The sequence below is a fragment of the Melopsittacus undulatus genome, chromosome 10, assembly GCF_012275295.1.
Source record: "Melopsittacus undulatus isolate bMelUnd1 chromosome 10, bMelUnd1.mat.Z, whole genome shotgun sequence".
Classification (NCBI taxonomy): Eukaryota; Metazoa; Chordata; class Aves; order Psittaciformes; family Psittaculidae; genus Melopsittacus; species Melopsittacus undulatus.
In genome coordinates this window covers 3,919,295-4,060,787 of record NC_047536.1, presented here as the reverse complement: position 1 = coordinate 4,060,787, position 141,493 = coordinate 3,919,295, and the positions used below count along the sequence as shown (strand labels likewise).

General features: G+C 45.2%; 3 protein-coding genes across 9 annotated transcripts in view; all 3 read left to right on the top strand.

The window, feature by feature from the left end:
- HSPA9 (heat shock protein family A (Hsp70) member 9) overlaps positions 1 to 8,674 on the top strand; it is a 21,508-nt gene extending 12,834 nt beyond the window's left edge. The window contains exons 13-17 of the mRNA XM_034066699.1: positions 486 to 603; positions 2,914 to 3,008; positions 5,217 to 5,309; positions 6,960 to 7,100; positions 7,908 to 8,674. Coding sequence (XP_033922590.1) covers positions 486 to 603; positions 2,914 to 3,008; positions 5,217 to 5,309; positions 6,960 to 7,100; positions 7,908 to 7,967 — 507 coding nt within the window. The 3' untranslated portion in view covers positions 7,968 to 8,674. The remainder of the gene's footprint in view (positions 1 to 485; positions 604 to 2,913; positions 3,009 to 5,216; positions 5,310 to 6,959; positions 7,101 to 7,907) is intronic.
- A 4,952-nt stretch (positions 8,675 to 13,626) lies between these two features.
- Positions 13,627 to 41,377, top strand: ETF1 (eukaryotic translation termination factor 1). Of its 2 annotated transcripts, XM_034066738.1 has the most exons (11): positions 13,627 to 13,717; positions 13,809 to 13,953; positions 28,621 to 28,796; positions 29,596 to 29,735; positions 32,827 to 32,965; positions 33,905 to 34,095; positions 34,643 to 34,772; positions 35,574 to 35,729; positions 36,519 to 36,583; positions 37,683 to 37,830; positions 39,258 to 41,377. In XM_034066738.1, the coding sequence occupies exons 2-11, from the start codon at positions 13,868 to 13,870 to the stop codon at positions 39,338 to 39,340; spliced, it is 1,314 nt and encodes a 437-aa protein (XP_033922629.1). In that variant the 5' UTR covers positions 13,627 to 13,717; positions 13,809 to 13,867; the 3' UTR covers positions 39,341 to 41,377. The 2 variants fall into 2 exon arrangements, with proteins under 2 accessions (XP_033922629.1, XP_030900618.1); XM_031044758.2 differs by lacking the exons at positions 13,627 to 13,717; positions 13,809 to 13,953 and adding an exon at positions 19,347 to 19,367.
- Positions 41,378 to 53,507: 12,130 nt separating this feature from the next.
- Positions 53,508 to 132,902, top strand: FBXW11 (F-box and WD repeat domain containing 11). 6 transcript variants are annotated; one of them, XM_034066795.1, is made up of 14 exons: positions 53,520 to 53,620; positions 71,346 to 71,447; positions 95,127 to 95,189; positions 96,268 to 96,493; positions 106,497 to 106,683; positions 107,354 to 107,444; positions 119,768 to 119,905; positions 120,485 to 120,603; positions 121,636 to 121,885; positions 123,007 to 123,125; positions 123,749 to 123,859; positions 124,858 to 124,936; positions 126,441 to 126,629; positions 130,392 to 132,902. In XM_034066795.1, the coding sequence occupies exons 1-13, from the start codon at positions 53,576 to 53,578 to the stop codon at positions 126,600 to 126,602; spliced, it is 1,692 nt and encodes a 563-aa protein (XP_033922686.1). In that variant the 5' UTR covers positions 53,520 to 53,575; the 3' UTR covers positions 126,603 to 126,629; positions 130,392 to 132,902. The 6 variants fall into 6 exon arrangements, with proteins under 6 accessions (XP_033922687.1, XP_033922686.1, XP_033922688.1 ...); XM_034066797.1 differs by lacking the exon at positions 71,346 to 71,447 and adding an exon at positions 62,007 to 62,086 and having other exon boundaries at positions 53,521 to 53,620; XM_005144160.4 differs by lacking the exon at positions 53,520 to 53,620 and adding an exon at positions 71,008 to 71,089.
- Positions 132,903 to 141,493: the final 8,591 nt, after the last annotated feature.

The following is a 141,493-nucleotide window of genomic DNA, read 5'->3' as shown; positions in this document are numbered from 1 at the left end:
GCCTGTCACTCCACTCATTGCCTCAGAGGTAGTTGGTGAAGTCTGATAATGTCCAGAACTGAGGAAGTAGAGCATCCTGCTATGTCCATGGAAGAGGGGCTTGTTCAGCAATAAGGCAGAACCTCTTTCACATTAAAACCAAACCTGGGGCTACCTCTTGTAGTTTCTCTGTACTAGTCTTATGTTGAAATCTGTATTCTGTTAAGTCAGTCAAGATACTGCAGTCTCCACATGATGCCAACAGGTATGTAGAGGATTTGGCTCTGAGGGTTAGTTAATAGTTGATTTGGGCAACCAGGTCTAGTGGGAGGTGTCCTTGCCCATGGCAGAGGATTGGAGCTGGATGAGCTTTAAGGTCCCTTCCAACCCAAACTAGTCTGGGATTCAGCTGACAGATCACCAAGATAACATGCCCAGACTTGGAGACTCGTACCTTGAGCTCATGTTCGTGTGTGAGCTAATGACAAAGTACTTCTTGTTCTCAGGTTGGGATTCCTCCAGCACCACGTGGAGTGCCCCAGATTGAGGTCACTTTTGACATTGATGCTAACGGTATCGTTCATGTGTCAGCCAAGGATAAAGGCACCGGCCGTGAGCAGCAGAGTAAGTGTTCTGGGATGCTGCCTAGGGAGGAAGAGGAGGAGGAAGAGGAAGGGTGTGGAGCAGTGATGGTGCCATAGCATGCTGGGCACTGAGGGGAACACTGGGTGACTCCAAAGTTAATGGAGTGCTCCCTTGATGGGCATCCCACAGGCTAGGGGTGGGGACTGTGCAGCATATTACTTGATTGAGGGTAAGGGTGGCACAGGCAGTCTGTTGCCAGCACAGCACAGATGTGGTTGAAGTCATCTTAGCCTTAGTGCTCCCTCTGGAAAGGGGAGCAAAGGGTTAACTGCAAAACAAAGTAGGGAAAGGAAGAAGGGACAACTGACCTGTAACTTGTTTCAAGGAAGTAAAGCTTCTGTAATCCCATAGCACTCTGTTACCCTGCTGACAGAGAATGCCACTGATGGATGCTCTCTTCTTGTGCATTAGGCAGAATATGCATCTGCTTTTACTAAGGAAGTCCTCACTGGTAGGGTTTTACCACAGTCCAAGTCGTTTTGTACTCTGTGACAGTCCTTTCTTGGCCTTGCTGTCTGCTGTGATGTCTGTAGCAATCTTGCAGCAGAGTGCAGCTGTTCCCTGGGGTTCCCTGTATGAATCAGCTGTGCCTCAGTCCCCAGAGGTGTTTCTAGAGCAGGGCTCCTGCTGCCTTACAGGGTGTCCTGTATCACTGGGAGCTCAGTGCAATGACATCCTGCCCTACGTTATCCTGAAGAGACAGAAATCAAGGTTTGGAATCCAGCACCTTGTACAAATTATTCTTGAGCTGTGCTCCTGGGCATGCTGCTCCTTTGGGAATGTGTTCTGCTAACACATCAGAGACTGCTATCTGTGGCTGCCTACATCAGTGGCAGCTTTTAAGAGAGAAATCAAATTAGGAAGATCTCTGTTGAATTCAAGGCATGACACATACAGATGAGCAGATCAGCCCTGTGCCAAGGCCCTGTTTTGTTTCTGATTACTCCATCACAGAGAACTTGAAATCCAGGTATTCTGAAGCAGCAGGTGTTTTGCCTAACCACGTTGTTCATTTTCAGCCATTTAGGCTGGCAGCATCTCTAAATGGCAGGGGGCTTGGGGACTTGAAGCTGTTACTGTACTTTGCTCTGTAGTGCAGTGAAACGGTAGGCCCAGTGTTCTGGGGTAATAGGCAGCACTGATGTTTTCTGGAGCTCTGTTGTGGGCTCAGGATGTTCATTGGAACCATTTCTAGATTCCACTGATACAAAGTAGATCAGCCTCAAACTGGGAAGCCTCTATATGGCCTGTCAGTTGTTTCTTGGAGGCAACCACTTGAGCAATCAAAAGCATGCTCCATTCAAGAAAACTATTGTTAATTGTATTTGCAGCTTGAAGGTATGTGCTGCTCTTCAAGCATCCTGCTTGATTTCTGGCAGAAATCTGTTACCAAACCCACACTGCTTGTTACTTTGATTTCCTTGTACATTTTTGATGGGTGGCAGCCTTCTAGCTCTGAATAAAACATCTCCTGATATTAGGCAACCAGGATTTTTAGCTGCCTCCCTGTATGCAGACGTTGTCCTAATTATAAAGCTGAGCTGCTCATCCCACGTCTGTGCCCAAAGAAGACATGTGTGTATGTCTTTATTCAGGGTTATGTACCATTGACAAATACTATGTAGAAAACTTATAATGAAGATCTTGATACATCCTTTTTTGGACTTTGTGGTATCCTGGGTGTTGGTCCTCTCCTTTGCAATGAAATTATGCTTTCCTGCAGAAATTAGCTTAAATCTAGACTACATTTTTTTGCCACTAATGGAGGAGGAAAAAAAGGGGTTGAATCTGAAGAGCCTGCCCATAGACTCACACTATGCTCACTTAAGGGCAGCGTGAGGAGCTGGGTGGAAGCATTGTCTTATCCTGCTACTAGCCTGGGCTGCTTTCTAACAGTGAAGGGAGCCTCTGTCCCCTGGTAAAACAATTCCTGTTTGGATTTTGCTGTTGGTTGGGGTTTTGTGTGTTTAACCTGCTAGAGTGTCCCCTTGGTTGGTGGCAGGGGGGTGCACATGCACTTTCCAGGGGGACTGAAGACTTGTCAAAGTGACTTGCAGCCCAGTGGGCTTGAAGTGTCTGGCAGAGCTGGGGAGTTCATAGAGCTAAGATGTCAGGCTTTTATCTCGCCAGCAGCATCACTGCCTCTTCAGAGGCTGTCTTTGTACCTCCCAGGAGGTCTTCACAGGTGCAGAGTCCTTGAGCGAAACCACTGCCATTGAGAGGGTTTGGGAAATAACTTCCTTTCCTCGAAGATGAGAGGACATTATTAATGCTTCTTCTCTAATGCAGTTGTTATCCAGTCTTCTGGTGGCCTTAGCAAAGATGAAATTGAGAACATGGTGAAGAATGCAGAGAAATATGCAGAGGAAGACAGGCGAAGGAAGGTAAGGTGATCGTTCTGGTACCCTTCAGCTAGTGGGTACCTGCTGGTTATTGCCATTCTGTGCTATTAACTGTGCCAGCCTTTGAAGGAGCTGCAGGCTCTGGGCTGGATAGTCTTGAGCTGTTTGTACTGTTAGGTGAATATCTGCTTCCTTATATTCAGTTTACGCTCCAGAGATGCAATATGTTGTGTGCAGGAGCACTTGGAGCTTGGGTTTGGTTGGGAAACTTGCCCTGTTTGACTAGCACTTTAACTCCTCCCTGAAGAATTCCTGGGATGTGGAGGCAGCAGTAAGCAGACTCACCTGCCTATTAGTCATAGCAAAGAGCTTTGCAGCTCTAGTTATGCTTTTTGTCATCACTGTCCACCTGCCTGTTATCTTGGCTGTTGATTTGAAGCTAGCCTGCTGCAGCTGGGTTCTCACAGTGGTGTTCCCTTTAAATGGAGGCAGTATGGGGACATTTAACCTACTTTCTCTGAGTTGACTTTAAAGCTTAATTTATACAACCTGCCAAGCAAAGCTGCACCTCAGCCTCTTTGTAAGTGGGAAGTTGCTTTACTTAGTGCTCAAAGTCTCACTGTGGCATCTCGACTGCTGTAGTCATCTGAGCACAGCAGTTGCTCTCAGTGCAGGTGGAGCCATCAAGAGGGGTTTGAAAGCCTCACTGACTTGGTCAAGAAAAGACTGACACTTGCCATGATTGAGTGACTGAACCTGTGATATATGAAGGATATACAAGGTTGGAACTAATTGGTTTAATGAGGGTAGTGCTAATGAATTAAGATACTAAATACAGAGGTAAGCAGACACAACGCAGGCCTGCTCTAGGATATGGCACTGGTGTATGTGTAATGTTTGCTAAAACTGGCACACAGGATTGATCCCCTTTGTGTTCTCCTGGTTGGTAGAAACATGCCTGAGGTGTTCAGGCAGTGCTGTAAATCCCACCCGCAGTGCTGAAGGGATCAGAAGAGGACTGAAGGGGAGAGTGCATGGAATAAGTTCACTTGAAGCAGCATCTTCTTGCTTCAGAACCCCTACAGCCACAAAGCACTGGCTTAGCAGCAGTTGTAGGTTAGATGGAGAACCTTTAAAGACCTTGACCTGAAAGTGCCACTGTTCAAATAACTGTATCATTGCTGTGAAGTGGAGGTGCTGGCCTTGTGTTTGAGGAGGCTGCACTGAGAACTTCTCTGCTGCCTTTGATTTTTGTATGTTAAATTGCTGAGGAAGTTTTTCCCTGTTGTTGCCCTGAAGTGGAGCTCATCCTTGCCCAGTGATGTATGAAGGGAGGAGATCAGGTTACTTTCTTAACTAACATTTCTCTTTACTCAATGTACATAACTAATTGTCAGAATTCCCTCGTTACACCTCTCTGATCACATTTTTACTGCCATGGAATGGGTAAACTGAGTTATCACTGATGGATTTGGCATCCTGCTGTGAGCTTTGACATCCCACAAAGAGGGAGAGTAGAATGCAGAAACAAAACTACTTTTCATCAGATTTCCACTGGAAGTTGTTCCTCTCCTGAGAACATCATCACACCCTTGTCCAGGCAGGCTGTTCTTTCAGATGGGTGTCCCAGAGGACCTGTTGCTGGTGAAATAGTTCCTGTTGTCGCAGGGCCTGAATTATGCCTCAGCAAGACTGCTGCTCCCTTGTACTTACAGCCTGCCTTATCCCCTGTGGGTTGTCTCTGCAACAGTAACATCAGGAACTGGTATTTGTTATCTAGCACAGTGGGGTTTTTCCACTGTTGAGATGCTACAAGCACTTTTAATACAGCGATATGAATAAAACAATCCAGTTTTAGTTGTCTCTAGTGCCCTCCTTGCTGAAGAAGCTTATTTACCATCAGCTTTGTGCTTTCCTGAGGAGCAGAGCAGAGAGAGCTGTGCTGCCTCTGCAGTTGCTGGCTTTCTCAGTGTGCCAGCAGCCATGCTGCATTAGTTGCTTCTACTTCCAGAGGAGTGAGTTTGAGTGCGAAAGCATGGGGACTGGCTTGCACAGACTGCCTGGGCTTTCTGGTGCCCAAATCCACCCAGATCCGCTTTGCTTACATTTCTCCTTGCCATTAAGAAGGATCCTGGGTGGGAACTAGAATGGAGGTTGGCAGTTTGGGGAAAGGAACATCAGTTGTTATGTGTACACAGCTTGTGTCGCCAGTGTTGTGTGCAGCAGACCCTTATGAGTTCTCTTACCCAGGAACGTGTGGAAGCTGTGAACATGGCTGAAGGCATCATCCACGACACAGAGTCTAAGATGGAGGAGTTCAAGGATCAGCTGCCAGCAGATGAGGTAGGTAGCTTCTGCTCCTGTAAAGGAGGTAAGGTTCCTCAGTAAGGCTTAGCTCAAACTTTCACTTAACTCACAACTGGCTCTGACTGGCAGGACCAATTCTGTGTGTATTTCCATGCCGTGGAAGGACAGCACAAAGCAAAGTCATTGCTTTTTGCCCTTGATGGGTGGGGTGAATGTGGCTGATGGGAGGGTGTAAAGACATGCTTGGTGTAGGTAATAGCAGATACCCTATTTCAAAGTGTGAGCTCAGTGTTGCTGAAGGTCTGAGAGCCTGGGAAGCTGTTACTGAAAGATTTCTGCGTGGATTATGTCCTTGGCTTGGCCTTGGGGTGGTTTGATATGAGCTGTGCTATAGCCTGTGCGAGAGGAGAGTTTCTCTCAAAAGCTGGAGTTGATGAACAGTGCTTACCCAGGTGTTAGCAGAGGGGCAAAGGGGCTCTGCGGTCCCAGTGGTACATACACAGCACCCAAGAACTCAGAGGTGATGAAAATCCACTTAAACTCCAATTTTAATTTGATTGGAGTGAAGTGGATATTTAGTATCAAGAGGGTGCTTTTCACACCACTAAGTGACAGTTTAATGTCTGCATTAAGAATTTCAAAAGCCAGGTTTAAAACAGTGCACGATCTGCAACTTAACTGCTATCAGGGGCAGCGTGAAAGGGCTCTGAGGGGCTCTGTGGGGCATTTGAGAGAGCAGGATTATAGTTTATTGGTAAGTACTCTCTGACCATTTTAAATGCTGTTTTTCAGCCCAGCTTCTCTCCCTAGGGTGGATATTGGCTGACTGGGGTTATAATCACTGGTGTTTTCTCTCACAGGAGCACAGAGTTTAAGTCTCTGTTCCCTGCAGGGTCTGCAGGGATATTCTAGGGGTGAATACAAAGGCAAAGCTGGTAGTAATGCTTGGAAGATGTCCTGTGCTGCCTGGGTGGAGTTGTTGCCTGACACAGAAGGCATTGATCACATTTGCTGCCTTCCTGTGGGTCTGTGTAAGAGCTCTGCCCACTGTTTGACTGGGAACTGCTGAGCAAGTGCAGCTGCAGAGCTGTCCCCCAGTAACCTGCCTCCTCCAGCCTGCCCCTCACAGCGTGCCAGCCTGGCAGAGCACTGCCAGACCACGGGGAGGCTTTGGCAGATGGCTGCAGGGGCTGGGAGGAGAGCGTATTGCTTTGGTTTGTCTCTCTGCTCCTTCTCCCATGTGCAACAAAGGGATTAAACAGGGTGGCAAACAGCCTTATGCATTGGCTTTCTGACAGTGCCTCAAGTATAGCTGAAAACCAGCTTGCTTTTCCCTTTAGCCTGGCTCCTGGGCTGACTGAGTCGCTGCTGAGGTGTGCCAGGGAGAGCAGCTCCTCCTTGGCGGGCTGTTCTCTCTCTGCGGGGCTCTCTGTCCTTGGCACCTCTGCTGAGACTGCAAACAAGGGGACCGATTAATGCCAACTGTGGCACATTTAGTGATGTGGACAGGTGCCCATTGGGAACTGAGCACAGTCCTAGTCCCTGCAGACATTATGGCTCAGTTTGAGACTGAATTTCATGGCTTGTAGCAAACAAAAACTGTAGTCTTGCTGAGGCCAATAGGTGTGTGAAACAACAGGGAACAAAATGCAAGATTTCATCATGGGTTTTGTGTCTTATTTGCAGTGCAACAAATTAAAGGAAGAAATTGCTAAAATGAGGGAACTTCTGGCTCGTAAAGATAGTGAAACAGGAGAAAACATCAGGCAGGCAGCAACCAGCCTGCAGCAGGCTTCCCTGAAACTCTTTGAAATGGCATACAAGAAGGTAGGTTCATGGTCACTTGGTCTTACAGCCCTCAGATGGGGATGGGTGGTTTGGGGCACCAGTTGAAGGCAGTTAAAGCTGCACTTGGAGGTAGCACTGGGTCTCACTGCAGCTCCCTCTGGGTGACGCTTGCTGCAGTGGCAGCTGTGGGAGGTCAGATAGGATTGAAGGCCTTGAAGTCTTGGCCATCCTGCTGTAGGTCGCCTGCCTCCCAGGCAGTGTGTGATGTTACTGTGCACTGTTACATGGAAAAGTGCTGGAAGCTCCCAGTAAGAGCATCAACAGCACAGACAGGGCTTTCCCCTAAGTGAGTGGAGTGCCTAAGGAAGTAAAGTAACATCTGGGCTTACTTTAAGGATGGCTGTAGAACAGGTTTCCTGTTCCATCTGCCCAGATTACTGTAGTAAGGAAGCAAGGTTTCATTCCCAGTTTCCATCCCCATGATTGAACCCTGGTGCCCAGGGGAGCCTCCCAGGGTGGCAGCAACACACACTGCTTGGGAGACCTTGGTGGTGCTAAGCTGTCTTTGCTGTCTGAAAGCTGTTTTTCTGATGTCAAACTGAAGATGTTCAGTGCTGCAATGTAAGCTTGTTACATCCACTGGGATAGCATTAGTAGTGGGGAGATGATGTCCTTCGTTGTAAGTCATGGAGATAAAGGTTGTTTCCATTCTCCAGTAGACAGTCACCCTGTTCACTGAAGAAAGAGTTTCTTCAGTCTAGAGCTGACCTAAGCAGCTACCTAGGGGGAAAAGAGAAGTGTATGAGAAACATTTTGTTGTTAACTAACAAACCAACTCTTTCACAGATGGCCTCTGAACGAGAGGGTTCTGGAAGTCCAGGGGATCAGAAGGAAGAGAAGCAATAAGAAGTCTCTGTCTTGCCTTGACTAGGGTATGAAGAGGAGGTTGATTTTTCTTGACGCTTGGGAGAGAAGGGACCTTCCTGAGCAGCAATGGGCAGAATTCAGACTTACTGTGTTTTTGCAGTATTCTATATATAAAATTCTTTAATGTATAAACTTAGTGATGTGTCTGCTAGGTAAATTGTCACTTGATGAAAATTAATTCATGCCAGACAAAGTTAGGTCTCAACTGAGGCGCCTGGGGACTCGCTGATCATATATTTCTGATACTTGCCACAATGGTGTACTAAATCTGATCTCCAAGTCTGGAAACCATGTCACTAAATCGAAAGGTGGAGATGGAAGTCCTGCTGGACCGGGGAGGAGAGGAACACCAGCATGGACGCTGCTTGTGGATGTGAGTACTTGTGAGCAGGTGCTGAGGCCTGTGAGCAGCAGTGCCGAGGCTGGTTCCATTGCTAGAGAACATTCAGAGCTGCAGCTAGGCTAGAGCCCTTCTTCAGAGGGAGAGGGGTTACTTCAAACTTAGCTGTAGCATCCTTTCTTATGAAAGAGGCTATGTGGAAGTTAATACCTTGCTTGTCTGAGCCTTCTGCTCCATCCTGTGTCTGTTCTCTGCATATGGTAAAACAATTTCCTTGATAATAAAACTGTTATTGGATCCATTCTGGATTTTTTTTAAATAAAGGCAGAAAAGTGTCCAACATGGAGTTCTTGGTATCCTGGCCTTCAGTGGGGAACATGAGCATGGTGCTTGCCTGAATGCCCCTGGGGGGAGCAGGCAGCCAGCTGCAGTGGCAGCAGCTTATTGCTTTGTTCATGTGCTGAAAGGTATCTGGTGACAGGTTAGTGCCTGTCTCTTCTCTGGGTGTCACCACTGTGCTGCTACAGCTGCATGGAAGCCCTATGCTGATGGGGTGTAGCTGTGGGACTTCATCATCAGGCACTTTGTGCTCAGACTCAATCTCATGGTGCAGGTTTGGAGCAGCCGTTGCCCATTGCTGCTTGCAGTAACCAGATCTTCCCAACCTTTGCAATCTTGCCATACTACTACTTCTGTTTCTCCTTTCCCCCTCCTTCTGTTACTCTGTGCCTGTAATTGACTGCAAAGTTTACAGCTGCTTTGTCCTCACAGCTTAGATATTCAGGAGGGAGGAAGGATTCTTCTTTCTGGCACTGTAGCCAGTTTTCCTTAATAAGAGAAACTACTGGGGGAAGGCTCCATATCCTAGTTCTGCCAACCCTTTCAAGTTATAGATGGGCCCAAGGCTTCAGACACTGAACTCTCCCTAACAGTCCTAGTCCTGAAGACTGGAAGCAGCTTTCCCTTTGGTCAGCTGAGGCCACTGAAGTGGACAGAAGGGCATAAGCAGCAACTGATCTGCCAAGTGATGGAGCTTGGAGCAGTGGGGCTTGGGCATGAAGGTGAGGAAGGAGCATGGTGCAGCCACAGGAGCGGGTCAGAGGCAGTGCTGTGGGTGCCCAGCCTGCACCACACCTGATGTGCATGGAGCACTGGCAGGCTTGGCCAGCAAATTGGAGTGTGTTGAGCTGTGTTACTTCAGGGGAACTGGGCAGCTCCAACCCCAAATGCCTTCAGGAGGGGAGCAGTGTTGGGATCCCAGTTCTGCTGTGGCTGTTCCCAGGGAGAACAGCGGGGCCAGTGCAGGCTGTGGAGCTTTGGTTGTGCCAATGGAGCTCTTCCACAAGCAGCCAAGTGATGCAGCTGGGTGTAGCTCTGGGCCCTATTCTGTTTGGGATTTTCCCTTTGTTGCAGGCTGAGGTGCACTTAGATGGTGTGAGGAACATGTTCACATTCACAGCACCTGAACAAACCCTGTCTGTGCTGTCTTGCTGTGCAGCAGTGTGTGTCTCAGGTGTGGAGCTTCATTCTGTCACAGCATAACCCAGCTCCTCCTTCCTGCCTGTGGGTTTGGTACTGGCAGGAGCACTTGGCTGTGCACCTCCTGCGGACACTCCTGTGCAAAACATGATTGCAGGTAACTTCTGTCCTGAATTTCCCTCTACTGGGCTCTTGTCAAAAGTGATCCCCTGCATAAAACTACAGTCGGAAAAAGAGCAGGAATCCTCCAGCAAAGTGCCTGGGGTATTCCAGGTGCTGAGAGGAAAGGACCTGAGGTGAAAGAGTTTAATACCCATCCTTTGTGGAAGCCTTTCCCGCTGCCTCCCTGGCACTGAAGCTGGGTGTTCCTGCTGCTCACAGTTGCCTGCTTCTTGGTTTATAGTGCTGTCAGGGCAGAGGTGATGGATCAGCATCATAGCCTGCAGGGTCCTGAGGCATTGGTCAGGTATAATTCTGCAATGGGTTGTTTTCCCTGTCCTAGTTTCAATTCATCTGTCATAGATGTTCTTTATTCTTTAATGCACTGTTCTTAGCTCCTCCTTTGTAAGCTGAATTATTGAATTGGGGAGGGAGAAGTGAACTCAGGTGATGTGTGTCCTGCTGGGAACAGGTTTGCTGTGCAAAGCTGCCAGAAAGGCAGGAGGTGCAGCAATGAGGCTGTTATCTCTGTTGACAGGTTGGATGGGGCTTGGAGCAGCTGCTCTAGTGGAAGGTGTCCCGTGGCAGGGGTTGGAACTGGATGAGCTTTGAGGTCCCTTCCAACCCAAACCAGTCTGAGATTCTATGGGCCCTGTCCCTAGGAGTTAACTGCTGCTGTCCCACCGCTGGGAAGCCTGCCCTGAAAGGTGTTTGGGGGTTGGTGCATGCTGTCATTTTCCATGCAGGCCAGTGCTCCTCCACAGGGCTGGGGTAAATGACTGCCCTGTGTCCCACAGCAGTGCACATGCTCTCTGGGGGGGAAAAGGTGGCTGAGGGCTGCTTGTGCTGCTCCCACCTGCACACATCCATTCATGGTGACCTCTGCGGTGGGAGGAGGTCAGGGCAGGGCCCAGCATCCTCTGGAAGCCACAATAACATCCAGTGATGCGGGTGGATGGGAGGACTGGGATGGCAGACCCCAGTGCCACAGCTCCCGCTTGCCTTCAGTAGGGAACAGAAAGCTGAGGTCTCAACCAGGAGCAGCGCATCTCCACTTGCTTACAGAGGCTTCTTTTCCTTTCCTGGCTGCATTTGCTCCCATTGTGCCACGTCTGAGGAGCATGCTGGGGAGTACAGGGACCTGCTGTGGTGCCTGTGCAGCAGGAGATGCTCAGCTTCCCTTGGGATTGCAGTGCTGCATAAGAGGAAAGTGAGATGGAGTCTCCCCTTCACCAGCCAGCACATTGCAAGGGCACAGCTCCTGTCTCAGCAGTGTATTGGGAAAGTTCTCTCTAATTCAGTGGCTCTGCCCCATAACTGCTCTGCTCCTTCCTCATTCCCATGGAGCTGTGCCGCTGTCAGAGACCAGTGCTGCTCACATCCATGTCAGCCAGCACCAGGAGAGCTGTGGGGGGAACCCACAGCATCTGTCACATTGGGAATGCTGGAGCAGAAAGTGCCAGAGCAAAGTGGGTGCCTTGAGCTGGGGGGCAAGAACTGGGATGGATGCTCAGTGACTGTTCTTTGGAGTACAGGCACTGGATTGAATGGAAAGGGCAGGATCATAGGGAAGCACAGGGCAGGTTGTTGTCTACCTGCCCATCTGCATACACGGTCCCTGTCTTATCAGGCACAGAAACTTGCATCTCAGCAGATCATCTCTAAAGCCAGGCATAATCCACTGTCTTGCTGTTCTGAGGAGGATTACAAAGGGCTATGTAGCACCAGACGCACATGGAAGAACACCTGAAAGGGTTGCAATTGATCCTTGCTCAACCCTAAAGAGAAACAGGATTTTAAATCCAAGCTGGTAGTTCAGAAATCCACAGCATCTCCCCAGCATGATATATTGATATTAAAACCCAGTTTCAGGCTGACTCCCAGAGCTCAGGTGCCCCATGCCCAGCTCCCCATGGTGCTGCTTTACTGGGATGGGGAGCAGAGAGGCAGCACAGGAGGAAGAGGAGGCTGCAGCAGGCTGGGGCTATGGCAGCACTTGCTGTCCTGGAAGCTTCATCCCCCCCAGAGCACAGCACAGAGGCCAGGCTGCCCCTGGCAGGGCAGGGGTGGTGGCAGAGGCCAGAGCTGGCACATCTGAGGGAGCAGATGTGGGCTGGAGATGCCATGAACCCCCCAGCATCCAGGTGTTGGTGCCTGGTCAGCATCACCAGGAAACCATCACCTTGGGGGGCAGCGGGGAAGGAGCTTCCCTGATGCCACTTCATAGCAAAATCCCCAGCACAGAGGTTGGGGGAGACCGGATGGAGCAGCCCTGAGGAGAGGAACTTGGTCCTGGCTGATGAGAAGCTCTCCATGACCCAGCTTCAGTGTGTGCTTCAGTGAGCGTGAGCAGCAGCTCAGGGAGGGGATCCTGCCCCTCTGCTGTGCTCTGGGGAGACCCCCCCTGCAGCCCTGATCCAGCTCTGGGGCAGCAGCACAAGAGGGACCTGGAGCTGTTGGAGCGAGGCCAGAGGAGGCCATGGAGATGCTGCGAGGGCTGGAGCAGCTCTGCTCTGGAGCCAGGCTGAGAGAGCTGGGCTGGGGCAGCCTGGACAAGAGAAGGCTCCTGAAGGGGAGACCTGAGAGCAGCTCCAGTGCCTAAAGGGGCTGCAGGAAACCTGGAGAGGGGCTTGGGACAAGGGCCTGTAGGGACAGGACAAGGGGAATGGCTTGAACCTGCCAGAACAGGGGAGACTGAGATGAGCTCTTAGGCAGAAGCTCTTCCCTGTGAGGGTGCTGAGGCGCTGGCACGGGGTGCCCAGAGAAGCTGTGGCTGCCCCATCCCTGGCAGTGTTCAAGGCCAGGTTGGACACAGGGGCTTGGAGCAGCTGCTCCAGTAGAAGGTGTCCCTGCCTGTGTCAGGGGTTGGAGCTGGATGAGCTTTAAGGTCCCTTCCACCCCAAACCGTGCTATGTTCCTACACCACCAGCCGCCCGGTGCTTATCGCCCTGGTGCAGCGCAGGGCTGTGGGAGCACAAATCCCCCACCAGCCGCCACCCGTCGGCTCTCGGGGCCCGGTCCCTTCTCGGGCATCACCATTTGTTTCACCGGTGCCTCCGGAGCAGCGCCCGGAGCTCAGAGCCGCGATCTCTGTGCGCCCCGTGGGGGCTCCTGCGGTGAGGCCGGCGCAGAGGAGGCATTACCGGGCACAGGAGGAGCGGGACAGCCCCGCGGCTCCTCAGCCTTCACCGCCCATCTCCGCTCCCTCCCACCGCTGGGGCCCGGTCGGTGCCGGGCCGGCTGCAGCCCCACAGCAGCACCGCTCGGGTGGCCCCGGGGACACCGTCCGGTCCGGACGTGGTTTGGTTCCAGGCCGGGGGTCCCGCAGCAGAGACCGGCCCCATACCCGGCAGCGGTGCCCATCGCAGCCCCTCCCGCCCGTCGCGTCCCCTTTAAGCGCGGCCACGGTCGTCCCGGCAGCTCTCGCGAGACCTCCCGCTCCGCCCCGCCGAGCGCCGAGGCCAGGGCGGACTGTGGACTACACGCCCCATAGTACCCCGCGCGGAGCAAGAGCCAATAGCGACTCGGCTAGGGGGCGGGGCCGTGCTTGCGAGCAGCCTATGGCGTGCCTCCCCGCTCCCGCGCTGGGCGGGGCGTGCGTGCGTGCCCCGCCCCGGTCCCCCGGAAGTGATGTCACAGGCCCCATGTGAGCCGATTGCAACACATGCAGCGCGGAGAGGGGGAGCGCGAGCAGCCGGTGTCCGACGTCAGCGCCGCCAGCCGCGCGCCGCCGGGGGGTCCTGCGCCTGAGGTGAGCGGACGGGAGCGGGGGGGGGGGCGGGCGGCGCCGGGCACGGCCGGCTCTAACCGGTGTGTGTGTGTGTGCCGCCCGCCCGCCGCAGGCCGCCGCAGCCGCCGCAGCAGGAGGAGGAGGAGGAGGAGGAGGAGGAGGAGGGAGAAGATGGCGGACGATCCCAGCGCTGCCGACCGCAACGTGGAGATCTGGAAGATCAAGAAGCTCATCAAGAGCCTAGAAGCGGCCCGCGGGTGAGCGCCGGGGCCTGCGCCGCCTCAGGGGGAGGCCGCTGCGGGGGGGGCACCGCGGAGCGGGACGGTTGGGAGCGGGGCCGCCCGACCCGGGGACGTTGTGGGGAGGGTCCTGAGCGGAGCGGGAGCAGCAGAGGGGGCTCTGCCGCCCGGCACCGGGTCCGTCCCCGCGGGGTGTGAGGCAGAGGGTGAGGAGCAGCCCCGGCCCGGCCGCCCCTGCCCGGGCCCCGGTGTCCTTTTGTCTGGCCGCGTGGTAGAGCGGCCGGGTCCCTGCGGCCCTGGAGGGCCTTGGGGTGGAGAGGAGAGGGGGTTTAGAGCGCGGTGAGGAGGGCGGGGGGGGGGGGGCTGTGCCCCCGGGGACAGCGGGGAGGGCTGAGGCGCAGAAAGGAAGCGTAACCGACTTTCCCGCACGGGAAGCGGGCAGCGCCTACCGCTGTGCTCCCTCTGGCCCCGGCCTGGTTTGGGCTCATCAGTTGTCTCCCTTCCACCCTCTGCGGCTGCTTGTGCCGGGTGTTCTGGGTGCCTGTCCCGGCCGGCTGCCCAGCCCCACGGAGTGTCCGGCTTCTCCGTGGCCCCTGGCTGCCCCGTGCCAGCTGGCACCGGGGACCGGCAGATTCCAGCTGGAGTAGATGGCTCCTCTGCCCTGTGCAGGCGTGGGCTCCTCTCAGGGGACCCGCTGGCTCCATAGGAGGGGGTGTGGGGTTGCAGTTACTGTGTTCCTTCTTTTACCAGCACATGCTTGATCTTTCCCACACCCCTTCACCTTCCAGTGGCAGTGCTTAGCTCTGTTTCTCTGAAGGCAGCTTCTCCTGAAGTTCGGATAGTGCTAAACTTAAGGGCTCTAAGTCATCTTCTGTCATCCTTGCACTTTGATTTCTCCTTTTTTTCCCCACCAGAAGTAAAACTGCTGGATGCTCTGACAGCCTGTCCCATGCCAAAGTTGACATGGTGCCTTCATCTGGTAACTCAGCAGTGGCCTGTTGTATGGGTTGGGAAGCCCCTTGGGCCTGAGTATTTGTAAGAACTGTAGGTTCTAGAGCTGTGAAATAGCAAAGAAAGTGGGTGTCTCAGTATACAGTGCAATAAAATAAAAATGAAGGGTGAGTGCATGGCTATGTTTCCGTAGGCTCATTTGAACTGGTGTTAATTGGGCTGGGGCATTGTTCTGGGGGTACCCAAAAGGCTGGTTGCATTTGGACAGGTCACATAAGCTGAGCTGCTGTTTTATTCTTCCCTTAGTACTTGTGCTTGTTCTGGTGTGTAGAGTGGGCATGGGAGTTGTTTAGCTGAAAAGTAACCAAGGCAGTGGGGGAGAACCCAAGCTACAGGTGCCCCTAAATGCTATTGAATGTGGTGTATGAGGTAGCTGTACAAGGGATGGGCATGTGGGAGAAGGGAATAGGGAGCCTGGGTTGTCCTTTCTGCAGCAGAGTGGACTTTGACTGCCCAAGTTGACCATTCAGTTGTGCCTTTGCAGTGTTGACAGCATATGTTGTACCTGTGGGGAGGTCCTGGCAAGCATGGGAGCATGTGAATGATTTTTGCCATGAAGTTAAAGGCATTGCGGAGCTATGGGTGTCCATTGCAGCTTGTGAAAACACCTAGTGGCTCCTGTAACAGCACTGGGGGAGGCCAGGGTGTGTTTTGGAAGTATACAGTTAGTATTTGGCTTTCCTTGATGCAAAATGTGGTGACATAAGTGTGTCCAGGATCACTGGCAACTCTTGTGTTGTTTGGAATAGGTGAATTTTGCAGAGAACAAGACTACAACTGGTACTGGAGTGATCCAGGGTGAGGTGAGGCAAGGGGCTGCCTTGGAGCGGGTGGCTGTTATAGGGGTAACACCTTCTTGGGGCCACAGCCTCTGTGTCTTTCTTCTTCCCTGTCAGTGATCCCTGGCACATCTGTTCTTCACATAAAGGTGCTGCAAGCACAAGAAGGTGCATGTAGGAGGTTTAGCTGAGCCCTCTGAATACAACGTATGTCCTAGATGTTGTGATACTGCTGTTCTTTAATGTTTGAGCTATCTGCTAAACCACCACCTGATGAAGGCTGCTGATGCTAGCAATCTTTGTAGAAGCAAGGTTATGTGTAAATGGGTGTTGTGCTAAAATTATCCTGGTCTGTTTGGGCCCAGTTAGGGAAAGAGATGCTGCAACTTTTGCCACCAGAGGCGTTAGACTCCCCAGCACAAGAGGTGTGAGGTAGTGAAACAGGCTTTTCCGGCCTTTGGGAGAGTCGCTTCCTCTTCCTGTGGAGTAGGAAGACCTGTTCTGGGGTGGGTTAGGGGGCAAAGCCTTTAAATAGTGTGATGTGGAGGGCCAGGGACTCCTTGGCGTCTCCACCTTCCCTTACTCATGTACTCCTAATGGTGACCCAGTAGCAGTGTCCCAGTTTTGTGTGCTGGTTGTTCCTGCAGTGGATCAAAGGGACGGGAAATGGAGGAAGCTGGAGCTAGATGTTCAGTGTGTGTGTGGTGGTTGGGGCACCTCTGCTGTTAGCCAGCTATTTGGGTAAAATCTCAATGAAATCTTGCAGAATGTTGCCAGAATGTTAAGTGAGCATGAGAGCAAGGAAATGCTTTTACTGTGCCTGGGACGTAGTATTTGGTCAGAAAACCAAGGTGGAAGATCAGGGCTTCAGCATAACCAGAAGCCTATGAGCTTGAGGCCAGCAAGGTAATGTTAAGGTAACAGTCTTGCAGAATGTCTTGTGTTATTTCTCCAGGCTGGCTTTCTCACTGATCTCTGCATAGCAAGAATAAGGCAAATCAAAACAAAAGTAGTGTTTAAAAACCCCTAACCCACCTCAAAACCCTATCTCTGCTTGGCAGGGAGTAGAAGGAGCTTTTGTCTGTATCATGCTTCCAAAATCAGAAGTGTCTGTTATTCTCTTTCTAGCTCTTCCAAAGCTGAGTTGCAAGCTGCGATACTTTACACAGTTAATGAGTTGGTCTTTCTGATGTGGTGTGAAGGGACAAGGAGTAGCTGGTATCAGCAGAGTGTGTGTGACTGAGAGCAACTGGGGGGCCTGAGTTCTGTGCTGTAGGCAATTAACCTTTCTAGCCAGAAGAAGATGAGGTTTAAAGGCTGGTGGTGAGTCCTTGTGGGAAGTCTAGCCTTGTCGCTCATCTCTGATGGCTGGGAGTGCTCAGGCTTTCATCGAGCATCTCTACTTCTCTCCCACAAAGGGATTCTGCTTTCAGTCCACAGTTAGGTTTCGTAACAAACAGATTTGGTGAAAGTCTGTGCCCTCCAGAAGGTGCAGCAGTGGCTTTGCACGTGGCTGTTGCAGCAGCTCAAGTGGAAGTGGTGTTAGCCCTATGTTTTTCCCTTATCCTCTGTCTCCATGATTTCTGCTGTTGCTTCATGCAGTTTTCCAGTGTCAGTGTTAAACTGACAATCAGTCTTTGTTCCTTCTGGTCTTTGCAGTTCTGAATAGTTTGCGGGGCTATGGTCAGTTTTTTTCTGCTAATCTAAGCTGTAAATGCTTGGCAAACTCAAGCATCAGCAGCAACTGGCAGTTTCCTTGCAAGCTTAGGCCTGAGATGGGGCCAGATTTGAATCACATTTGGAAAACTTCTCAAACTCTTATGGCCAGGGGCTTTCTTGCTGCAAACAGCTCTGCTTGGGAATGGTTTGCTACCACCTCCTATGGCCACTTGGACTTCCTGACCCTGAGGGACAGCACAGCAGGTGCTGCTGCAGGGTGTGGAGCTGCATTATAATGGTAAAACCTTCAGGAAGCTGCTCCCTTGAGACACCTCTCCTGCTCTGAGCTTGCTCTGTTGAGAGCAGTAGCCTTTATTAGTTGTTTTACTGAAACAGGGAGAGAGGAGGCAGAGAGAATGGTGTCTTTGAAGGCTCTGTCTGCAACAACCACTAAGATTGACAAATGTAATGTGTTAAAGAACTTTTTTTCCAAACTATATTGGAAGGTGGGGAAACAGGTCATAGGCAGGCTTCAGCTAACTCTGAACCAGTAACTTACTGTGGTTGTAACTGGAAGAATGGCTCAAAGCAGGAGAATGGAGAGATGGCTAGAGAAGGGGACATCTTGGTGTTTCCTGAGCCATGGGAAGGCAAAGTGATGCCATTTCTTGCTAGGATTTGGATTCTGCCAAGTTGAGACTTCTGTCTGCATATGGGAGAAACCAGAAGAGAGACAAGTAAGTTACCAGGGAGTAGAGAGGCCTGAAAGTGTGTGGGGATTCCTGCAAAGTGAAATGCAGACTAATTCTGCTTGGGGGTGGAAAAGCTGACCTGTTGCTTAGACATAAGTTTTCTCAGCTTGTGTTGCAGAACACCTCACTTGCAGCTGGGTTCTCCTGCAGTCTGTCTGGAGCCTTGCTGGGCCTGGTGGAAGAGCCCAACTTTGGAATTAGTCTCAGGTTGCTGCTGTTTCCCAGCCTTGTGTGGCAGGGACCAGAGGAGGCTGCTTGGGTGATGGTGGGTGGGAGGTTGCACATCTCTGTACCTACTTCTGATCTGTCGTGGGATACTGCTGCTTTTGTGGCCAGGCCAGTTGGCAGGGCTGGGTGAGACCTGTTTGGGCAACCTGGTGCTTCTAGAGAACAAGGTAGTCTGTTCTACTGTTACAGTGGTGGGTCTTCCCAAAAGTGACCTGAAAGCCCACCTGCTTGTGAGTTAGTGCTGCAGCAGCACTAGCTGCTGGGATGTATTTAGGGTATACCTGGGGTCAGTTGCGAGTATGAGTTTGCATTGTTCCTGATTCCTTTTGAACAAAGTGCTTGGGAAGTGGTGGTGCTGGGATTATGTGGTGGTGTGTTTCTCACTTGAATTAGGCAGTGCAATACTTTGTTACTCCTACAGCAGAGCTATATCTGCGCTCTTTGTTGTAGATGGCTTGTTCTGCTGATAGCAGGTGCTGTACAACTTCATTGCACTCAAGTTGGAACTCTGCTGGAATACCTGTTGAACAGTTGAGTGTGCTACAATAGTTGCTGCTTAATGCTACTATAAATTCTACTGCACCATATATGCATATAAGATACAGTACACCATATATAGTGGTGTACTGTATCTTAGGAGTGTAACAACATCACCATGTCTAGGCAAGTACCATTAAAGCTAAGTCTTTAAATGATGTCATACATCGGGAGGAGGATTTTGTGTGCTGTGACTGGTTTCTGGCTACACTGTCAGAGGTGTGTCAGTTCAGAGGCTCGTTCCCTTGTTCCCAGGCTGCAGCAAATCTCTTTCCCCACCTTTGTTATTGGGATCTGTTTGTCATTGTGGCTGTGCCTTGGGTCTGGGCTCTGGGAAACAGTTTAACCGTTGATACAGGATCTGTTTCTGCAGAGCTGAAGCTTTCACCTTAGGACGTGGCATATGGAGACCTTGAACCGGGCCTGGGTGAGCTGGTCGATCCCTGAAGGGCAGTGCTGTGGCAAGGTACTACTTGGCTTTCCAACTTGTGCTGTGTTCATTAGGTTACAGTGCTAATATATCATGCTAGTGCCTGTTGTGGGGTAGCCTTGAGGATCTCTCCACAGCAAACTCATGTCTCCAGTGGAGGTACCTTTCCTAGAAGTCGTCTGCTTCAGGTGGAATCCAGGCTTGATGAGCCTTGGGAAAGTCCAGCCTTTCAGTTTGTGGAGAATGTAAGCCAGATGTGGGGCAGTGACTGCAAGAGGAGTGTCTGTGGGGTGGCACATGGATTTTATCTTTACTGATGGTGGGTTTTCTGCTTTGGCTTTATGAGCTGTCATTGAAGTATGGAGTGTTTAAGGAAGGGGTTATGATTTAAGTTCTTACCTAAGCTGAATTGCTTCCTTGAAGTTGTGCCTTCTCAGCCTGCTTCTGTCAAGTGTAGATCACGTTTCTGTTACAGAAGTAAAGGCCGCAGTATTAATACTGCCTTTTGCTTCTGGTAGTGGGAGGTGATGGAGACATTTGCAGAGAGGTCACAATAGGAATAACCCAGTGCAGAAGTGATAGCTGAGGCCTCTGGGGCAGGTAACCATGGTAGGATATACTGCAGCTCTTGAAACACTGTTTGCCTACTCTGAGTCCCTTCAGCCTGCCAGTGTCTGTAGTGTTGGGGTTAGAAGCTGGGTATGGGTTTCATGTGATCAGAGCTGATGAGGCTCCTCAGAACTAAGGCAGTGTCTTCCAAGAGCTTGAGTGCCAGTGGTGTTGAGAGGGGTGGTTGGAGAAAGCTGTTCTCCCTGTGCCAGATAAGAATGCAGCTGGAACTGGGGAGAATGTCCAGAGAGTTGTTGACAACCTGCTGATTGCCTGTGCTAATCATTGTAAAACACTTCTTGGGCTTTCTCACTGCTTGCTCTACCTGTTGCTATAATTCAGAAGGAACAATTAGGAAGTGCTGTTGTAGAGTACACACCAGCAAGTGGCAGAAAATGACCTAATCTGGGAGAATGGTTACGTGTGAGACAAGAACTCTAGGAAGTGTTTTATAGCCCTTGGTAGTTCAGCAGCCTGGTACCCTCGTTTACAACTGTGTGAATCATTAGTGAACAGTGTGATTCATGCACAGCTCATCATTCACATAGAGCTAATGAATGAGCCCCTGACTGCTTAAGAGAAATGACGTGGCAAGAGATGGGAATGGGCACTTCAAAAGAGGACAGACATTTTTGGCTCTGTGGCAACTGCGTTTCTCCCTGCCTTTTATCAGCCCATTCCCATGTAGCTCTGAGGCATTAACATCTTAACAAGCAAATCTGGATCTGTTGCTGCAGTCCCTCTGTGTACATCTTGTACCCAACTGACCCATTAGCATAATGCAACAAGTCTTTTAAACTCGGAGCATTGATAATTGAGGAGAGAGAGCAGGGGAACTGTGGCAGAATCAAGCCTCCCAGTGAGTCACAAATGTCTGAAGTGCAGAAATGTCTGTTCCATTTACCAGTAATTGGGCATCCGGGCTTTCTGTATGAGGTCAGATGCAGCCAATAAGGCCTATTCAAAACATGCCTATGCAGTTAGGTTTTGTGATGTGTTCTTGGCCTTTGATCCAAGGATTTCAGAGAGGCATTGATTCACCCTCCCTGTGGGGTGTGCAGTAGCCACTTATGCTGATTCAGTGCTCTTTGGTAATATGGGATGAAGTCAGGATCTGCTCCTAGAGCTCCAGGACTGAGTTGAGATCTGGGGGGTGGTGGTTTCCTGAGCAGCAGCCCCAGTGTTGGAGCTGGCTCCAGCTGGGGACAGGAGGAGGCTCGGAGCATGGAGCTGCTTACATTGACCTGTGTGCAGGTAGTGCATAGTAGGCTGTTGGGCTCACTGTTACCTGTGCAGCCTTCAGACACGTGATACCTGACCAAATTCTCTGCTATGTGGAGGAATTAGAGGTCTGTGACCTGATTCTTCCAACTCCTTTGTGTCCCTGGGGAGTGATGCTTGCTGAGCTCAGGAGGCAGGTCCTGGCAGCAGGCCAGTGACTGCTCATGGGGGGAAGCACTACCTTGCCTGACCCTTGGGGTGACACTAGCCAGTCTTGCTCTGCTCCTTTGCTGAAGCAGCCATTTGCTGCCTCCCTGTGGGAAGCCTTCCCTTGGTGCTGAAGCAGTGGGTGCACTGAGGAAAGCAGGCTCACTTCTGTTTTCCAGGGTGGCTTCTGACTTGGTGCTCCTCTCCCTAGCCCGCATTTGGTAAGATTGCTTAGCATCTCAGGTCTTTTTCCTCTTTGAGACAGTCAGTGAGTTAGGGTAAGGGCACAATACCGTTTCAGGGCAGTCTTAATGTCTGTGTTCAAGCTGTTTCTGGTTACACAAAGTGCTGCTTCTGTCTGACCTGCCAACATTACAGGACGATGATATGCAGGATTCCTGCCTAGGGCTCTGGGACAGCACTCCAATGGGAGAGCTTGACACTGTGTTAGCCATGGTGGCAATAGCTGCATGGCCTCATGCTGTGCAGCTAAGTGATTTTCCTTTGTCCAGGGTAGAGGTGGCATCCAGAAATTGATGGATTAGCTATCTGGGGTGTTTCTTTGACTTGGAGGGGGGCTGGCTCTCTCCAGTCAAATGGTTATGCTGAAAAGTACTCTTGAGGAAAGAATTACTTGGTCTTGTGGCTCTTTGATCCTCCCCTCATATCCGCTCTGCCCCCATCTTGTGCTTTTTCTCTGCTTCTGAGGCAGCACTGGATCCAGAGAGGTCATCTCTGCCCTACTGCTGCTTGTGAACTGATCTCTTCTGTATCTTCATACCCTTCTGTGGATGACCTGGAAACCTTTGAGGAACAACTTGTATTGATGTTGCCTTTCAGTAGATGACCCAGTGTTCTGGTGTATGCTGCTGTGAAATACAGAATGCCTCTGATGTGGAGGTTGTGATGTTCCTCCTGAAATGATGCTGCAAAAAGTACTGCCAATGGCATGGCTTTCAGCTCAGCTTCACATGAAACTTCTAAGGAGCTAATGGTAGGTCCCATTGTCAGCGATCCACTGTTGTGTGCTTTCTCTGGGTATCCATGCAGCAGTCTTCTAGCCCATCCCCTGAACAGGGAGTGGGTTTTCATCTGTTTAGGTTGGAGACATTGCACAGAACTGTTGATTCTCAAGCAGCAATTAGATGGAGGTATGTTGGTTGTATTTGTTACAAAGTGTTCAGAAGATGTTCTCACAGGCAATGCAGTCTTTGGGTAAGCTTCCAGATGACCTTGTCTCTGAAGACTGCAGACATCCTAGACTCCTAAGATTGTCTCTGCTCCGTTCTAGCAGGCTGACAGGATTTCCAGGACAAGTTAACGTAGCTTTTGCATCTTCTGTTGTCTCTCTAGATCTGGCGTCTCAAGTGGACTTGAGCCACTTCCTATTTGACAAAGGCTTTGTCTTATTAAAAGGCACAGTGTCTTTAAAGGACACAGCTGTGACCTGTGTGTGAACTTCACAGCCACCATTTGTAAGTTGTAAGAGCATATGCACAGAACTTCCTCACAGCAGGGTCAACACTGTTGCATACAGGACTTGTGTGTGAACAGGGAGTGTCTAATGGCCTGTGTTTTGTAAGAGAACCCAAACCAGCAATCTTGTACTTGCCTATACCAAACAATACTTTTTATGCACTTCATTCAACGTCTGTGCTCAGACACAGGATCAAAACCCTGTCAAATGTTCTTTACTTACATCACTGCTTGTGTGAACTGTGCTCTTGACTTAGTCCTTCACACTGTGTGTGTATTTGTTCAGAAGTAGCTCTCTTGGATCTGTGGGATTTGTCTGGTGAAGTTCTGTCTTGGATTACATAGATAATACTGGCATCTGTCTTTCATCTGGCTATGGGTGTGGCAGTGATGAAACTGGTCTTGGTGGTCCAGGCAGCTTGGGCTCCCTGGTACATGTGATGCCTGCTCAGTAATCCACAGTCCTCTTGGATGGAGACCAACAGCTGTTACCTTGGGAAGGTAACATTGCTTGAAGCAGTATGTGGCAACAGCTGTTTCATAGAAAGCTTCCTAGCTGTGGTATGTGGTTAAGATCCGATTATCTGAAAGCTGTTTGCTCCATGCCTTTGCCAGTCTCTGGCAGTCACATGTAGGCCTTGTCCTGGGGAAAGCAAGATGCTGATGGAGCTAGTACCCTGTAAAAAACCACAAAGCTCCTTCTGAGTCATGGAGAATGACTGACCTTCCTTGCCTGTGTGTCACTGCATTACACAGTGTGCTATTAGTGTGAAATGCTTCATTGTGGAACAACTACAGCTCAGCTGCTGTTTGTCAGGTCTCCTCTGATACCACAGGATAGGCCAGTAACTGCTATTTATATAGCATGTCTGTGAAATTAATGCTCTCCCTTGCCAGCACATATCCCAAATTCCAGGAGACAGGTTGAGTGACTGTTTCTCCTTAGCCTTCTGGTTGGGATTGCTCCGATGCCAATTTGAGGGTAGCTACAGTCAGTGCTTGCTGGTTTTTGTGTGGTGTGCATGTATCCGTTTCACTGATGTAACACTGTGTGAGACAGTCTTTTAGGAAGTCACCAGGCCAGTTTCTGGTTTCATCTGAAAGCTGAAGGTCTAAGGGTCTGCTCAGCTGTTCCTCCTGATGGGCGGGAGAGGAGAAACCAAATCCCTGTAGATGAAGATGGCCACCCAGAACAGGCGGCTCAACTGCCAGCTGTAATGAAAACCATCATGGGGTGTATGTGGCAGCTGATTTCCAACGTGATACACTGCTCGCTTTGTGCACTTGCCTTCTGTTGTGGTGGCTTCCTCATGCTGAACCAGCAAGTACACAGTGGGCACTGCTCCTGGTGCCAGAGGTGGCTGGGGACTTGGAACAGCAATCCAGCTGGTGTGTCCTCAGTGAAATCCCTGCTCTTGTGCTTGGAAGAAACCCAACAGTTCTTTTAGTCTGCAATGCCACAGCTGTCATAAGGCACTTGAGACGCTGTCTGATGATACCTCTTAGGCAGTACAGCAAGGTCCTGCAGGGAGAATGGAGCTGCTGGGTGCTGTATGTAGGAACACTGGCAAAACTCCCCTCCGGGATTTTGGGGCTAGGTTAGTGATGATTCAGCACCTCACACACTGCCACTCGCTGTGATAACTTGGTAACACTTGATAACTTGGTACTATTTGCTCTTAAGCCTCTCTGTGGTTGGGATAGCTGTTTCTTTTTGTACAGTTGTCTGAAATTCAAGCTGTAGTAACACTGAAGTTTTAATACTAGAGCAGGCTGCGTCCTATCCACAAACCTCAGTTTCCTAAAGTGTGCTTGCTTTTGCTTCCTCCTTTCCCCCAAACGGGTCCCCGCAGGTTGTAGGAGCAAAGTTGGAGCCCACCTGCAGTAGTTTAGGAGCAAAGCTGGAGTCTTGATTATTGTCCTCTATCCTAGAGATAGCTAATGTTGGTACCTTCCAGGCCACACTAAATCTGAGCTAATTACCTCTTACTGTCAGGGCTGCTACAGTGTGTGTAGCAACCATCATACCCAGCCAGTGGGGTGGTTTTACCTTCCCAGAGGTTGCACTTACTTGCCCCATTGTTCCTTTATAATGTGTGGACAGATGCATTTAATGCCTTAAATTGTTTTCTCCTCTGCAGTCTCTTGTTCAGTGGCACATGTTGTGCTGTCCTGTGGTTGGGGATGCTGGTTTTTTACAAAAGCAAACGTCTCTTTCTTACAAGGAGCATTTCGCGTCTTGATGCGCATACTTGGATTACAGTAGCAGCTATTTGGCTGGTGTGCAGGCACTCCTTAGCCCAGAATAGGGACAGCAACTGTCTCTAGCTGCTTCAAACTTCCTGGCTTGGTTCAGTCTGAAGGCATTAACTTCCAGCTGATCTCATATAATTTGTCTTGGGTGTACTAAAACTGGAGGGGGGAACCTCTTAGCAATGCTGCAGTTTGAAATTGGGATCCTACTGAGCAGAACATAATCTGGAGTGCTTCAGGTCTGTCCTTCCTGCAGGAGAGCTGGGGGTGATAGAAGGAAGAATGCATGTTCGATCCAGAGCTGCCAGTGTGAGCACTGTCCTTAATCTAGATTGATTATTTAATTGTTCACTGTAACAATTCCTTAATGAAGTTCTGTCTGGCAGCGTGCTCACCAGGGGATTTGTGGTTGGCAGTGGTCTGCCAGGCAGCAAATGTCCCATGTGCAGTGCCTGTTGGTTTTACAGGTCTGCTGCTTGGCAAGACCCCTTTTGGCAGGCTGTAGTCAGCATGATTTCCCCTACTTGCTTCTCAGATTAAATGTACTCTAGAGCCATGTCTTTGAGCAGCAGCTTTCTTAGAAACTCTTGCCTACATTTTGTGTCATTATGGTGAATTTAGCAAATGGAACCACAACTGGTTTTTTAGACCCTGCCATCCTGCAGGAAGGTCACATGCAGGTACCAGCTTGCTTTGAGAGGGGAAATCTCTTCTGTACCAGGTTAGCAGAGTCTCAGTGGTGCATGAGGGAGTTCTACAGCCATCCTGGTCACTGATGTGCAGGTGTGCTTCAGCTGGTGACTTACTGCTCTCGGCCACCCTGGCACATGAACTGATTTAGTGATCAGATCCTGACAGTGTCCTTGTTTAAGGAAGAGGGAGATGAGTGGGGGGGATGCTGACTGTTACCTTCAGCTAGCTGGCTGCCTAATGAACTGCTTGGTTGGGTGGATTAGCTGTACCCAGCAGGCAGCAGCAGCAGCATACTGGCAGGGGCTGCTTCCCCTGGAGGTGCTGGGGACATGGGTGAGGAGCTGGTGACTCCCTGGGCTCCAGGCTCCAGCAGCTGGGGATGCTGTGAGGTGCTCAGGCTACATGCCTGCTGTTCTGCTGGATTCTGTAGATATCAGCGCCTGAAATAGCTTTGGCTGAGCAAATAGTGGCAAAAGCATGTCAAATCCAAGAAGGGCACTTGGTGTTGGTAATGGAAGGTGCTTTTGGATAGAAATCCAGGCTGGAATTTGTGGAAGGGTTGCACTAAGCACAGTACTGTGCTGTCTTAAACTAGTTTGAGATTTACATGAGGGAGAATGCATCATCTGAGAGACCCATTTCTTTGCTTGCAGTAAGGAGTCACGAGAGCTTGTGAAGTGCAGTGTTACCTCGGGTAGGGTGCTTTGGGCAGGGTGTTCCTGAGGAACAGTGATTTGCCTGACACACGTGACTCCGCCTTAGAGATAAGAAGCTGTGTGTAATATAAATAATCCCCAGTTGCATGGCCCTGTGAAGGTATGGGGTTGGTAAAGTCCAGCTGTTCCCAGCACACAGAGCTGTGCTCTGGCCGGCAGCTCTGCTCATGCCAGTGTTTCTGGGGCAGTGGAACATATCATGAGGCCAGAGGCTGGGATCTGAGGGGTGGCTTGCATTTAAAAACTTAAGGTAGGTAGCCTACTGAAGAACTGGCCTTGGGAAGGAGAGCACACTCCTTGCTGTTCCCCTAGCTTGCTATCTGCTGTTTGCCCTCTGTCCTCGATACAGGGAAAACTGCATTTATTCTCTTTCCTAGCAGGAAAGCCACACAGTGCCCAGGGGGCATAACAGTCCCATCTGCCGCATCCGGATGCCCTCTGTGCAGCAAGTTAGGTGTGATGTGCAGAGCTTTCCAGCCTCTGGGAAGTCAGAGAATCTCCTGTTTCGGAGAAAGAAATGAACTCAAGAGTGCTGCTTTCAGAAGAGTCGGGAAGAGCTGCTTTCATTCGGATCAGGCTCTTACTCAAAGGAGCCTGCTGGGAATGATAGGCCATTAGATCTCCCCTAAGGCTTGTACCATTCACTGGGGTAGCAAGCTGCTTTAATTGAGTGGTATATGGAGTATTCTTGGCTGGTGTGACCTGGAAGTCTGAGAGCTGTCAGCATGGCTCAAAGCTCTTTCTGGGAATAATGCCTGCAAGTGTCTCTTCATGACTTTCTTGATGAGTGTGTATGGGGCTCTTGGATATTAAAACCAATTAGTTGTCTTTAAGGTCAGGGACTTATTTGACCTACCAGCATCTGTTTCAACTTGGCCTGAATTGAAGATCTTTGGAAGAGAGCTGTAAAACTTTCGTAAAGAGGCTAATGAAGTGATGCTTTTTAAAGCACTTCCCTGCTGTCTCTGTAGCCCAAACACTTCAGGCAGGATGCTAGAGCATGACAGTCTGAAGCAGCAGCAGGCAGGTTCTCTCTTAGTCTTCTACTGTAAGAAATGTAAAATAGCAAAACCTAGCAAACTCCCCCCCTCCTTTTTCAATGGCTGGAAAGCACTTTGGTTCTCTGACACAGAATCCTGAGTAGAGGTTTTTCCACATTGCTTAGCTGGTTTGCCCTTGAGAGGGCTAGAGGACACAATGAGATACTTGATTTTTGTGCCATTACTCTAAGGTGAAGTATTAGGTCTGGGTTAAATTTGAGACAATGCAGAAGCAGCAACTTCAGACAGCTGGGATACTTCAATGGCAAATGACAGGTACCTGCTGGAAGGCAGATAGGAAATGTCCTGATTTTCATGTTGGCCTTGGATGGATTTGAACCATGAGGCTGCTTTGGGGATTAAGTTCTCTGCAGGATCCACCCAAAAGCCATAGGAAAAGCGAGTATCAAACTTACTTTTTCATTTAATTTAAGCCTGTGCTGTGATTTGTGCAGTCTTATCTCTTGACTCTGTGCCTGGGGCTGGTGCTTAAAGCACACTTTATTTAAAGCAGCTGCCAGAGCTGGTCAGGTTCTCTGTGAAGCAAAATGCTGGGGGGAAGGTAGAAAAGACTGACTGCTACAAAAGGATCCTTCTAGTTTGGTTTTCTGAGGAGAGCAGAGTGTTAAATCAGCACTGGGGCTGGCTGGTGCTTCAGCTGTCTGAGAACAAATGGAATGGACTTCAAAACATTCTTTTAAGTATGTGGCTGCATTGTTTTAAATCATCTCTGCTGAGAACAGCTTCCATGCCTTTAGCTTGCAGCCCTTAGCCTCAACATCCGTGCTTTTTCTTTCCACAGAGTAGTATCCCAGGTTAAATGAGCAGCTTTTGAAGACCTTGCTTGGTAGTGACGAACCTGAACACTTGCTTATGGAGTCAAATCCTTCTGAAGAGCCCAGTTTTGTTTTCTCTCCCATTACAGTCCAGCAGAAGGGGAATGACACGAATAACAGTGGAGTGAAGCATCCTTGTGGGAGGGAGGCATGACAACTACATGCATGGAATATGGTGTGAATACAGTTGTTGCTTTGGCTGGTGGCTGCTCACAACCCCTCTCTTTTCCTTTCTCAGCAATGGTACCAGCATGATATCGTTGATCATTCCCCCCAAAGACCAGATTTCGCGAGTGGCTAAAATGTTAGCGGATGAGTTCGGCACCGCCTCCAACATCAAGTCTCGAGTGAATCGCCTTTCAGTACTGGGAGCCATTACATCTGTACAGCAAAGACTGAAACTCTATAACAAAGGTAACTTCTAGCTTGTATGGATGCTGGCAATCTTCCCTTACTTGGAAGCAGACTAAAATTCCTGCATTGTACAGTTTTCTGCTAATCAGATCTGTTGGCCTCTGCTGCTCTCTTTGCACTGATATTCCAGGTACGTTGCCTGTGGATGGCTACTTCAGGGTGGCCCTTGGTACTGGAATAGTGAGATGGTCCTTGTCTCTAATAAGCAGGCTCATGATTCTGTCCTTAGCAGTAAAACCTGGCCAGACTTAAGAGCTATTCCACAGTAGTTCATTTGCATTAAACTAGTGGTTTTCCATCAAGCAGAAACTTACGTATGTCTTTTGCATGCCACATGCAGCTACAATCAAAAACAGACCCAGGCAATCTATAATGATTGCTGAGAAAGTGTTCATTGTCACTGTTTTTACACTTGCAAGTGGCCTTCACTGAGATGGTCAGTCTGTAAATCACTGTATAAGCACTAGGAAAGCTTCACAGGGCTATTCAGGCTTCTTCAGGCTTCTATGAGCTTGCAAGCTCATGGATTTAACAGCCAGGTACATGTTCTTGCAGCTCTGTTGCAATTCTTTCCTTCAGTGTTACCTTTAGCTTCCTACAGTTCTTCAGCATAGGTGCACTGAATTAGTTTGTTTTCCATTGTAGAGATCTGGGAGGGAAAGAGGTGGAGGAAATGGAAAGTAGAAAATTTGGGAACTTCCATTCCAGCTGTGTCTTAAGTTTTAGGGCCTAGTAGTTTTTGATGGGTGCAGTTTGCAGCATTTCTTAGTGATCGAAAATTGCATTATGTCCTTTGTAGTACCTCCAAATGGTCTGGTTGTTTACTGTGGAACAATTGTGACAGAAGAAGGAAAAGAGAAGAAAGTCAACATTGACTTTGAACCTTTCAAACCAATCAATACATCGTTGTATTTGTGTGACAACAAATTCCACACGGAGGTAAGAAGTCCCCTGTTACCTGCTGGGTTTGAAGTAGTCAGGCTGCTTTGCTAGACTCGCTGGATGTGCAGAATCCACAGTCTATAGAGCAGCAGCCTTTAGTTAAGGCATCCTGCTGGTGAAGCCACCAGCTCCTGCTACAGCTGACTTTATGGTCCAGTTAGTAACTGCTGAGTTTGTGTAACCCACAGACATGAGCTTTTCTCTATAACTAGAGGCAGGATTTTTTTCTTAACCTAAGAGGCCATAGATTTTATTCCAAGCCAGGCCTTAAAGTAATACCAAGATAATATTAGTGTTGCCAGTCCTGATACAGCATGTGTTAACTGAGACCTTTGATGGAGAACTGGCATGTGCCTCATCTGCATGGAGTAAAGTGGGATTATTTTTATTCAACATCTGCTTATCTTAGTTAAATGAAGGTTTGAGGCCTATTTAGTGTAATGCGGATTACACTGGTCTTGACTGTGAAGACAGTTCATTGCATCTGTTCTGACTCTGTTGGCAGTTGCAGAGTCTCTGTCTGTAGTAGGTGACTGACTGCCTTTCATGTGCATGGGTTAATAAATGATAAATGTGTGGATGGAGACTTAACTGCCTGTCATCAGACCTGTATGACATGGGCTTGACAGGCCCTTCACTGATGTAGTTCTGCTTGTTTGCTTGGGTTTTTGGAGATCTGATCCGTGACTGGGTTTCAAAGAGTAGGAGGTCAGGAAGGAAAGATGTGCTTTTTGCACAGGTGAGGTACATCCCTACTATTCTGTCTCCCCACCAAGGATGAAATCCCAACACGTCTGTGACCTACCAGAAATAACAGAACTGTGCACAGGTAAAGCTCTTGAGTCCTGCCAAGCCCACATGTCCATAGGCAAGAGGTAAATAAGAGAATTCAGGAGCGAGTCAGAGGTGCAAAGCCAAGAGATGTTTGTCCCTGCAATTGCTGACAGTGGGTGGATGCTGGTGTGTTGCCGTCTTCCCTATCAGAAAAGGGATTAATATGGTCTTGTCTGCAGCTACTGCCTCCAGGGGCTGTTGGTGGGAGCAGCTGTGAACACACTGTTCCTGGTGTGTAGCATTGCTCAGCAAGAGAGTGGCAAGAACTTGAGAGGAATTTGTGGTAATTGCTGCTGTGATTACTAACAGCACCTTTCTCCATGGGCTGTTTGCTCTCCTGTGTTTTCTGAGTATGTGATTATTTTCATTTGTATTGTCTGTGCTGCAGAATCAAATCTAGGTGCAAAAGCTTTACTATGTGCTGTCTTCAGCAGCAAGATGATGTTAGCACTGAAGTCTTGATTTGCCTGTTTCATTTGGTTGTAGAACTGTGTTTTTAACCTAGTGGTTTCCCCAACATGCAGCTACAGCAGGTGAGGACATCTTTCTTGGTACATCAGCAGCTTTCCAGTGAAAGTGAGGACATGTCAAGGAGCAGAAAGAAGAGGTGATCTTCACCTTTAGGCTGAAGCAGGAAAGAGAAAACTCAGCTCAGACTGAAGGAACAGAATAAAAGCCTGTGCTTGATAGTTCAAACTGTGGAATTGCTGACATAGAGCTAATGAAGGGAAAATGGAGGGATCACTGAGCATTGTATGCTTTATTAAAATAAGAGGGAATCGAGAACATCAGAGCCATAAGCATCTGCTGCCTGGCAAGAGGATCTGATAAGATTTCCTCTAGTTGTTTTATTGCCTGTGTGAAACCAAAGTAACTTCCCAAGAGGGATATGAACCCTGATGTGTGTCTAAAGGGTAGGATTTGCAATGACTTATTTTGATACCTTGGCTGGAGCATTCATTCCAGTCACACGATTTGCTTGGCTGTGTCCCAGTTAAATAGATTGCAGTGTAATATGCCACTTCCTCCTCTCATTCATCCCACTGCTGAGGAATTAATACAGAATATTTATTTTGGCCAGTAGATTCCATTAACTTTAGTGTCTGTTTTTTTTAAGCTTGAAAGCTGTAGATGTGGTTGTGTGGATTTTGGGTAAAGATGACTGATAGTTTTGATCCTTTCCATTCAGCCCAATAATGAAGCTGGCAGGCATGCAGGTAGTTAAAAGGTCCTCTGCAGTAAACCAACACCATCACACTTTCAGTATTAAACTGGTGACTTCAAACAATCTGGAATTTGACAAGTTCTCCATCCTGTTGATGTGGTTTTACCAGCAAGAAAGAGGATTCTTGCTCTTATGTTTATTGGCATATGTAAATAACCGACAGATGCCCTCAAAAAAGGAGTGTAGAATGTGGGTATCATACGTATATATAAGTATATATATGTGGATATATATCCATACCACCAGAACCAAGGCTGGGGAGGACAAGAGTAACTCAAAAGCCTTGATATTAAGCAATATATTAAAGGTTAGTCAACTCAATGACCCTACAGAATGAATTTAGCTGCTTTCTTTAAAGGGAAGATAACTTTCAGTTTGCAGCAAATGTTTTGGCTGCCTTCTCTATAGCCAGTTATGCAATTATTGCTGCTGTTACTTAATTCTGCTTTGTAAGGCTGAGTTTGTCATAGCCCCTATAGATTTCATCATTCTACTTTTGAGACTTGAAGCCAGCAGGTGCAACAAACCAGTATTTGTTGTAGTTGTCAAGTTGAAAGTCTATATCAGTGCTTTGCTGGATGAAAGTAGCTGAAATAGCCTGATCTAGTAAACTAAGGAAATTCTGCTTTCCTGGCTGGAAATCTAGGAAAATTCCTCTTCCATTTTTGCCAACCAGAGAAGTGATGCAGCCTCATAGAGGTGTGATAGTTTCACTTTCTAGAGCTGATCTTTAGGGTCTTGCTATTCCAGCTGCCTTCAATGTCAGGCGATAAACTGGTAAATGCAGTGAAAATAGTTATCAAGCCTGAGCACTAGTTTCCTTTCTGCTTTTGGCAACATTGTGTGAGGTAGTAATCTGGGACAGTCCCACCTCCCAAATGTACTCTTCCACTAGCTTATTTATGTATAATAGCAAAGACCACCTACAGAACTGAAATCCATCGAGGTGTACTGTTTCTGGTAGCCTTTATGAACCGGGGTCATTAATAAACTGGTGCTTACTGCTGACAACATCCTTTCCTTTTCCAGGCTCTTACAGCGCTGCTTTCTGATGACAGCAAGTTTGGCTTTATTGTAATAGATGGTAGTGGTGCACTCTTCGGAACTCTTCAAGGAAACACAAGAGAAGTCCTGCACAAATTCACTGTGGATCTTCCAAAGAAGCATGGTAATGCACTAGTCTGTCTAGACTGCTTGCAGCAGAGCATCATGGGGTGGGATGGGAGGGTAGGAGCAGGAAACTTGGCCTGCAGGTATTTAGCTCTACTCAATTCTTTGCTTCCATCAGATCTGACAGCGAAGCCTCTAGTCTGAGCCTTCTGTCAAAATGAATGAATTACTGTTATATGTGATTCATTAGTTGATCTTCTTCAAATCATACTTTTTATTTCTTGGAGCATTTGACCAGTTACTTGGTTTTGAGATAGACTTACCTAAATATTAGTAGCACAAGTAGAAATATCACTTGGTAGTGTCTTTAAAGTTTGCATCTGATGGTGGTGTATGCAAAGCAACGTGAAAAGCAAGAAGCTGTTCCTTGCAAGAAGCACAGAAGCCTAATGGAGCAAGCAAAATTGTAGTTCTGCTCTCTGGTGCTGCATTGTAGTAAGCCACTGATGAGTTCAGTCTATTAGCTATTCCTGGCTTACTGTCCTTTGTAGATTGGGATGGGACAAAATGAAATTGAAACATCTCTCTCAGTAAGTTCCTGCAGCAGAGTGCTGGAATGCATTGCATTGGCAAGAAAGGCACATGAGGGAGTGTAACGAAGGAAATGGCTTTTAGTGAAGGTACAGGACATAGAAAACATACACAGATGTTCAATTTCTAAAGAAAGTTTCAAGTCTGTATAAAAAGAAAAACAAAAACACCCACAACACAATTCCCTCTTCTGGATATGGGGAGAAAACTCCCTTGCTGTGAGTGAACCCTCTATTCACTTAATGGTTCAGTGAGTGCCCTGGCTCTGCTTGTGGCAAACTGATTCTCAAGGCTGCATCTGCCCTTGGCTTGAGCTATTCAGACCGCAGTTGGAACCATGTACTAATAACCTTCCTGACCTGAAATGACTTCCAAATCACACCTTCACATCTGTTCTCTTGTAAAGGTAGAGGAGGTCAGTCTGCCTTGCGTTTTGCTCGCTTGAGAATGGAGAAACGACACAACTACGTAAGGAAGGTAGCAGAGACAGCCGTGCAACTCTTCATCTCTGGCGACAAGGTGAACGTGGCTGGTCTCGTTTTAGCTGGATCAGCTGACTTCAAAACTGAATTAAGTCAATCTGACATGTTTGATCAGGTAAGTGGGCTTTTCTGAGCCAAGCCCAAATGTTTAAGCTGTCAGTAGTAACGGTGATATTAGCAGTAGCTACTTGGTATAAGATGCATCTAACAAGCAATACAACTTTGGTGTCTTAAGTCATTTGATCAGAACTAAACATCCGATGTATCCTAATGAGATAGAATACTTAATATCCTAGGATGATTTCCTAATGCCTCCCACAAGGAGGTAGTATCTCCTTTTCTTAACAGCAGTGCTGACAAGCAATCTGTCCTGCCTGGTTTGGAGCTGCCATTCACATTCTTTCTGCTTCCAAATCTAAAGTAGAAGCTTTATTGGAATTAAACTGTACTAAACCTAATCTCCGTGTCCCTGTTGCCTGAAAACTGTGCTTCAGTATCAAACATGCAGAGGTCCCTCTGACTGAGAAGCTCTGCTTGCAAGTGAAGCAAAACAGATTAATGCTGTGATTCTTGCCAGGTGCTTATTCTTGCGGCATTATGAAGTGGTCTTATGGCAGTGCTGTTTGATAGACTCTTTTTCATGTCTGCTTTTTCTTGTTTAGCGGTTGCAATCCAAAGTGCTCAAACTAGTTGACATTTCATATGGAGGAGAAAACGGATTCAATCAAGCAATTGAGTTGTCAACTGAGGTCCTCTCCAATGTGAAATTCATTCAAGAGAAGAAACTAATAGGTATGTGAGCACGTGTTCAGCCTTCTGAGCCAAATGTGCTTGACTGACTAGGCTGAGCTTGCTTTAGGCCTCCTGGCAGTGCCTTTGTGTGCTGCCTGAGCCCTGTGATGCTTTCTGAGGTGGGCAGAGCATGACTTATAGTGGTCTGTGTTGCCTGAACACCTTCTTAAATGCTGCAGGACTTAATGAGGCTTTAAGGGAGTGTGTAGGGAGGTTTCTTTTGTTTTTCCCCACTGGACTTCTCAGATGTTCCCTGATTATCCTTTCATCAGGGATTGCTTTAGTTTTCAGGCCTTCTGGTGACATTTGGATAGGAGGGGGTAAAAATAGCTCCTCAGATCACTTGCATCTTCCGCAAGATGAAAGTTAAAGATTTTTTTTGTTTTAAAATGGGAATAGAAAAGATCCTTTGTTTGGCACTCCAAAAATACACGTTGCTAGATGGAAAGCATGGGAGGGCAATAGTAACAGCAGATACCTTACACTGGGAATGGTGAAGTTAAATGGTTCCTGCTGGTGGGTTTGTCCAGTTGTTTAACAGGAAAGGAAAGCCTTTCAGTGGAGTGAGGTTCCTGACAGGGCAGTATTTCAGGGAGTATTTGTTGGATTTGGAACATTCATCAACTTTCTGCTGATGAATGTTTTAAACTACATGCTCTGACATGTTACCATATCCTTTGCTTCCTTCAACAGCATTACAATCTCCTTTTCCAGATGCTTCTTGCATTCAAATCAGGCTTGTTTAGAGCTCCATGTGGCATGATCACTGTTTGTGACAATCTCTTTGTATCCTGACTGCAGGACGATACTTTGATGAAATCAGTCAGGACACGGGGAAGTACTGTTTTGGCGTTGAAGATACACTAAAAGCTTTGGAAATGGGAGCAGTAGAGATACTGATAGTCTATGAAAATCTGGATATCATGAGATACGTTCTGCACTGCCAAGGCACGGAGGGTAGGTAGTGCTTCTGTGGGACTGAAATGTCCATGAAGGTTTAACACCTATGCCAACTCTCTTGGATAGATTATGCTGCAGGAACTCCTTAAGTAGATCTTTAAGGACTTGATCAAAGGGGTATCAGGTAGGCAAGTCACTAACTTGCAACTTCCTGGCTACTCTGGGGAAAAGTCTGAATGAAACTAGCAAGCTTCCAGTGTGGAGAAAGAATTACAGTGCTGTGGTGGTAATTTGTCACAGAGTAGCACAAAACCTGGCTTCCGTGTGTGAACGTATAAATGTGGTACCAGTGCATTATAAGAGAGGATGCTGACTTAACTCGTGGCCAGAAACATGATTCTTACTGACTACAGACAAACCATAAGGCCTACAGCAGGACCTCTGCCTTTTTTGGTGTTGACATGACAGTTACTCTACTGGTGTGCTCATTTGGTTTCTTATAGAACTTCACCTAGAAAGGCAGTGTCACAGTATTCTAGAATGGTTTGGGTTGGAAGGGACCTTAAAGCTCATCCAGTTCCAGCCCCTTGCCATGGGCCTAGACACCTTCCACTAGAGCAGGTTGCTCCAAGCCCCATCCAGCCTGGCCTTGAGCACTGCCAGGGAGGAGGCAGCCACAGCTCCTCTGGGCAACCAGTGCCTCACCACAGTCTGAGTAAAATATTTCTTCCTAATATTTGTTACTCCTAACATTTGTTGTAATTTCTGGCTGCTCTCAGGCTCTTGCTGTCTTTAACTTGCATCTGGTAGTTAATCCAACCTAATTTTTTTCCCCTTCCTTTTCAGAGGAGAAGATTCTGTATTTGACACCAGAGCAAGAGAAGGATAAATCCCACTTCACAGATAAAGAGGTATTTCAGCTTTGGGGCCTGTAGATTTATTCTCAGTGTACTGGTGCAGCATTCTGAGCTTAATTTGTCATAATCGGGTGACTATGTGCCACCTTTCTGGCACTCAGATGTGTCTTCCAAGATGACAACCTGTGGCTATTCTTGTTCCCCTTCTATGTAACCCCTGGATTCCACACTTGCTTTAGTCCTGTCTTCCCTGCCACCAGTTCCAAGACAGTGTAAATGAAGTGACAGGCAATAAGGGGTCTTTGGCCACCATCAAGCTACCTGCTAGAAGAGTTTGGTAGACACTGCAACCCACAGGCTAAGGTCCCAAACCATAACTCCCTGTTTATTGTGCACTTATGTGATTACAACCAATCAGATTTTGCTTGTGCAGGTCAAAAACCCCTGACAGGGTGAGGGGGGTCTGTATTACTTTACCGAGTAAGCTGGGCAAAGAAGTCTGTCCCTTGCAGAAAGGGGTGGTCATCTCTGTCTCATGCATGGACTGCCAGGGTAGCCCTTTCCCTCCTGGTGGGGTAATTGCTAATTCCTTCTGTGCATGGCAGGTTTCCATTTATTCTGCAATGATATTGTGTTTCTGTGCCAATAATCACCTGACCTCCTGCTTACAAAGCTCTGTACTTGCCTCTGTATTTGCATAGATCAGTGTTTCCTAGAGTGTGAGCAGTGTCTGGTTAGATGAGTGGCGATGGACTGTTTGCGGCGTATAAAGCACATCTAAAGAAACACTAAAAACTAAGAGTGTAGCATGAGCTGACACTTGAGCAGGAAAATAAACAAGGTGTTTCCTCTCCTGCTTCTAAGTTCTGTAGTATGGGGGCCCAAAACAAGAACTGTCAGGATTGAAATTCTTAACACCAGGAGCCTTCTGCTTGTGTCAGTGCTTGGCTGATACAGATGTGTCCTAAATGCCTATCAGCTGGACCCTGGCAAGTGTGTTGGCTGCTCCAGCCTGTGAAACATGAAGCTGGTGTCTCTCTTTAAAAATGAAGATAGTAGTGATCTTTAAGCCAAAGACAACTCTTAATACCCATCACACAGCGATGTAACCTTTCTGTTACTGTTTTTCCCACCCCCTCAAATGTCTCTGTAGACTGGCCAGGAACATGAACTGATAGAAAGTATGCCCCTTCTGGAGTGGTTTGCAAACAACTACAAGAAATTTGGAGCAACGTTGGAAATTGTTACAGATAAATCACAGGAAGGATCCCAATTTGTGAAAGGATTTGGAGGAATTGGAGGTAAACTGCAAGAGAAAAATGGTTGTCATCTTTTTTAATGGTTGATTTGGTAATCTGGTGCCAATACAAGTGGGATTAATCTTATTCCTATTAGTCATGATACCAGTTCAAGAAACTGTCATGGTCATCAGGGATCTGCAGGTGAATTCATCCCATATTCAGCACGATGATGCTGCATGTTGTGCAGCTGCCACTTTCTAACTGCATTCCGCAGATCCCTTTGTCCTTCAGAGTGCTCAGAGGGTGGACTGTCCTTTCCAGCTGCTGAATTTCAGAAGGGCTGTGAACTGCCTCACTCTGTGCACAGTTAATTGTTCTGGGGCAGACCATGCCCTGCTGTGTAGAAGTGGTGTATGACAAACCCCAGCCTAGTTTCTGAAGCAGTTGGATATCTGTTACTCAGCTCTCAGAACTTCCCTGTACTTTGCTCCCTGGTCTTTCTTTCTTTTCAATATAAAAGCATTTTTAGCCCAACTTTACGGAGAAATGAGGCTTCTGAAATCCTTCAGTTTTCCTCCTGAGCTCACTGACCAGTTTCAGCTAAGTCTGGCAGTGGTGCAGATAGCTGCTATACTTCAGTCTGACAAAAAGCATTAGTGGGGTAGAACCAAACCACCTGTTGTGCACCTTGTTCTCCCCAGCCTAGGGATCCCAGGGCAAAGCTGCTGCTTTTTGGCTGATAACCTAGCTGTTGCCACTTGCTGTGTTTAGGTTGATGGATGTAGAACAGAGTGTATTGCAAAGAGGAATTTCTAAGGGCCAGAGAACGCTCATCAGAAGGATTCAATCTGAATGATTTGGCTATGTAAGGAGTAGCAGGTTTCTGAGTTTCCAGGGTTTGTAATTCCAGGAGTCTTTCCTGTCCTCTCAGATCCAGTTTGTCTGCATGGTGGGCTACTTTTGCTACCTTGCTCCCTATAGACTTGAAATACAACTTGAATACCCTTCAGCTAAGTAAATGCTTCCAGGGATAAAGGGTCCCAGAAACCCAGGCTGGTGTTTGGGGAGGGGAGGGTCAAGGGAGGCAGCCACTAAATACTGCTTTTACTGTTGTAAAAGTTGCTTCCATGCCAGCTGCTTTCTGAATTTAACTGTATGAGAAGTTAGAGTGGGACAAGTGATCTGTCACTGCTGCTTCATGGAGATACAGTCCTCCTAGAACAGGTTCAGCTTTTCCAGCAGAAAGCTGGCCTATGCTGGGCAGGTAGGTATTCCCTCTTTTTGGCACTAAACTACATGGATGTGGCATTTCCACGCTAGCTGGGTGTCTGCTGTCAGTCCTCAGCCTGAGCCGAACTTACAGCTAAGTCAGCTGCTGAGAATTTAAATGAGAACTTCTTGATGTGCCACTGGGGCTCAGGGAATTGTTTCAATGCCTTTCTAGCTCTGTGGATGTTGGAGAAGCTAAAGCCTGTTGTTTTTCCCAGGTATCTTGCGGTACCGAGTGGACTTCCAGGGAATGGAATACCAAGGAGGAGACGATGAATTTTTTGACCTTGATGACTACTAGGTAGTCGACCTGGGTCCGGCAAAACGTGCCTCGCCCCTCCAGCATCCAACCCAAGGAGCAAACTCATGGTGGAAAACACAACAGATCCCTGCCTTAGAATTGGAACATTTCCAGAACTTGATCCACAAACATTGGATTTAAAAAAGCAAAACCCTACACTTTGATTTGTCATAGTGTCAGTACAGCAGCAAACTACTAAGTTCCTATATGCCACTTTGGACTAATTTAAAAAGAATCCCAATTTTTACTTTTACTCAATGGTGAAATTGGTTGCTCTTGTATTTTATGAAAATGATTTTTTTTAACCTTCATGATACATTAACTGCTGTAAAACCTCTTCCTTCGAAAATTAATAGAAGTAAGATCCTACTGGTTTGTTTCTTTTTACTTTGATTGGAGAGATCAATTGCTGCATTTTGCAGCCCCGTGACCCATTTACATGGCACTCTCAGCTTAGACTACAGAAGAAGAAATGTAATGAAATTGGAGCCGTTCATTCTCTTCTAAAGAATGAGAAGGCACTTACCTTGAGTGCTAGCTTATGTGTGGCTTGCAAATTCAGATGGGATGGGGAGGCTTAACAGCCAAACGTGCTTTAATCTATTTGCAGAAGCACTGCTCTCACAAACTAGGAAATGCACTTCATCGATTGCAATGAAAATGCTGCTGAAGTCTTGGGCTTAATTTGGATTGGAGCAGTGCAGCCTTCAGGATATATTATTATTATTATTTTTCAGTCTGGACAGAAATAAACACCTGATTTCAGTGCAGTAAGGTACACTTTGCTTTGTTTTGTTCCTCAGTAAGTTTTTCATTTTGCTTTAGGACTGCGTAAGGTTTCCTTGAGTATGTGAATTGGAACCCACAGTTCTTCCATGGAAGCGGGTATTTGACAGGAGTAACTAGCAAATGGAGTCCTTGGCAGAAACCCTAGTGCTGGTGTGTTTGGAGCATTCCATATGTGTATGCTGAATGTTAGCACAACCCGTGGGACACCCATCTCCCAGCACTAAGGCAGTCTATGGGATGGGCTCGCAAGTCTCCTGTAAATCTGATGCTGAACATTTAATGTGCCCTCTATGGGTTAAAACTTCTGGTTGCATCAAGGCTCAAGAAAGCTTTTTGTCACCCCTGCTATATAGAATGCACTTCAACCTGCTTGAACTGGCAAAGGGTTTTTCAGGTGGTGGTGCAGGCAGAGGGTGAAGTGAACGTTGGCACAAGGTAATGCACAGGTCTTGCTGCTTTTGGGGGTTACTGGGTTCTCTGACATTGCGGTGCCTGGTAGTTCTGCTCTTCACTGGCTCTGTCACTCCTGGTGCATCAGTCAAAAGCAGCTTCTCTTCCAAGCTGCATACCTGCCTACTTTTCCCATAATCCTGTTTCACTTGAATGAAGGGGGAGCTTGTCTTAAAACTTCTGCCACGCTGTTCTCTGAGGTCCAAAATGACAGTCCTTGTGAGCAATACAACTCGTACCCCTGCTTTAGAACCTGGCAGATCAGATGGCTTTGCTGGTGTTCTCACATCAGAGCTGGAATCTCTCACAGAAGGTGGGCCCAGGTCTGCTGCAGATCTGCACAAACCCGGGTTTGAGCACATCTGTGGTCTCCACGGCGGTATGTTCATGACGTTGCCATTGTAAATGGGTCTAATGTGACATGACAAGACCAGAAAAATTGGGTGTAAATTTACATTTTTTGAATATACTGCTTGTTGTTTCACATGATACATTAGGGTATGCAGCTCCTTTTTGTAGTTTTTATTTTTACTATTTAAGTTTGGAAATGATGCCAAATTTTTGTATTTCTTTAATCAATGTGTTCTCTTCGGTGATATATATTGCATTATATATTGATGTGTATATCAATATATACTGATATGTATTACACTTACACATACAAACACGTTAAACGGGGGTGAAAAATCCTAGCCTTCGCATACTATATAGCCTCTGCAGAGAGATCCCAAGCAGTGATATCTTGGTGTTGTGATGTACAGAAATGGAGAAGAGTATTAAACCATATTTAAGAATATAGTAATGACTCCTGGTTTATTTCTCTTTAGCCCAGGCAGCACCTGCTCTACTTGCAGCCCAGGGCCAGCTTCAGATCAGTACTTGAGTTTTGAGGTAGGTCTCTCGCAGTTGGGCTTGAGCAGTGTGTTTCTTCATCAGACTCCTCTTTTAAGCTGTAGCAGAAATCTAACTGCAGAATGGGAGGGGAAAAGCCACCAGCCCAAGCTCAAAGGTGTTACCTCAGGTGGTCTTCTGGAGATGAAAAATGCCTGGCAGAGGCAGAAACCTGCCCTTGGTATTCCAGGCACACAACACATGGGTGGGTGTTTTAAAGAGGCCTTTTCCACCCTGCCTGTTGGTGCAGGACAAACCCAGATCAGCAGCATACTCACCAGCCCCAGTTCCTCCTGTGCCTGAGCTAGACATGTGGATGACTTTCTCCTGCAGCTGGGAAGGTGATGTATAAGAGACATCATGAACATAAGGGATTTGAACAGATGCTTTAAGTCTTCTGTGACCTGGTCTTGCTTGGCAGTGATTCTCTGGCTGCAGCTGAGCATCCACCAGTTGTGGCGGATGGAAAAGTTCTGGAGATGGGACATTTCTGCCGGAGCAGAATGAAAATGCACAAACCCACTCTGCTGCACGTAGCTTGTGCTGTCTGCAACTGAGGTACATAAACCCCATCACCATTCAGCTCATGGTGCAGATAACAGCACTGAGCTGAGATTGGCACAAAATAGTTGAAACAAGGAAAACTAATGCTGTCAGTCAGCACATGTCAGAAGCCATTGCTTGCTGAACACTGCCCATGCAGCCTCAGCACGTGGTGTAACCAGGTATGTGGATGGCTATTGTTCTCAAACCAATGCAGGGATAGTTAACCTTTCATTTTAATGTTAACCTTTCACTGGCAGCAACAGCAAACCTGGCTTCTGCTCTTCAGTTGGGTGCTCCAGGGAGCAGGAGCAGCAGCACAGCCTGGCTGCTGGGGTGAAGATGCCCCAACCTAGGCTGGTGCCACAGATGCTTCACACCCAGGCATGCTTGGCAGCTGCTATTGCCCCACACACTAACGTATTCTTGACAGGTTCTAATGTCTCTTCCCCTTCATGTTTCAGTGAGGAAACACAGGAGCTGTGTGTGGGTCTCCTCCAGTGGGCTGACAGCAGAGGTTACTCCTGCCAGGGACATCTCTGTTACAGACAGGGCAAGGGGAGAGAAAGGTGGTGAAACCATTTCCTTCTTTACAGCCACCAAAAGAAGGGGGCTGGCTCCCATTTGCCCTTCAGAAAGCAGCTTCTGTTTCCCACTTCCTTTTGTCCTGGTTGCAGGGTTGCAGGGTTCAGTGATAGCACTTGGACTGTCATGGATTTGAAAGTGCTGACTTAGTGTCCTGGGTTCATGTTTCACGTGGAATATTGCAGAGCATCAGGCAGGCAGTTCCTGGCTTATAAACATGAGCATCCCTTTGCAGTGCTTGCATCTGGGTCCTGGACTTGCCCTCTGCAGGCTACATTACTGCATCACAGAGTTTGAAAGGGAGGTTGGTGCTGCCAGGTTGGCATGCTTTTCCACACAGGTGACCAGAGGACACAGGTTTGTCTTTGCAAGCAGGGAAGCATGGCTTTCTGCCTGCCTGCAGGATGGAAAATCAGCATTTCCCTGGAAGGGATCCGGTCATCATGAGCTGGAGTCAAGAGAATAAAGTAAGTTTCCAGAATGGCACCTGGAGCTGCTTCTGTGCACCTCTGAGTGGTTTAAAGTGCATCCCTGTGCTGCTCCATCTGTGCCTTTTCACACCTGAATTTGGATATTTCACACCTGAACTTGGAAGCAGTGTGCCAGGAGGCTCATGTGAGCTTAGCAGATGAGCAGCTTCTACTTCCTGTCTGAGTGCACTTACTTGCTTCCTGTGCCAAAGGGCTTCAACCCTTCTACCTACTTCAACTACATGTGCCTCACACCCTCGGTAATGCCTCCTGAGTTCTTTCTTAGAATCCCAGGATGATTTGGGTTGAAAGGGACCTTAAAGCTCATCCAGTTCCAACCCCTGCCACAGGCAGGGACACCTTCCACTGGAGCAGCTGCTCCAAGCCCCTGTGTCCAACCTGGCCTTGAACACTGCCAGGGGATGGGGCAGCCACAGCTCCTCTGGGCATTTCCTGTTTGGGTAAGCCCACACTGCTCCTGCAGCGCTCCCCAGTTCAGCACGTGTGCTCGGGTGTCCTGGTGATGCTCTTCTCCAACACTTCTTTCTGTGCAGCTGTAATTAAAGACAGCATTTGCCCTTTATGACTTGTTATTTCGGGAGCTGGAGCCTGGCCTGTGCTGTTGTTGCTCACAGGCTGCAGATGCCATTGTCCTGGGAAGCTGAGCGCAGCCGGCGGCACTGGGAGGCAGCTCTGGAATTTCACTGGGCTATTTTTAGCCAGTGGTGCAAAAATTGCACTTCCAACACTTCTGAGTCTTTGTCAGGGCTGAAGGAAAGCAAAGGGCACATCCCAATGGCTCACTGACAGGGAGGTGACGGAGCTACTGTGGAGGCTGAGCCAGTGAGAGGGTGATGTGTGAAGGGAAGGGGCTGTGGCAGGACATAGCCACCAGCCTGTCCTGCTTTATTGAGTGATCCATGGTCATTGCCATGCCTGAGTAGCTCTTTGCTCTCCCCCCCATCGGGATCATCCCCTCTGCATCCCCAGGTATCCCGCAGCTCTGCTGCAGCTGTGTAGGTCTGTGGCAGTGCTGTGTGCAGATCTGCTCTGCAGAGCCATGGTGGTGGCTGCTCTGGACATGGCAGCTCTTTGGACGCTGGGACCTGAAGGCAGGAGCTCCTGAAGGATGCTGTGTGTAAGTCCAGCTGAATGCCAAGCTGTTGTGTTGGACCATTCCCTTCAACCTCGACCATCTCTGGGGCTATAAGAGGGCCAGTTCCTAACCCACAGCTTTTGCTTTCTAATGCCAGGAGTGTTCTCAGAAGCCGGTTCACCTGCTTGGCCACCAGATCTCCACACAGGCACAAAAGCCTCCTCCTCGGATAATGGGCTTCTTGCAGCTGAGTTTCTTGCCTTGCTGTTCCCTGCCATGTGTTTGGAGAGCCCCAGATGGCTCCTTTGCTGCTTTCTTTCCTTGTGCTCCAACTCCAGGGCTTGGTACAAATGGGGACACCTTCAACTGGGCATCACTGAGGCTCCCAGTGATCTCCAGCTTCCTGAGAGCTGCTCTGCATGTGGAGGTAAGAGGGCTTTGAGGGCACGAGCTGCTGGAATGAGCCGTGCAGTGACCCTGGGTTGCTCTGCCTGCTCCAGGGTCAGCAGCTACTGGAACTGCTGAACCAGAGGAAATAACCTCAGGTTAGAAACCAGTGTGACTGTTGAGGTCCCTGGTGCTGGGGGATCATTCTGCCTGCTGTGCACCCTGAGAAGAGACAGTTCCCAGTTGGTACATCTTCATTCTATCCATATTCATCATCACTCCACAAACTGCCCCATCATGTCCCCCCACCCCAGTTCTCATTGCTCATTCCATGTGGTTGTTTGGACAGATAAGGCTGCAGTGCAGGCAGTGTGAATTTGAGCAGTGATGTCTGGGGGTTGTCTGGAGAGAAACACCCCCCCTCATTTTATCATTTCATGGAAACCCATCAGTTAAGGACACTGGAATGTGTTTAGACTTTCCAATTAACTCCATGTTCTTGTCTGGGCTAACTTACGACCCTGAGAGGCTCCTTGAGCTGTTTTCTTGCACAGCCATTTCCTTATGTCTCAGGCCTTATCAAGAGGAGGAACCTTCACTGGTCTGAGAGAAGATACCTGCTTCTCTTGTGGAAGTCTTCCTTCTATGTCCTCTATACACCGTGAACTCCTAGTTTAAGAGCCTTAGTAGCCCCATCTATGTGTAAGTCTCTATATGCAGTAAAATACTAATTTAATTTTATATCAGTTATATAGGGAAATACTCATTTAGTTTGGTATCAGGGTTAGGCACAGCATGATGGCAGAGGGTGCAGCGCAGTACGGAGTTGGTGTTGGGATGTATCTGGGATGGATCCAGGTTGCTGTGCACTTGGGACACTGCAGCTCACTGCACTGTACCTGCTGTTATCAGTGCTGAGGTGCCCTGTACCCCTCAGCCCACCCTGTGGTGCTCACCCCCTGCCCTTGCCCCCTCCCTCATCCCCAAACCCACCCTGAGGCACAGGGCCAAGGGGAGATGTCCCAGCCCAGGAAGCTTGAGGCCCTGAACAGGGGTGATGGTTTCCACCTCAGTGATGGTTTCCATCACACTGCAGTGTTCACGCAGGTGCTAACTCCTCCTGGCTGCTCCCCTGGGGTGACCTGCCCCTTCTTTGGGATTTGGCTGGGTTTGGATGTTCAGAGGCCTGGGAACATCCATGGTCATGTTAGAAAACCAGCATTTTACTAAGCAAACATCATCCTGCAGCTCACACACTATATGGTGCCTCCAGTGAGGGGGAGAGCAGTGCTCCCCAGCACTGCTGGAAGCTTCAGTGCCTTTCCCAGGACCGTTTTGGCCAGGATAGCCCCAGACCCATGGATAACAGCACCATCAGCCTGACATGCTTCTGGACACTGGCACCTACTGTGAGCTTTTAAATGCTACTCCCTACGTTTGGAGCTTCTTCAAGCTGGGGCCACGCTCTGCAGGTCTGTCCATCATCATCATCACCCCTATCATCAGCACCAATGGGTTGAAGCTGCTTAGGTCAGAAAACAAGGAGGGAAGAGTTTACAGAATTGTAGCTGTTTAAAGCAAGGGGTTTTTGTCTGAATAGGGGTTGCAAGGTTTGCTTAGAGCCCAGCTTACACAGAGGTATTCTGGGGGTGCCCACAGGAGCCCACCATAGGGGCAGGCAATGGCTGGGGGGCAGAAGGATTGTCTCATGTTCCTGAGCCAGTCTTCATTAAGGAAAAGCTCCATTCCTACACTGCCTGCAGGGACCATCTGCAGAAGCACCTATCAATTCACTGCCTGTGGACTGCAGCCCCTAACCAGCCAAAAGGATGGGGTTTACATCCAAGGTAAACCATGGGGATGTCCCATGTGAAACAGCATCAGAGGTGTAGCTGTAAGCTGAAGTCGGCCGCCTTCACTTGAGGGCCACTTGGGAACCAGGAGCATACTTGTGGAGGGTGGGGAGGGAAGGGAGGATGTTCTGAACTCATTTCATGGGTGGCAGTGAGCTGTCAGGACACCACATAGCTCCATGCTGCGTTTCTGCCATCATCCCTCCTGGTTTGTCGCACACTGAGCTGCCCTTTCCCTTCACCCTCTGCCTTTCCACACAATGTATTCATTTTATTAAGCCAGGATGGGTTTTGGTTGCTTCTGCAGCCAAGTGAACCTTAAACACCTCTCTCCTGTGTCCTCTGCACATGCTGGGGGCAACTGAGGTCTGATCAGCTTTCTGAGCATATTTAGGGATGGCAAAGGCCTGTCCTGCAGTAGACCCCCCCCTTTGCATTTCTGTCTTGATCTGAGCCTTGCTGACTCTCAGTCTGGTTTGCTTTAATGCCTGGCCATGCTTGTTTGGGTGTAAGGAGGGCACCAAGGCAGGACGCGTGCTGCATGTGGCTTTGGTGTGAGGGGCATTGGGAGCTCTGTGGGATGCTTACTGTGGGAAGGGCAGATCCCATGGGGCTCCAATGGCTCCTTAGTTTTCATGTAACATCTTGTTTATCCCAAGTGTGTCAGAGCTTATCCATGGGGAACGCAGGGGCTGGGTTGGAAAGAGCGATACATGTGGGAGGTGAGTGGAGGTAGGACCAGGACCAGTCCCTCTGCTGTGAGTGTGGCTGAGGATCTTTTCCATTAAATAATGGTTGTTCTCCTGGTCTTTTCCTTGCTGAGGTGGAGATGCTCTCATCCTTGGGCACAGACCCTGGTGTTGGCCACTCTGATGCGCTGTGCTTTGAGAGATGCCCCTGTGCTGTGTCACCCACCATCTCCTACCCTGCAGCACAGGGAAATCCAAGCACTCCCATAAATATATAAAAGCACAGCAGAAGTATGGCAAGAATTGCAGGAAGCTGCATTTGCTTTGGTGCCTGGGCAGGGTCTGTGGGCACCAAATCCTTCCCAGAGCCTGCACAGCTCTGCTAGGTGGTAAAGAATAACCTGGGAATACATTTGATTGAGACCAACAAGAGGGCTGGGATTCCCCTCCCACTTGCAAAACCAGTGAGTGGTTTCACCCCTCACTGCCCAGTGCTGGGAATACAGACCATGCATGTGAATGGATTTCTGTTCTTATTAACAGGGTAACTGTACTACTCACCCCTCGCTGCTTTACTTAGGTAGGTGGATGTGCCTGAGGGGTGCTGCACTGCAGAGTAAGTCTGTTTGTAGATTCACTGTTGTCTCACAATCAATTATTGGCTTCATGAGGTTGTCTTACAGTTGGCAGGGCACCAACTAGCCAGATGTCACCTCTGCCCACGCAGGATGGAGAGCCCGCACTGCCAGCTCCTACATGTAGCAGCTACTGACCTGCTCTGACAGTCAAAGTCTTGTTCTGGGTGAGTTGTCTGCTTCCAGGCAGACCCTTGTCAGCGATCCTGGCTTCCTGAAGGGATGTACATTAATTAAATACCGAGGTCTCAGCTTTGCAGCACATTCACACAATCATAGAACAGAATCCCAGATTGGTTTGGGTTGGAAGGGACCTTGAAACTCATCCAGTTCCAACCCTTGCCACAGGCAGGGACACCTTCCACTGGAGCAGCTGCTCCAAGCCCCTGTGTCCAACCTGGCCTTGAACACTGCCAGGGATGGGGCAGCCACAGCTTCTCTGGGCACCCTGTGCCAGCGCCTCAGCACCCTCACAGGGAACAGCTTCTGCCTAAGAGCTCATCTCAGTCTCCCCTGTTCTGGCAGGTTCAAGCCATTCCCCTTGGCCTGTCCCTACAGGCCCTTGTCCCAAGCCCCTCTCCAGGTTTCCTGCAGCCCCTTTAGGCACTGGAGCTGCTCTCAGGTCTCCCCTTCAGGAGCCTTCTCTTGTCCAGGCTGCCCCAGCCCAGCTCTCTCAGCCTGGCTCCAGAGCAGAGCTGCTCCAGCCCTCACAGATCTCCATGGCCTCCTCTGGACTCTCTCCAACAATTGGGGTTGGGCAGCTCTGAGCCAGCCAGTTCCAAATGTGGTTTATGAACAACTGGAGCTGATGGGGCTTTTCTGCAGTTTTCACAGGACAGGCAGTTTTACTCCATATTCAAGACCAAGACCCATTGTACTGGAGGTTATTAAATTTCAGCCTTCACTCGCCTGTATATGGAAAGAGCAATTATGTGCTGGTTTCTTACCTCTGAGAAACTGTTTCTCTTTTCCGGGGAGAGCTCCTCAGTGGTTCAAGTTGTGTGGTCTGGATGAGCAGTGAGCTGTGAGCAGAAGACACGAGGGTCTGTGGAGGAGCGGTGATCCTGCGGAGCACACCATGCTTTGGAATGGGATCTCCCGGCTCTCTTGTCTCTAGGCTCCAAAATGAAACCTTGCTTTAGCATGTAGGATGTGTCAAGTGAAGCAGAGCAGCCGAGTGCTGTGTGAAAGCAGCCGCTGGAGCCCGTGAGCTGCAGCCATGAGTCACAAACCCCAGTGCTGCAGCTGCCCACACCTGCTTCACCTCCCCCTATCTCCATCCTTGCTCTCTATGTCTTTATAGATGGATAAAGCCACAGGAAACAGCAACTGGGGGAATGGATCCTGTGCTTGGGAGGCTCTGTGCTGTCTGTGCCTCCTGTTCCCCACCATCCCAAAGCAGCAGTGCCACCCCTGCCAAGAGCCCCATGTTCCTGGGAGCTGTGGCCACAGGTGAAGTAGCTGGGGGCTCTATCCTATGGACATGGTCCTGTGGAAAGGAGCACCTCCTCCTTCAACCCAGGGTGTGGGGGCTTCGCATTGATTTTATTTCTTTCCCCTTCTTTACACATACTGCGATTTTGAGCTCCTCTTGCTCCTAACATCACTGGTTTAGGTGGTGTAGAGGAGCTGGATAAGGACTGGCTGCTTCTCTCTGGGTGGCAGCAGAGTGAATGCATCTGTTATTGGGCAGGGTAAGAATTGTTAGGAATCTGCTCAGTTTTTTCCAGGTCTTTCTATATCAGGCTGGGTTGGATGGGGCTTGGAGCAAGCTGCTCTAGTGGAAGGTGCCCTGCTTGTGGCTGGGGGTTGGAACTGGATGAGCTTTAAGGTCCCTTCCAACATTTTATGTTTCTGTGAAATAATTCACTTTACTATACAAAAAAAAGATGTAGAGAGAACAAAATGAAACTGTGTTCTCACTGGGGATTTTCTGTACTGTCAGTCCTTATATCCTCCCCCGTGTGCTCTGTGGAGCTGGTCCGAGTGGGAGTAGAGGTTGGAGGGGATTAGTGAGCAAATCCTGCCATGGGGCTGTGCAGGCTCCAGGGCCAGTGGCACAGCTCCTTACTAGGCTTCCCCCCGCAGGCCCTGTGCTGATGCTGTGTGTCCTCTCCACCTGTCTGTGCTGCTGAAGATGTATGAATGTTCATGCAGTGAACATGCAGAAAACGTGGACATTAAATGATGGCTGAGTTTCAATGGAGGTCCCAGCCCAGGGGTGATGGTGAGGACGACATCAACCTCAATGAATTCTCACCCTGTTGCACAACATGGAGGTACCTCCACTTGTTGGTGCTGGTACTTTCCCTCCTGCGCTTCCCCTTGTACTCATCCTCACAGGAAAACTGGCAGAGCAAGTCCTCTTAGGCTGAAACTGCCCCGCCACCCTGCTGTGCTTCCACCTCAACAAGGTCATCATTAGTACATAATTACCCGCTCCATCCCTGCTCTGGGATCCGTCAGCACATGGTGATAGCACACACATGGAGGAGTTGCCGGTCCAGCAGCGTGTTAACCTGAATTCTGAGCACACACCCAGAGACAGCTCCTCGAACTGTGGTTCATGGAGGCATGGGGCTACAGTGCTGGGCTTCATCAGAGCTCAGTGCCTTTGTATCTCTCAGTAGATTTATCAAAACCCTGTTTTTTCATTCATTTTATTACACCTTGGACATGTCACTCAGTTCTCACAAGCTGTTAAGTGCTGGGTTGCTTAGAACCAACTGTACTTTAATGTACAGATACCAGGATTCCCTGCTCTGGCTTTGCTTGGTGTGCTGCACTAAAGCAAAAACCCTAGACATTTTTATACAACTTAATTAATTATTTTCAACATTCTTTCTCTCAGCTCATGGATGGTTTTCCACACAATTAAAAGCAGATTACAGGAGCTCAGGTTCCATCAGACAGCTCATGCCGCAAAGACCCACATCTGTAACATCCATCATTGCAGTGCATTAACCATTCAGCACAAGACCATGGATTTGCTCTTTCTTCAAATAAATGGAGGAAATTTTGCATATTTACTTTCTTCTTCTTCTTTTATGTGGGTTTTTTCCTTTTTCTGGGCAATCCTTTCCATAATCAGAAAACTGGCCTGGCTGTGCAGCCAGGAGAGCGCCACATAAATAGTGTTGTGCTGATCAGCAAGCCTCTTCCCTGTATATATTTAGACCAAGACATGCTGATTTTTCACTTTGGTGTCACAAACAACTATCTGCTGCTTTGTTTGATCTCCAGAGAGAACATCTGATTACAGGGAGAGCAAAACCAAGGCGGATTCTGTCCCACCTTGCTCTCGGTGACACCTTTGTGAGCCTGCTGAGGTCGGTGGCATTACACAACTTAAAGGATGGGGTATAATTTGCCCTGTGAGTCCTTTGTTATAGGTTGTGATGTGAAGGTGGAAGGAATTCAGCTCAGCTGTCAGTCCAGGCACCCAGGTTTGACAGGAAAAGCCTTTGGATGTGCTTTCACGTGGAAATGGAGCATGTGTGGGGAAGGGTCGGTGGGTGCTTGTACAGCCCAAGGTGACGTTAGCACTGGTGTGCGGGTTTGGGCTCTGTAGTTCCAGTTAGAGGGACTGAGGGGTGATTAGGCCAGGTCTTTGCTTTCTCTGAAAGAACATAACCAGAGCTGCATTCAGGGCACGAGTTTCACCCCCAGGCTCAGAGCATCTGGAGCTGTTTGATGGAACTGGGGGGGATCAGTCTGGAGAAGGCTCAGTGGGGATCTGATCGCTCCCTACTGCCTGACAGGAGGATGGAGCCAGGATGGGGCTGGGCTCTGCTCCCAAGGAACAACGGATGGGACATGGGGAAATGGCCTCAAGCCCAGGGGAGATTTAGACTGGATACTGGAGCGATTCCTTCCCCAAAGGGTGCTCAGGCATTGGAACAGACTGCCCGGAGCAGAGCTGCAGTCACTGTTCCTGCAGGTGTTCACAAACTGTGTAGACGAGGCACTTAGTGCCATGGGTTAGTGGTGGACCCATCAGCTTGGGGTAATGGTTGTATGTGATGATCTTAAAGGTTTTTTCCAACCCAGTTGATTCTATGGGGAAGAAAACCTGCTGCTCTTTATTTTTTCAAGTCTACGCAGGGTTTAGAGCTCATGGTAAGTACTCTTTTAAGCATTTCTTGATGAATAAGATACATTTCTGCTGATCTAAATATCCTGTAAAGCAGGTGTGTTGTCAATAAGGATGGACTTTGCACCATTTTCATTTGATCACACTCTATTTCTTCACCATTTGGCAGAGATTTAAACAGGTAAAGGGAAAAAAAATGCTTAGCAGGAAGGTACTGAGCCCATTTTCATTGCAAGCACTGAGGCACTAGTGCTGTGCTGTTACATGGAATTGCTGCTTATGACATTTCTGCTTCCAATTTCCAATGCCTCCAAACGCATTTGGTCCCTGCTGCCTCATTACATTGCAGCTCACCTGCCCTTGGCCACCCAAACCACCTCACCTCTCAGCATCGCCGGTGCTGCTGTCCCACCTGAGCGGCTCCTACTGCCTGCCAGCAGCCAAAGGAAGCTGGTGGATGCTGCTGGCATTGGTGATAGTGGAAGTGAGCTGCAGCTGGCCAGCAGGATGCAGACCCTAAAGATTGGGAAGCTGCTTGCTGCCAAGGGTTGTGATGAGTTAGGTGGAAATGCCTCACCACTTCCATGGCTCCTCTTCAAGCTTTTATGTTCAGCCTTTTCTGTCTCCATCTGACCTAGACTGAGAGTCTCATCTGACCAGGACTATCTTCTCTTCATTTTCCAGGTAGACTGAGATGAGCTCTGAGGCAGAAGCTCTTCCCTGTGAGGGTGCTGAGGCGCTGGCACAGGGTGCCCAGAGAAGCTGTGGCTGCCCCATCCCTGGCAGTGCTCAAGGCCAGGTTGGACACAGGGGCTTGGAGCAGCTGCTCCAGTGGAAGGTGTCCCTGCCTGTGGCAGGGGTTGGAGCTGGATGAGCTTTAAGCTCCCTTCCAACACAGATTCTGTGGCTTCCCTCCCTCCCCGTCTCTCATTTTGCACCAAGAGAACACACTCCCCAGGTGTGGCTCAAAGCCAGGGGCCAATTTCCTCTCTATGTAAGTGAAGAGGATTCTGAACACACTCCTTTGCATGTGCCCGTAGATAATGGAGGGATCCACGTCGGTCTGGCTGATGGGAGGATTCGCCCTACCTTGGTCTAGATACAAAAGCAGAACAAATCAAACCAACTCCTGGTCTGACACTAAGACCCTGACCCTGTCAGGGTAACAGTGCATTTACTGGGGTCCCAAAGGCGTTCCCAGCACTCCTGATGCCGCAGCGCCTGCCCCGAGCCTCACGCTGTTCCACACCCCTCTTGCACCACCGGGCACCGCACCAGGCACCGCACCGCCCGTCCGGTGACTCCTGCAGCCCGCAGGAACGGTCCTTGTCCTGGGAGAGCTCTCTCGTTCCGCTGCCGCGTTAACGGCGCCGCTCTGCTCCGGGGGCAGCGGGCACCGGGCTCGGCCGGACCGGTACTTCCAAGCGGTGCGCCCCGAGGTCCCGCTCCGGTGCAGGCCCGGCCTGAGGGGGAACCCGCGGTGCCTGCTGGGAGCGGCCGCAGCCAATGGCGGAGCAGCGCCGCGAGGGCCGCCGGGAGCTGTAGTCCGTTAACAGCGGTATCTGGAAGGCAGCGCCATTCTTCTTCCGGGCGTCGTGACGTCACCCGGAGGGACGTACCGTGCGTGCGTCGGCGCGTCCGTGCGTGCTCGCGGCGCGGGGGGGGGGGTAGTGGAGCGGCGGCGGCAGCGGCGGGGCCTGTCGGGCGCGGGCAGGCGGCGGGCGCGGCGGTGCGGGGCGGAGCTGCCCGCCGCTATGGAGCCCGACTCGGTGATCGAGGACAAGACCATTGAGCTGATGGTGAGTGCCCCCCGCCTCCCGCGCACACCCCTCGTTCCTTTTCCTCTGCCCACCGGCAGGCCCTACCGCCGCGGCCGGGCCTGCGGGCTCCGGTGCCGCCGCCTCGCTGGGAAGGTGACTGTGGGGAGGCCGCTTTCGGCCCTCGCCCAGGCCCTCTCGGTTGGTGGCGCCCCCAGCCCGTGCCCCGCTCCGCCGCCCCGGGGGATCCGCTGCGCTCCCTCCTCCCTGCGGCTGCCGCTCCTGGCGCAGGCCGGGGCGCGACGGGCGCTTTGGGCTCCGTAAAAAGACACATGGAGATAACAGACCTCGGTGGGAAGGCAGAGTGCCGCTGGGAGGTACCGGACATCGGTCCGATACCGGAACCGAAATGCTCCGGCGGGGCTGCCTTCGGGCTCTCGCCGCCCCCCGACCGGCAGCGCCTCGGTTCCGGGCGGGGCCTCCCCGCGCTCCCCGGCCAGAGCCCCGCGGGAGCACTTGCGGGAGGCTGCCGAGCCGGGGAGGAGGAGGAGGAGGAAGGGGGGGAAATGGTTGAACTTTCCCCATGAGCATTTGGGGCTCCTCTTGCCCCCGTGTCGCTCCGGGGGGTGCGGGGGCAGCTCCCGTTTGCCAGGGGCAGCACCGGTGCTGGAGCCCGGTCCGGATCACACGGTACTCTCTAACGAGAGCTAATTGGTACATTCTTTGTATCCCCTAATTAACGCTTACGCCGCTAAATTGGGGCTAGTGGCCAGGCGGCCAGATGGAAGCAATAGAAAGGGAAGGTTTGGTTTATTTTTAAATGCAAGCAAATCTGAGGTTTCTATAGCCAAATACAAGGGGCCCGAGTTTTACTGCCTTTAGGAATAAGATGGGAGCTGAGAAGGAAGAATAATCGTCAGTAAATACCTTCTAATTTATTTGTCCTAAGCGTCGTTTCCTTTCATACACAGAATTCTATGCAGTGCTCCAGAGTTGAGTGGTAAAATGCAAACATTTGCTTTTGAGGCACTCTGAAGGCAAGCTGGGTTCAGTGGAGACATTAAATGGGTTTTTCTTAGCCAGTATTGCTTTTGTTAAACTACCTCATCTGCAAAATGTGAACTTACTTCCAGTGTTATTTGCTCTCAAGGAGGAGAAATTAGAAACCCCCAAATAATGAAGTGGAAACCCCAAAAGCCTTTGTGATTGTCTCTGTTGTTGATTGCTGAGGCCAGTAGCTTAAGAGCTGTTCTCAGGAGCTTCCTTTCCTAGTCCCTATTGATTTGACAATCTTGCGCTTAAGAGTGGGTTATACTGACACTGTTTCCAAGAGGATAAGGGCTGGGGCAGCTGTGTGGGTGTCTTACAGGATGAGTTGCCCCCAGAGATGCTGTCTGCTGCATTTCTGAGGTGTAAAGTGAGTTCTGTCTCCTACCTGGAGCTGGAGGGTTAGTAATGCTCCTCAGCCTGGGGTTACATGAGATGCTGCAGTAGCAGTTGAGGCTGGAAGGTACATTTGCCTCACCTGCTTGTGTTTCTGTAACTGCTCACCCCTTTTAGAAGTCTCTTTGATTTGGGGCCACATTGCTGATGGTGGTTGTGCCCTCTATGTCCAGTTGGGCCTGGGAAATGTTCTAATCCATGCAAATAGCAATGGGGTTAATTAAGTTTTTTGTTACCTAGTAAGAGGTTGACCAAATACATTTTTCTCTTTCCCAAGAAATTAATAACTATAAACATTTGATAAGATGAAAAGTAAGTTTCTGGCAGAAACATGGCTCTCTAAAATGCAGTTGAATTTAAATGCAGCCCTAGTGAAGGCTTGCATAGTAATACTTGTATTTAAGTGTTAATGTTTCACTAAATAATTGAAAGTCATTCCTAAATGAAGACATGGCTTGGAAGTTTTGCTGCCTCATGTGTTGGAGAAGAGAAGCTTCTCCAGAAGGTAACTTTAAATCCTGTCCTGGTTTAACCAGGACAAATACACAAAGCAGAAGCTGTATGAACTGTTTCAGTCTGGGATTTCAGTATTATGTGCAAACTCTTGTATCAGTTGTTAATGCTGGTGGCAAACATCCCTAAACCTGGGATCAGCTTAGCAGGATGCTTTTCTTTTGAAGGTTATTGTTTGCTAAAAGCAGGATGGTTTATGCCTCTCTTTGCTACAGGAGGTGGATTTTGGTGCTCTTTGAGTACTCATTCACTTCCTTCCAATGCTGAGGATGAATCTATAGTAAATACAGGAGCAAATGTATGATGCAGAAATTCTGAGGAGCAAATAAGATGTAATTCTGAGTAGCTGATAAACAAGAGATAATGTGTCAACATGTTAATTGCGTGGAAGTCTCAGAACACGATGTTCTACCCCTTCACTGTGCCTTTGCTGGATAGATCATTTGCATTTATTTAAAGAAAAATCAGTCATGGCAATAAAACTGTTCTATTTTTAAAGCTGGAATCTAAGGGAAATATTTTAAGGTTTCAGAGTGACAACTTTTAGTTGCCGTAGGAAGTTCTAGCGAGTGTTCTGAAGTCACTGTATTTTTTAGGACGGCTTATGCTTTGCATGTCTTGTTCCAGCTTTGTAAACCATGCCATGAAGCCATTTTAATGGCCATGAGCGTTTGATTTAGTGATGACATTCAATGGCTATCGTTTGCAGATGGTGCCCACCTCTACAGACAAGGCACCCAGTGCCCATAGAGGTGGTTTTAAAGAGGCATGAGGTCTCAAGCTTGTAACTTGGGTTGATGGTGGGAGGTCCAGATTTAGGCTGGCGGCGTGTCTGGCGGGCTGGGGTTTAGTTTAGATGCCTTCATGTTTATGCTGCCTCAGTCAAATGCTTTGCATGAGTGGGCAAACTATTAGAAAATGAGTAGTAAGGAAGTAATCCAGAACAGATGGAGGGGTAGCCAAAACGATTGAAAGGGCTCTTTCTTCCCTCAGTTTCAGTTTTCTCTATGAGATTAGATAACTGTAACCTTTTTGCTTTTTTTAAAGAACCAAACTTTTTTCTTCCTTAAGGTGAAGTACTGACAGTGCTTTTTGAAACAGGTTTTGGGTTTTATCTGGAGATTCAGAGTTTTGTGTGAAATCCGTATTGCTCCATTGCATCAAACCTGTTGTATGCATTTGCTGTCAATACCTGTTAAAAGCTTCGTGTTTTTTCTCAAGAAGCTTCACTGAACCATACTGCTGGCTTTCCAAGTAGGTGGTAATTAGCTTCTTAGTTTGTGCTAAAGTGCTTGTAAAAGAATACATAAGTATGGTAAATATGTGTTTTTTTCTATACAGCATGAAAAGTTTTGCATTTATGGGGTGAACTGGGTGCAGCATAAGATATGGATAGCATAAAAAATGGCAAAGCTCTTGCTTTGTACCCACCAGACACCTCTGGGACACGGCTACTGAAGGAGGAAGCCAACTGTGTGTAAATTACTGCACTTACTGAGCTTATTATCATCTGTCTTTGTACTGTGTCCTTGGTGCACATGCTGTTCTCCAGACACGGATACCCCTGCTGCAGAGTTGGCAGTTTAAATTCAAAAGAATGCTCCTCCATGGTGGTGGCATGAAAGGGTTATAGACAGAATATGCCTAGGGATAAAACTGACAAGAGATTGCTTACACTGTATCATTATTTGTAACTTAAAGGTATATGTATAGAAAACATTCTTCCTAATATGCTACCTTCAGTGGTTAGAATGTGTCTGTCTCATAAAAGTGTCCAGTGTTTAAGTGCCTCTGTAAATAATAAATGAAAAACTATAATTGAATATCTTGCCAAAAGTCTTTCAATTTCTTCTGGCAGAGCTTTCGTATGAGCTGAAGGTCTTCAAGAGGTAACAATCTCTGGATGAAGTCAGCAGCAATTTGTTCTTTAAATCACGCCAGCGGTACCTGAAGTTCCTCGGGTTACTGCAGCTGGAGATGGCTGTGCCCCCAAACTATTGAAGGCTTTACAACACAAAATAAATCTTAGTATGCTGTTTGGAAACTAAAATGTAGCCGTTGTGTATATCTCAGTAGGGCCTTAATATTCTGTCTTTTTTTAATTTCCCTGTCTCAATTGTTGTAAACCAAGCAGCAGTTAATTTTTGTGTGTTTTCCCCACACATTCTTAGAGGAATCCTTCAAAGAGTTTAGTTTTATAGCAACAGAGATACAGCTGGACTAGGCCACAGTCATCTTTGCATCTGAAACAAAGGAGGTACTTGTTCTAGCTGGAATGTAACTGGTTCTTAATCAAAGCCTGGGAGTAGACAGAGTTAGTAAGATGTTTGTAAACCTATGTGTAAACTAGCTGTGCTTTCTTTAGTAGGATAACAATTTATTTGCTTTGCAGTCATCTTTTTTTTCTTGTCAGTAGCTAAATTAGAGTTGGGAGCTGTGTGTCAGATAGTGAAGCATGCAGTTGGTGCCATGCTGGGCAGTTGGGGAGGAAAAAGTAACATCTAGAGCAGATCTCTGAAGAAGTGGTGGTTAGATGGCTGTGGGAGGGCACAGATGAGCCTTCAGGGGAGAGGATGGAAGATCTGTGCTAGCAGAATGACAGTCACATTTCAGAGAGTGCCTGTAAAAAGGATACAAATATAAAGCGAATGAATTGCTGTGACTTTGGCAGCAGTGCAGAAAATGGGAAGGAAGAGCTTAAGAAAATGAATTGGAGCAAGGCAAGTGTATTCTGAGCCAGCAGAGTGATGATGAAATGAGGGAAGTGGAGAAAGAAGTGTGGAAAGCTGTATCTTTTGGAAAGGGTTAGATGAAACAATAGACTGACTGGAGAAATGAGGTGACAAAGGAAAGGAGAATACAAAGATGCAGAAGCGAGGCTATAAAGAAAAAGGTTGTCTGAAGTTTGTAATGGTTATGGCAGCAGCTGTTTATACAGGGGAAGGAAAACTGTAGATGCTCCATTTGTAGGGAAAATTCTGAAACTAAATTGCTTTTAGCTCTTAATAGAAAGAAGTTAGAGTTTCTTGGGGAGACTGAACGCTGGTGTTTCAACAAAGGCTTTTTAAATCTCATTTGAGATTTGGAGAGATTCCTGCTTTTCTTTTACCTCGCAGTGCAATTAAATTGTCTAACACGACTAAATTTCCCAGCCTTTGCAACAATGCTGAGCAAGTGAGCAGACATGCAGCAGAGAAAGTTCCCTTGCTGCCTGAAACACGTGTAAAGCTTCCTGTCTGTGTGCACATGATGTGTTCCCTGCAAGCTCTGGCTTGGAACTGGGAGGTCCTGAACCGTGCTTGTAAATCCAGTGTCCAGGTGGAATGATATCACATCTCCACTGGCATGCTGGAATGTGCACCAGCTGCCCTCTCTGAAGTGCTATTGGGTTGCTCCTTTAAAATGTTATAAAGACATGTGTGGCATTGCTGCTGTTCAGCTCATGCTGGCTGCATCCCTCAAGCAGAGCTGTTGAATGTTGCAAAAAATTTGGGTCACTGATGAGTGTTGCAAGCAGCATCTTGGCAAAACAAAGTGCCTTGTTCCAAGCTGAACACTCAGACTTCGGGATGTTCTTTGAAGGATGGATGGACCTTTTCACGTGTTTTGTCTGTAACACCCTTGCTGCTTGTTAAATCAACTCGATGTATGTCTTTTGATGCATTCTGTTTGATTGCTGCAGAGTTTAGAGGTCACTGTTGCTTTGGCATTTTCAGTTTCATCTTCCTGTGCTGCTTGGAGTGCCTGTGCAGCAGGCTGCAGAGTGAGATTGCTGATGGATTTAAAATGAAATGCATACTGCAGCAGACGTGCCAATGTGAGAAGAATGATGTGTGGGAGAGAATAAGAGACCATGGTTATAAGAGGGCTGCTCTGTGACAAGGAATTTGTTTTGTTGCAAGGAAGAAAATGAAGGGAAATGAGAATATTTATGGAGTTGTTTAATGCTGATTAGTAACAACATTTCATGTTACAGGTTTTTTTTCTTCTCTGGCAATATCTTCTTTCTAACTAATGCCACTGTTTATGTTGCTGTATAATCTGATTTCTCGGTTTGATTTTCATGGTATTGATAGTGCTTCATTATTCACAGAAAATCCACTTTTTCTGGAAAATCCCTTCCTTCCCCAGCCTCTCGGTGTATTTCTGAGCTCAGTGGTGTGACATCTGACAGCCTACTCTGTTTTCCTGTACTACTTCCACACATTCCCCAGTACAAGTAGTGCCCAACCAAGGCCAGAGAAGGCAAAAATAATGCAACATCATTGTGTTTTAACAACAAAAACCTGCTGAATCTTTTGGAAGCTTAATTTGCTTCTCATGCAGGCTACGTTAGCAACAGGGATGATCGAAGGTGTGTTGTTTCTTCATGGCTTTCTTAATCCAGGTCCCCTCAGGACTTGCATCCTTGTGCTTCTACCCCAGGAAATTAACATTTTTATTGGGGATCACAGACTAGTTCAGCTTCTCAGGCCTGTTATTTGTATGAATACAGACAGAAGTTTGTAGGGTATGTGTTGGTATCTACTTGCTAGGAATAGGGACCGATGTGCTGTCTGATAAACTGGTGGAAGAAAAGCTTTTCAGGCCAACTTTTGGCTGTGGCAATGCTGCAAGATTTTGTTTTCCTCATTGACTTGGAGGAGAATCGCAACTATATATTCAGTGTCATGAGTTGTGGGGCTGCATTCTCAGTTTCATCCTTCTGAGCAGTTCTTGAATATGGAATTTTGATGCAGAAGAAGTTGTGACAACTTGTGCTGCTTGCCTGTTTGTGAGGCATATGTTTGGATTTCAGAGTGGCTTGCACGATGGGGCTGGGTTCACATCTTCTGTCCTTTTCAGTCAAGCTAATTTAAAGATCTCAGACAAAAATACAGCAGCTCTTTGAAAATCTGTATTTGGAATCTGTTTGTGAACCTTACCAAGTTACAATTACAGCTCATGTTTGATAGAGAATCTTTTACACCATTCTACTTGGGCAGTGAAGGACTAGCCCACTTGATACTCAGGCTGTCTCCATCGCACCAGTCCTTCTCGAGGCAAAAATCAGACCTGTGCTGTAACACTTGCAAATACTTCTGAGGATGCCTTCACGGTGAAGGGCCTCTCCTTCCAACACCCCACTGGCTCTGTTGTGACTGAGCAAATCAGAACATTTATGTAATTTTGATAGGTGGCTTCTGACCGAGCTATACTGTACTCTTAAAACTGAGTCATAGGCCTTGACATCTCACCACTTACTTGGCAGCCTTTAAAATCATAGATTGGACATGGTATCAGACTTACAGTGCTGCTTTGTCCTTGAAATGCCACCCTCTTACCAACCATTGCTTTACCAGTGGTAGAAAAGCATAAAACCCCTCAGGATAAAGATGCTTTGTTCTTTGGGTAGCTCTGGGCAGTCAAGAGACTTGACTGTCCTCATCAAGAGAGTTTCTTGGCACAGCTGTGAGCAGTGGCAGTTTCTTCCTTCTCTGAGCTGCTGGTGCTTTGAGACGTGGGGCACAGTGGAGGCTGAAGAACACTTGGGTCAGCTCTCCAGAGGGGTTGGGGAGGCAGCCGTGGCATGTTCTTCTGTGGATGTTGCAGCATTATGTACTAGAAAACATTGCTATTGCTTCTGACTGCTGTTCGGAGAAGTTCTGTAGACCATATCTCAACCTTTTGAAGATCTGACTGGCAGGTACAAATCTGGTCTCTGGTGTTTGGTTACACACATAGTGTGAGATTTCTGGGGACTCCATCTTCTCTAAGGTGTTACTGTTAAAGCTGTTTTAAATGAGTCACTTGTACCCTTCAGTGTGCTGCTAAAAGTACTGGATGAAGGCCTTTTATCATCTTGCTCAGCAAGAGGCAGCTTTTTCCTGTCTCGGGTAGCATGCCTTGGCTTACTCTCTTCTAGTTCCAGGTTGTTTTCCAGAGACACAGTGATACTGAAAATTTACTGAATTCAGTGCTGTCATTCAGATCATAAGTGTCTTGAAGACTCCATCTTTGTGCTACAGAACCATAAGGCAAGTCACATCATCTTGAGTCTGGAAACGGAAATAATCATTGCAGTAGAGCATGCATATGGCAAAGTCTGAGAACTCTATTGGACTGTGCGTTACTGTTCTGGCAGTTCATGGAGCAAGCTTGTGAGGTGTAAGCTGCTCAAAGCTTTAGCATTTGTGTTGTTACTTGCCTTGTAGTCTCTTCTCATCTTCCTTGATCTTTGTGAACTGCAGTCCCAAAACACTTGTGCATGGGTGATCCAGGGCAGGGTATAGAGCAAGTTCTTGTCTGTCAATCTGTTTCTTTGTCTTAGATCCACCAATCCGATGTCCCCACTAACGTAGTTGTTACGGAGTGGTAAGGTGCCCAGGCTGCCTTGTCTCTCTAACAGCATTAGGAGTACATAATTTGGATTTCGTTCAAGAAAGGAGTAGATACACCAAGCTGAAGATGATTGGCTGCTCTCTTTTAACAGACAAGTCTGAGAAGGAAAACCCATTCGAATCCCCTTTCATTGTGGATTGGTGGATCTGAAGCGCAGAAACAAAGTTTCAGGTAAGAAGTCACCCTGTACTATATCTTGCTGCTTCTGCTTAGATGAGTTTGTCCGCAAATTCAGTATCTTGCTTTAACTGCTTAATGTCCCTAAAGCGTTAGAAGACACCATGTTAGCTCCTGAGCTTAGAGAAAGAAAAGGCATATTCAGTAAAAATGCATGCAGCTTGTTAGGAAATGACATATCTACTGTGAAAAGCAGACATAGGGATCGAAGGTAAACTTGCCTTCTGTGGAGATGGAAAGCCGTACCTGCAGGTACAAGGGCAAGCAAGTGGCTCACAAATCCTGCTTCTGAAAGGAGAAAGCAGTCCTACCAGTGACTTCAGTGAACTTCTCACTTGAGTTCAGGAAAGTAATAGCCATCTGCTCTGCTTTCTAGCCATGTCCTCTGCTGAGTTCATCACAAACGTAGAGAACTTGTCTAGTTCATAGTACAAATTCCAGTAACTTTTATTCTGCTGAAATGATGCTTGAAATTCTGTCATGGGCAGCACTGGAGTCAGCCTTTTCAATCCTCCATGAGGTTTCAACCTAAAGTTCTGTTCTTAGCTGGTATCAAATCATAGCTGAGCCAGGTGTAAGGCGTCGTTTGCAAAAGAAGCTTTGAAGTTTATTTTGGAGTAGGGGAGTGTGGTTGTATTTTGGGATGACTGTAAAAGGTTACAACACATTATCTGAAAGACAAGTTGGGAGGATATTTGTGTGTGATAGGAAGGAAGGTTGAGTTCCTGTCTGATAGGGAAATGAAGTCATGCAAGTTATATACCTGTTGTGAATGGGAGACCTGCACCTCTCCTAACACCCAGCTTTATTGTAAGTTAGTGCTCTAAGGAACATGACAACTTATTCTTAAAGATAGTATGAAGCAGTATGCCTCAATCCCTTTTGATATTAATAGCCATAACACAGCTGCTTGAGTTCTCTTTTGTAGACAGCTATTAAAGCAAATGTTAAGGCCTCAATATTTACTGTAGAAGATACTCCTATAGGTGCTGTTGATCTCACCGTCTTGTTTTAGCTCTGCATTTGTTTTGCTGGTGTGGTGTTTTGTGACAAACTGATACTTGAATGTAATTGATGAGTACATTTGTAATGAATGAATTACGCACAGAGCGATGTTGTGTCCTGGTTTGATTCTCTGAGTACTTGAATTTTGTTTGGTTAGGGTGGAGAAGCCTGGGGCATGCTTTTTTAGTATAACTCTTTAAAAAGAATCTGATGGAAAATCAAAGGGAAATAGTTATTAACCTCAGTCTGACACATTTCTTGCAGTCCCATCTAATAAGAAGCTGAAGTTGTTACCCACACCCATGAGACTCATCTTGGAGTTAACACTGCAGAATAACATCTTCCTGTGGATTATTTGCTGTTCAGGGTGTGCCTTTTTCTAAACTGAGCGAGTGGGGAGGCAGAAGTGAACTTGGCATTCTTGAATGATGGAAACTGAAAAGAGGAAATAATTTAAAATACACTGGAGGGGGGTGGGAGGGGAAGAGGAAGCATAAATGTGTGCTCCTGCTGATTAAGATCCTTGATGTTATGATTTTAATACTGCTATTTGAAGTATGAAACAGGCCTATCAAAGGCAGTAGGAAAGAGCAAGTTGAACTCGAGTGTGAGTATATGCAGGTTGGAGGCTTAATTCTTGCTCAGGTTTTGAATCTTTCATTTCAAAAAGTAAAATGTAAGTTGGCTGTCAAAGGCTACATAACTATTCCTCTGCAGCATTTGATGCACAGGCCCTGAATGTGCAACTACCATGTTATAATGTGCTAAGCCAGGCTTTGTGTGCGTTTGAACTTGTCAAGTTAAAGTGCACACTGCCTTGTCTAGACTAGGTTTTTTTTAGATGGTGTTAATACTAGTTTTAGATTGTTAGACCTCATTCTTAGACTCTTTTCCATATTAAGTTTTTAAGACAACTTTTAACATCTTAGGCCAGTTTCAGCTACCTTTTTTAAAGTGTTTAACTTGTTTACTCAAAATTTCTGCTATTTCAGTTGGCAATGCTAGGTCTCTTTTCATTTTTCTCTTTTTTTCTATTCCCCTCCCATCCCACCCTCCATCGTGATGCACCATGAGCAGCTGTGTTGCTGTCCATAGATGTATGTAACACCTCTGTTCCCACTGCGGAAGAGCATAGGAAAGATGTTTTTCTTTTGAAATAGCCTTTTTTCTGTTTGTCCCAGGATATGTTAATGCAGAAAGCACTGTCACACTTCCAATTTTGAAACTCTGGGAATTGGTGTGTTTGTACATGAAGGAAGCAAGGCTTAGTCTAAATACTGTGTATTTTGGGTAATGTAGATGATTTCAGGTAGCATTCAGAGTGACTTATATAAATGTATCAGGATTTTCATCCTAGTCTTTTGTGTCTTCCTGGAAGCAAGCTACTGCATCTCACGAGTCTTATCCTGATGAATAAATTATAATGGAGTAAGATTGTTACTATATTCAAAGAAAGCATTTAATCTTTTCTCCACTGAACCCATATTCCTTTTGTAGCATTTGTTTTGTTGTAGCAAGCGCATACTTTGATCTTCAGGAGCAGAGTGGGACTGCGTTATCGATCACTCTTCTGTGAATTCCTTGTCCTATCTAGAACAACGGTGTGGTAATGAGGAGAATTTATCTGATAAATTATTTACCCTTTGTCTTGCTTTAAATTTCCTGATTCCTCACTTAGTCTTTTTCCCCCCCAAATGCAAGAAGCTGACGTGCAGATCTTGAATGGCTGTTGGAAGGTTGTAACATTGAGTGGCAATCACTTAACTGAGTAGTTTGGTTTTTTCCTAAAGGAAGCATGACTCAGCTATTGGAATAATCAAAAACATTTCACAAGTTAAAATGAGTTTGCTGCTCTCTGGATACTTATTTTTGAGCAATTCACTTTTGCATTTGTTTTTCATTGAAGGACAGAAATGTAGGAGTAGATTTCCCCCAAGATAACCTTCTTGAAGTGGGGATGTAGCTGTTCATGTGGCAGAACACTGTAATGCATATGTAAAACTCCATGGATTTTGGAAATACACTGCCTGAATGGTACTTGAACAACCTTCCAAATCAGACATTCAAGGCTGGATGTGAGGCTGCATTTTGGATGTGGAAAAGGTAGTGATGTGATGGCACTGATCCGAACAAACTTGTATGGAGCATGTGAATACACTGCACCTCTCAAGGGACAACTTGGTTTTGAAATGAGAATAGGAAGAGTACAAAGTACTGCTATTGGTCTGATGTAAATTGTTTCTTTGGTTTTGAGTAACTCAGCAATGATACTCAATGGTGTACCAAAACATGCAGCACAGTGAAGGTGTTACCATGCCAAGCCAGGCTGTCACTTGCAGAACACGTGGGTTTGTGTTACATGCATGCCCCCACACAATTTCCGATCGAGTACTCATGCTTAATAGTGTACTTTGACACTTTTCCACCTCTTGCAAATAATTCAGACCACTTGTTCCGGTATCTGGTTGGTTCAGCACTGTTCTTCCTGTCACTGCTTTGAATAAATCACTGAAGGTAAAAACACCAGGTAAGATCTGGGTGATATCCCAGCTAGTGAAAGGGGATAGTGTTTGAGTAGTTGACAACTCTTCCCTGCGGAGTGTAAAATAATACTGAAGGCCCTTGAACAATGTCACTGCTTTGTGTTTGGTTTAATGTCTTATTGTGGTTAATGCTGATTTTTTTAGAAACTAGGATCTGAGCTTGATACTGAATTTGGAACACAGACTTTGGAGCATATAGATTTCATAAAGGGTTGTACTGGCCTTAAGTCTAGGTTTGCTTTCCAGAATACCCCTTTTTTCAGCATTAAATCTGAGTCACCAAGCAATGTGTCTCATTGCCAGCCATAGAGAGGGTTTCAAGTAACAACAGTTAACCCATACATTCATCAATATTAAGTGTTATTGGAAAGAAGTATCACATCTGTTGGTTCAGGCCTAAATCAAAGTAAACTAAACAGTAAACTACCAGTGTTGAATAAATAGCATGTGAGTTTCTTACAGCTGACAACCTGAAGAGAATTCAGAGTGGAGGCTGGAGTGTTTTGCTTGTACCTTTATTTTTGCCAGTCCAAATCTTGATTCATAGCTCTTTGGACATAGAATCATAGAATAGTTTGGATTGGAAAGGACCTCAAGATCATCCAGTTCCAACCACCTGCCGTGGGCAGAGACATCTCACAGTAAACCATATCACCCAAGGCTCTGTCCAATCTGGCCTTGACCACTGCCAGGGATGGAGCATTCACAACCTCCCTGGGCAACCCATTCCAGTGCCTCACCACCCTGACAGTAAAGAATTTCTTCCTTATATCCAGTCTAAACTTCCCCTGTTTATATTTTAACCCGTTACCCCTTGTGCTACCACTATAGTTCTTAATGAAGTGTCCCTCCCCAGCATCCTTACAGGCCCCCTTCAGATACTGGAAGGCTGTTGTGAGGTCTCCACACAGCTTCTCTTCTGGCTTAGCAACTTCATGTGCCAGCTCCTTCAGGACCTGTGGATGGATTTCATCAGGTCCCGTGGACTTGTGCATGTTCAGGTTCTTAAGATGGTCTCAAACCTGATCCTCTCCTGCAGTGGGCCTAAGGTCTTCATTGTCACAGTCCCTGCCTCTGCTTTCCCAGACTTGGGTGCTGTGGTAGGAGCATTTGCAGTGAAGACTGAGGCAAAGCAGTCATTAAGAACCTCAGCTGTCTCCAAATCCAGGCTAGGCAGTTCTGATAGCTTCTGGAGAGGGCTGAACTAACCCTACTGAGCAGCTGGTTTTTGTCACAAGGAAGTTGTGAAATGCATTTCAGGCTTTAGGATTTGTGAACTTGAATGGTTTGTTAGGCTCCTAAGTTCTATTTCATTTTGTAATGAACTGCACAAGAAAGTTATTGCAGGAGGAGTGAGCTAATATGATTAATAAAGTTAGTGTTGCTCTTTGAAAAACAAGAGGGGAGTAAATTAGCTCCTTCATTTGTTTTATTATATTTTTCTTTGGAATTCTAAAATGCCCCCCCCATCCCCATCCCCTCACCACTCTGTTTTGGAGTAGGCTTAGAAACTGATTTTCAAAACCAAGGATGTGTTTGCCTTTAGAACAGAATGCCCCAAACTGCAAATCTAGCAATATAAATCTTGTCTGAGTAAAATGAATGTCGAGAAAAAATCCAAAGTCATAATTGGAATACTTTATAAAACTTCCAGCAAGTAAGGTTGGGTTAAGGAAGTGCTGCCATTCTTAATTATGGCATTGCAGTAGTTCTGTCTCTAGGTATCAAAGGTGTATTAGCTCTGTCAGAACACAGGAAAGAGTCTGTATTAATTTCTTGAGCAATTTAGTGGGTTTTGTAGGATGAGGCCTCTTTTTCAGGGGTATATATGAGGGCTTCCTTAAGATGTAACTTAATTTCAGAGGCACTGAAGTGAGAAGTTTCTGGGCATTTTATGGTGCTTTAACAAAACAGCATTACTGTAAACCTATGGAAAGTCCAAAGTTGAACTTTCTTTTGGTGCCTCTATCGTAAAAGTTACCACCTACAAAGTTAATCTATTGGAAGAACACTGCTGTGTGCTTTTCTATAAGAAGCTCACAGAGTCACAGAATGGTTTGGGCTGGAAGGGGCCTTAAAGCTCATTTAGTTCAAAGTCCCTGCCATGGATAAGGACACTTCCCACTAGAGCAGGTTGCTCGAAGCCCTGTCCAACCTGGTTCTTAGCATCTGGGCTTTAAAGACATTGGAGCATATTCCTTTTTACTGATATTACTAAGAATTTATAGATTTGAGTGTAAATGCAAGCATTTGCAGAGGTTTCTTAAATGTGAGATTGAAAGTTTAAAACCTAAATCTGGAAATGTAATTCCTGAGGCTAGACCACCAGAGCAGTTCTTGGTGTATAGAGCTAAAATGAGTCATAGAATAATAAAATTAATGCATTCCTATTTTCAAAGATAAAACATTTAAAGATGAGAATGAGGTTTCCATGTTTGTCTGTAGACTTTCAGCATTGTTCACTCCCTGCCCTGCTGCTATGGAGCCCTCTCTTTGACCTGCTCCCTCCATCCCTGCAGTCAGGGCTTTAGGTGAACATGCAGCTGTCTTAATGGGAGCCTATTGAAACTCTGTATTGCAACTTAACTCTGATTTTAAGGAAAAAACTTTGATTGGCCTTATCTTAACTTCTATGGTTCTGTGGTCTGCTGGTGGGGTTGATACTGGTTTATAAGTGCATTTATTATTATACCCATTGGTCCTCTTCACTTCCTCAGACTATTAAATTATGCTGTATCTCCCTGGGATCCTGCCTAAAGGGAAGTGAAGGCATATTTCAGGCCCTTATTATGCCAAAATGAAATCTTTAGTATGCTATTAGGTTTTTATTCATGACAGTTATAAGCAAGCAGGGTCAAGAAGAAACAAGTCAGTGAAGCACACAAATACTTATGCATTCCTGTTTCAGTGTGAAGTGGAATGCAGTATTTAATTTCCACTATTGTGCAATATTGTTGCTACAGTAAAGTGTCCAGTGGTTTTTTTAAACCCTTTTATTCAGGGTTTCGTAATACTGTGGAAAGTGGTCTGTGTGCTTTAAGCTTGTCGTGGAAATATGGCCTCTGTGGCTAATGTATTTTTGAATGAAATTAGAAATTGTTAAGTTACCCATATTTCTCTTTAGTTCCTAAAATTCAGCTTATTTAACTAAAGTAGAACCTAAAAGATGACAAGTCCCATAACCTAAACCACGGATTTTTAGGTTCTAGTCTGTGGACTCCTGGAAATGTAGATTCATTAGATACGTTACACGGTTTTGTCAGCCTTATATGAGAATCTTGGGAGAGAAGTTTGTTGTGTTTCTTGATCAATGATTTTTACCAACTGATGCTGATGAGCAGAACTATATGATCTACCAGGCCTGTATGTTAAAAAAAATATAAGAAGCTATTTGGGCCTTCATATCTGCAGCAATGCCCTGAACTTTGATGGTTCAGTGTTGCAGGAGCAGCATTCAGGCATTGTGCCAAATGGGATTAAATAATAAAAGAGATGAGAAAGGAAGTTTCTTCAATTATAGACGTTTGTTCTGAAGCAGAACTGAAAATGGTCTATAGAAGATCCTGCATCCTCAATATTGTGATCAGTGGGTTTGAATAGTACATCCTATATTTTGTTCAAAATAAAAATAACTTCTTTAGTGTCTCATTGAAATGAATTAGGAAATTAGTTTCCCTGATGGCATTGGGAACTAAATGTCAACTGTTTGGGTGAGAACATATCAAAGGAAATGATTGCAAAGTACTTACAGATGTATTGGATTAATTACTTGATGGCTAATGAAAAATCACATTTTGCTAAACTTTAAATAAGAAACTTCTAATAACAGGAATTTTGATAATGAATAATACAACATATTATAAACATGTTTATTTTTACCTCTGTATGTAAGGTGTATGCACCCACTCTTCACATGACAAATGCATAGTACAGAACAGCTACATGGAATCACAACCTTCTTGCTGGATGAGAGGGAGTATTCCAGTATGTTTTGGTGCTCCTTAGGGTCCTGGGTGTGCTTTAATTTTTCAGCTTAATGCAGAAATGAAAATATTAGTCTTTCTTTTGTTTTATTCATAAAATAAAATACATTAAAGGGGCCTGCAAGAAATCTGTGAAGGGACTTTTTTTACAAGGTCATGTAGTAACAGGACCAAGGGGGAATGGCTTTAACCTGCCCGAGGGGAGACTGAGCTGAGCTCTTAGGCAGAAGCTGTTCCCTGTGAGGGTGCTGAGGCGCTGGCACAGGGTGCCCAGAGAAGCTGTGGCTGCCCCATCCCTGGCAGTGTTCAAGGCCAGGTTGGACACAGGGTCTTGGAGCAGCTGCTCCAGTGGAAGGTGTCCCTGCCTGTGGCAGGGGTTGGAACTGGATGAGCTTTAAGGTCTCTTCCAACACAAACCAGTCTGGGATTCTGTGAAAGAAGGTTTATAAAAAAAGTTCTTAACCTGTTCAGTTGCACTGGGCTCCCTCCTTCCCTCACTGCTGGTGCAAACCACTTCCACTCAGTCTTCACCTCCAGTTATTCCACTTTCATTATTTTCTGTGTGGGATTTTTCTTTTAAAGATTTGGCATTTGTTTAATTCCCACATTAAATTGGAAGCCTGTGTGAAAAATATTGATCGCTAAGTCTGTGCCAAATTTTAGAGTTGGGTTTGTGCAGTGCTTGATAGTCAGGAATTGAGTCCTTCTCCCTAACTTTATGTGGTAGTTATGTAGTGTATGTGCTATTTTGTCCTTAAAAGGAACTGTGAAATACTGTCATGGAGCTATAAAGGGTTTGAGTGCTCTGCATCACATTTCTTCAGCTTCAGAAAAGGAACAAAAAGGATTTCCAAATGTTCCCTAACTTGTAGTGTCAGCAGTGTGGAGTCTGCTGGTTAAGCTCGGTTCTTTGTTGTTTGGGTGGTGGTACAAGTAATTAATGTAGTTAGGGTATAATTTGGCTTTAGGATACCCTCAACTGATAACACAAACCTTTTTCCCTAGTGACCCATTTATTTAATCAGGAGACCAGGCATTTTGACTAAACAGAACTTGGTCTTGCAATTTAAACTTAGGTGGTGTTCATTTCTAAAAATACTCACCTTTTTTGGCTGTCAGTGTCCCAATGCACAGACTGTAACCTCAGAAGTTAATGTTGGCTTTGCTGTCAGAATAAATGAGCACAAATTGGTTGAGAAAGTTGAGACAGTGTGGGGTGCCAAACCTTCATTACCATAGCTCCTTCAGGTTGTGTTCTAAAGACATGCCACCCTAATGAAAAGCTCCTGTGCTTCTCTTCCCCGAGGGTGACTGCACAGGTAAAAACCTCACCAGCAATTATAGCCAGGCCAGTGTGCTGAGGAAGGCGTCTTCCCTGGGCAGCAGAACCACGGTTGTCGGTAGCAATGTGTGGATGCATTGCTGGACTGATGGACCATACTGTAACAACTCTGATTCCACTGGTAGTAAGTTAAATGTTAGCTGGGCGCTGAAGCCAAGTGGCTGCCGATGAGTTGGTTATCCTTGACAGGACAGAGGGAGGGCTTGTTTTCTGAAAAGGATCTTCAGTTGTTATTTTACTCTTGGCCACTAACCTTGTGATGAATGTAGAAATAACATAGATAAGTACCCACGTTAACATACTAATGAGTTGCCTGCCTTGAGTGATTTGTTGTGGCATCTAACTGCTTCTTCTCTTCCTTCCTTTTTGTCACCCTGCAGTGTTCTGTGCCAAGGTCTTTGTGGCTAGGCTGCTCCAACCTGGTAGAGAGCATGTGCGCACTGAGATGCCTGCAGAGCATGCCCAGTGTCAGATGTCTCCAGGTGCCTTTCTTCTTTCTTGTTGTAAATGTTATGCGTATGCTGTTGAACATTTGTTAAACTCTCAGGACTCTGTTTAATCAAACTGTTAAGTCTGCTAAATGTTTTTTGTGCATCCTTTTTCTGAACTCTTCTACTTAACTGCATTGTAGGAGTGAATCTTAAGAGGGCTTTCTGTACAGTAGGCTCTTGCGGGGGGTGGTGAGCTGTTGTGTTTTATTGCCTGTTTACTGAGTTGTGATATAAGTAGCATAGTTGTGCATGTTGCCTGCTACATTTTGCTTTCTCATTTAATTTAAAAGATAACATAATGAGCTTTTGCCATTTCTCTTGAACTGCAATGAACTGACTAGCCTGTGATATTTGTGTAATGTAATTTAGAAAGGATAAGCTTTTTATTTTCTACTCAGTGTGATCCTGGTTATAGCCTTATGTGACAGTCTTTGTACATGTTTGAATGCAGAATAGTTAGCATGGAATCTGGAGCTCTTTGGGTTATTCTGTTAACTTCCTAACCTTTAAGAAGTGAAAAACAAGGGATGGTGGGGGGCTTACTCTGCATCGAGACCACTAAATGTCAAGTTCTCTGTTGTTTCTCTTCTAGTAAGCCTTTGAAGCTGAGCTTGTGTAATTTATAGATGGGGGAATTGCTGCTGTCTCTTCACTGGTTTGGGAGGGATTGGAAGTGGTAAAAGGGAGACTGTGGTACCAGTTAACAATTTTGAACTCTGAGGATATTTACCTTAGAAAGAAAAAGCAGAACCTGTGTAGTAATTGTGTGGCACTTCCTAAAGTGTTCCTGAAGGTACCATTTTTAGCAGAACATAATTATTTTAGTGAGTGTTACTCAGTGGTTCAGGTTATCATGGGTACCAAACAAACACTTAAACTGCTTTTGTGAATGAAAGCTTAAATAGAATTTTGTTTGCAGTCAGTCTGTTTTTGTTCAGGCACTGAGTGTCTTGCCTTAAAGTAACCATTTATTTCACAAGATCTCCTCTTGCCTGCAAAGTTTGGGCACTGGAGTCCCAACAAATTTGGGTTTCAGAATCCAGATTTTCTTCAAAATTTCTGTTAAAATCCAAACTTGTTTTTCTGTTTGAATGCCTTGTTTCTAATTTTGCAATTCTGGTCAAAGTTGTGTGGGGGGGGAACAGAACTAAGATTAATGTATAAATGGAGAATACAATGCTTATAGTTTGTAGGATTGATAGTGATGTTGGAGTAGGTTGGATGGAGTCTGGCATGGGCCAGTAATAGTTTCAGGGGTCCTTAATGAACCCTGGTGAGGACTGAGCAGTGAATGTGATCCAGCTTTGTTGCCATGGGGCTGCTCCTTGGTGTGGATCTGGACTTGTCAAATCCTACACTTTCTTGCTTAACTTTTTTACTTCCTTTCTCCCTGACTTTTGAATCTCTGAGTTCTGCCCAACTGTATGCAGCAATTTGAGAACTGTTTCAGGATAGGAGCAGTTTTGCTGTTAATAACTGTCCTTTAAATGGTAGGTATAGATCTCAGCTTCAGGGACTTGCAAGCCCTGGGGAGGGCTGGCTCCTGGACCCACACACAGTGAACATTAAAAAGACTCATCAGGCTATGGGGCTTCTTTGCAAGGTCAGGTTCCCTGCTGCTGGCACGGTGCGGGTTCCTGAAAATACCTGCTTTGGGAATTGCAAGGATACATTATTGATGAATCCCAGAACTTTGCTCCAAATTTCTTATAAATTGGCTCTTTAGGTATTTCTGATCATGGCAAATGGGCTGTTTGAGGTGTTTTTTCTTCCAACTGAACTTCTTATTAAAACAGTGTTACAGGCAGAAAAATCTACATACTCAACTGAAGTACTAGTAAACCCATGTATTATGAACACTTTGTTTTTCCTTTCTGTTACAGTATCTATTAGTAGGTACATAGTAGTTAACTGTAAATTGAACAGGAGAAAGCTCAGAGCAGGCTGGGTAGTAGGTTGGTTAATGCAGAATACATTGCTATGAAGTATTACAAACTTCTGTTGATAATATTGATTACAAGCTAAAATACAAACTATGAATGTGCCATGTTGTGGTTTAAGCCCAACTGGTAACTGAGAACCACACAGCTGCTTGCCCACTGTCCTCGTCCCCCCGTCCCGTCCCCCCCCTTCTTCCCCCTTATCCCAGAGGGATGGGAAGGAGAATGGAAAGAGTGTAACTCCCAGAGGCTAAGAACAGTCCAGTGACTAAGGTATAACACAAAACACTGCTGCTACCACCAATAATAATAATGATAAGGAAAATAACAAGGGAAGAGAATACAGCTGCTCATGAGGATTTGCCACAGGGATTATCAGGGGACTGGAGCACATCCCGTATGAAGACAGGCTGAGGAAGCTGGGGCTGTTCAGCCTGGAGAAGAGAAGGCTGCGTGGAGACCTCATAGCAGCCTTCCAGTATCTGAAGGGGGCCTATAGGGATGCTGGTGAGGGACTATTCATTAGGGACTGTAGTGATATGACAAGGAGTAATGTGTTAAAACTTAAACAGGGGAAGTTTAGACTGGATATAAGGAAAAAATTCTTTACTGTTAGGGTGGTGAGGCACTGGAATGGGTTGCCCAGGGAGGTTGTGAATGCTCCATCCCTGACGATGTTTAAGGCCGGACTGATTGGAGCCTTGGGTGACATGGTTTAGTGTGAGGTGTAACTAACTGCCCATGGGGGGGGTGGGGTGTGGAACTGGATGGTCTTAAGGTCATTTCCAACCTTAACTATTCTATGATTTACTACCTACCAACAGATACCCAGCCTGACCCGAGCATCAGTCTAGCCCTTCCAGGTAACTGGCCCCCAGTTTCTATACTGGGCATGAAGTGCTGTGGTATGGAATGCCCCTTTGGCTAGTTTGGGTCAGGTGTCCTGTCTCTGCTTCCTCCTGGCTTCCCCTCCTCCTTGGCAGATCATGAGACTGAGAAAGTCCTTGGTCAGACTAAACATTACTGAGCACCAACTAAAAACATCGGTGTTATCAGCGCTGTTCCCAGGCTGAAAGTCAAAACACAGCACTGCACCAGCTGCTAAGGAGGACAAAAGTGACTGCTACTGCTGAATCCAGGTCACACTGCTTCATACACAAGATTTTTGGAAACCTGTTATCACACAGCTGTGGGGTCATATATCATTAAACTAAAGCTAATGCATGTTATGGGAGCAACCTGCTCCAGTAGAACATGTCCCTGCCCATGGCAGGGGTTTGGAACTGTATGAGCTTTAAGGTCCCTTCCAACCAAAACCCATCTGGGGTTCTATGATTGACATGTCAGTTTAAAAAACTTTTCAAACCTATATTGTTTTCAGGAATGTTACAGATCCATCAGCTTCCATGAAAACCATGTTTGAAGTACCAGTTAATTTGTGTAGATTTTATTCCTCCCTGTGCCTGGAGCGATTTAACAACCCCAGAACATTTTTAACTATATAATAGTAGCAGCTAATAGGGTTAATGGGTTTTAGTAAGAGTACACTGCTGTGAGGACAGGCCCATTGCTCAAGTGGGGGGACTGCTTTGACGCTGCAGGGAGCTCAGTGTGTGGCAAGAACCCCTTTTGTGTGTCCAGCCTGTTGCACTTGAGAGTCGCTGAGGAAGGGATTTCACCAGGGTATTGCAGATCTGTGCTTTTTTGCTGGCTGCACCCTCCTGAGAATAAGGATAACTGTCCTGAGCAGCTAGATCCTTGTGGGACGTGCTGCTTGGTGAGGTGTAGAGAGCTCTTGATTTAAATTTTGCTCCAAAATACTTTTCTTTTAATCTGATTTTTGTAGAACTGCAACCAGGAGTAAGAGGTTTTGATTTTTAGAAGCATCTGTGGGAGATTTAAAACAAAAACCAGTCCTCTGCTTTCAGGCATGTGACTTAGTGCCCAAAGGTGAACTTGGAAGTGCTTTTCCCCATGTTTGATTTCTGGTACAGTGACAGGCCCTTTGTTGTTTCCTGAGATGTAAGCCCATATGTAAAAGGAGGTAGTGCAGATACACCAGGAGATCTTCCTTCTGTAGCAACCTCACTTAGCATAATGATTATTAATAGGAAGTTTAAGAAGCCCTGTGGTGATTCACAGAAGGTATCTGGGAGTTATCTGTTCCCTGTGTGTATGTGTAATCAGTGAAGGGACCAGGAAGAAGGGCAGGGGTGGGGGTGGAAACCAGTCTTAAATCTGGAGCCTTGTAGAATTTCTTCAGGAAGCTCTTGCTGTATCTTTGTGCTTTTCCTATCATTTAGGCTTCAAGAATAATCTATCATCAATCTAAAAGAAGAAAGCAGAGATTAGGCTTACTTCTGCCTTTCCATAATGTTAGCAATCATAAAACTTAATGCGGCTCTTCCAAAATCAAGCTGTAACATTTAAGCAAATACCTTCTGCTGCCAGTGGATTGGAGGGAGTTTTCCAGTTCCCCACAGTTAGTCTGGTTTTGTATTCTGGGCTTTTTGTCATGCACTAGATACCTTCCTAGTGCATGTAGATGAGCATTCTGTGAGCTGCTGCTCACATTCTGTGAGCTGTTAGTAAATGGAGAAGAGAAAATGTATTAAAAATATAATGGTACTTGAAGCTTGCTCTCTCTATCCTGAATTACAGTGTCATGTTATTTGGAAATCGAGCCCTTGCCAGTTATTATTAGTTGTTATTGTTGTATTGGAGATGCCAGTTCACAATACTTGAAACTACTGTAGATTCAGGCCTTACTTTTAACTACTTAACTATCTTTAATAATGTCTTTGTACCAAGGAGCTTACCATTATGAGCATACTTGGATGCAAATAGCTACTGTTTTCATCCTCTTTGATACGGATTGATTGCAAGATTAAAAACAGTCTGGTCTCTTACTTAGGTGTTTAGAGAAGTTGCTTCTATTACCAGTTGTGTAAAGCAAACGTGGATACATCACCTTCCACAGCTTCATCCTTGTGAAGCACAGCAGTGGTTTTGAACATAGTTTGTCACACTGCTTTAGGAAATAGCTCCAACAGCACTGTCATACAAAGAGAAACATCCAGAGCTCTTAGCTCTGTGAGTAAACATCTTCAGTGTGGATTGAAGACTAATCAGCATTCTCATATATAAGCTAAGGAAGTGTGGGCTTGACGATCAGGTAGTGAGGTGGATCAAGAACTGGTTGAAAGGAAGAAGGCAGAGTTGTGGTCAATGGCACAGAATCTAGCTGGAGGTCTGTGACCAGTGGAGTCCCTCAGGGGTCAGTGCTGGGACCAGTGCTGTTTAATATTTTCATCAAGGACCTGGATGAGGGAACCGAGTGTACCCTCAGCAAGTTCACTGATGACACTGAACTGGGAGCAGTGGCTGACACACCAGAAGGCTGTGCTGCCATTCAGCGAGACCTGGACAGGCTGGAGAGTTGGGCAGGGAGAAACTTGGTGAAATTCAACAAGGGCAAGTGTAGAGTCTTGCATCTGGGGAAGAACAACCCCATGTACCAGTACAGGTTGGGGGTTGACCTGCTGGAAAGGAGTGAAGGGGAAAGGGACCTGGGGGTCCTGGTGGATAGGAGGATGACCATGAGCCAGCAATGTGCCCTTGTGGCCAAGAAGGCAGATGGCATCCTAGGGTGCATTAGAAAGGGTGTGGTGAGTAGGGCAAGAGAGGTTCTCCTCCCCCTCTACTCTGCCTTGGTGAGGCTGCATCTGGAATATTGCTTCCAGTTCTGGGCCCCCCAGTTCAAGAAGGACAGGGAATTGCTTGAAAGAGTCCAGCGCAGAGCCACAGAGATGATGAAGGGAGTGGAACAGCTCCCTTATGAGGAGAGGCTGAGGGAGCTGGGTCTCTTTAGCTTGGAGGAGACTGAGGGGTGACCTCATCAGCGTTTACAGATATGTAAAGGGTGGGTGTCAGGATGATGGAGCTAGTTTTTTTCCAGTGATATCCAGTGACAGGACAAGGGGCAATGGGTGTAAACTGGAGCATAAGAGGTTCCATGTGAACAGAAGATAAGTACTCAAACGACACTTTGAATTATTGCATAATGTAGGATGTGATGAAATAATGCTTGGGGAATGAATTATTAGATAGCTGTAATCAAATCAGCCTAGTAACCAAATACTGCTCAAGCAACTCTCTTCCTTGTAGTCAGTTCCAGTTTCTCTTGACTATATTTTTTTTCCGGGATCATAATCTCTATCTTCTAAAACTCTTAGTTTTTTCTTGCTTATTTTTTCTTGCTTACTTTGACTGATCCCATTGTGGTTTTTTCCTGCACCTTATCACTTATTGTCCTCAACTTTGTCAGCTTTATTGTATGTAGTGTCATGCTCTTCCTTTCGTGTTCACATGTGGGGTATGTAGCTCGGAAGCTTTAGCAGAGCATTGATTCCCTACAGAAGCAACAAACTTCTCACTTCCAGAGCTTCCAGTGTAAGAAGTTGACTTGTTCATCTATGGGCCAGGTCTTAGCATTCATGGAGTGTCTTTCTCAAGCTTGAAGCTGGCCTGACTCCTCCCATCCCATCACCCAGTGGTCCTTAGGCTTGTGACACTGTTCTTCACGTTACCTCTCCTTTATCCCAGAGCTCTGTGCAGTATCCAGCCTCTATAGTTTTGCTTTGATCTGCATTTTCATTCTTACACTGCGTGTGCCGGTTATGGGCGAATGTTGGGAATGTGACATTGACTTGGTTCTTGCCAGTGTTATTCTTGCTTATAGATGGATTGTATTGATTTTTTTTCTTCATAACTAGAAGTTGTCTGCACAAAAACATGGTCTTAAAGGCCTTTTGACTTGGCCAATTCATAATTTATTATGGTTCAGAAGAACCTGCTATTCGCTAGTGGCAAGTGCTGTTGTGGAGCACTGGGGTTTTGATATTCCTTACAATAGCCTTCCCTGAGAAGGAAATTACTTGTTAGCAGCAAGGAATCTCAGTGCTGTCACAGCTGAGCTGAGGCACAAAGAAGTACTTTATCTTTGTACTTATTGGTAAGGTACAATTTAGCATTAAGTTGCTTAAGTTTCTATTTGTTATTTTTTCCCTCATTTTGAGCTTCTCCTGTTTGAGGTTTCTGTTCAGGTAGCAGAGGGAAGTACAATGGGAGCTGTACTTGGAAAAATCCCATTTAAAAAGGAAGAGTTCTGATTTATTGACATGAAAACTTTGTGATCCTTTTTTCACAGTAGAAGTTCAGACATAGACACGAAGCACTGTTCTTAAACCAGCATGAGTGCAGGAGATGCATTCTGCTGACACCTTTCCCTACAGTGCATGAAATCACGGATGGGAAAATGATGTCGCTGTGTAGTCTGTATCCTTTTGAAAGTGTTCTTCTATGTAGCTGTTAAAATGGGTTGTCATAGCCAGACAACTATTTTACTGCTTCTGTTAGGTTTGAAGCAATTTACAAATACTTCCTTGATGTATTTTCTGGTATTTTGCCTCAAAACAGTGGGACTGTTACAGTTCTTTTTGGAAACAGTCCAACAGGTCCATTAAAAAGAAATGCATGTTTGAGTCCATTTTCTTTAAAGGAACAGAATGTTCCCTCCAGTATCTGAAATACTTGTGCTTGTCCCTCTATTTTAAACAGACTTCTTTGAGACAGAAAGCTTGTCCATGCAGTAAGCCTGTTGCTGTTTTGCACAGGAGGTGGCCTCAATTACCCAGTCTGTAGATGTGATGCAGAGATGTCCAGTTTTCCCTCTATTCAGCAGCAGCACTTCTTCCAAGTATTGTTGTTTCTTCTGGCTGAAGCTGGAGTCTCCTCTCAAAATTAGTAACAGTTTGGGGTTTTTTTCCAACAGTTTCTCATAATAGCTTTTTTTTGTTAGTTCTTAGTATATGTGGGTTGCAGCCTCTGAGGACTGCAGCTCAATTTGGTGTCCGTTTCATATATTGCAAGTATTTTGCAAAGGGTCACATTGCATTTTTGCCCTCTTTCGTGTTACTTTTCTCCTCCAGTGCTCTGTCATGCTGGTCTTCTCTAGTATCCCAGTGTTATTCTGGTAATGGAGTGCCCATAACTGGGGCTGGTATCTGGATGTGACTCACAAGTGACAGCAGCTTCTTGCGAGGCTTCGTGCCCATGTGGCCATGATGTGTTGCTGCGTCAATAGGATAAATCAATGCAAAACGCAGGGACTGTTTTGTTCCTAAGCATGATTTATTGTCTGAAGGAAAGTGTTATGATAAGCACTTTTTTCAGTTATTCTTTGTGTATCTGCTGTCAGTTTTATGACGTTAATTATTAACTAAACCTGTTCTTTCTTAGTGGCAAGTGGAGAGACCTTCTCTTTATTGGGTGAATTCATCTTGTTTACTTTGAAGTCTAAGAGAGCTATTACATACTAGATGACTTTAAACCTCATGCAGTGAGCTAGTATTGAGCTGTGCCTCTTGAGTTTCCTCAGCTGAGGAGCAGAAGCATGTTCCCTGGTGTCAGAAGAGTAGCAAATGAAGTAAATATCTGTAAGTTTTGGTTCCTGGTTTTTCCCAGCCATGACGTGCATCAGTCACTTGGAACTGACTGACTTCTGCGGAAGGGCCCCAGCTGTGTTCCTTCTGCTCTGGGGTAAGGCTGCAGCAAGTGGTGGTGTGGGCTGGGAGGCCAAAGGTAGCCTGTGAAACCACAGCACAGGTTGGGGTTCCCTGCAGTGGCCTCCCCCTGCACTGCCAACCACTGACCTCTGTGCTTGCAGGTAAAGGGTTTTGCTGCCATAAACAACTTCATACGTATGGGTGCTTTTCTTGGATGTTGTTTTTAGCTGTTATCAGAGAGCAGTGAGGATCATTAACTCCACCCCCAAGCTTCAAGAGAAGAACAAGTGACTTCTTTCAGGAGCTGGGCTCTGTTTCTAACCAGCTTTTCAAGTTATTTCACCTGTGGCTGTTGGTGGGCAGTTCTCTCACTTTTGTCTTCTGAAGTTGCTGCTGCTCAAAAGTTAGTCATTTACTTAATAATCTTTACGATAGAGCTTAGAAGAGATAGGTGATACAACTCCCTCTCAAGAGATACTTTTCTAAGCTGCTGTCTGCTGCAGAAGGCATGTCCAAATGTGGAAAAAGTAACGTGAGCATAGAGATCCTTGTTCCTTTGGGTGACTTGTTAGCCTGCCTCTTGCTCGTGTTTCTCTCTTGTACCATTTAGACATCTCAGTCTATTGTCTCTGACTGGCAAGAATACGTCCCTAAGGAGTCATGTATGTTTCTTCACAATGGATTCACGTATCAGCTCATGATACCAGACCTTGCCTTGGTAAATCCAGAGCCTGTTGCTTATAGCTGCAACAGATGAGTGTAATTGCAAACAGAAATTTATGTTCCTCAGAAAAGCTAACAGAATCACACTAAGCTTAGTATAGTTCACAAGTTGTGGGCAGGAACTGTTATTCCTGATACCTCTTATGGTGCATCTACAGAGGATGGCCTCTTTTGAGTGGAGAGAAGCTGTTAGCCACTCCTTTGTGCTTATGCTTTCTCAGCCTCCTTTGGAAAAGACGATCGGTATTGCTGTTTGATCCTTTATGGTGCAAAGAAGTTTGCTAGGTGAGGTTCTTGCTCTCTACCTGCCCTCTAAGAGTGCCAGGCTTATGGTGGGAGGGAGTGAAATCTTAGGAAAAGGAAATGTCTCTTCCAGGCATAGTTGATACAGTCTTCTTCCTCATAGGTATTTCTTATGTTTCCCATAGAAGAATTGTCAAGGAAACAGGAAAAATACAATAAAATATTTCCCACTGTCATTGAAATTACATTTATGCAGTGTCTTCACATAGCACTGCCAGACTTGTCAGGAATGTCTCTGGCAGGAGGACCTAATCCCTTGCTTGTGGGGATTTAAGCAGCAGCCTCAATACCAGTGTTAGTCATGGTTTTACTGATACTAACAGTTCCACTCCTGAGTCAGCATCATAGGGACATTAATTCTTTAAAGTTCCTGGGGTGCTCAGCGAGCAGGTCATTCCCAGCTTGCACTGGGCCTCCTCTATTTATATCCTGTGGGTTGTTCTGTAGGTCTTCAATGTTGTGGCATAGGAGTCTTTGCATATGTGCAGTTTGGGGTTTGTGTCCTTGAAGTGGTGGTAGAATCCAGATAAATTGAAGGAAGTGTTGGAATTCAGGATAGGACAGCAAACTGATACCCATCTGTCAAGTATGGAAGAAGTGGCACAGCAAAGAAAGAAGGAACAGTAACCAAAAGCTCTTACTACTTTGCATAGTATTTTGATGGCAAAATAGTCAGGTTTGCAAGGGGAAGACATTCCTTTGTGGCACAGGATCATCTCCCAGTGCTTTGGGCAAGTGGATTGTTCAGATACTTGAGAAGTTTGAGTTGACTTTGTTGCCCTAGAAAAACCATGTAGGTCATCTTCATCCCAACCTTCCCCCTTCCTTTGTGAGTACTGAATTCTGTTCAGTGTCTTTGTGCTGGTGTCTGTAGAAACTCTCAGCTGTTAAGCTGAACCCTGCTTTTTAATTCTGACTTCTTGCATTCCTCAAGTTCACGGACAATTCTTGATACCAGTATTAAAAACCAGGCTTATGGAGGATCCAAACTACACTTCTGATGGGTTTCTTTTTGCATCTATTCAAGTCTTTCATATTAGTTTGATAAATAAATTGTCAAATAGTTACTATGAAGTGTGTGAATGCAAACGTCTTATGGTACGCCTATGGACACTTCAGTTAGTTTTCTTTGCATGTTGTGACTGATAAATGTTGAGTGCCATGTACTAAGTGGGCCATTACAATTTAAATTTGATAGAAAATATGGAATGATTGAAATGAAAGGACAACAGTTACTGCTGAAAGTGGACTTTAAAGTTCTCTGAGTTATTCAGTAGCTAATTGAAAAATCACTTGAAAAATCACTTAAGGATCAAGTGAGGATATCTTTAAAGTTGTCTATATGATTGCAGAATTTGAATGCTCACTTGAACTCTGAACGCCATAGGACATTTGTCTGCTTTTGAAGATACTTGAACTAGGAAATTATTCAAGGCATAAACCACAAGAAAATATTTACTGTAATGTCAGAGGAATCCCCTACAGAGCAAATCTGATCTTAAATTCTCAAGCTTAATAAAAGTACGTGTTTTGGAGGAAAATAGTAAGAATTAGGCCAAATGCCTTTGAAAAGATTCAGTACCTGAATAGTAAAAATGCAGGATGCTTGCTGCAGAGTGACTGTCATCACTCCACTGCAGAGACTTCTGTATTGTTCTGCAGTATCTATTAAATGCTTTTTGAGCCCTTCTAACTTCAAAATTATCTTTCAGTACAGTTTGTCGGAAGCAAAAGCCCTTTCAGATTCTGGATCAGGCCACAGAAACCATAGCTGGAACTTTGTATAATGCTGTCCTTTTGTTCAGAAGTAAATGAAACAGCAGTTTTCCTATTGAAGTGACATCAAACCCAGCTGTCTTCAGGAAGTGAGGAGATGTTTGCTGGCATGCTGTGGTGGTCACGGCTTTGGTTTCAAGGCTTCATTGCACAAGACGATGGTTTCAGCTGTCCCTTGCCTTTTTGATCCACTGCCTCGTGCAGCAGCCACCCCCTTTCACTTATGCTACCACAAGAGGCTGTACTGTAATGTGCAGCAAGTCACTGGTGTGATGGAGATTAAAAATAATCTTCCAAAATGAGGAACCTGAGACACTGGGCAACTGTTCCTCCTGCTCTCAAATCCTGTTCTGCAGACTCTTTATAATGATGGGCTTTTGTATTAATCAACTGTACCTTGAAGTCGTAGGGGGAGAAGTGGTGCTGGCCTTACAGGTCAGGAGCATTGAGACACCCATTATATCAATCATGTGAAATCTAAATTATGCACTTGCACATTCCTTTTAATACCTAGATAAAATCAGCACTTGAATGCAGTGTCTGGCTAACCCCAGGCAAGTATTTGATATATGATATACGGTATATGGTATATACCATATGAGTGGGTATTTGAAAGATTTGAGGGATTCTTTTTGCATCTTATATTACTGAAGGTTTTTTCTTTAGCTGAAGTTACTCTGCAGCCTTTTCTGAGATAAGTTTTTCCTCCAGGTTTTTGGTTACTCAGATATCAGCAATTACAAGAGCACACTGAGATTGTCTGTAAGCAAAAGATTGTGTTTCGAACATTCAGTGAGTGATTAGGATTTCCTGAATAGTTCTGATGGATTGATACAGTTTCATGAGTTGCCAAATCTGAAATACTTTGCCATGTATCTTTGGAGGGAGGAAAAATGCACTTAATGTCATGTGTCTTTCTTGGAGTAGCTGACTACTTCTAGGCTTTAGTTAACTATTGCATTGTGGTGGCTACATTTTCACTGCTTCTTTAGTGTGCAAATACCTTCTATTTTGCAAAAGACAAATAATTGAGGGTTGCTGCAATTTTAGTATTTCAGACTCCTTGGTGGTTTTGAGTAACCTTTTTATAACTTCTACAGAGGAAGTCTGTATAGAAATGTCTTCAAAATCTGCTTGAAGTTTTTGCTGATCTTTGGGGAAGTGAAAAAACCTAAGAATAGGGATAAATTCGGGTGTAGTTCTGGTGGCTAGGAAAGGCAAGAAGGGGTGTAGAAGTGCCAGAATCTGATCTTAGGAAAAGTGATGAAATAGGTTTGCTTGGAGGAAAGTATTGACTGTTTAATTGAAGCTTAGGGCACCTTTTGGTTCCCAGTCCTAGTGTATTAGTATTTAATGCCAGTAAATTTGTGGCTGTGGGCTTGTTTTTAAACAAGTTGTGTGCTTTGACATGTGGTATTTGTTGCTCACATGCTTTTCTCAAGTTGGAAGTACACATCTGCTGTTACTCTTCCTTGTGTTCCAGTTCATTGTTTTACTTCAGGTTAAAGGGCTGCAGATCCCCTCTAGATCTCGGGGGAAGAAAAAGATGATGAGCACCAGTGCCATGTGTTAAGCAGTAGTGGATGGGATTAGAAACTTGGATCAGGTTAATGATCTGGCTCTTGAACTAGCTGCAGTGTCTGTATTTGTGATGCCCATTAATGTTCTGTCCTTCATAACCTTTTTAGCCACCCTTGTGTTGAGGGGGCTGCCTGTCTTCTGGCCAGCACATTGAGGTGATGAAATTTAGAGCTGGTTTCATGGGGAACCAGCAGCAGAGATCTGAACCTAAATTCCCTCTGGGAATCTAGGAATAACCCTTAAAATGTTTTAATTTTGCACCAGGCAGCTAAGTTGCAAATGTAGTTAATCTTAACATAGGCTAATTTATTTCTTGATGAATCTGAAGTCATCTAATTACTAACTTAGCCTGAAGCTTGTGTCTGAAATACTGTTAATGGACTTATTAATTGTGTAGGGCAGAGAGGGGTGTTTTTTGCCTTATCCATGAACATAATGAATAGAAAACTGTACAATTTGCAGTCCAGTTCACGGCTTTTGTACACAGTGTTGTGCAGTATGAGGTGTAATTTGAAGTTTTGGAGAGGGGCTTTGGCCGAGGGCCTGTAGGGACAGGCCAAGGGGAATGGCTTTAACCTGCCAGAACAGGGGAGACTGAGATGAGCTCTTAGGCAGAAGCTCTTCCCTGTGAGGGTGCTGAGGCGCTGGCACAGGGTGCCCAGAGAAGCTGTGGCTGCCCCATCCCTGGCAGTGCTCAAGGCCAGGTTGGACACAGGGGCTTGGAGCAGCTGCTCCAGTGGAAGGTGTCCCTGCCTGTGGCAGGGGTTGGAACTGGGTGAACTTTAAGGTCCCAAACCAGTCTGGGATTCTATGATTAGCAATATTGTTAGAGCTGCAAACAATAATAGTAATTGTAGCTGAGAACTTCAGGTAATGTGTCTTAAAAAAAAAAACCAAAAGAAAACCAGTACCTTCTCCCTGTGCCTGTACCTTGCTGCAGTCAGTTTGTCACAGCCATGTTGCTGTGTAAACATTTCACTGTTAAAATCATTACTTGCAAGCAGAAAGGATTTAGCTTTTAGTGTATTTGTACTCTATAGAGATGTGAAAGTTAATTCTGGAATGCTTTAGGGAAGTGATTGCAACCATTTGCAGCAACAATTAATGATAAGCCCGATGGCTGTTTTAATATACTTTCAAAGTTTTGAGACTATTTAAGTATTGAGTTTTTTCTGCTGTGGGCAAGAATGTGGATTGCTATACTGCCTGCATCCAACATCTGCCAAGAGCGGGTGAGTGACTGTATAGTAAAAGGCATGAGCTGAGACAGCTTTAAAACAAACAACACTTGTAAGCTGGAGGTATAATTAAACCTCCTGTTAGGCTGGAAAAGGGCTGCAGAGTCCAGTTTTCATCTGAAGTAGAACATGATCAGTAAACCTCAGCATTGCAGTGAGACTTGCTGGCTGCCCTTTGCTGCTGGCTGCTCTTTCACAATCTGAGATGATGATAATATCATTATATTTATTTATTATTGATTATTATAATTATTATTATTAATAATTATTATTCAATGTTTTCAACAACCAGCTTGAATTGAGCTTGTAGGAACTATGGAACACATTACAGCCAAGCTTAATGTAGCCCTCAGACATTGTCTAGCTCAATGTAAAACTGCATTGGCCATATTTTTAGTAAGCTGATTCTTCTTAAAACTGGTGTATTCTGTTCAGAGGCAGGTGTGGAGAAAGTGATTAATATACATACATATATATATATATATGTATTTGGGACTCAACATATTTATGTTCAGCCAGAGAGTTTGCATGATGTGCAAGTTTTGCAGCCATCATGGATCCGTACTCAGAATGGTGCAGGGATGAGTCATCCAGTTGCCACAATTACACAATTCAGTGCTCATTGTCCTTGTAAATACAACATATTAACCCAGGATGGATACAGGCAGGTTTGGATTACTGACTCTTTACTCCAGACACTTAGAAAATTAAATGAGAGCTAGGGTGTCTTTGAAACAGTTATGCAAGGAGCGTGGTAGACGTGATCCCGCAGTACCTGTTGAGGTAAGCCTGCTGTAAGGAGTAATAAGCTATTGCGTATTTACCCAAAGCCCCAAAACCCAACAACAAAATACCACCACAGATTTCTAGAACTGGCTGATGGATCAAAAACATTCCCCCATCTAATTTTAGAGACTTTCTCTGCTGCTGAAAACATTGGGTATCTCTTGGGATCGCAGGAACTTACATTTCTTTTCCCCTAAGTGCTATCAGTTTGAGTGGCAATACAGGCAAGCTGGAAAAGGAGCTGGTGACTTGGATGAAAGTAGCACATTTCTTATTACAACCTAAGCTGGCTGCTAGTTTAATCAGGGAATGATTGTTTTTTAATCCTAATCTTTATAAGAGTCTGTGTTCCACTATTTCTGAAGTACTAAAAGCCAGCACAGTGATTTTGCTGTTAGGTTCTTACTTCATCAACAATTGTGCTTCGCAGGTTGTCTGTGAATTAACAAATTCACTGCTCTGCCATGTGGTTTCAAACTGTTCTAACTGTTAAAAGGACATGCCATCACCAGAAGCTCTGTGGTGGAGTTGGAGCCCTTGCTTAGTGTTAAGTGAAATAGCATTAGAATAGTAGCTGATAAACTGCTGATCATTTTCATGTACAATATCATTTTAAAAGTAAGTTATGTAGTTTAGTTGTCTCCGGACACAGGCCACAATGATCTGACTTCTGTGATTATGTTCATGTTAAGTCAGGTGTACTGAATATTTAGAGATACCCAGTTATTTATTTAGGGAAGTAACTGCAAATTAATTTTGTAATGAGTTTAAGGTAAAGACAGGTGCTTGAGAAAGCAAGTTAAAATACTGGTACTAATTGCCAGTCATCAAAGCATTAGTGATTAAACAGAATAACTTGTTTAGTACCTGCTTGTGTTCTTTTGAGCCAGCTCTTGAGTCCCCAAGACAAGAACAACGTGGAGCTGTTGGAGAGAGCCCAGAGGAGGCCATGGAGCTGCTGCGAGGGCTGGAGCAGCTCTGCTCTGGAGCCAGGCTGAGAGAGCTGGGCTGGGGCAGCCTGGACAAGAGAAGGCTCCTGAAGGGGAGACCTGAGAGCAGCTCCAGTGCCTAAAGGGGCTGCATGAAACCTGGAGAGGGGCTTTGGACAAGGGCCTGTAGGGACAGGCCAAGGGGAATGGCTTTAACCTGCCAGAACAGGGGAGACTGAGCTGAGCTCTTAGGCAGAAGCTGTTCCCTGTGAGGGTGCTGAGGCGCTGGCACAGGGTGCCCAGAGAAGCTGTGGCTGCCCCATCCCTGGCAGTGCCCAAGGCCAGGTTGGACACAGGGGCTTGGAGCAGCTGCTCCAGTGGAAGGTGTCCCTGCCTGTGGCAGGGGTTGGAACTGGATGAGCTTTAACGTCCCTTCCAACACTTTAGGATTCTACAATTTAGGTGAAGATAGACTTGAGGTTTTTTTCTCTGAGCAGAGGCAGGAACCAGGCAGCTGTCGGTTCTGGGGCAGTTACTGCTCTGGACAAAACTTACTAATAAAAACCAAAAAAAACCCCAAGGGGGTATCAGTCCAGGGCTATAAAAGCGTTGACTATGTTTTAAAAACATCACATCTACAGCTTGTGGTCAAACTATGGTGTTGGTTTTTTTAGCAACCTGAAACACAAACTGGGGAGCTGTTTGCTGGTACTGAATTTACCCAATCTTCCTGTAAGCTCGGTGGTGATTAGTCAGGGGCCAAATAAAACTGATGCCTTATTTTCAGCATGAGGCTTTTTTCTAATTTTGCCTTCAGCTGTTGGATCTTGGAGACTCTTTTAGTATTTCAAGTATATTTTTGTTTGAATTTCTAGCAATAACTGCACTAAAATAAAACCTGGCAACTGGGCAGACTAGCTAGGTAGGAAATGAAGTGTCTTGAGCTGAATTTGTGCAGATCCTTAGGGCTTACATCAGTAGTTTAGCTTAAGGTGAAACAAGCAGCTACTAATACACATGTCAAATATAGGCATGTCCATGGTCAGCAAGATAACTTTCAAGTTATAATCATAGAATATCTCAAGTTGGAAGGGGTCCTTATGAATCATTGAGGCCAACACCCTGCTCCTTACAGCACTACCTGCACCTAAGTCAAGATTAACTTCATGAACCTTAGAGCTTTGTTTTCCAAGTGCTTTATAGTGATTGGGAACAGGGGGTTATGTGCCATGTTTTTAGAAACTCTTTAACTGGACAATCATTTGGTCATGGGCTGTGTTTTCTGTTTTTCTCAAGAGACTTCCTCCCCCCAATATTCTTTGCTTCTCACTAAATTAAGCAAAAATGCATATTTATCTTTTTACATAATGGATAAATATTGCAAGGAACCACTTTCTGTAGGGATGTTAAACCCATAGCTGAGGTGTGTTGCTGCTTGTGCTGTCTTCTCTGTGGCACCAGACATCTTCATTGACCAGATCTGAATGACTGTCCATACTTCTTATGCTTATTCCTTTGATACACGTATCTTTTGTGTCATTGGTTCATATATAGCCCATGGCTCTGCTTCTGAAGAAGCTTTCTGAAGGGGGGTTCTTTGCAATGGTTAGGATGAGCACCTACTTCTGACCTGGTACTTGGAAGCACTGTAGTGGTTTTGCATTTCTTTGCAGACTGGTACATACAAATTGTTGACCTGTGCAGTAAGGAAGGGATTTAGTACACTTTAGTGGTCCTCCAACCTCATTTAGTGTTTGTACTATGCTATGTTTTTATTAAGTCTCTCAGTAGTTAAAAGAAGAAAATCCCCTCCTGTCCCTGATCAAGTATCAAGATGTTGCTAATAAACACTGTTTAACAGGCTCCTGGATTAGAAAATGGTGACCATTACATCTGAAGGAGAGGCTTGCATTCATTTGGAAATGCTTTAAACCATTCGGGGTTTTCTGAGTATATTAAAAGCAGGAAGCCATGAGGGGCACATGCTCATCACTTTTAGATGGTAGAGATGGTTACCCAGCTTCCCTCCTCACTGTTGTGGTCCAGTTGTTGCATAGGATGGTGGATTCGTCTCCTCCTCTGGGTGAATGTGTAATTGATACCTTCAGCAATCCTTGCGCTGCAAAGCTGGTTTCAGAAGGCAAGTTGAGCGTACAGAGCTCAAGCTTAATCTGCTGTGCTTGGCTTCATGATGTCCAAATATATATTAGTTATTTTTTAACATTTCTTGAACTTCTCTAAAGTCAGATACAGAAGTGATTTACTAAAGCAGATGAAGAGCATGTTTCATAGAATCATGGAATGGTTTGTGTTGGAAGGGACCTTAAAGCTCATCCAGTTCCAACCCCCTGCCACAGGCAGGGACACCTTCCACTAATCCAGGTTGCTCCAAGCCCCATCCAGCCTGGCTTTGAACAACTTTAGCTCAAGTGTTTTAATTAGTTTTTCTTATTTTGTGATTTTAACCGAAATTTCCTGGTATCTCTTCCGTGGAGTGGGAGTTTTATAATTACCTTAGCTTGGTCTTTAACTCAGATGAGAGTTACTGGTGTAGTCTCAAGGGCAGTGAGAAATAGAAGTTCTTATTTTCTACTTCTTTTCTTTACGTTATAGCTGAAAATACAGTAATTCAAGACTGCTATTTCTTTTTGTCAAGGTAGCGCTGCTGTTGTCTAGTTTTTCCATCCATCCTTTGTATCCTGTGAATCCATTTGTCGGTAGGCAAAAGCTTCTCATCAAAGCAGCTTAGCAGTGTTGTCTGCTTTGCTAGGTACTGCTCCTGTGACTTGTATGTCTTGTCCCAGTTCCCAGGATTACTGCTATCACTTCTGTAATTGCTCTCTCAATACTGGAACTTAAAACTGGGTTAAAGAACAAAGCTGCACCATGCTGTTTTTCTTCAGAGCCAATTAAATTACTAAAGGCACTCTCAAGTCCTGGAGCATGGTGCAGACCCAGTGTTACCTGCCTGTAGCTAACAAGAAATCTGGTAGGAGTTTGGTCCTTGCAGGTTTGATAGATTTCTGCCAGAAAGATACAGCCCTTGTTTCATATCTCACACGAGCAAGATTAGCCTTGCAGGCTGAGTGCCATTCATCTGCAGAAAAACTTAGGTGCTTTTGTACGTAATGTTGTACAACCATAGAATCATAGAATAGTTAGGGTTGGAAAGGACCTGAAGCTCATCCAGTTCCAACCCCCCTGCCGTGGGCAGGGACACCTCACACTAAACCGTATCACCCAAGGCTTCATCCAACCTGGCCTTGAACACTGCCAGGGATGGAGCATTCACAACCTCCCTGGGCAACCCATTCCAGTGCCTCACCTCCCTCACAGTAAAGAATTTCTTCCTTATATCCAGTCTAAACCTCTGCTGTTTAAGTTTCAACCTGTTACCCCTTTTTCTATCACTACAGTCCGTAATGAACAGTCCCTCCCCAGCATCCCTGTATACGTATGTGGAACTGTTATGCTTGAGATGCCAGATTTAGGTACCTGAAGTCTTATAATACCTACACAATTTTTGCTTTTGGGGATTACAGAGTGAATCCTAGAAGGGTTTGGGTTGGAAGGGACCTTAAAGCTCATCCTGTTCCAACTACCCTTCCACTAGATCAGGTTGCTCCAACCCATCCAGCCTTGACATTCATGGCTGGTTTTATTTTTAGAAGCTTTTCATAACCTCCAGAGGAAATGAGCTTCATGTAGTTACACTTGTACCTCTTCCTCCTCAAGTAACTTTGGAACCTGTTTACAGTGTTCATCTGCATCTCAGAAATCCCAAAGCCTTTGTGCTTTTGTGGAGCAGAAAGACCAAAGAAAGCTTGAAGGTACTGCAGAGCTAGGTGAGGAGTATGGGATGCAAATCTTGAGGAAACAGGCTTTTAAAATTCTACAGCTTGTAGAGCAATTAGTAAGTTTTAGTACCAGTGCTGGGTTTGCTGTTAGTAGAAGTCAATACAGGCTTTTCTCAGTGTAATTTGATTCAGTTGGGTTATAACAACTGTAGGGCAACAGAAAGCATCTATGCTTAGAGCCATTGTTATCTCTTTGTTGTCACTGCTATTCCCAGTAGGGGATGGGGAGCACTTATTCCAAGCTGACTAATTTAGGAATGACAGCTGCTTGGAAATAATCATTCTACTTTTGCAAGAGCTGTGAGCAAGTGAACAAGAATTAATGGAAAAAATGAACTTATAGATGGAATAAATTGGCAATATTTAGGAGTTATGAAGTTATGCATCTGCTGTGGGAAGCTGCTAGGCTCTGGTGGTAAAAAGCCAAGCCTGTTCTTTCAGAGTCTGCAAGCGTTGGTCCTTGGTATTGCAGGGGCTCATGGCCTCGCCAGAAGTACTGGAGTAAGAAGTCTTGATTGTATTCAGCAGCAGAGTTGCAGGCAGATGGTGTGAAGTCCATGTTAATGCCACTTTAAAGCTACTTGGGGAACCTGTGGAGGTGGCCAGTGAGGTAGCTTTATATAGAGGTTGGGTGGGGTGAGCAACAAGGTAGAGGTTGGGAGAAGGCAACAGCATGATGAAGGGAAGAGGTGCACTTGTAGATGCCTATCTTTCTTGTTGCACAAGAGCTGGAGGCCTTTCTGAGCAAGAACCAGTGACACAGCTGTTAGGAATTCTGAAATTCTTCTTTGCCAAGTGCTGTGGATGTACAGGACAGATTAGAGATGTCTGATTGCTTCTTCCAGACAGCAGAGAGGGATCCCTTCAGTCATCTTTCAGTCTTCAGTTAGTAGGCTTTAGTGCTTCAGAGACACACAAGAGGAAGATTTTTCCAAGGAAACCAATCAGCTATTGGAATAATCTCCCCAGGAAAATGGTGGATTCCTCAGTGCTGGACACATTTAAGATTGGGCTGGACAGGGTGATGGGGCATCTAGTCTGTGTCATGGTTTGCCTGGAAAGGTTGGACGAGCCTTGAGGTCCCTTCCAACCTGGGGTTCTATGGATCTATGACACATTATAGTCTGGGTTAGGTTGTATGTGATCTGGGCAATAATCCCTAAAATTAAGTGTCAAAGATGGAAGTAGAGCAAATTTATTAAGAAGAGCAGATATAATAGGGAAATTAAGCTATATATCTGGGATCAGAAAGGGAGAGAATGAAGGATTAAACCCATCAAGCACTAAAATACACAGAGAAAATCTGGAGTGAGTTTAGGATGGGGAAAGAGCAAACTCACAATCAACACTGTAGAAGTAGATACAGTTATCTACTTCTTGCTTTAATACATAAATGCAGTGTTAAGTTTCCAGCCTAAAAACCAATCTGTTTAGCCTGCCCTCACAATGTTTGTGAGTGCCCAGATGTTGGAGAAATGGAAATATCCCTCAGCAGCAGTACTGCTTCTGCCAGGTCATCCATTTGTGGATCCAGGACACTATTGTCTTAGCCAACACTGTGCTCTGATCTTCTGAAGGAAGAGAGACCAGTGGATTGGTGCAGAAGTGCAGGCCTCCCTTGTATCAGTGGACATGCCAAGGATGTATCATGCTCCTGAAGCCTGCTAACCAGTTTTCTTTACCTTGGCAGCACCAGAGGCACTGTAGAATTGAGTAAGGTGCACACCAGACAAAAACCTGCTCTGCAATCTGCCTAGTGTGGAAGTCTAATTTTGGTGAATTTTGTGTTCTTGCGCACTTGGTGTTACAGTGCTGCTCTGCTATAGTTCTATTATATGTTCCTAGACTGAAAAGATGTGATGTTTAGGAGACAGTTCTTAGCCTGCATCCAGGGAAAGCTAGCAGTGATCTCTGTGATGCTTCCTGATGAAGGAGCAGAAGAAAGCAATGGCAGTCTCACCATGAGCTACCAAAGGAAATTTTGACTAGGGCTAAATTGATCTCATGTGGGATTTCTGCTGAATCAGCTGATCCAAGCCATCCGTGTTTGATATTCTAAAGGAGAGTTCCCATTCCTTGTTCTTAGTTCACAGGATCAATGCACATACTTAGCCTTTAACTGCAAAACAGGTGAGATGTTACTTACTCATTTAAAGACATACTAATTTAAAACATTGTTAACAACATCTAATCACTGTAATGAATATTTCTACACTTTGAAATTTAAAATAAAACGAAATTAACCCCCCCTGCATAATTTGCTGTAGTCACATTTGCTTTCCAGAATAGCTTAACTGGTGTGGGCTAGTTGGGTACCAGTAAGCCTACAACTGATTTGTGCTCCCTCTTGTGGCAGCAGGCAGTGGGAGAGCATCCTTCACACATCACCTGCACATCAGTGACAGTGCTGGTTGTGACCAGTGTGTAGTTGTGAATAACTGGAATGGCCATGAGGAGACTAAATCCGAAAATGTGGAAAGGGTGGTTTACTTTTCCAGTGTTACTGTTCTGTGTCCAGAAACACTAAAGTGTACATATTTGCAGAGTAACAAAACCTTTACAGCTTTTGCCCATTTCTGGATGCCCCACTAGCAATCTTCTGAGGTTATCTTTGTCATGTGCATCATAACTAGAGAGACTCAAGATTTTTTTCTATCACCCACTGTGCATAATATTTAGAATGCAGTATTTTGTGCATGTTCTTTGGCAACTCTAAGGCAGAGAAGATCCAAGGTAGACTTCAGCCAGAGCAGTGCAGCCAGGTGGTGGAGGGATCCTTGCCTACAGGGGTGATGCTGTTAATTTTCTGAGTTTCCTGATTTTGATGTGGTATGTCCCTTATGCAGGAAAGAGGAGATGAAAGAGTGAATGCTTTTGAGGTGAAATGGTCTTTTCAGTGGGGGTGGATGTAGTTGTTAAGGGGTTAATCCCTAATCTCTGATGGCAAGAATAAAAGAGTTGTGTGACTTATTCCATCATGTGTCTTACTTGAGTGTGTTGTTCCGCTTTCTGCTGAGACAGCTGATAGAGAGGAAGAAGGCTGAACTAAATACAGGCAATGGTTTAAGGCACTCAGTTTTTCATGCCAGTTAGCTGGTGTCTCCTGGGTACAAAGGATGGGGAGGACAGGGTTGGTGGGGAGCCAAATAAGCAGTAATTGCCTAGGTGTGGGATACCACTGAGTGGGTAGAAATAGATGGTACTTGTGGTATGGACAGCATTGAGGAGCAGATAATTAAGAAACAAAAAAGAGAAGAAATGAGTAAAAGGTTCTGAAAACCTGAGGTAAGCTTGAAAAGAAACACTTGAATCTGAATGTCTACAGAAATTATATCTCTCCTTGAACAAAAGGGGAGGAAACAGTAGGGAGGAGCAGTTATAACATGGGGAGAGCACTGTAATTAAGTCAGGGTGAAGAAAGATGGTTACTGCCAAGGGTTATAGGACACAGGCTGTGGCACTGAATTACAGAGATGTTCTGCAGAGAATGGTCCCTCCTCCCTGTGGTAAGCTTAGAGCTGGGGAAAAAATTGTATTCTGTTGCATGTAAGTAGTGAGTAGTGATTTTATTTTCTTTCAACTAGATGTATGCAATTTAACTTTGGCAGAAAGTGCTGGTTGATTACTTTGACAGGTTTAATTACTTTGGCTTGAGTAGGATGAAAGTGAATTTATTTCCCAGTGAGAAAAGCGTTGAAAGGCTGCATGAAAACCTGTCAAAGGAAATTGAAGCGGGGTTGGGGAGTTATCTTTACAGTAAATGGAATTGATAAACATGTCAGTTAAAAGGAGAATTTATTTATAATATCCAGGTTCTGTGGCCAGAAATCTTTGACAATTCTGTTCACTGGGAAAATGAATTTTATCTGTTCAATTGATTTGCTTTTTCATAATGCTTGTAGAGCAAGGAATTGCCATAGAATAATAAAGTGAAGTCATAAGTCTTCTTTTTTCCCTTTCTTTTCTCCTAGAACACATCAGTAATGGAGGATCAGAATGAAGATGAGTCTCCAAAGAAAAATACCCTGTGGCAGGTAGGATTCACATTTGTGTAGAGAGAGTTGGCATGATTTTGTATGTTCCTGCTTTTGAGAAACTTCCAAATCTCGCATCTGCATAATCATCCTTGTACGTAGTTGACTGTATCACCCTAAAATTAGCTCAGCCTTCAAGTGAAGGATGATACTGATGAATAATACTTGAGAAATTGCTAGATCTTCTCAGATTTTGGAGTTGGTGCTGACCTTGAAAGGATGGTTTTGTGTCAAAATACAGATCAACCTTTCTGAGCATGACTGTCATTCAGAAGGAAAAAATCAACACCTTCACCTGGCAAGGAGTTATAACCAATTTGCTTTGAAGAAGTTTGGGAATATTTCTGTGCTGACAGTTGTTCTCAGCAGCCCTCTTGGTCTCCTGAAGGGCTCAGAAGAGCCTGGCCATCAATCTTTGGTTCTGTTTACTAATTAGCAATAAGTCCTGGGGTGTTGTTCTTGTAGCATCTTTTTTGTAGCTAAAGCTCCCAGGATTTTAATGATGTTTCCATGTGCACGTCCCAAATATTGCCATGAGCTGTCTTTCAAAAACAAAGCAGGCTCTTGACATCATGTAATTCCCAGTTTTCATTTATGGACAAGCAGTTCAACATTGACATGAAGTTCTTGAATTTTTGTGTCAATTACAGTATTAATACCCAACTTTGGTATGTCTCTAAATGTGTATTATTTTAACTGTTGGAAGTTACCATTTATAAATCATTTGTGGGGGCAGAGTGCAGTATGCAGCAGAGGAAACTGCAATATGCAGCAGAAACCACTGGTTTCATCTGGAGAAGTTTCTTCTAAAATGAATTAAGTTTCCTGCTGTTCACATGGTAGGAGGTGTAAGAGAATTCAAGTCTTTCAGTGTAACAAGTAACTCATACTTATGAGCAAAGTCCTTTCACTGATCTTTATGAAAGGTGAAATTCCTATGGGATAACCCATAGCTTGAAGACTGTGTTTCAAAACTTAGGTTTAATTATTTCTTCTCACATATTCTTCCTTGAGAGAGTGCTTATAAAGCTGTTACCTTGCTTGTGTGTTAATACTGATACTCCTTTTCTAAAACCAGATAAGTAATGGAACTTCATCTGTGATTGTCTCAAGAAAAAGACCATCGGAAGGAAACTACGAAAAGGAAAAAGACTTGTGTATTAAATATTTTGACCAGTGGTCTGAATCAGATCAAGTTGAATTTGTGGAACACCTTATTTCACGAATGTGTCACTATCAGCATGGACATATTAACTCTTACTTGAAGCCCATGTTACAACGGGACTTCATCACTGCGTTACCAGGTAAATTGGTATTTCTTTTACAAGAGGTACATTCACAAATATTTCTCCTTTTGTTTAATGCTTGGGCTGCACGCAAACTTTTTTGGGTATTATCCAGATTTAGATTGTCTTCAATAAAGAAATGGTGCTTCCTAGTCAAAAGAGGAACAGAAGGGCAGCTGAAGTCATTCACTTCTGTGATTAATTGAATTGGCCACTGGATGCCAGTGTTGTTCCATGTAAAAGGGGTTTGAGTAGCATATCCTGAAGAACACTTTGTGTTTAAATTGGAAGAGAGTTGTCATTAAAGTTTTATCTCTGCAAGCTCTGGTCTAAATTCCTTTTTTGTACAAACCCCATAGGTGTAGAAAATACTCCAGAGGTGTGTGCATTTAAGAAGTCCTTTATGACATTTTAGTTTAGTTCTAAGTTTAAGTCTTAAATAAAAAAGTTCCTGCTTAGATGAGTGAGTCTAGTTCGTCTGGTCTGGTTATTGACTTCAGAGCAAAAGCAGTTGTGGATTTTCATTGTATAGTCCAGCCATGATTCCTTTTTCCAGTTGCTTAAGTCCTTTTCTGCCACCCATCAGTGTAAACTTGGATCAGTAGTTAGCACTTGCAAGAACAGATTTCATGTTCAATTAATGTCTTAAAAAAGGAGCATTAATAACTGTATATAGCATTGTTAGCTTTCAGTCTTCTGGCAGTTGTGTATATTTTCCCATTAATTTCTGGAAGGAATTGTATCCCAGCGTTTTTGATGCTTGAGAAGATGATTAATTTCATTCTTTGAAAGGTAAATTTGTAGATACTGTTTCCAGAGTGGGAAATAAGCATGAAATAAGTGGTCACAGTGTTCTGCTTGCCACTGCCACTACAACAGTACAGATTCACACCGCAATGAATGAGTAGTCTGTGGATGTTATCCCCAAAATGCCAAGCCACAAAGGTGAACACTGAGAACAGATGATGAGAAAATACAAAGGAATTGGAAAACTGGGAATTTTTTCGAGCACAGGGAGCACTAAAGTTCCTTTGAAGACTGGTCATATTACAAGCTCAGAAGTTTTGTAAGCCTTGGTGTGCTCAGGTGGTCTTGCATGATGGATCCCCTGGTGTCTGAAACAGATGCTGCTTGGTTATTATGGGTTCCTGCTCTGGACTGCTGCTGTATTTTCACAAAACCTAGAGGAATTAAACTTTTGGAGGTGATGGGGGGTAATTTAGGCTCACCTTTCAAACATGGCTAAAATGAACTTCTGAGTAGTTGGAGAGGATTGAAGAGCATAAGGTAGGACACAGGGAGATTATGTGGAATACAGACATAAATATGCTCCTTGTTTCAAGTGGAGAGCTGTTTCCTTTAGGTAGTGTGGATGTTTCTTCCAACTTGTTTTTAAAATATTAAATGCTGATTTCTCCATAGAATAACTGTAGTTCACTAAAAATAATGTGAACAGTCATGGTGATCATAGAATCCTAAAATGGTTTAGGTTGGAAGGGACCTTAAAGCTCATCCAGTTCCAACCCCTGCCCCAGGCAGGGACACCTTCCACTGGAGCAGCTGCTCCAAGCCCCTGTGTCCAACCTGGCCTTGGACACTGCCAGGGATGGGGCAGTCACAGAGCTCAATATCCAGGGCAGAGCTTCTCCAGAGCAGAGCTGCTCCAGCCTTTGTAGCATCTCTGTGGCCTCCTCTGGACTCTCCCCAACAGCTCCACCTCCCTCTTGTGCTGCTGCCCCAGAGCTGGATCAGGGCTGCAGGGGGGGCCTTCCCAGAGTGCAGCAGAGGGGGAAGAATCCTCTCCCTCGACTGCTGCTCACGCTCTGGGGGTGCAGCCCAGCACACGGGGGGCTTCTGGGCTCAAGTGCACACTGAAGCTGGGTTAAGGGGAGCTTAGGAGATAGTTTTGCCTGTCTTAAATAATTATTTTTTCAATGGAAATAGTTTTTAATGTCCTTTCTGATTTTACACCTGTGAGAATACAGGAAAAATGGGCCAAGTCTGTAGCATCTGCCTTCCTTCTGCTTCAGTGACAAAGTAATAGTTTTGGTGTGCTTTTCAGTAAGTGGTGGCAGAATGTTTAGTCTGCAGGGTCTGTTCTTACAAATTGGGCTGAGGTTAGGCTCTTTTCTGCTCATCATCATCATGGGGTATGGCTAATGCAGTATCAGCTATTGTATGATGAGAGCAACTCAGAAGCTGATCCATACTCATTGTTTTTCCACAACTGCCAACAATGTTTCCTTTAGCATGTCAAACGACAGTGGAGTGTAATGGATGGCATAATTGCAAGAATAACTTAAGATACCTCTATGCTTTTGATTCTCTTAATTACCTTTAAGATGTTAATCATGTTACTTGCACGGTCCCATCCAACTTGTTCCTTTTCCTTAAGTGAATTACAACTTTGACCCCTTGAGCACTGCTGTTTCACTCTGCATTAGGAAAGAAAGTCCCTTCCATATGTGTTTTGTGTGTTAAAGCTCTAAGAGAGCTCTACACCGAGTCAGGCAAGTAAAGCTCTGCCTGACTGCTTCTGAAACTTGTTTCTAAAGCCATAAATGTTGTGCGTAGCATGATCTGAGTGACTGTTTCATTTCTGATGCTAATCAGCTTTAGAGAGCTGACATCCCACGTTTGGGTTTCATTTTCATACAAAATGATATTTACACATTGAGCTTTGAAATTGCTGTGGATTTTAATTGTTCTAATTTATTATTGAAATGGAACCAAACCTTCATCTGGTACCTATAATAAACAGCTGCTCTTGGTTTTCACCATTTTCTATAGAACTGCAGAAACTCTTGTACAGGCATAAGATTGGGGCATAATTTTTTGCTTTGAAAAGCACACCAGTAAGTACTGAATGCATTTTACTAAAGAAAATTGATAGGGTTTAGTACCTACTTCAGAAACTGTTTATAAAACTAAATACTCAGTGTCGGTGTGAAATAGGTACATGCAGCTATTTCAGGCCTTAATGTGTCTTCAACTTAGTCCTGTGTGTTTGGAATAATGCTAGCGAGTCTATCTTAAGTATCTGTGCTTTGGACCTGTTCCTACTATGTTAATTAGGGTAAATATTTTACTTAATGTCTCTTTTTAATGTGAGCAATTTAAATCTGTGCACTTCTGCAAGCTATAAAAATCTTAAGAATAGATTTGGTGGCTAAGCAAAGCATTTGTGTGTTTGTGCTTGGTATGCAACTTTCAAGGCTCTGTGTATTCATAGGAGATTGCCATGTTTTAACATCAAAAAACACTTAAGTTTCTGCTTGTTAAAAATCTGGTTTTAACTGTGACCAGTGTTTGACAGAATTTGTAAAAATTATGCATTTTAATAAAGGGCTTCTGCTTAGTAATTCACAGTTGATCCTTAAAACTCAGTGGAATATTAGCTTCATAAAGACTAGGCTTTATGTTTTAAAAGTGTACAGGTCAAGATAGAATCATCATAGAATGGTTTGGGTTGGAAGGGACCTTAAAGCTCACCCAGTTCCAACCCCTGCCACAGGCAGGGACACCTTCCACTGGAGCAGCTGCTCCAAGCCCCTGTGTCCAACCTGGCCTTGAACACTGCCAGGGATGGGGCAGCCACAGCTTCTCTGGGCACCCTGTGCCAGCGCCTCAGCACCCTCCCAGGGAAGAGCTTCTGCCTAAGAGCTCATCTCAGTCTCCCCTGTTCTGGCAGGTTCAAGCCATTCCCCTTGGCCTGTCCCTACAGGCCCTTGTCCCAAGCCCCTCTCCAGGTTTCCTGCAGCCCCTTCAGGCACTGGAGCTGCTCTGAGGTCTCCCCTTCAGGAGCCTTCTCTTGTCCAGGCTGCCCCAGCCCAGCTCTCTCAGCCTGGCTCCAGAGCAGAGCTGCTCCAGCCCTCGCAGCATCTCTGTGGCCTCCTCCGGACTCCAGCTGATATGCATATGTGCCTTTGCTGTTGTGGAAATGTTTGCTGATTGCAGTTACCTTTATTGAGAATCTTGGTTTAGCTCAATTAAATGTTAATGAATGTTTGGTACTAGAATTACACCACAAGCAAGATTCTGAAAAAGCCTTGGGTTAATGAAGAGAATAAAACCAAGCTGAGCACTTGTCACTTGGGTTTTGTCTCTCTCATGTTTGGGTTTGGTCTGATAGTTCCATAAAGCATCCTCCTGTAGATGGACGATCAGGTCTCAATCTGCTGGAGAACATTCCTAACAGGTATAAAACAAGCCTCACGTTAGGAAGGAGAATTTTCCATGTATTTTTGGGACTATATGGAGATGACTCTCCTTAGGAACTGTGTTCTGGCCCTGTCTCTAAATGCTTCATATATGTTACAGTAAAATGACTTTTTAAATTAGATTTTGAGAAGGACCTAGGACTTACACTTGATAGTTCTGATAGCTTGATACTTCTGAGTTCTGCACATGCCACAGGAAGGCACCAAAACCAATGTGATAGTTCTGTTTGCACTCTGGAGCATAGTCTTTTTTGCTTTGTTCCCCGAACTCGGGAGGAGAAGCTTTGTTTTGGGATGCTGGAGTCAGCTGTCTGATGGTGCTGTGAGTTTTCTGCCTCTCTTCGTCTGAGTAATGGCATTAATGACTCCTGGTGCCTCAACAGTTGTTTGCCAACTCCTTATCTCTGCTTCAGATAGTCCTATTGACAGCCAGAAATGGTGAGATTGCTCTTTCTGGGGAAGACCTTGCTTTTGGATGAATTGATGGTGGTACCTTGGTCAATCAGGTTCCATTTCCAGATTTGAAGCATGAGAGGTGGCTTTGGATACAGACTTTCACAACTGTTCTTTAAAGTATTGTTACTGAACAGAGATCAAAGGCAGTTGTGTGGAAGACTGAACAATGGCAAAATATTGTGTCATGTACCATTTTTCTTGATCAGTTCTATGCAACTGCATTTAATCTGTGTAACTTTTTGTAAAGTAGTATTTCACAAGGAAAAGACTAAAAGCATTCGAACATATGTCAATGAATACACACGTGGTATTATTCAGACATCACATTCATTTCTAAATAGAAAAGCATAAAATCATGTACTTTGGCAACCTGGTGTTTGCCTGGTGCCACAAGGTGTTAGGGTAGAAAACCAGCACTGGTGTGTGCTACCATCTTGATTGACTGTGAACCAAATACTTTTATGATCTCATAATTGTGATCTAAATCAAATTCTTTTGACACTTTTTAAATGGCATGTAAGTTACTACTCACAAAAAGGATTTAAAATACAACATGGGTTTCTAGTAATGGAATATGCTGTATATGGAACTCCTAAAGTGTTTGTGCTTGCCTCCAAAGCACTTCTTTGCCATCAAAAGCTAAATGATGCAGTAGTCCTAACCCAAGAGGCAGATCAAGTCCCCTCCAAAGCTGTCCTCTTCATTGCCTTCTGAAAGATAACACGGGTATGTTAGTAGAGGGGCAAAACCCCAGACCCACCACCACCAAAATGCCACAGAACCATGTGCTTGAGTTCGAAGGATGCTTCTCAGTGTAGCCTTTTTACTAGGCTGATAGCTGGTAACTTCACAGCTCCTCGGAGCACACATCTCTCTGAGGAGGGTAATCATTCAGTTTGTTGCCAGGAGATGGCAGCAACAGATAAACGTTTAAAATACTGGTTTGTGCATGAATTCCTTTGAATAACTTCTGTTTGTTGCTTTATCCCTTGGGAATTGTTTGTTGCACACCTGACATGTTCATGATCTTTACACTTCAAAACTCACTCAAAACCCTAAGTGAGGTGTCAGCGATAGATCTGAGTGCCAGCGTGGCTGCTTTGCCTCAGAACCTTGCTTTAAGTACATGTTTGAAATAAGGGTAGAGTTAGGTTTGCTTAGTACTCTTTGACTAAAAGCATTTAAGTTTCCCTCCTCTCAGAACGTGAGTATATATGTGATGATTGGTTTACTAAATGATGCCCATTGGACAAAATCACATTTCTCAACTGTGGAATGAGAAGAGAATCGGATGGATGTGTGCCTGTTCAGCGTGGACCCTGTTGCCCCATCTTTACTAGAGATAAATAGTGGTATTTTGTCCACAGTGTTGCCAGGGACAGCTGTTCCTTCAGCAGTACAGTTTATATGTTGACCTTTGCATTATTCATTTGCTCTTTCACCTGTGATCTTTCAGATTCACCAGTAAAGGGTTTTACTCCTTGAAAGTGCAGACACTGAAATCTTTGACTGTCATCAGTGTATCTTGTGCTCCTGGCTTTTCTTGGAACCCAGATATAGCTGGGGTGTGTTTTTCTTCTAACAATGGGAAGTTAAAGCTGTCAGAAAAGATTTGTTTGATGTGTGCCTCTGCTCTTCATCCACGCTATCACTGATTAAATATGCCTATCGGATGGAAGGGACAGGGTCACATCATTGTGTCTCTGCAAGAGCTGGAAGCTGGAGGCTGGTGCACTTGTCATTCTGCCTCATTTTGCAGAAATTCTGTTGGCATCAGAGTGTTCTCCTCCCTTTTTAATAATTTCTGGGTCTGCTGCTTTACCTGTAGCCTGCTTTGGTGTTTAATCCTAGTTTCTTCCATCTTCCAAAGTTAGTCATTCACTTTCATATTTGATGTGTAGCCTTGAAACAGCCTGATGCCAGTTGAACTGAATTATCAATTCTGTCATTTCATAGCGCTATAGACTCTTATTACTTAATGATATGACTAAATATCCCTATGTGAGACAAATATTAATACACCTTTACCCCTGAACTGTGTACGTGCACTAACTTCTCTTGAGAGGGAAAGGAGGGTGAGATAAGTTCAGGTGTTGTATAATGGCTACTGAAAAGAAAATGGTGCAGTGAAGCAGGAGCCTTAAGCACCTCTTGTACAGGAACCTCAATGTACAGCTCTACTCATACAGAGTTTGAATTAATCATAGAATCATAAAATCATAAAGTGGTTTGGGTTGGAAAGGACCTTAAGATTATCTATTTCCAGCCCCCCTGCTATGGGCAGGGATGCCTCACACTAGACCATGCTGCCCAAGGCTCTGTGCAGCGTGGCCTTGAACACTGGGATGGAATTATGGTGGTTGTCATATCCTCTGCACTGTTTGCTTTGGGAACTGTTTGCTTGATGCAGAACATTTTTTCTAGGCCTCTTCAAAATGCATGTTCTCTGGGCTGAGATAATACATAGGGGATTGTGTTGTGTGATTCCAGTGTTACAGATTTAACAGATTCTATGATGTACTTGCTCTGCATGGGCTGATCTTACACTGTCAAACACAACTATTTGTATGGAAATTCTCAATAACAGTTAGATCTGTTCCTGTTAAAACATGGCCTGTGCCCTGTTCACACTTGCAACCTTCACAATCAGGGGGATGCTTACTCAGCAGACCTGTTTTCCTTACTTTTCTTAGCTAGCTGTGTCCTCCACTTTGCACAGTGAATTAATTTGTCTCCTTGATACCCAGAGATTCATGACTCTTGAAAATGACCTTGCAGTGATTATGTTTTATGGAAGAACCTTGAGAACTGCTTCTTTCATCACAGTAAGATAAACATATCCTAAGTAAACTGTATTTAGAACCTGCAAGTTGTTATTTACTAGAAAGGCTGGGAGGCATCTGGCTGGAAGACTGCTTTTGTGACTTATTTCAATGCCCTGGTATTTTCTTCAACTGCTTATGTAGGAAATGGTGCAGCTTAAAGCTGCTCTGAGACATGGTATTGTTATAAGAGAGACTTTACTGCTTTGAAAGTGGTTAGATTTGAGACCCACAGGTTATTTGGACCTTGTTATGCTTTTAGGCACTTGAACCTGTTATGACTGGTATTGAAAGGTGTGTTTAAAACTTATTTACGTGGTAGAAGCTTCCACCATTCTTCTGAATTAGAGAAGAAATGAACACACTTCATGTATTGTTTTTTCCTTTTGATTGCTGTTCATTTTTACAAAGGGCATGCCAAATGTAGTGTGTAGTGGAGGACTATATGAGTACACTTTGTTAATTCTTAAAATAAGAGTAGTTTCTTTGATTTTTTGAGGCCTATTTGAAGCCTAAATTAGGCTGTCATGGGATAAAGTGGAAAATTAGAAAGGTCATCATCCCTGACTTTGAAAGATGTTTTTCATGCTTGGCCAAATGGCATACATGATTCATGAAGATGGAGTTATTCTAGATCTCTGATCTAGTGGAGTTTTGGGGAAAGTGGAATTGCAGGTCCTTTGAAATAAGTGACAGACTTTCCAGTGATTGTTTTTGTGGGACCAGTGACACTGGAGCTGGAATGTGAGCAAGAAAAGTTGGATGCTATTTTAACTTTAGTGCAAGTAGATTGTCTGAGTGGTTTCTATGTTGGTCCCTCTATTCAACTACAATCACATTTTTGAATCTAACACCCTCAGCAAAAGACGAGTTCTAAGCAAAGATCAGAGACAAATGAATGCAGCATTCTACCTGGTTATGTCTTGATAGATCTGTGATACCAGCTCACTGTATTCATCATCTTTACTGATGTGCCTATTATTTTTATCAGGCTTCAGCCCAAGTATCCAGAGCTGTTGGATAAGTATTAACTGATTATTATGAAGTAACATACTGCAGCACATTGCCTTACGTAGATGTGGATTAGTGGGCAGGACCCCAATTCTGGTATATTTGAATTTGCTGATGTGTTGAGTGCACTTAATATGTGAATCTAACTCTACCAGGATAGATCACATGGGTTAATAGGCTGCTTCTGGTAGTGAGGATCTTCACGGTGAAAGCAAGTGCTTCCCCAGTGCACTAATAACTATTGCTTGTTGACCAATATAACTTGTGCTGCAGATGAAATCAGAGCCCTGGTAGATAGAATCATAGAATTGAATCCTAGAATGGTTTGGGTTGGAAGGGATCTTAAAGATCATTTAGTTCCATCTCCCCTGCCATGGGCAGGGACACCTTAGGTGTTCCTGGGATATCTGAGTGCTGCCAAAGGGCTTTTGTTTGGAATAATGTTGTTTTACTTGGGTGTTCTTGTGTGATACATTGCTGAACTCATTGTTTGACCCAGTAAAGCTAGTGTCCTCAGATAGCAGTGCACGCACTCGCGCGTCCTTCTGTTACCATAGAAAGCATCATGCCCTAAGGGTGGGAGAGCAGCAGATGCAGGAAAGGTGCAAAGGTATTATCAGTTCATGTGGCTATTCCAGATACATTGGGAAATCTTTGTGAAGCTAAACTAAATTGATTTTGCACTAGAATTTATGGTGCAGAAGCTTCCCTGTGAGGGTGCTGAGGTGCTGGCACAGGGTGCCGAGAGAAGCTGTGGCTGCCCCATCCCTGGCAGTGCTCAAGGCCAGGTTGGACACAGGGGCTTGGAGCAGCTGCTCCAGTGGAAGGTGTCCCTGCCCGTGGCAGGGGTTGGAACTGGGTGAGCTTTAAGGTCCCTTCCAACCCAAACCATTCTATGATAATTCTATTATTCTATCTGAACAAAAGTCAGGGGTTGACTTGGCACCTGCAGATTACAGGAGTAGAAAAGATGTTCTTGCATTTTATGTGAGATAATTTTTGCAGGTTTTCTGCTTGCACTCTTCCTATGTCTGTGTTTGTTCCTGTGTAGTCCTGTCTTCTGAATTGAAGTATCCATTGTTATGCAAAGAAATAGTAAAAGAATTGACATTTTATTACTGCTGGTTAGTAAACCATCTGCTTTATGATGATAATCTTTTTCGGATCATGTCATACAATGCATTAAGTGCTCAAAAAGTCCAGGATTCTGTGCCCAGAAGCAAAATGCTTTCTACTGCTTGCACACTGCTAAATGTTGGGTTGTGCTCATTCTTGCTCTGTGGAAATGGGACAGTCCAGCAGACAGACTGTACTGGGAAAGGAGTGAAGTGTCACAGATTTTGATGTATGTGTGTGGATCAATCTGTAACTGGTGCTTTTGGGTATCATAATTGAATTACCATGTTGCTCTAGTGCCTTAAAGCTGTGCTGGATTCTCTGAATGTATTGCAAAGCTTGTTCAGTAGTTTACTGTGAAGTGATTGACATTTGCTTGCCTTTATTTCTTTATAGAGCAAGGCTTAGATCACATAGCAGAAAACATCCTTTCCTATCTTGATGCCAGATCACTCTGTGCAGCAGAGCTGGTATGTAAGGAATGGCAGAGAGTCATCTCTGAGGGAATGCTATGGAAAAAATTGATTGAAAGAATGGTACGCACAGATCCACTATGGAAGGGACTGTCAGAACGAAGGGGTTGGTAAGTACTGTGACAGTAACTGAATGCACCTTTTACAGTGTTCTCCTTTACAAATTGCCCTAATCAAGACCTCTGCCAAAAAGTAAGTTTATAGTAAATTGGTGTCACCAAGATGCTTAAGTCTGCTATGGAGCTATCGGCTCCTGTTTCTGCTTTGGCTGTGTCTCCTCTCCTTTTCACAGATGAGCTATTTCCAATTCAACTTTATTTTTCCTTAAAATGTAAAATAGATTGGGCTGCAGAAGCTTCTCTCAAAGAGAAACCATTTATGTTTGTGGCAAAGGTGGGTTTATTTTATCCTTTTAAGAGTATCCCAGGGGTTGAGGCTTCTGCTTTAGAAACCTGTTTCTCTGTGCTCTCTAGTGGTGTGCCTAGGAAAATGCAAGGCATGTTGTAAAGAGCACTAGACAACACCCTGTCAGCTAAAAGCTTAATGAAACAGTGAACACTAATTTGGAAAACCATAAGGAAAACACCTGTTGCCTTTTTAGCCTTGGACATTTTAAATAAAGCTGTCAAATTGTAACAAGGGTTGTAACAGCAATACTGAACCTCTCACAAGTGTTGTGTGTGCATATGTCATCAGGTTTTGTTCTGTGCAGATTTTGAATTCCTTTAAGGTTTGGATTCTTTGTGCTACATTGAAAAATATGTCTCTGGTTCTTTCTAGGGATCAGTACCTGTTTAAAAACAGACCAACAGATGGCCCTCCAAATTCATTTTACAGGTCCTTATACCCAAAGATAATACAGGATATAGAGGTATGTTTTCCAATACATAGTATCTGCAAGAGAAATAACATTGCATATTGTTAGTGTTTCAAAGGTGGTGCATGTTGGAGCACTGAAGCCTATCATACGTATTCACATCACTATGACTTTGTGAGCTCTGGTTTGTCAGACTATGTAAAAAGAGCCTCAGCAATTTACTGCCACAGTATGTGCATTAAGTGTTAACAGCATCCTTTATGCATGTAAAGGTTTTTGGAACTCTTCTATGGGACTATGGATTTTAATAGCTGTTTTAAGACACATTACTCCAAGACAACTCCACATACTGATGAATGTTCTTATGCATTAGTTACACTCACTTTGTGATCTGAGGTTTAATATCGTAAACACCAATCAGTTAAAACTTTGCCTATTTAGTAACTTATTACTTCTAAAGCGTTGCAAATACAGCTTTCTTCACGGTATAGGATGTTTTTCCCCTTGCAGTGATTTGATGAGAACAATAATCAGTCCTACAATGCTAAACCCCACAAGGGTGTCAGTGATGGAAAACTGCAGCAATGGCTATTCTTTTCTTTGATGTAGAATTTTGCATGTCTTGCTTAAGATTGGGTTTGCTCACTCATTTAAAAGAGTTCCTGATAAATCAGGATCATCTTAGTACTCTGCCTAGCAGCAGAAATCTGTCTTGCTCAGTTTGCTGCGTACCCACCACAAAATAAGTTTACCACAGGCTTTAATGGATTTATTTCAATCACGTGATGGATGTGAAATTATTGGTCTGAAATTCATTAGTGGGGAAACATATGTTTTGATATTGCAGACAGATGTGAACTAATGGACTCATTCTGCTGTGGCAAATGGGAATTTGTGTTGCTTGGCACTCAGTAAACAAAATTATTCAGACCTCTTTGCCTATCTGTGAAAGGTATCTGCTGGAAAACATAATCCCATTTCAAATATTGTCTTTATAACTCTTGCTACACAATTTATAAGCTCTCAAAGATAAAGAACTAGGCATGAAATGTAGCCTAAACAAAGTGAGATCAGACTTGATATTTACTTGTGAGCTGAATGATACACGCTTTATTTGGAAGGAGATGGCTTCTCCCTACAAGGAATGAGAGAGTGATATTGCAGTGATAAGAAGCCGGTGGGATTAAGAACTCTTAATGTGGTATTTTCTGGCTTTCTGCAAAACTCTGGCAGAGTTCAGTGAAGAAAATGGGCAAAAAGCAGTGTGAAAACCTTTGTGTAGAACAGAGTTCAGAATCATTATAATGCATATTTAAAGTTTCAGAGTAACTTATTTGTTCAGGTGTAGGTGGAACATTTGTGTGGGAATTGTTCTTATTAGAGATAAGAGGATTCCTTAGAGATATTCTGAGAACTCTGAGGCCTTTTGAACTGTCACAATTGGGTTTTTAATACCTTGATTCTTTAGTTGTTGTAGATTTGCTAGTGCCATGCACAGAAATGAAGCTCCTCAATTGGAATATTCTTGCTGATATAATAAAACCCCAAACCCTTTATGCTTCTCTCATCACCAATATTAGATAAAAATAAGTTTCAGTCTCTGAATATTGGGGAGTGGGGAAAGGATGTGTCACTAAAAACATACAGTAGTAATGAATGTATTAACAAAGATGAATTTCATTGAATTAACAATAAAGATATTGAACCCTCAAAATAAGAGAAAAAATTGCACTGCATAGCCTGAAAAGTAAAGGCTGATCTGTTCAAAATGAATAGAAAATACACTGGTGTTTGGAGATCAAGAAACATGGCCCTGAGGGGAGAGTGGAGATTGTGAGGGGAGAGGAGAGGTGGCCATGGGGTGTGAGCGGTGACCATGGGGCATAAGGGGTGGTCGTGAGGAGAGATCTTGAGAGGTGGACATGTACAGGAAGCAGCTATATAGAGGGCAGATGTGGGAGGGATGGCTGTGAGTGGAGATCATGAGGGGCAGCCATAAGGGGAGATTTGAGAGGGGATCAGTTTGCCCTTAGTGACACGGTTTAGCGGTGGGCTTGACAGTCCTGGGGTAATGGTTGGACTCGATCTTAAAGGTCTTTTCCAATGTAGTGATTCTATGATAATGCTCTTTAACACCCTAACTTTCTTCCTGCTCAGAAGCTTTTATCTTTAATTTTATAAAGCTCAGGTGGATGCTGTGATCACCCCTTACTCTGCATGTTCTGCAGTTATCTCCTGACAGGCTTTGAGGTGGAGCTGGCAGGGTAGAAAGTGCTGTAAAACACGCTGTGCCACTAGCATTTAAAAATAGTAACGTGAGTAAGGAGTGTGGGAAGCCAGTTGTCTTTGCTGCTACATACAAGGAGTAAAGCTGTTGCCATAGTTTCTGCCCATTCCATGCTGTCCATAGTTTCTATCTAATGGTGATATCCTCAGCTATGTTAAATATTACTGGGGCATGCAGAGAACTCCTGTGTGTCCTACTCAGATGGAGGGAGGTAAGAATAGAGAAGAAGAATTAGGGCTGTCTGGGGGAAATCTGTAGTTCTGTACTTCCCATTCCCTGCTTGTCTCTAGAAGTCTGTGGAAAAAAAATGGTTGATAGCAGTTGTCAGTCACTTGAGGGAGAATTTTGGGTACTGTTTGCCTCTGTTTGGCCAAATACAAGAAACAAATGTGTCTTTGTCCAGGCTTCTGGAGTGGGGAAGTCTCTCATGGAAAACTGCTGGCTACTTCCTGAATCATCACTGCTCAGTTTCTACAGGCAGTGTGGTTCCCACTCTTGTCCTTCGAAACTGCAGCAGTGAGGGGGATGGCAGCAGGACAGGGGCATTGTGCCATGTCACATCTTTCCCGTTTCACGTATTTTCTTTAAGCCTTCTGAGATCCTGCTGTTTTCCAGGTCGCCAGCCTGGAGTGGAGTTAAACTTCTGCTAGTAGTCAAGGGCCAATAATCATTCCACATCCAGAAGTCTATTATAACCTTTCTAATAAATCACTCTTCTAAGCACTTTTCACAGATTGTTTCCCTAAAGAACCATCAAAAGAAGCTTTTAACAGTGTTTAAAAATGTAGATGGTAAATAACAACACAACTGAGTTATAAGGTTAGCACTTCTTAATGTTTTCCTCCCCTTATGCTGTTTTTAAGCCTGAAGTCATGCTCTCCCTCAGTTTCATACCCTTCCCATTCCTTCATTTTTCAAAGCAATGTGCAGAAGCTCTTAGATAAGACTTTGAGCTCTGATAAAGAACTTTGCGTCTCTGAATACCAGAATGTTTTTTCTTCAAATATTTGCCTGGACCTTTTATAAGATCTTCCTGTTGCTGTCAAAGGGTCAGCGTTTAGGGAGGTAGCCATGAGCCAAAGGCTACCATATTAGCATTTATATAATGATATATGTGGTTTGATACGACACTTATTTTACGTCCAAAGGACTTGATGTATTAATACAGGAGAATGTATTTCATGTAACACAATAATCTTGTCATTCAGTATTTTATCTGTGGAGCCCAAATATGAACCAAATTCTGCTAGACTGCTTCTAATGGTAAGATTTATTGGTCATTGCAGCTGTCGGTAGAGATAAGCTCAAAGGAGAAGGTGCCTTTGGACTGACTGACAGAATTTGAAAAGTAATCCAAAACCTGAATTCACTCCTGGAAGGAAAAATGAGGAATGATAAATAGCAAATTTGAATTCTTTCGCTTGGGCTCTATTTGCATTTTGGGTCAAAAGTCCATGCAACCACCAAGTGTTGTTAGCTGCAGGTTAAAACAGGCAAGGACTCGGTTCCCCTGCCTCTCTGACAATTCTGTAGTGCCAGTATCTATTTATTTGATGCCAAAGACATTTTAGGAACATAATGTCACTTCTGAAATCATTGGACTTGAAAATAACAGGACATTTAGAGATCTGAAAGCTAATTCTTGGAAAGAGGTAGTTACTCTCCACCTCTGCTGTGAAGCCAAATATTTAATTAGGTTTCATTTCACAAGAGGTGGTCCAGTAATTTTAAATGTCTCTAAGTCAGGTGCTGAATTGCCAAGCTCTTGAGGAGCTTTTCTTAAAGGGAAAATCTGATTTAGGGCTTATCCCAGAAAAAACTGAACCTGCTTTTGTAAGACCTTGTTTATGGAGATGATGGGGTTGATGTGCAGCAGGAATCCTGTGCCTGGGTGCAAACCCAAAGTGTTGTGGGCAAGGTCAGCTGTTTTAATGGGACTGTGTTAATCGGTACTTTGCCAGGGTGGGAAGTTTAATACTGCTGATTTCAGAACCCCAAGTCCCTGGATATTTTCCATATTATTTGTGAAGCTTGGCCAACTATTGTGTTTTCCCCTCAGGATCTGTTTTTGGTGATGAGTTGAGAAGACTTCTTTCATAAACGTTCCCCTTATCTTTAGGCACATGGCAAAGTGCCCTCATCTTGTTTCCATGGAGACTTGGGGTCCACCTAATTGAGATGAGAATCCAAATGTGGTTTTGCTGCAGACTTTAGGAAGACGTGGTGCCAGGCCATCAGATAAACACCATGTGTTCTGCTGGAATTAAGAAAAGTTCACATTTTAGGACTGGAACTGAAATTTTAAAGCCTTGGGAAAAATTGCAAAGGGGGAAGAAGTTGGCTCTCATCCTCAGTCCCTGCCAGCATCCAGAGATCTTTGTTTATGAAAGTCACAGTGTGTGATGGCTGAGGGAAATGGGTTTGTTTAGGACTGTTCTATAATTATGATGCTGGAGAAAGTTTGTGTGTGTTTAGAATCTGGTCAGCATTATATGCCTAGGATTTTTTTCAGCCAGCTTTTGAAATCTCTATTCCACAGGCACTTAGCAAATGGCATTTCTTAAAAATGAAAGTGGCCCAAGAAAGAAGAGTGACAAGGACAAAGTTCTTAAGGTGCATGACGTAGATTTTGTGTCTCCCTGCTAGCCAGGCAGAAGATTCCTTTCAGATGCCCCTAGCATGGGATGGATCCCTGGCTTGACTTTTGTCATAGGATAGTTTGAGTTGGAAGGGACCTTAAAGCTCATCCAGTTCCAAGCCCCTGTGTCCAACCTGGCCTTGAGCACTGCCAGGGATGGGGCAGCCACAGCTTCTCTGGGCACCCTGTGCCAGCACCTCAGCACCCTCACAGGGAAGAGCTTCTGCCTAAGAGCTCATCTCAGTCTCCCCTGTTCTGGCAGGTTCAAGCCATTCCCCTTGGCCTGTCCCTACAGGCCCTTGTCCCAAGCCCTTCTCCAGGTTTCCTGCAGCCCCTTTAGGCACTGGAGCTGCTCTCAGGTCTCCCCTTCAGGAGCCTTCTCTTGTCCAGGCTGCCCCAGCCCAGCTCTCTCAGCCTGGCTCCAGAGCAGAGCTGCCCCAGCCCTCACAGCATCTCCATGGCCTTGCTCTGGAGTCATTCAAGCAGGTCCACAGCCCTCTTGTGTCACAAATGGGCAAACTAAGACTGCTGATTCTTTTTCTGCTCAGTTGAAAGAGGGATTTACTGTTCTTAGAGTACTTGGAATGCCTCTGTCCTCTGAGATGGGCTGATCACTACCTGTTTCAATAGAACTTGGTATCGTTATGGTGTTGTGCATAAAGTTATTGTCTCTAATGAAACCTAAAAGGTGCAGTTATTTGGTTTTTCAGCAGCATTGCTCTTTGTGAGGTGTTGTGTAGAGTCCAGATGTGTGTGCCATTGAAGTGCCTCAGAGGACCCTGCTCTCTTTTCATTGTTGTTGGCCTGTGTTTTTAAGATTTCCTCTCCAGCTCTGGAAGTTACAGCAGTACTGCTCCTATCACTTTGCTGTAAAGCAGGACTCCATTCAAAGTCAGCGTATTTTGATGTTGCACCTGTACCACTTGAAAGCTTGAAACTTCAGTCTTGTATGTTTGACCTAGGTGATGGAAGTTTGTGGAATTGGGGATCCTTTAAGAGAAAACCAGTGAGCCCTATGGAGGTTTTTTACTGTGATCATTGCAGCTGCTGGCATGCAAAAGGTTTTCTTCATCAGATGCTACCATTGAATCTCTTTTGGGATCTCTGTAAAGACAGACCTTTCAGGGAAGAGCAACTGCTTTGTTCATCCACATCCTTCTGTTACAGGCTCTCCTGAGTAGAGTTAAGAGGATTCTTTGCTTCCTCCCTGGGGAAGCAGAAGAACAGTACCAGTGAGATCAAAGATCAGCTTGCACAGCATCTTGTCTCTTGAGAGCATCCAGTAACAGATGCATGGGGCAGAGCATGGGGACATGGTGCAGCTGCACTTCATTTACGTGGCAGTTACAGGTCCCTCATGTCCTGCATTTGCAGTGAGTTCTGCTCCCTCAAGTCAGGCACTGCCACCATTGTGGGCAGTAAGAGTCCTGCGGCTGAATTGCTGTCCTCTAGGTAAGTTTCCATTAATGGTCTTTTTTATCTGCTTTGCTTCAGCTCCCTCTGGTGTAGAACATCATTTTGACACTTGGAGACCATGCTGTCTTCATGCCTCCTGAAATGGGCTGTATCATACAGTCAGCTTTCTCCCAAAGCGACTTCCTATATTCTGTGTCAGTGGCCTTTAATGCGGTTTCTGCAAGTTTTCTCTTCCTCTGTAGGACATTAGCATATCCCACTGTTCAGATTCATCTTGCTCAGCATCATAAGGTCAATCTGCTCTTTTTAAAAGTGCCTTTAAAAAGGGTTCAGGAAAGCTACAGCAAGACTCAGCAACAGTTTTACTTGGTGGACCTTTGAGCAGCTTTATGCATATTGGACAAATTGCATGCAGGGACAACACTTCATCAATTTCTGTTGTTCACATTTGGATCTTATCTAAGCAGCTGTAAACATTAGGAACTTAATTCTTAAGTCTCAAATTCTGCCAAGAAATCCTGATTTGATTGTAACACTTGCTAGGAAAAGCTTCCCACTCCTTTTTCTCTAGAGTTGTTTAGATTTGTGGACTTCACTGTTTATGCCTCATTTCTGGCCTTAGTACTAATACTTTAGTTAATACTAAAAGTGATATTTTACTTCAGAGTGATCTGAAAGCCAATCATAGAATCATAGAATAGTTAGGATTGGAAAGGACCTGAAAATGTAGTGTTCAGGCATGGAATGGCTCAGTAGTACACTCCTGCTTTTTGGCCTTGCTTTGATTTCAGACTGTTCTTCAAAACATAGCCTGTGTATCCTGTGACTTTTGGAAATGAAGCCAGAAGCCCACTTTTCACTTCTTGGAAGTGTTTTCCCTTTGTTATTTTCTTGTGGAAGTGGGCCTTTCTGCTTGTATGAAACAAATATATGCTGAACTTTAACTAGATCCAGGTATATGTGTAAAAATTAGCATGGTATATGTTAGGGGTCTATAGTTAGTTAGATTGAAATAATGTAAGCACAAAACATCAGTCAGTCGCTCTTTTGATTTAACATTTGCTTAGGTTTAAGTCCTTGTGTTTGTTTTCTATATTACTGTTTACTACTTCTTCCTGTGTAATGTCACAGCAGTTTCTCCAGGTCATTTTTAGTTTTCTTCTGGACTTTCACTTGGCTTTAATCAGGAATAATCTAAAATATGAAGAATTCTTGGTGTAGTCTGTCTTCTAAGTTTCTCAAAGCATTTTGAGAGTAAAATCCAAGTCTAGTCACTGTTCCAAGTCCTCTAGTGTAGCATGAATCATGGTGGTTCAGCTTTTTTGTGGAATAGGGTAAGAGAACTAACAGGGAAAGGCAACATTGCTTAATGGGAAAAGTAGGATAATAAACAGCAAGATGCAGTGGTGGATGGTTTGCGGCACTTGGTGTTCTTTCATGTAATATGTTCTCTCTTCTAATGTAATGTATGTCCAAGATGTTGGTATGAACATCTGTGTGCCCTGCTGCTTGCTTCCAAAGACCTGTTTACTGGCTCAGGTGACAATAAGTACAAGCCTTAGTGAATGAGTAATTAGGTATAGAGAATGTGTAATTAAGTATAGAGAATGTGTAATTAGGGTTGCTGTGCCTGCAGCTAGGACTCTTCAGACATGTAAACTCTGTAGACCATAATGACCACATCATTTTCTTGTTCATCACTTCCATTATGCAGCTGGTCTGAGGAGGTGTTTTATGGAGGGAATGTTGGATACAGTGCAAGTACTTTTTCTGTCAAACTGCTTTGGCAGAGGGATTTTATTACTGTCTGTGTGGAATACCAACCCCAGTGCTGATCCAGTTCCTGTGGTCTGTGAGGTTTTAGTTGTCTTTGTTGCTACACACCTACCACTGGCACTTAGCTCCTTAGAAGTGCTTTATAGAAGTGATGACACTCACAAGAAGGATGGTTTGCTCTTTATTTACAGGGTTTTTATCCCTCTGCAGGAGGCTTTGCTGCTGGCAACGTTTTGCCATCTGTTGCTGTGAGGCAGTCATCCCTCTGTGGTCAAGTATCTCATGGTTTATGCTGTTGTGGTAGTGACAGGACAGCTAGATCTCTGCAGGGTTCCTATTGAGGACCAGATCAAGCCTTCTAGGTAAAAAGCATCACATAGCCTTTCTTCTTCAAGCTGATACAGAGACTGTGAAAGCTCATCAGCCCTCACTGCTTAACAGCAGCTTAGAGATCCAAAAGTGAATTCTGGATTCAGCCAGGATCTAGAGAATCCTTCTTCAAGAGCTTGATGCTGTTTTTTCCCCTCATGGTCATAGTATCTTCAGAGTCCAAGAGAGGAAAGACCTCAAAGATGCAGGGAGCCTGGTGCCATAGCCAACCTGTCATTTTGTCTTTGCTTATCAAAACCCCTTAATTTCATAATGACTGAAATATTAAGCCCTTTCTACCCTGCTGACACAAGTTCATACGCTCCCGTTGGGAGGGATTTTCTATTTTCTATTTGAAGAAAGCACGTGAAAAACAAGAGTTTGGATTTTAACTGCCCCTGGTGTTAATGCCCAATGCTTCTGGAGAAATCTTTATGTACATAACAAATGTATTTGTTCATTTTTCTCTTCCCCATTTGTCCTGCAGCAGAATTGTGTATTCAGAGGGAACAAAATCCTTGGTTTATGGGATTAAGATAAACCCACTTACTCTGCAGAAATACCCACAAGGATATAAAAGCAGTTTTTAGCCAAGGGGCTGAACATAGTGTACATTAACAAAGGGGAAAAACCCTGTTCCTAGTAAATTATCCTTAACATTTCCAATGTATAGTTAATGATCTAACTGCTAATCCAGATGATTTGCATCTTTTTTTTTACTGTGCATCTTTGTACATATTCTGGCATGGTCAAGGCTTGGCTATGCCTCTACATCTTGGGCTATTTTTTTGTGTACTTTTCTATCTGAATGCCTTTTTTTTCTTCTTTTAAACCCATTTATGCATTTCTTCAGCTGCCAAATGGTTCTCCTGTGGCAGATGCTTTGGCTTTGTGCTTGTTCTTTATTCCTTGTATGTCCAGATTTTGCTGGCTGTGCAGCATTTGTCAGCTACTTGCTGCTATTGCTCAAGTAAGCTTGTAGGAAAGCACAAGAAACTTTCGTGTGTGTGTGTGAACTAGGGAGATAGTGTTCTGCACCATCTTGCTTGTAGTTGTGAAAGCCAAGTGTGGAGCCACGAGACTTGGAGGGGTTCTGTGTACAACACAGGTGTTGCATGAGTATTAGGTTTAGTACCATAAATAGGCAAATGCTGTGTCTCTTCATTGTCTGGTTCCTGGTGATTGTAACAGTCCGTAAAACATGGTGATTTCTTCCTCACCCCTTGTACTCATGTGCCTGTCTACTCGGCATATGCACAGTTTATTGAGTTATCTCCTGGAAGGAGGTTGCAGATGAAGACTCTGACTAACCACGCTAGTCAGTAACAACCAGAAGTTTCCTATAGCAAGAAGCTTTAATGTGGTTGCCAGTATTGTATTAAACATGTTTCTTTTCAGAGGGTCCTCCAGGTTGCCCACCCACTCAGCCGTATTCAGTCATCTACAATAATGTTATTTCTCTATACGTCCACATCTGTTTTCACTCTGTTGCCAATTGAAATGCTGCTGTATTTTCTGTGTGTATCGTGGCTACTTTCCCAGCACATTGAAAATTTACGCAGTGTAAGGGGATTTTACAAGTTCTTGAAAAACATGAAGTATTTTCCCACAGTAGCCACACCATGTAATGTCTACATGAAATGACATCTATTCCTGGGATTAAAAAGTGCACCTGTATATGACTTACTGCTTCATAGTGCCTTCACAAAGAGATACATAATACTTCAGTTCCTTTTATCTGAAGCCAGCCTTTTCTTATGGAGGGCGTATTAAGTAGCTTCCTATAGGGAACTTCTAAGAGTTAAGGCAGCTAGTGTGCTCAGTGTCTGGTGAGCATGCTTTTCCTGACCGCTGGTGTGTTTGGGAAAGTGCTACAAGCAAAACTTCTGGTCTGTGGGGTTCTTAATGTGTTCTATAGCTATTGGTAGTTGCTGTTGCAGGAAGCTGAAGGCTGAAGGAGCTCTGGTGGTGTTTGAGCACTCGGCTGCTGGAGTAATTCAGCATGTGCTACTTGCAACTGCTTATTTCAGACCTTTCCAAGGGTGTTGCTTTGGGAAAACTCACCCTTAAGATGTCTTAGTACTGAATATCTGAACTTACATGGTTTCTGAAACCATTTAAATTGCCTGACTCAAATCTGTAATGCTTTCTCTCCTGTGTCTTCAATGTTAGTATTGCATTTTTAAATATCTTGCCTTCAGATCTATAACTATATCAGTTCATGCTACTAATTTCTCCAACCCTCTCCTGTTTCTAAGGGTCACCTCTGTAGCAGCTAAGAAGTTAATGAGCTACAGTTCCTCCCTCCTAGCACAGAGAAATCTTCAGGTAGAGCTTGAGAATTGCCTGTCCTTCCTCCTCAAAGCCTCCATCCCATGCTGAGCAAGTAGCAGAATGAGCAGGCTGCTACCTTCAAGGCAGGAGTCCAAGGCTGAGCCAGCGCAGTGTTGGGTTTGGATGTTTTGAGCCTAGTTCCAAGTCTGACAATCAGCAGTGAACTCGCTGGCCAGAAAAGCTGATCCCAAACTGACAGATGACTTGCTATCTTAATTTCATTAGCTTTCCCACCAAATTGGAAGAGAATGAGAGGGGATGAATAACTTGTCAGCATGTTCCTCTAGAAGCTTCTCTTAGTAGTCATGTGTTAGACAAATTCCTGTGGCACATCAGGGTTGTATTATCCTCTCCAAATTGCATAATGGGAGACAACTGAAGGAGCAAATGCATGGAAAACAAAGCGGTAGGTTAGTTTTCCCTTGGAGCAGATATGTTTTCCTAGAACTGGGACGTCATAGTTGCACTGCACTTTTGTCTTTAATGAGAGCTTCAGTTGTTTTCCAGCCTTGGCAGAGTTGTAGAAGTGCCTGCAATTGCTTTGAAAGTTAGGATTTGATTATAAACATACTTTTCCAAACAAACTGGCAGTCTATCAGCTTCTCTCCAGGTTTCCATGCAATACTGGGGGGGGATCCCAGGGAAACAGCTAAATAAATGGTCTGTTCTGGTGCCTGTGTTGGAAGACAGAAGGCATCCCAGTCTGTCTTGGTACTGCAGGCCTGGAGTTCTGTACATGGATTCTCTTATGATTGTTGTTACAAACTTCCTATCCCAAATCCCACATTTCTTTGAAACCAGCATTAGTTATCTTACAAGTAATAAAGCAGATTAAACATGGAAATCATCCGTCTTCTTCTATGGAATACTTTGCAGCTTTTTAGGATGTGTCAGGTCTCTTTCCTTAAAAATATCTCTTAAAATGAAAATGTTGAGAATTACATTTACATAGATTTTGGGAGGAAAAAAAAGAAGTAATATTTGGGTTATTTGTAATCTGATAGTTCAGATTTACTTCTATCAGCCCTTAAGGTGCTCAGAGGAGGCTTTTGTATCTCAGAATCCTTTTCTACAATGTGTAACAGCAGTTAATTGGTGAAATAACTGGGTAAGGGAAGGAAAGGTCCAGGAACTCCTGTAAACCTCCCTTTTGGACTCAGCAGTTTTGTAATGTTAGTTACTCAGGTGAGGCTGAACATGGCACCACATGAGCTCTGGTTTAGTCTTTCTGTTAGCTGGTTGTGTAAATATGGGGTGGAACTGAATTGTTACGAAACGTGTATCTCTAATGGCTGCTTTGGAAAGCCTCAGTAAGGTTTGCTGGCCACAGTTTTCACTGCTAACTATAGCTTTTGCCATGACAAATTATAGAAGTCCTGATTCTAATTCATTGTGTTTTGTGTATCTTTACTGGGGGGGACGACAAGAGACATTTAAATGTTAAGCACTTTAGGTGTAAGGATGTAAAAGTGGAAACGTTGCTGTCTATGGGTGGGAGTAGTTTTGCTCAAGCGGGCAGCGTCGTGCCTAACTCCTGCTTGTTTCCCCTCCTGTTAGACTATAGAATCTAACTGGCGATGTGGGAGACACAATTTGCAAAGGATTCAGTGCCGTTCTGAGAACAGCAAAGGTGTCTACTGTTTACAGTATGATGATGAAAAGATCATCAGTGGCCTACGAGATAACTCCATTAAGGTAAGCACTTCAGTCTTTTCCCTAGGAATAAGTGGATAATTCTGCCTTGGAAAGTTAGCTGCTTGTGTTGATTCCTCATGTCTCTTCATGGGGCAGCATTTATCTGTGCAGGATTTATGGGGATGGGGTATATTCTGTAGCCTGGCAAAGTTCTCAACTGTGCTTTGCCCTGGAAGCTTTGGGAACTGCCAGCCAGAGATCAATACCATTGACCATAAAGAAACACTTGTGAAATCGAAGTTCACATAAGATGAATGAAGACTGAGTGTGCCACTGCCCTTACCTGTGTCTTTTGTCACTGCTGCTAGTTTGCTTGCACGTGAGTAGGTTGCTTCCTCTTGCAAAACAGGACTTCATCTTCTCATGATCAGTGTTCATTTCACTTTGTGTCAAAAACTTGCGTCAGGGCTTCCTTGAGCTATAAGGGAGGACAGGCCTGCTGACTGGACAGGCTGACTGGCCTGGGATTCTTCCTTCCATCTCTAGTTTTCTTCCTTCCTTAACAGTTGCAGCAGTGATCAGGTCTTGAATCCATGTTCTTGGTCTTGATAAGCTATTTATACTTCTTGTTTTTAACAGATCTGGGACAAAACAAGCCTGGAATGTTTGAAAGTATTAACAGGACATACTGGCTCAGTTCTTTGTCTGCAGTATGATGAAAGAGTCATTGTAACTGGATCTTCAGATTCTACAGTGAGGTGAGTGTGAAGCTTTTGCACAAAAATCATGGCTAGGAATGTTTACAATAATCTCTAAATATCAGAAAACATCCCTAATATGAATGGGATACTATTATTCCAAACCCGAGATATTCATACTTGGCAAAGCATTCCATTCAATTCTGGTTTTTTTCCCAAATCTGTCTCATTTTTTTTAGTGTTAAGAATTTTAAGGGAATATGACCTGAGTGATTCAAGGCATATCCTGAAGTTGCAGGCCAACTATAGCCTGAACTATAGCTGAAGGCCAACTATACAGTAATTTAGGGTTTCTTATACTGCCTTCTGACATCTCTTCATGATGACTATTAATGAAAGGGTGTTTGTTGTAGATGGAGCACCTCTCTGACTGCAGTTTTGATGATACTAAGTTTCAATTCTTGTATGAATTCAGCAGTCAGCAGATGTCCCATATAATGACACTCATGAGCAGCCCAGTGGAAGGGCCTTGTCTCCTGGTGTCTCACTGGTATACCAATGTAGGTCTCTAAAACTGCTCAGAAGTTAGGAGCTGATCTTAACATCCTTCAGGTACTAAAAATTCAATGGTGATTTTTCACTTCATGTAGTCTAATAGGTGGCCTTGGAGGGTGCTTCATTCCAATTGCTCCTAGTGGCCATAAAATCTGAATGAATGGTGTAAAGCTGTAACAAACCACCAACATATTGGATGGTATTTAGGTTGGCCTGTTCCATCAATTTATGCATCATACAAGCTCTAATCATACTGGAAGAGTTGTACAATTGTTAAGCAGCTCTTTCTTTTAGCAGTGGGCCCAGTTTAGGCATTTCCTGGCCTAATTGCTGCTGATAATTGTTGCTTGTGAGTCTGACACATGAACTAGGAAACTTCTCCAGCACACATAGCCCTGCATTCCCCAAGCTCTTAAGAGGTATAAAACAGCCAGAGAGCTCTCCATTAGAGATAGTAGCAGACTCATGCCTGCTTACACTTTACCCCATGCATAGCTATCATCCTTCATTTGGAATAAAATGCTTTTTCTTTTGCAGAGTTTGGGATGTAAATACAGGTGAAGTCCTGAACACGTTGATTCATCACAACGAAGCAGTGCTTCATTTGAGGTTCAGCAATGGCTTAATGGTGACATGCTCAAAGGACAGATCAATTGCTGTTTGGGATATGGCATCACCTACTGACATCACCCTGCGCCGTGTTTTAGTTGGCCATCGTGCTGCTGTTAACGTGGTGGACTTCGATGACAAATATATTGTGTCAGCATCAGGTGACAGGACCATTAAAGTAAGTTGGCAGAGCTCTCATGGAGGTCTGCAGGCCTTTCAGGCCAGAGAAGCTTCTGAGCATGGCTCCACTGTGAATAGCCAAAGTGCTCATGAGCATTTCTGTGCCTTTTTTTGTGTTCAGCTTCCTCTCACTAGCTGTTAATGTCTTTATGCACATAACTAGGCTCGTAACATTTTTGTGGCTTCTGTCATACGGTTGCAAAGAAGTAAAGCCCATTTGCTGTTTGAACTCTAGTCTCAAGATCAGTTTGTTTGTTAAATGTGGCACATTTTGTGCCTTTTTCCAAGCAGTATTTTTTATTTCAATTGGCAGTCCTGTTCCAGACATGAAATTTATCAGCAGTGCCTTTCCTCACCACGCCTTCCCAGCAGCTCCACCAGACTTTGCCATGTTTGAAGAATTAAGAGGCTGTATTTGAAGACTCTTACATACCAGAAGATTTGAGTTACCCAGAGTGTATTAATGTAACAAAGGCATTTCCACCCATCCCTCTCTAGAACCAGAGCTACCCTAGACTGTGCCAAAAAGCTCTTGGCAGTTTAATGTCCAAATATCTGCCAGAGATCCTGCTGCACTCTGTGTTGGAAAATGAGCCACTGGATACTCTGTTACAACTTCAATTACAGTTCATTAGAACTGGGCAAAGTTGATTTGAATCATTTAAAGTTAAGAAAGAAGCAGCCACCGAACTTTTAGAAGCCATGGGTTTGGCCTTCTCTTACTAGTAGATTGCTACCAATTTCTTTGGCAAAAAATCTGGGGGGTTTATTTATGTGATAATTTCCACTTTCAAAAATTATTGTGAACTCATCAAAAGTGTAATCAAGCTTTTGAAATCATTTGGGACAGTCTTTACCACCTGAAGAGATCTTATATATGACCCTCTCAACTTTTCTCATTGACTCGATGTGCAGCAGGAGTCCTGTGGCTCTTGTCACTGCCATGTCACTCCCCATAGCACTGTTCTGCTAATGCCAGGTGTGCACTCTTTGCCCATGAGAATACTGTGTGAGTGTTCATTCCACTGTCCAGTCAGTGTCAGCCTCCTTCTGTTTATGATATTCAAGACCCTTGCCTGGGGGTAATTCTCAGAGGAACATTTCTTTTGTGTTTCACAGGTGTGGAGTACAAGTACGTGTGAGTTTGTTCGTACTCTGAATGGGCACAAGCGTGGCATTGCATGCCTCCAGTACAGGGATCGACTAGTTGTCAGTGGATCTTCAGATAATACTATTAGGTGGGTGCCCATGAGCTGCTATTGGTATGTAATTGTGTCCATTTGCATGTGTGAAAATAGGATTTCCCCTTACCTTTGGTGCTGTTCTGCACTGCTGCATGTGCAAAACTTCCTTAGTATGTTTTGATATTAGCACAGATGATGTATGAATTAAACTTAACTCAGTGTGACAGGAAATATGTCACATCCCTGTGAAAAAAAGTGGGATGCTGAGATTTATGTTAAAGGCAAACAAAACTTACCTGCCACTGTAGTTCATCAGCTTGTTTCTGCTTGGAGAGATGAGGAAGATGTTGGCTACCGGTTTTAATTTCCTTCTGAACCTCTAATCATGAATTTATACAGAATAGAAAAAAGTATATTCAAGTTTCCCAAGATAACTTGACATGTATCCTACCTCTCCTTGTATAGGATTTGTAATGAGTAAATGAATTTTGATATACTGCAGCTGCAGCACACACTTGTCTCTGAATTGCACGCAGGGAACATCTCACGGCTCTCATGCCTTTTAAAGCAAGTTATGTGGTATCTCCCACAGAAAACCAGAGTGCTTAAATCCCTTAGTGTGAGGCTAAGGGGGACAGTGTTGAACCTGAAGTACTCAAGGACTTTGTTCTCTCTAGGCTATGGGACATTGAATGCGGTGCCTGTTTAAGAGTATTAGAAGGCCATGAAGAACTGGTTCGATGCATCAGGTTCGACAATAAGAGGATTGTTAGTGGAGCCTATGATGGGTATGTATTTGAAGCATGTCAAGCAATTCTGCCTTTCTTAGCCAAACATCTTCTGAAAGGCATTGAGCCTTGTGTTCCCTTATGAAGGGATCTTTTCTGATTTCACTAATGGATCAATATTTAACTGAGTGGCTTCTGCTTGAGCATTTCATTGCAGCAGACTACAGTTTTAAGTAGCCAGGAAGCTGCTTTTCTGATGCTTTTAAGCATGCTCTGAAATTGCATTAGCACTTAAGTTTGACTTTCTGTAGAAAGTAAACTGTTGTTTGGCTCAAGTGACATTCCTTTGTTTTTTTCCTCAGGAATTGCTCTTTGCCAGGTCCTGTGTGCTTATAGTAGTTCAGACATTCTATTTTTATAGGACAGCAGCACTGAATGTTTACTGTGAGCATAAATATACCTTGAGGGGCTCTCGGATGTCTTTAGTGACCTTTTTTGTTGGGTTGAGGGCAGGAGCCCCACCGTTAGCACTTCTGAATCAGTATTTTCAGTGTGTAGTAGAGTCACAACACCTTATATCCATGGTCAGATTCTTTCTGTTTGATTTATACTTCCAGTGAACAGCAAAGTTACTGAAAACAATTCTTCAGCTGTTTGTCTCTAGCCTTTTATTTGGGTTTAGTATCTCACTGGGCTTGGCAGTCCCAGCTTAATTCCCACTGGAACTTTGCACCTCATCAGTAGTGCTGTGAGTTTTCAAGATCATCTGCAGTTCCAGAATGGCTTGGGCATGTATAGTCAATTTGTGTTTCATATAACCAACCCGCTTGGTCCATCACAAAGACATCGTATATGCTGCTATAAAGAAATACAAACCTACCTATGTTTTGTGAGATCTGACCTTAGTATTTTAGTGAAGATAGATTCTAATGTTTTGCTTGATCCTGATGAAGTAGCTGTAGGGAAAATCTAGCATGCTCTCCGTTGCTTTAGATGTCTCTTCTATGCTTATACTTGAAATGATGCTCTCATAATGGCCTTCTTATTTTACTTTATAGCAAAATTAAAGTTTGGGACTTGCAAGCTGCTCTTGACCCTCGTGCCCCAGCAAGTACATTATGCTTGCGTACATTAGTGGTATGTAAACCTCATCTATTTGGGGTTTTCTGGGATCTTTTATGTATGAGAGGCATGTTACCATGTTATAGTGGGGTAGGTGAGGAACTCAGGATGTTTTATAAGGCCTGGGCTGCTGCTTAGTCTAAGAATAAAGAAAAATTTATATGTTGTTATATCCTGAATCATTTGGATCTGAGCTTAAAAGAAAGATGTTTTTTTTCCTAGTTTCAGATTCTTGGATACTCTTTAAATCAGCTTGACACTGTATCAAATCATTCTAGTGCCTGGTGTGTTTCCCTAATATTGCTGTAGGGCTGGCTTTAAATTCCCTCATATTAAAAAGTGGGGAGGAATCTTGTGAGCCTTTCCCAGACCTTTCTTCTAATCCCTCAGTTTGGAAGGAAGAAGTGGGAAGAGGGAAGGGAGGTCAAGTCAAAGGGATTGCCACAGGAACACTAATCACTTCAGAGGACTATCAGATTTAAGGCTGTTGCTTAAGTTATTTCCTTCGTAATGAGGGGTTTGGTTTATGACAGTAGATGAATGAAAAATAGATTGGGGAAATGAGTTCCTTGTTCTTTGCACTGAAATGTGCATGAAATTTTACTTCAGAAATCAGTTTGACAAGCTAGTAGCAACCCAAAGTTATTGACTGTATGTGATGGTAACTGGCTTACTCAGCATGTGCTTGGCCTTTCCAGCACCTAAAGAAGTGCTTGGGTGGCTAGAAATGCTTTTGTCTTTTCTTTATCTTCAGTAGTCCTTGCACAGAGATAAGATTAAACTATTTTCTTTCCCATATGCATGCAGTGTATTTAGTTTTAGTGCAAAAGTTGATTCTGTCCCTTCTGTGGGTGTATTGCAGCTCAGGTTATAGTTTGGAGATCACTGACAGCTTCGGTTAGTTGTCCAGTGAAGGTAGCATACTCACGTTAAATCTATTAAAAATGGGTGAGCAGGACAAAGAGGAGAACCTTTTCTGGGTCTCTTAGTGCCATTTTGAGCTTCCTTGCAAGAGCTGACAGAGCATGTGCTCCTTCACCTTGGTGGGGTTTGAACACAGTTGTCTTGCCTAGTAAGTGAGCCATAATGATCCTTTCAGCAGCATTACCCTAGCTGAAGCTGGGATGTGGTGCATTATGGCTGCACAAAACTGGAGTCAGCAGCAGCACTGAATGCAGATGTTGTATAGGAGAAGAAGCCCTGGCAGATTGTCAGTGCCAGCCAGTCTTCTACACTGCTGCTTCTGGATTGACAGGCTGCTTTTGTCTGTAACAATCTCAGCTTCTAAGAGTTGCCCCTCGGGGAGGCTCATGGTTAACAGGCACTGGGTATGGAAGCCATGTGAAAAAAGCTTATATACAAAATCAGCTTTTCCTAAATTTGAGTTTATATATCTAAGGATTTCTTACCAGTACACCAGCATTTTAATGCACTGCTCTGTGTCCAGATATGTGTGTGAGTATGAATGTAATGAAACATCACTCTTCTTGCCTTGCTAACTGATTCGTGTCACTCACAGGAACATTCAGGACGTGTCTTTAGACTCCAGTTTGATGAATTTCAGATCATCAGTAGTTCCCATGATGATACAATTCTGATTTGGGATTTCTTAAATGTGCCACCGAGTGCCCAGAATGAGACCCGCTCTCCATCTAGAACATACACTTACATCTCCAGATAACAGTCTGCACTTTACTACCCTCAGAAGGTAAGTCTCCCTCTTTTTATTGGATGTGTTATACATATCTGAAATTATCACTCTCCTGCAGCTTGGCTTAGTCAAAGCAAGCATCTGATGTTTTCCTTCAGAAAACAAAGCCTGTTTATGCCACAGAGACACTGTATAGTCTTTGTATGGTCATGCTTCAACTCATAAAACTTGTCATGTTTCCTCACCCCCTTCTACAGTTCCTCTTGTTTATAATTGGGTGCTTCAGGTATTCTATGGCATGTTATTCTATATTCACAGCATCCTGGGAAATTGAGGAGACTCATTGTATTGTGTAGGTGTTCCAAGTATCCCATGAAATCGGAGCCTTTTGGAGCTCTTGATATATCTGCTCTCTGTGTGAAGCTTGGCAATGAGCATTATAAGACATCCCCACTAAACTGAATATGTGTGTGATCTTTGGGCAAATACTCACCAGAAATGAGTGGTTCCATGACAACCACAAACAGTAGGGTTGTAGGGAAAGCTTTCAGAGCTGAATATTGTGTCATGTAAGGCAACGTGACAACTCAGAGCTGTCAGGAACTGAGCATGTGAACTTTGCCTCTTTTGTTTCTGTTTTTCTGCAAGTCAGTTTCATTTAGTTCTTGAAGCATGGTGGGTAAAAGCTCTGCTGTAGATCTGTTAGGACAGTGGATGCTGTTCCTTATGTCATTTCTATTGCTGCCAACAATTGCACTTCAGTCTATAAATAGCTGTGAAGGTTGGAACTTGGAGACATGGAAATTGCCTTCCTGAAGCAAAGCAGTTGTCCCTTTTTCCAGGTCCCTGTCTCTGCCAGTGCTGAGACATCCAGCTTCCAAGGAGGTGGAGACACTGCAGCAGTTAGGAGTAACACTGCCCTCACAGCAACGGTTTATTTTATTTGAAGTGGATAATTAATAGTTTGCTTAAACGTTGTGGGAGAAGCTTTCCCTGTCTTCATGTAAGCTGGGACTTTCATTATCTGTACATGGATGGGCCTTGGAGCAACCTGCGCTAGTGGAAGGTGTCCCTGCCATGGCAGGGGGTTGGAACTGGATGAGCTTTAACCTCATTTTCAACCCAGACCATTATAGGATCTTCTTCCCTGCTGTGGCAATGAGATCCTTGGGGTTTTCCCCTCCTTCTGTAGGATCTCTGCTTCTGGCTAGGAAAGTTTCCCCTTATGAAGACACTGCTGCTTTGAGATGCCAGGTCTTAAAAATCAGGTCTCTTTCACCTGTATGCATTCCTCAGGAAAGTGTTGGTGGCCTTTCCTACTCACTGAACCCCTACTCATGTTGAAAAAGGCCAAGATAACATCCTCTCTGGAGATCACACTTGGATCTGTTGGCTCATTATGTTTCACAGAGGGTCAAAGCAAAGACTTGGCCATGGCTAGTTCCCTGTCTTTCCAAATCTGTAATTACTTAATCTAATTAGGCCCATGAATAAGGAATAAGCCTTACGCTATGATGATGATGAGCTAGTGTGCAGAATCAGCAGCTAATGGAACTTCCCTTAAAACCACATTTGAAGAATACTGCTGCCAGGGTAGTTTATTAAAACACATGGGCTTCCTTCTCCTGCCTGCAGCAGGGCAGAAGAAATCCGGAAAGGCAGAACTGCTAAAAGCAGTGTTTGTACAGGGGGAGTGACTGAAAGACACAACTGCCTGGGAGGTAAATCATAGACTCGTGGAGTGATTTGGGTTGGAAAGGACCTCAAGATCATGTAGTTCCAACCCCCTGCCATGGGCAGGGATGCCTCACACTAGACCATGTTGCCCAAGGCTTTGTCCAGCCTGGCCTTGAAACTAAATCCTGACACTACAGTAAGAGCCAGGTCCTGCAGTGCTGCTTACCTGTGACTTCCACTTCAGAACTGTTTAATTTGATCCAGGATGACATGTTTGTCTTTGTTGGGAGAAGCTTGATGCTGTCACTTACGGTTATGTCCTTAGGGACTTTGTCCTGCTCCTCTTCAGACAAGCTTTGGTGCCACCAGAGTCCATACTGAAGTGAACTAATGCTGTGGCAACTCCAAGGCCTGTTGAAATTGGTTTTCCCTCTCTATGGAAAACTTCTTTTCCTCCTTTCGGAGTAATTCCATTTGTTTTATCCTGCCTCTTCAGGCAGATGGAATAGGCTGCGTGAGATGACAGCAGTATTAGGAACAGTTTCCATCTATGTTCCAGTTCACACACCAGTGCTGTCTTCTGTTCAGTTATAGGATAATTTGAGATTGATAAATTCCTTTTTTGGTTCTATGTTATGAAAGTCAGAGGAGTTTGTTTGGCAGGCTGCTGTAATCAGCTTTGATTCATGGGAAGGCTACACGCAGCTTGTCTTAAAGTGCAAAAGAAATGAGGAGTTGAATAAAGCTTGTATGGATTCAGTTGACCAGCCGTGTGCTGGTGTCTTTCTTTCCTCTCTTGCCACATGTGGCCCACAAGACCCACTGCCACTGAGGTCTGTGAAATACCCAATGCCTCTGGCACGTGTTGTTCTCTTCAAATTCTGCACACTTGACAGTTTTGCATAGCTTAGGTCTGACTTGTCCCATGATGCCTGAGTCAAACCACACAGACCTCCATATCCTGGGAGTTGTTGGTGTTGGTAATGACAGTCCCTTAATAATTATTTCCTCTATAGGAGAGATGCTGTTGATGTCACTTTTTGACAGGTTTGTCTGACTTCAGAATCCAAAAAACCATAAATCTACATCAAATTATGGTCAAACAGCTCATATTTCATGATGACGTTTAATGGAAGCTTTACGTGCTCTCAAGCCTTGCAGCTTTCTGAATTGTGAATCAGCCCTGTATACTTCTTTTACAAGGCTTTGCAATGTTCTGCCTCTTGAAAGTGGATCATTTTTGACAGTCCTGCAGTTGGCTGCCAGAGTTTTATTGCTTTCTGTTGAATTCCTGTTGTTTATTGTAACATGATAAAAATTGTTACCATATGATAGTCTTATATTCTTATATTAAGCACTAGGCCATGGGCTGGGGGAAGGGAAGTCAAGGGGAAGTGCCTAAAGATGGTTTAACCTTTCATGGGAATTTCATATCAGAGGAGGGTCGTTCTCTGTGGTCCATAGAATCAACTAGGTTGGCCATTAAAGGGTTTTGGGGAGTGGCAGGTAAAAACCATAGCTCAGATTTAATCACATGGAGAACTTGCACTGTCTCCAAGCTAAGAATGGAGCCACATGGCTGGAAAAGGTAACCAAAATATAAAACTACTGCAGTTTTTGTCTGTTTTCTTAAAAATTCATGTATTAAAGCAACTGAACTTGCATCCTGAGCAAAAGCTGCTCCTCACAGCTCTATGGAGATCACTGTTTCAGTAAGTAGTGAGACTGGCTGGTGATTCACCTGCTGGTCACCAGGAGGGGTTTTGATCCTTACCATGTGTAAGAAGACTGCCAAGCTATAGGTGACCCCCTAAGGAGTAGCAAGATTCTCAATGTGCTCTTACTTCAGCTGAACTTGGAGTATATTCCACAGCAAAGCCATTTGTCCTGTAGAGGTGCACCTTTCCTGAAAGGAAGGACTTCCAGCACAGAGGGAAGTATTTCAGGGCGAGCACCCCCTTAATGTGATGTGCACCTTCAGGTTGTATATTGCCCTTCAGGTTGTATATTGCCCTTCAGGTTGTATATTGCCCTTCAAGCTGAGAGCAAGGATGGCATGGCCTGACCTTCTCCAAGTGTCTCCACATGATGCTTTTTGATTTGTATCTTCTGTCAGTTCAGCTTCTCTTTTATCTTTTTCAGGGTTTCACAGTCTTGAACTACTGGATTTTTGGCAACTACATGCCTGAAGATGTTGGTTGACAGCTAAAGTCAGAATTGGTTCTAGATGCTGTGTAGATGCAAAGCAGCACAATTCTATATCTAAATTTCTTAATCTTTCCTGCTCTCAGTGGTCATCTCTGAATTTACTACAAATTCACTGACGTGGAGTAGATGAATTTCAGAAGCCTGTCCTTCCCTGCAGTGAGAAATCCAAAGCTTCACATGTAAAGTGTCCGTAGAAACTGAACTCCGATGGCTTGTTTTTCAGAAATAAATCAGAAGTCAAGAAAGGACTTGGCCTAATTTATATTGCTTTGCACTTTTGTCTGACTTTAAAGAATAAGAAACATTCTCCAATGAAATTTGGGTGCCAAACACATACCCAGAATGTACAGAGCTTTGCTTTCAGTCACCATTGTCCTTTAGACTTTACTCTCATGAGAGATGCAGAGCCCGTTCTGTTTGCTAGGAGTGTACGTTGGACTCTTAGAACTATTTCTGAATTGCTCAGTAATATTTTTGGATTACGGTTTACTTGTTTCTGCACCAATAATTTCTTTTAAATTAAAGATTACCTGTACTTCAGGCTAGGTTATCTAAACTAGTTGTATAGCACTGTCTTTTCCTTTTAACTGTGCTCTGTACTGCAGCCGTCCTATGCTTCCTAATGTTTGGTATAGTAAAACCTTCCCATGTGTGCTTGCCTCATTTCCAATACTGTATAAGCATGTAGATATAATGTACATAGCAGTGGAACCTCCGGGTGCTGGAGTCAGGGTTGCCTGACACTGCACACTAACACAAGAAGTGGTAGCACTTGGCAGCAGGATGTTCTAACTGCTGGCGCTGGAGGCGTTCGTCTGAGTCACCGAGAGGTTTCTCTCTGCAAGAAGGAGGTTTTCAGTATTCATTAGGGTTGGTTTTCTGTTTTTCTGTTTTTTGTGTTGGTTTTTTTGTTGTTTCTTTTTTTTTAATGGGAACTCCAGATTTTAAAATGTAATTTCTAAACTTTTTAAAAATTAAACAAAACCAGGTTTAATTTATGTTCTGTATCTTATTTGTGTGCCGCGCTATGTCCAGGTGTCTGTAAGAGCAGCAGGTCCTCGCAGCCGCCTGCTCGTGTCCCTCAGCATTAGTTGGGCTGCTCAGTGGAGAAGATGCCATGGGCCAAAGTTCAGTTCATGTATGTGTGATCTGTGACACTTCCTCATGGTGGAGAGGAGGTTCCCTTGGAGCCAGTGCTGCGCTTACCCTGCTGATTGCTGTGCTAGTAATGACCCTGCTGGTTTTCTCTTCCATAGCCGTTTGCTGTTGCCATGTCCTGGTTGCGGCTCCTCCTCGTTGGCGCTGTTCTGAGGAAGTCTCAGTAGTCTCTTCTTCTGTTGTCATGGTCTCTCCTCATTGATGTGCTCATAGAAATGCTGCTGCATTTGTCTCATGTCAGAGCAAGACATGGATAAATGCAAACACGGATGTTTTTTACCTGCATTACCCATGTGGCTGTGCCTGTCGGTGGCTTTTCCTTTATGCTTCACTCGAGCTCAGCGTGGAACCCACCTCTCCTGGGGAAGACGTGTGCTGGCACCGAAGTGTGCTCTCATTCCTCTGATCGTTTGTACGTCCTGTGCGTGTCGTCCTCTGGCAGCACTGTCTTGGGTTTGCATTGTCCCCTGTTCTGACCAGGTCTGGGGTGTCTGATGGTGTTCCCAGTGGTCAGACGCATCGTTTCCGTGTCACCTGAACTCAGAGAATGCGCATGTCAAGGTGTTACCGTTACAGAGCTGCAGCTTCGGGTCGTCTCCTGCTCACCCTTCACGCTGAGGGAGGGTGTTGGGATCAGTGTTGGAGTGAAGCTCCCCTGTACTTACAACAATGATTCTTTCACCAAGGTGACCGAATGTGATGAAGGGTGGAAGAGTCAAAACCTGCTCCTAAGCTGCTCTAGGGTCACTCTGTGGTAAGCTTGGCAGTAGCGCGTGCAAGTGTCTTACTTTACCCGTCTCATCCAATAGCTTTAATATCAACCCATCTATAAACAACCGCCCTGTTGCAGCCCTGAAGAAAAAGGTATTTGTTTCCCAAGAGCGGAGTCCTTTTCATAAATGCATGTATAAGATTTCAATTCCTCTTTTTCCTTGGGCGATAACGGTGTGTGAACATGCGGTCTGACCTTCCTTGTGCTTCGTGTACCACAGCAGTGGACTTTGTGATTGGCACCCAAGGAACTTGACTCCTGGGATTAATGGTAGTGATCCTGGCTGCACTCTGGACTTGGTTTTGCTAACATAACTGAGCGACTGTACATTACTGCTATATTAATGTTTCAAAGCACTGGGATAGTCGAATTCTAACTTGTAATTATGTTTGCCAATTATCTGTTTGGAAAGTTGGTGTATGAACAGCTTCTGAAACTGTTGAATTGTACAGATCCCGTTCCTGACCTGAGGCTTTGTACTGTGGAATGTGCTTAATAAAAAATATAAAACCAAAGGCGTTTCAGCTTAAATCTGTCAAATAAATGATGGATCAGTGACAGCATCAGCCAGGGGTGGCCTCTGCTACCTTCATGTGTGCTCAGCGCAGTGCAGTGGGTAAGTGCTCTCCTGGGGGTGCCAGGCCAAAGCATTCCGAGTCCAAACTGTGCCCAGCTCCATGCATTGGGTGCTGTGTGCGGTGCTGAGGTTGGTGTTTTACCTGTGCCTGTATTGCAGTGCGTGCCTGCGGAGGACATGATGGAAGAGGGAGCTGAGCTGGGTCACCGATCCCAGAGGCACTGCACAGCTCTGCTTTGCTGCTTGGGACAAGGGCCTGTAGGGACAGGCCAAGGGGAATGGCTTTAACCTGCCAGAACAGGGGAGACTGAGATGAGCTCTTAGGCAGAAGAACCTACCCACTCTATGATGTGGGCCATGCCCATCCCCTGGCTCTGAGCTGGAGAAGCCAACTTCTTGGCTAGGGCTTCATCTTGCCTGCTCTCATGGGAAGATGCTCCCCCAGCTGCTCCCTGACCTTCCCCGTGTTCCCCACAATGCTCACTTCTTCCCTGTAGGTGAAGAGTAACAGGGACACAAGTTCTCAATAGGATTCAAAATTGTGTCTTCTGGGGGTTTTTTACTCATTGTTTTTTAATAGCTTTGGTGAAATGAATCTGTTGCTATGGAGGAGAGTTTCTGGGGAATAGGTTAATAGGGGTGGTGAACAAAACCCAACCAAAAGCTGTAGAGAGATTCCAGAATGGGAACATTTCAGCTGGAAGGGAATCCTGGGGCTGGTGCAGCCAGGGCCTTTGGTGCAGCTCCTGATGCCTTTCACTTGAGAGAGGCAGTTTTCCCATAGGAGCTACATGCTCCACATGGAAAGCAAGCTCCAGGACTCAGTTCTCAGCACTCTTCCACGACTGAGTCCATGTTCATGCCCTCAGCACCAACTGCAGTATCCCATTGGAGCAAGATCCAGGCCTCAGTCCTTGTGTTCAAGGTATGTAATGGTTTGGGCTGTGGCTTTCTGACAGCCAAAAGCTTCCAGGCCTCATTAAACAATGCAGCATCACTGGCAGAGGGGATGGGTAGAGCATGTCCATGAGGGCATGGACCTTCCTCTGCACTGCACCGAGAGCCTGGGGGCTGCCATGGACGCTGCTCCATCCTTCTGAGTGCTGCAGGGACCCTCAGGACCAGCTGCTCCCAAAGAAGAGCACAGCAGTGACTCAAAAACCAAGCTCAGGACAGATCCTCTTTGCCATCCCACCCCAACACTGCTCCTTCCTGACAATCCCAGACCCAAGCTGCAGGAGCTCAGCCCTCCGTTGGCTGTGCTGCTCCTCCAGCAGTGTGGAGGGGAAAGGCTCCGTGTGTCACACGGGTTAGAGCACGGATGGAACAGGCTGTGCCATTGCTGCAGTTTAATCCCATGCTGGGGGATGCTCACATAGCGTTGTGGTTGCTCTGCGGTGGGATGATGGGTTTGGATTATGCTCTGTGTTGGGGCAGTTTTATGGCAGTGCTGGAGCCCAAGCTCTGCAACCTCCCTATGCCACTGCTCTGGTGTGGGGTGGGCTGAGCCTGCAGCAGCTTTCCCAAGCTCCAGCTTTTCCCTGGATACTTTAAAAGTGTGCTGTGCTGTGCTCTCTGGGACTGGAGCAGGACGTGGGGCAGTTGTTAATCACACAGGGCTGTGTCCTCACTTCCATAGTGCCCTCCCATGCGGGAGGCAGTGTCCTCAGCAGTGTGCTCTGCACCTGCTTGCTTGGCAGCACAGCCACAATCCAGATGCAAGATGGCAACAGCCAGCGGTGATCACCCAGGTCTAGAGCTCATGTCCTCCTTGCAGACCTCACTGGGGCTGAGTGCAGGTGCTGCAGCAGGATGAAGCCCTCTCCTGAGTTGGTTGGTTGAGCTCTTCGGGTGTTTCCACTGTCAGTAACTGTGGGGTTTGTGCCATTAGCACTGGCTGAAACAGTACATTTTATCCTTAGGAATCTTTCCCTTTTTTCCTAGCATTTAGATTTTTTTTCATTAATATCCTATGAATTTAACAAGTCAAAATTACAACTGAACCAAAGAGATTCCACAGAATCCACAGTGTGATTTATGCATCTCTGCACAGTGTATCTGGATGTATCCCATTAGGCAGCAGAAATGAACACCTTGTGCCTTCTCCTCGATAAGGACTTAGTGCAGCTCTGCTGCCTGCCCTGAGCACCATCAGCACTGTGGGAGCAGTGTTCAGTTACAGCTGCATCTGGAGAGGTTTGGGGTTCGCTCACCCTCTCACTAGCATCATCCTTCCTGCTGCCTGCTCACAGCCTCAACCTGGAGCTGTAAACCCCTGTGCTCGGGTATCGCTGCAGAGGAATGCGGGTTCCCATCTGTGGGGCTCCTGGCCAGCAGATGCACCCCATGACCTTACAGGTCCTTCCTGCCTCTGATGACTTTCACATGTGCCTGCACTCCTCATTGCTGTCGTGGGGGGAGAGGATTGAGAGAGGTGCTTGGAGTGCTCAGCACCCGCGCTGTGGGCTCCCAAGTGCCCTGGGCTGGTCTGGCAGCGATGGGCAGATGTCCTGCAGCTCCTCCCCGGACCGTGGGTACCCGATGGTCTCGGCACACGCTCCTGCTGGCTCACAAACCCTCGTCACGCTCGACAGCCGATGCCACGAGGCTCCAGCTGTGGGAGGCGAAGGCCAAACCACCAGCACTTGGATGGGAGCACAGACATTTCCCCCTGGATCAGGGCTGTGCTGAGGATGGGAGGGTAGGGATGTGGCCAGGGGGGTGCTGCCCCCAACCTCTGCTTCCCCTTGGGGAGGGGAGAAAACAGCTCTTGCACGTGGGCTCTTGAGAGATGCAGGTGTAGGGGGGCAGGCAGAGCTCAGTGCATGGCCTGGCTGCTGGGGACCCTTTGTACTCCCTCATCCCCATCCTGCTGCTCCTTGGCACCAGACCCCATCCCTCTTTGCAGCTTCCCCCTCCATTTATCCTAGCCTGCAGACACAGGCATGCAGATGGGGATGGGATGAGCAGGGTGAGGAGCAGCAGCCCCATGCTCTGCCACAGGTGATGGGGCAGGGGCAGTTTGCTTTATCGAGATGCTGCATCTGTCCTGCTTGCACCCATTTCTTAGAGAAATCAATGTGGCTGTTGCTCAGGACCTCCTGGATGAAGGCAGCAATGGACAGCCATGGTGACTGGTGAGGGGCAGCCCTTTGCCTTGTAAGCTAAATCTAACCTGTGGGTCACCCATCCAGTGGTCCGGGGCAGGGATGGATGTGCAACAACCGGACCCTGAGGCTCAAACCCATCACTGACTGTCCCTGTGCTGTGATGATTTGCTTTGTGAGCATGGGGCTCAGCCTTCATGGAGCCTGTCCATCACTGGGGACCTCATTTCAAGTGCTGGGCCTCAGCCGTAGCTTGTGAAGACAGTGATATATGGAGCTTGCTCACACTTGTGCTGTTGGGGTCTGTTCTCAGAAAGAAGTGAGGGTTTGTGCTTAGCAAGGGAAGGGGGGAGGAAGCTCCTGCCTCCTGGAATGGTGGCAGGATGTGACAGATGTGGCAGGGAATGGTTGACAATGCATCCCTTGGCTCTGCATTAGAGCTTCTGCTCTGGGCTGCATGGAGCTTAACCGAGACCCGTTCTTGCCCCTACAGTGACTTGTGTAGAATCCCAGTCTGTTTGGGTGGGAAGGAACCTTAAAGCTCATCCAGTTCCAACCCCTGCCACAGGCAGGGACACCTTCCACTGGAGCAGCTGCTCCAAGCCCGTGTCCAACCTGGCCTTGAGCACTGCCAGGGATGGGATGGATGCAAACAGCTATGAAGCACTGGAGGGCAGTGAAGAGGCAGCTTTCCCTTCAGTGACGGCTCCTGTCTGAGCCTGGTTGAAGGATGTGCTTTGGAAACAAAGTTCAGACCAAAAGGCAAAGGTCTTGGGAGCCACCTGAGCGCAGCCACCACTGCAGAGACGCAGTCAAGGACAGACGATGCTCTGCTGCTAATCGTGGTTCAGGACATATAATCCTTACTTCACACTTTTTCCCAGACAATATCTTTCCACATAATCTTAATGATTCCTGCTGCAATAACAAATAGGCAGCCCTGAGAATAACTTCACACTTCACTGCTCGTGCCAAGAATCTCACCACTTGGCCCTTCTCTGGGTGTTTTCCCTCCAATCCATCTGCACAAACAGAAGTGGGCCAGTTCTGCGCCTCAGGAATGAGGAGATAAAAAGGCAATCATTTATTTTTCCACCAAAGCAAGAAGGATTTTATAGAATTTGCTCAAGTTTTTGGTTCAGGAAATTTCATCATGTCTCCAGGAAAGGAAAAAAGCAAAAAAAGCTCCTAATTGGCCTCAGATTTGTCTAAAACTCCCTTTTCATTTCTGTAATCCGAGGAGCTGCAGGTCAGCTCCAGGTCACTGCAGTCGGTGTTGCTTTAGTGCACCTCTGTGGATACCTCCTTTCTGCAGCAGCCCCAGCCTGCTGCCGTAGCAGCCTCTTGCCTTGGCAACCATTTGCATTCCTTTAGCATATGGAAATATTTGTTAAAACACATACCAGTGTTTGCTGCTATAGGTGAAATTCTGCTTCAGAAATGGGGCGAACGCTCCTGGGCTGCCTGAATGCTGTAAAAACCCCATATAGATCCCTCTGCTCTGGACAGAAAGTTGCCATTTCCCACTATCTGGCTTTGAATCTTGCTATCAAAACAAAATGTTGGTGGTTATCAAATCAGGGATAATGTTTTGCTTGGGACAGATGTGATTTTGCCACCCTCTGAAGGCTTCCTGCTGTCTTGATGGGCTGGTTTACACAGCTTCAGCTGGTGAGTCCAGGCCAGCCTGGGCTTAGCTTGGTTTGTCTGATCTCCTTCAGCAAAGCTGTGCACTCCAAACCCTTCACCTCAGGAAACAGTGGGATGTGGTGCTGGGATGGGACCCAGGTGAGGGCTGCTAACTAAAACAGGGGAGATTCAGGCTGGATTTAAGGGAAAAACCTGTACAGTGAGGGTGGTAAAGCACTGGCACAGGCTGCCCAGAGAGGTGGTGGATGCTCCATCCCTGCAGGCATTCAAGGCCAGGTTGGATGTGGTTCTGAGCAACCTGATCTAGTTGAAGATGTCCCTGCTCTCTGCAGGGGGTTGGAACTGGATGAGCATTGAAGGTCCCTTCCAACCCAAACCATTCTGTGGTTCTATGATCTTGAAAATGGAGCAAATGCTGACCCTGTGTGTGCTGTAGAGACATGGTGAGAGGGGTTTAAAACTGGGTACCCAAGTAACTGGAGTTTTTGGAACAGATAAAGCCAGAAAGGGGGGAGAAAGTAAATAGTATCACTGCTAAGGAGCTGTAGCACAGAGGAAAAGAATGGTTTACACCTTGGATAACATCTGTAGCTGAATCAGTGCAGCCAGCGCTGCCTACAGCAAGGCTGTCCTTTGGATGGGATCATCTTAGGCTGGAGTCACTGGGTGTTTCAGCTGCATATTTGAAGCAAAGGGGATGCATTCTACATGTGCCCCCATGTTGTCACCATCTGGTTTATTCTCTTCATGCTGTTGGGGACAAAGCCTGGCAAAAACTTGCAAATTCACAAATGAAAAGCCCAAATACCAGCAAAACTTGGAGGGAGGCCTGGGCAGGCACACTGAGGGAGAAGGTGCACAGCAGTAGCTGGTTAGTGTCATCATTGCAGGCACTCACCAGCCACTGCACTAGAGGCTGGGAAAGGACCTTAGAAGGTGGTGATGCTCTGCCAGTTTAATTACACGCAGGACTTGGGAACAGATTGGTTGTGGTCCCATGTGTGTTTTAGGCAAGCCTGTGGTTAAGCGGCACGTGAGGCTGCATCCATCACAGAGGTATCTGTGTATTTATTCATGGTAAAAGGAGAGCCATTTGAATCCCTTTCTGGAGATGCATTGGTCCTCACCTCCTCCCAGCTCTGGTTCTGGCTCCCACCAGCAGCCCCACTGGAAATGGGACAAAGACACCAGTTTGGGAGTGTGTGTGCTGTTCCCCTTGACAAATGAGTGTCTTTTCACTAGCAGCATCCCTACTGCTGCGTGCCCATGGCCAGTGATGCTCAGGAGAAAACTGTTCTGGCCTGAAAGGCTCAAGAGAGGTTGAACTGTGCTTTGCTGCAGATCGTGTTTCAGCAAACGGAAAGGCCACGGATGCCTGCACTGGTTGCTTGACAGGGGCTGGAAGGAAAATTGGAACAAAGGGAGAGAAATCATCTATTCAGGGCAAGAGCAGCAACAAAAGCAATACCAGGTTCAGCCCTGCATGACCAGCAAGGCAAACAGTGATGCTGAAGGATGAATTCTCTTTCAAAGCCACACTTGTGGGCCTGGTTTGCTGTGGAGAGGGACTGCAGCAGGAGGGGTGAGTATAAGCAGAGCTCATCTGCACCCTGTTGTAAGCATGGTAATGCTGTCACAGATGAGCACATGCTGGCTCATGTGCCCTCCTCATAGCACCTCGTGATGGGAAGTTACTTTGGGAGAGTTCAGTGAGCAGAACATGGGCCTTCCAGACCACAGGGAGCAGAGGAAGCATCCATCCTGCTGTGCTTCTATTCTGTTCTATTCTTGGTCCTGTTGCTGGGCAAGAAAATGGACACGATGCCCTCCTGATTGTTCCTCTTGGTGTATTTGCTGTGGTATGTGCAGCTGAAACCCCATATACAAACTGTTGTTTTGCTTGTACTGTACTTGCCACTTCTGTACTGCCCCTTCTGCATATTTACTTATCTGAGGTATATTTACTCTGCATAATCCCTGGGGGAAGTATTAAGCCTGCAGGTATTTGCATTAGAGATGTTGCATTTTAGAGCTGGTAGGGCTCTGTTTAACACAACCTCAGGATGTAAAGGTGTGAATTGAATGCCCTGCATTGCTCAGTGATGTGTTGTTGCAATGATGAGTAATACCATCAGCACAGCAGAGACCTGCCTGGGCTGGTTGCTGCTTTGCTTGTTTTTTCCCCTTGTGGTTCCTTTGGATTCCCTGTGGTTGTTTTGGAGTGCACAGTTATTTTGCATGGATGCAAGAAGGAAAGCAAACATAGATACTGTATTTGGCTATTTCACCTTACAGAAGCCTCATTTCTTGGGGAAGATGCCTCAAAGCAGACTTAGAGCAGAACTTCCCTACAATTGTCTCTCTTTTGTGTTGTATTTTGCTTATTTTCCAGGTGTTGTTAATCTGGAATGTACCTGCCTCAATAATAGTGGGTTTGGGTTCTCCCTGTGCTTTGGTAGCTTTCTAAAGCCTTTTACTAAGTCTGGCCTTGTCAGACTATTTCCTTAGCATAAACTCTGCCATGACACCATTTCAGACAGCAGGGAAAGCAGTGGGGCTCCAGCCATGGGAAAGAGCTTGAGCTGGGGCTGAGTTTGCAGCAGGATGAGGGCTGGAGCTCCCCTCATTCTGAGCTGTGGGGTCTGGTTCAGTTCAGATACTCATCTGCTTGCTCATGACTTCACATGAATCATTTCACTCGGCCACAACAGGACCTTGATCTTGCTTAGGGGCCCTTATTCCACAACCACATGCAAAGGAAAACTTCGTAGCTATTATTCCAGGGCTTAAGTTCTCTCTCTCACGACCAGACACATGGCCTAATATCTGCTGGCAAGCTGGGAATGCAAAATGAAACACCATTATATGTGATCTATTTACAGCTGTATATGTGCTGGTGCTGATCCATCTGTGTTTCGGGCTATGTGCCATTTGGGGTATAGTGGGAGGGAAGCCCACTTAGGAAGCAAGCTTGCAGAGCAGTGTGTTTCCATTGATGTCATGGATAAGATCTTTTGCCCCCAAGGTCTCATTTTCTCCTGTATCTGATGAGCACTGTAAAACAATAGCAAGCCTGAAGCCAGGTTATTAGCTTTGAATGGTTAGTTCCATCAGAGTTGAGCCCTCATGTAGGGACCCAGTTGGCTGTGGGGTTTCAAAGGGGCTCTGTACATCTGCTATCAGATGCTTTAGAAAACCTGAGCCACGTATGGGGCTGAACTTCAGCAAAGCTTTCGGAAGTCGTGCCCCAGCTGTGGCTGCTGAGAGGTCTGAACCCTGCATGGTGACAAAGCCAAGTGTCTTTCCAGGGAGCATGAGCCCCTTGTACCCAGCTGGTTTTCTGGTGAGCACACTGCGGTTTGCGTGCACCTTCTGCTTCATCCACACCATGTTTTGCCATATTAAGCAAATAATAGAACTGGTAAAGATGCCAGTAACAAATTCCATATTTTTTGTGTTGATGAGTTTACTGCAAATCCCCATTTCTGAGAGTCTCTTAGTCAGAACTGGCTGAACCCTGCTTGCAAATGTACTGCAGCTTGCAGAGTGTCAGTGAGTTATTTGCCGTGACCAGCCTTTGGCTATTTACCGTGAGCTCTGCAGCGGGAGTGATTAATCATGTACATTGGGTGCTTTTGTGTTGTTTTGCTTTTTCACTCCATGTCCGGATAACTGAAACAAGAGGAGTGAAATGAGGAAATTCAAGTTGCCACATGAAGACTTCCAGCGTGACTGCTAGAGCCAACACACATTCATGTGAGGGCTGGCGAGA

Bases quoted from the DNA above. Each gene is read 5' to 3' on its own strand.
- ETF1 (XM_034066738.1), top strand. From the start codon at position 13,868: ATGGCGGACGATCCCAGCGCTGCCGACCGCAACGTGGAGATCTGGAAG. The intron at 34,096-34,642 runs GTAAGTGGGCTT...TTTCTTGTTTAG, and splicing joins AATCTGACATGTTTGATCAG to CGGTTGCAATCCAAAGTGCT. The intron at 36,584-37,682 runs GTATTTCAGCTT...ATGTCTCTGTAG, and splicing joins CCCACTTCACAGATAAAGAG to ACTGGCCAGGAACATGAACT.
- FBXW11 (XM_005144160.4), top strand. From the start codon at position 71,030: ATGTGTGGATGCATTGCTGGACTGATGGACCATACTGTAACAACTCTG. The intron at 71,448-95,126 runs GTGCCTTTCTTC...CTTTTCTCCTAG, and splicing joins CCAGTGTCAGATGTCTCCAG to AACACATCAGTAATGGAGGA. The intron at 96,494-106,496 runs GTAAATTGGTAT...ATTTCTTTATAG, and splicing joins CTTCATCACTGCGTTACCAG to AGCAAGGCTTAGATCACATA.